Source organism: Eretmochelys imbricata, chromosome 17 (assembly GCF_965152235.1).
Source record: "Eretmochelys imbricata isolate rEreImb1 chromosome 17, rEreImb1.hap1, whole genome shotgun sequence".
In the NCBI taxonomy this organism is placed as follows: domain Eukaryota; kingdom Metazoa; phylum Chordata; order Testudines; family Cheloniidae; genus Eretmochelys; species Eretmochelys imbricata.
The window spans coordinates 1,617,273-1,739,168 of record NC_135588.1 but is presented as its reverse complement, the minus strand read 5'-3'; the positions used below and the strand labels follow the sequence as shown (position 1 = coordinate 1,739,168).

Genomic DNA, 121,896 nt, shown 5'->3' with positions numbered 1-121,896 from the left:
GGTGGTTTGGTGGCCCACACATGGAATGAGTATACAGGGTCTTAGCCCAGCTCCTAGCAGATGGGATGCCATGGCACGAACACCATGGCTATAACCAGCCCTAATTGGAGCTGGGCCCTGCTCTTGGCAGGCTGGGCAGAAAGTGGCCCCTGGGGCATGAGCACCCCTGGCCCTAGTGCTCCTCTCTTCAGGACACGTTAGCAGGGTGGGGGGAAGAGCTGCTCCTGCTGCTCGGTTTCCAGGGCCCCTCCCGCTGGTGCCCACGTCCCCCCGCTCTCGTGATGTGCGTGTGCTAACCCTGAAGCAGGTGCCAGGCACGTGGGGTGGCCGTGGGCCCTGCTGGCCATGGGCCAGGGCACCTGGGCTGGGCTCTTTTGATGGCAGTCCTGGGGAATGTGTGTAATGACACTCGACACTCTGGTGCAGCTGTCACAGGCCATTTACAAAGGGGAAGAACTTGCCCCTACGTCCAGGCCCCACCAGTACTTTTCTGACCCGGGGAGCAAGGCAGGGCGCAGTGCTGCTGGGCCAGGTGGTTTGGGCGGGCCTTGTGCCGGGTGCAGGGGCCTTTCGCCCCAGGGGAGTGGGCAGGGTGCTAGCTCCACACCAGGCAGACAGGACTCAGTTGCTGTCTTCAAAGCTCTGTCACTTCCTGGAGCTCCCTAGCACCGGGGCAGACTCTTCCCTGCGGCAGCTGCACCGAAGCCAGGCAGGAAAGGGTTAAAAGGGGGAGGGCCAGATATGAGCAGATAGTTGATATGCAAATGAGGCCAGAGTAGGTATTATAAGTGACTCAGCGGGAGGCGCTGGCTCTGGAGTGGAAAGAAGGAGCCCACTCCCCTCCCCGCCTGGCCCGCCGGCCCAGCCCAGCCTGAGGGCCTGAGCCAGGTAAGTGCCCAGACCCTGCTCTGCCTTCCTGAGGCTCACCAGGAGGGGCCTCGCTCTCTTTTATTCCTTAGAGTCTTCTCTTTAATGACTTATCCACAGTCCCAAGGGGTGAACAGCTGCTCTGCTCCAGCCCACCAGCGTGAAGTGGCTGCATCCTGTCCCACCCACTGGAGACTCCCGTGGGCTGGTGGGTCACATTCGAAGAGGGCCTGGACTCTGCTACGTGCTACTATCCCCTGGCCTGGGTTGTAACTGCCACGTGCTTGTTCAATCTTCCCGGGGTAGATTCTACCAGGGCTGGTCCCTGGAGTTCCAGAGGGAAGCTGGTTCGCCTGGCGATGGCAGCCAGGCTAAGGGAAAGGGGCTCTGGCATTGCTGCCTTAGACTTCCCCAGAGCTGCATCAGTGGGGCAGCCCCGGCTGAGAGGCCTGGGGCCCCTTGCGCTGCTTTATTACAGGCTGGATTTTCTTTGCTTGCTCCCCTAAGTCCCAGCTCCATCTCAGCAGCCAGCAGGGTGGCAGCCTCTGCACTAGGGAACAGAGACGGGCCCCTTGCCATGAGAGGGTGAATGTCCCCAGGGATGCAAAAGACCAAACCCCAGCTCCGTGTACCCCTGACTTGTGGGGTGCCAGGCAACTAGCTCCGTGTACCCCTGACTTGTGGGGTGCCAGGCAACTGGCTCTGTGCCCATCTCTGCGCTGTGGGCATGGAAACTTTGTTTGGAGGCTGGGGCGCTGCGTGTGGAAAGGCCTGTGTTATCAGGCCCCCTTCTCCATCCCCATGGAGGGCAGGAGCCCTCCCCGCTCTGCGTGTCTGAGGGGCACTGCCATTTCCAGTGCTCTGGGAAGCCCTTTGGCAGGAGGCTGGTGCTAGCTGGGGATGGTAACTGGAGTAACACCCCACACGCCTCCCTTGGATGCCAGGAGGCCAGGACAAGCAAGGACAAGATCCAGGGAGTTCTGGGAGACTATTCCCCACCCCTATGAGACATCATGTGGGGTTCTGGCAGCAAACTGCCTGCCCAGAAGCTGGGAGGCCCAGAGTCCAGGCCTGCCCTGGCTTTATATTGTACTCTGTGGCTTTAGGAAGTCCTAGGGCAGCTGAGAAGCTGGTGGGAGGAGGGAGTAGCGGCTGCTCTCAGGCAGGCCGGCCTGGCTTCGTGCTGTCCTGTCTCAGCAGCTCTTTGGTCTCGCCCATAACGCAGCTCTCTTGGTGTTTTTCTAGGTTCCCTTTTCCAGCCCAGGCAGCAAGAGCGTCCACCCGCCATGGGGGCTCTGGGCAGGATATCATCGTATACTGTAAGTTTGCTATGAGACACTACAGTATAGATGATGTACTATCCTGAGCTTCACCCCTCAGCCAGGAGCTCTACTGCAGGTCCAGCCTGGCCAGCTGGGAGCAGCGGCCCAAATCACTTCTAGCACAGCACAAGTTCCTCCCACTCCTGCAGAGGAATGGAGGGCTAAGCGGGGGGGTGGCCCTAAAGCCACCCATGAAGGCCTGGCCCTGCCTGTGGCACCCTCGCCCCTTCAGCCCCTTCCTGCATTCAGGGCGCTCCTTTTCCCCGGGTTCCAGCGTGGGACGGAAACAAGCGCTATCTTCCTGCCGCTCTGGGGCACCTGCACGAACAGGCAGCAAGTGGGGAAGCAGCCAGTGGGGAAGAAAGGGTTAACAACCACTCCTCCCGCCAGGCTGGAGGCCCTGTCCTGCTGGGGGGGGATTCCACCGCTGCCTGGGCAAGAAGCAGCTGCCAGGAGACTGAGCACACGGAGTGTCAATGAAACCGTTACCATTACTGACTTTAGTAATGATAACGGTTCTACTGCCACCCCAGCATCCGGCCAGCGAGAGCACGAGGAGCAGCACCCCACCGCCAGGTGCGGAGCAGGACCCCTCCAGGGTGCCAGCCGCTACGGGAGGCCAGCCATGAGACCAGCCCCCGGCGTCCTCTCAAAGCGGGGGAGGGGCAGGGGGAGAGCTTGGGGTACCCTGCCTGGGGGTCAGATTCCCTTGGGCCACACCCCCTCTCCCAATCCCTTTGCCAATCAATGAGAAATAAAGGTGTTTCCTTTGATGTCTGGATTTCTTTCCCCTATTTGTGTGATCCCAGAAAACAGCCCTCCAAAGGCAGGGCCCGGCAGTGATGCTGCCTGTGCCCCTTGTGGGGCAAGGGGCAGGGAGTGGGAACAAGCAGACCAGGAGAAACCTGCCCCAGGAGCTCTCTTCTTCCCTCCTAGAACCTGCACCCAGCGTCCCCGTCTGCCGTGGTGCTGGCTACAAGCCTGCTGCGAGAACCAGCAATTCAGGCAATTAATTGAGCTGCTCAAGGGGGAGAAGGAGAGGGTGGTAGAAAAAAGTCCTCAGCAGTCTGCTCCCCTCTAGTGGGGCACCCCGCTCCTGCCATCCAGCCCCCCTGCTCTTCCGTTCCTGGCCTTCTCGCTCCTTACTCCAGCGTCCCATTGCGTGTCCTCAGCTTGACGGCCGCCAGGCAGGGGCTCTTGTGTCCTCACGCTGCTCGGTACCCGCTTCCTCTGGGGTTTTGGGTACCTCACTCACCTCCCCGTGCCTTCATCTGCACCCAGATGGGAGGACTATCTCCCCCTCTCCGTGCAGGGCAGGTTGTGAGGCTGAGCAGGATTGCAGGCGTGAGAGATGGCCAAACCCCTCTGCTGGGCTCTACCTTCACAGAGAGCCGCTCTCTCAATAAAGAAAGGCGATGGGACCCCAGGGGACGCTGTCGCCTGCTGCCCACCCCACGCTGGCTGTCTGGAGTGCCTGGGTGGCAGGGGCCCTGTTCTTTGAGCTGGTGCTGAGCAAGCTGGCAGTAAATCACACCAGTGGGGCAGGAGCAGGCCAGCACATGGCAACCAGTCCTTGGCCAGACACAAACAATGCTATGGCAGGTGGGTAAGGGGGCAGGTGGGTCAGCAGCCCGCTGGGCCTGCCAAGCCCTCGCCTGGGCCGTTCTAGGCTGGGCTTGTATCAACGCTGGTCTTGCAGAGAGAGTTTAGGGCCCTGCAGGGCAGAGGTGGGGATGCTGGGGTGGGGGGGGAGCTGGGGAGCAGTAGGGGGCTGGGGGAAGGTTAGCATCCCAGGGCCAGGGGCTACTGTACTGAAATGCAAACAGCAACACAGCAGTGGGGTGCGTGTGCTGGGGAAGCATCAGTGGGTCCACCTATTGCCAGGGACTTGGGACTGCAGGAGCTGAGGTGGGGGCTGGGGGGAGGTCAGGGGGCACTGGAGGGACTGCAGGGGTGTGGGGGCTGTAGGGGGCCCATGGGGGCAGTAGGAAGCTGGGGGAGCTGTGGGGATTGCGGGGCACTGGGGGGTGGGGGGCTGCAGGGGCTGGGGGAGCTGAGGGGATTGCGAGGCACTGGGGGTGGGGGGCTGTAGGGGCTGGGGAGATTGCGGGGCACTGGGGGGTGGGGGACTGTAGGGGCTGGGGGGCTGAGGGGATTGCCGAATCCTGAGGGGTGGCGGGCTGTGGGGGCCGGGGGGGCTGAGGGGATTGCGGGGCCCTGGGGGTGGGGGGTGTAGGGGGCCCCGGGGGGCTGTAGGGGGCCCAGGGGCTGAGGGGGTTGCCAGGCCCGGGGGCGCTGTGGAAGTCGGGGGGGCTGAGGGGATTGCGGGGTGCTGGGGGTGGGGTGTGTAGGGGGCCCAGGGGCTGAGAGGATTGCCGGACCCTGGGGGTAGGGGGCTGTAGGGCCCGGGGGGGCTGAGGGGATTGCGGGGTGCTGGGGGTGGAGGGTGTAGGGGGCCCCGGGGCTGAGGGGACTGCGGGGCACTGGAGGCCGGGGGGCCTGAGGCGATTGCAGGGGGGGCTGTGGAGGCCGGGGGGGCTGTAGGGGGTTGCCAGGCCCAGGGGGGCTGAGGGGATTGTGGGGGGGCTGTAGGGGATTGCGGGGGGCTGGAGGGCACCTGGGGCGCTGAGGGGGTTACCAGGCCCGGGGGGGGGCTGAGGTGATTGCAGGGGGCTGTAGGGGACCTGGGGGGGCTGAGGGGATTGCAGGGGGCTGTAGGGGTTCCGGGGCGCTGAGGGGGATGCCAGGCCTGGGGGGGGCTGAGGGGATTGCGGGGGGGCTGAGGGGGTTGCGGGAGGGCTGTAGGAGGCCGAGGGGGCTGTGGAGGCTGGGAGGGCTGAGAGGATTGCGGGGGGCTAGAGGGGGCCCGGGACGCTGAGGGGGTTGCCAGGCCCGGGGGGTGCTGAGGGGATTGCGGAGGGGCTGTAGGGGTTTGCCAGGCCCGGGGGGGCGGGGCTGTAGGGGATTGCGGGGGGCTGTAGGGGGCCCGGGGCGCTGAGGGGGTTGCCAGGCCCGGGGGGGGGGGGGGGCTGAGGCGATTGCAGGGGGCCCGGGGGGGCTGTGGAGGCCGGGGGGGGCTGAGGGAATTGCGGGGGGGCTGTAGGGGGTTGCCAGGCCTGGGGGGGGCTGTAGGGGATTGCGGGGGGCTGGAGGGGGCCTGGGGCGCTGAGGGGGTTGCCAGGCCCGGGGCTGGGGGCTGAGGCGATTGCGGGGGGCTGAAGGGGGCCCGGGGGGGCTGTGGAGGCCAGGGGGGCTGAGGGGATTGCGGGGAGGCTGTAGGGGGATGCCAGGCCCAGGGAGGGGGGCTGTAGGGGATTGCGGGGGGCTGTAGGGGGCCCGGGGCGCTGAGGGGGTTGCCAGGCCCGGGGGGGGGGGGGCTGAGGCGATTGCAGGGGGCCCGGGGGGGCTGTGGAGGCCGGGGGGGGCTGAGGGAATTGCGGGGGGGCTGTAGGGGGTTGCCAGGCCCGGGGGGGGGGGCTGTAGGGGATTGCGGGGGGCTGGAGGGGGCCCGGGACGCTGAGGGGGTTGCCAGGCCCGGGGGGGGGGTGGGGCTGAGGCGATTGCAGAGGGCCTGGGGGGGGCTGTGGAGGCCGGGGGGGGCTGAGGGAATTGCGGGGGGGCTGTAGGGGGTTGCCAGGCCTGGGGGGGGCTGTAGGGGATTGCGGGGGGCTGGAGGGGGCCTGGGGCGCTGAGGGGTTGCCAGGCCCGGGGCTGGGGGCTGAGGCGATTGCGGGGGGCTGAAGGGGGCCCGGGGGGGCTGTGGAGGCCAGGGGGGCTGAGGGGATTGCGGGGAGGCTGTAGGGGGATGCCAGGCCCAGGGAGGGGGGCTGTAGGGGATTGCGGGGGGTTGGAGGGGGCCCGGGGCGCTGAGGGGGTTGCCAGGCCCGGGGGGAGGGGAGGGTGAGGCGATTGCAGGGGGCTGTAGGGGGCCCAGGGGCGCTGTGGAGGCCGGGGGCACTGAGGAAATTGCGGGGGGGCTGTAGAGGGTTGCCAGGCCCGGGGGGGGGGCTGTAGGGGATTGCGGGAGGCTGTAGGGGGCCTAGGGCGCTGAGGAGGTTGCCAGGCCCGCGGGGGGGGTGGGGGTGGGGGCTGAGGGGTTGCGGGGGGGCTGTAGGGGTTGCCAGGCCCGGGGGAGGGCTGAGGCGATTGCGGGGGGCTGTAGGGGGCCCGGGGGGGCTGTGGAGGCCGGGGGCGCTGAGGGAATTACGGGGGGGCTGTAGGGGGTTGCCAGGCCCGGGGGGGGGGCTGAGGGGATTGCGGGGGGGCTGTGGAGGCCGGGGGGGCTGTAGGGGGTTGCCAGGCCTGGGGGGGGCTGAGGCGATTGCGGGGGTTGTAGGGGGCCCGGGGGGGCTGTGGAGGCCAGGGGGGCTGTAGGGGGATGCCAGGCCCGGGGGGGGGGCTGAGGGGATTGCGGGGGGGCTGTGGAGGCCGGGGGGGCTGAGGGGATTGCGGGGGGGCTGTAGGGGGTTGCCAGGCCCGGGGGGGGGCAGGAGGGGATTGTGGGGGGCTGGAGGGGACCCGGGGCGCTGAGGAGGTTGCCAGGCCCGGGGGGGGGGGCTGAGGGGATTGTGGGGGGGCTGTGGAGGCCGGGGGGGCTGAGGGGATTGCGGGGGGCTGTAGGGGGTCCGGGGGGGCTGTGGAGGCCAGGGGCGCTGAGGGAATTGCGGGGGGGCTGTAGGGGGTTACCAGGCCCGGGGGAGGGCTGAGGCGATTGCGGGGGGCTGTGGAGGCCGGGGGGGCTGTAGGGGGTTACCAGGCCCGGGGGAGGGCTGAGGCGATTGCGGGGGGCTGTAGGGGGCCCGGGGGGGCTGTGGAGGCCGGGGGGGCTGTAGGGGTTGCCAGGCCCGGGGGGGGGGCTGTAGGGGATTGCAGGGGGGCTGTAGGGGGTTGCCAGGCCCGGGGGGGGCTGTAGAGGATTGCGGGGGGCTGTAGGGGGCCCGGGGGGCCTGTAGGGGATTGCGGGGGGCTGGAGGGGGTTGCCAGGCCCGGGGGGGGCTGTAGGGGATTGCGGGGGGCTGTAGGGGGCCCAGGGGAGCTGTGGAGGCCGGGGGGGCTGTAGGGGGTTGCCAGGCCCGGGGGGGGCTGTAGGGGATTGCGGGGGGCTGTAGGGGGCCCGGGGGAGCTGTGGAGGCCGGGGGGGCTGTAGGGGGTTGCCAGGCCCGGGGGGGGCTGTAGGGGATTGCGGGGGGCTGTAGGGGGTTGCCAGGCCCGGGGGGGGGCTGTAGAGGATTGCGGGGGGCTGTAGGGGGCCCGGGGGGCCTGTAGGGGATTGCGGGGGGCTGGAGGGGGTCCGGGGGGGTGTGGAGGCCGGGGGGGGGCTGAGGGCAGGCACCCCGGGGTTCCGGGGTCCCGGGGGGCTCTGGCGAGCGAGTGGCTGTCCCCCAGCAGAGGGCGCCCCGCCCGGCCCGGCGCAGACTGTGTCTGGGCTGCCCCGCCCCCACGCTAGGGCCCCGCCCCTCGATGTGCTCCCAGCCAATGGGGCGAGCCCGCCGCGCCCGCTCCCACAATGCCCCGCGGCGGGTGAAGATGGCGGCGCCTGGGGCGCGAGGCGGCGGGGCTTGTAGCTGCTGAGGCCTGGGCGTGTCATGGCCGCTGTGGGCCGCGCTCTGCGCTGGGCGCTGCGGGCGGGGAGGTCGGGCCGGGCCCGCACAGGTGAGAGAGCCGCGGGGCGGGGCCCGGGCCGGGTTGTGGGGGAGGGAAGCCGGGCCTGGGGCCGGGCGGGGGAGGGGAGCCGGGGGGGCGGGGCCGGGTTGTGGGGGAGGGAAGCCGGGCCTGGGGCCGGGCGGGGGAGGGGAGCCGGGGGGGCGGGGCCGGGTTGGGGGGGGCCTGGCCTGGCCTGGCCTGGGAGGGGAGCCGGGGGGGCGGGGTCCGGGCCGCGTTGTGGGGGAGGGGACCCGGGCGGGGGAGGGGACCCGGGAGGGGACCCGGGGCCGGGTTGGGGGGGAGGGAAGCTGGGCCTGGGGCCGGGTTGGGGGGGAGGGGACCCGTGCGGGGGAGGGGACCGGGGGGGCGGGGCCTGGGGCCGGGTTGGGCGGGCCGTGAAGCTTTGGAAGGCCCCATTGGGCTGGTTCTGGTTCACTTAGCTCTGGTCTACACTAGGACTTTAGGTCGAATTTAGCAGCGTTAAATTGATGTAAACCTGCACCCATCCACACGATGAAGCCCTTTATTTCGACTTAAAGGGCTCTTAAAATCGATTTCCTTACTCCACCCCTGACAAGTGGATTAGCGCTTAAATCGGCCTTGACGGGTCAAATTTGGGGTACTGTGGACACAATTTGACGGTATTGGCTTCCGGGAGCTATCCCAGAGTGCTCCATTGTGACTGCTCTGGACAGCACTCTCAACTCAGATGCACGATTGTTTGCCGTTGCTCTGTCGCCCCTCTGACGACACGGCTTACAGGGGTGGCTTACAGGGAGCTAAAATCAACAAAGGGGGTGGCTTTACATCAAGGAGTATTTCAGGCAGGGCTTCACGGAGGGTTCCTATAAGAAATGGTGCACCTAAGTTATTGTTCTTATTGGAACAAGGAGGTTAGTCTGGCCTCTGATTGATACATGGCTAGATTTACCTCGCTGTACCTTCTCTGTGAGTGACCGCAGTGTGACCTAGAGGAATGAGCCCCCTAGACGGGGGCGGGGAGGGGTTTGCAAATGAGTACAAAACAAATCTGGTCTATTTCTTGTTTTGTTACACTCCATCTATCTTTTACTGCATGCCATCCACATCTTATGGCTGCTCGGCAGAAGATGGTACAAAAGGACTGCTAGCCATCCTCATCGCTTGCCTGCCTGGCAGAAGATGATGCAGTAGGACTGCTAGCAATCCGTATCACCTGCCTGCTCACCATAAGATGGTTCAATAGGACTGACTGCAGGACTAAAGAGAATGACCTGATCAAGTCACTCCAAATTTAGTCCGTGCGCCCATGTCTGCCCAGGCGCTCCTGATCGACCTCACACAAGTGACCAGGAGCACCTTGGACATGACGATGACAGCTGCCAGTCCTATTGCACTGTCTGCTGCCACAAGGCAATGGGTTGCTGCTGCTGTGTAGCAATGCCGTACCGCATCTGCCAGCACCCAGGAGACATACGGTGACAGTGAGCTGAGCGGGCTCCATGCTTGCCGTGGTATGGCGTCTGCACAGGTAACTCAGGAAAAAAGGCGCGAAACGATTGTCTGCCCTTGCTTTCACGGAGGGAGGGAGGGAACGGGGGCCTGACGATATGTACCCAGAACCACCCGCAACAATGTTTTAGCCCCATCAGGCATTGGGATCTCAACCCAGAATTCCAATGGGCAGCGGAGACTACGGGAACTGTGGGATAGCTACCCACAGTGCAGCGCTGGTTACAGGGCTCTGGTCTGCGTGTTTGGAGCTGTCCCCGGTGCTCTGCTGCCACCACTCAGACGCTGGTCAACACCCCAGACTGCCAGCCTCGGCCACCAGGAGCCAACTTCCCTACTCCCTGCAGTGCTCAGCCCCCATCTTCTGATCAGGGAGCTCTCCCCAGACCTGGAGAGCAACAGACCAGTGGGATGGGTCTGGGTCTGGGGGTGGGGGTGCTGTAACTGGCCAGTGTAGAGGAAAGCTCCGTATACAGTTGCTCAAATAAGAGTTTCTGCCTTGTAATGGTTAGGTCGCATGTTGAGAAACTCTCCACTATGGTTACTCACCGTACCCTGACATCCGTTATAGCACCCGTGTTTCGGTTTCCTGGCAAAAGGAGCACAACCAGCTCTTCGTCCTGCTATCGCCGTGAGAGTTCAATAGTGCTTAGGAGTCATTGTTCAGCACTTTCTTTTTCTTTTGGTATTGAGTGCAGTCACTATTTAGCTTTGTACGACCCACCTCAAGTCAGCCCATAAAGCCAGCCTCCATCTCCCAAACAAGCCCCTTTGCGCTTTCTCCCTTGCCGCCCCCCACATTTGTCAGGAGCTCCCAATAAACATCTGCAAAGCCATCTCATTAGCCTCCTTTGAATTCTTCCTTTGCTGTGATGTTTACAAAAACTTGATAGTGACTGGGCCACTGGTGTGAAACCAGTGTGTCTTGCTGACTAATATCATCTCATTGTTTCTTTGCACTTGTCCATCTCTTGTTTTTTGTCTTCTACTTGGATTGTAAGCTCTTTGGGTCGGTTCCATCTTCTTGTTGTGTGTTTTTACCGCAGCTTGCACAGTGGAGTCCTGGTCCATGACTGAGGTTCCTAGGTGCTAGCATGATACAAATAGTAAATATCAATGTACAGGCATAAAGGACACGTTACCGGCCCCGAAGCTTCTTGTAGAAAGTGAGAATTCTTAGCAGTCTGACAGCTTTGGAGCAATGACAGAAGTACTAGTGTAGACTCAGCTCAGATGCCTTTCTCATCATGTTTATCTGAACTTGCTCATTGCTGACCTTAGTGACTTGGTGGTAAAAATGCATGTGCCCAGTCTGCACTTGTGGTTCCATTGTTAGCACCAAAGGTGGGAGAACTGGTAAAATTTCTCTCTGCACAGGTTGCTGAAGAGGCTGCTAGATATGGACAATACAATTCAGAGACAATTCCCTAAATGAATGCTGGGAAATGGTGCTGACCCCTTTTCATTGTGGAAGCTGTGTGAACTGGCACATGAGAAGGCTTTCTAACTGTAATGGGCAGCAAGGAGGGAGGCTGGGGAGAATTACAGGTAGGGGCTTCAGCCACACTGCATGAGAGTGTTTGCTAATATCTCTTCTAATGTGATTAATCCTTTGTACATAGTTCATACTAATGGTTTAGGAGCCTTGATTATGGAATTCTCTGGTTATGTAGTGTGTGTGCCCTTGTCATTACCATCCCAACTGTAACCTGAAAGAACCATAAGCTGTTAGTGGGATTGAGGAACCCATATTGGTAAAATCTAATTTCTCAGCTGTGTTTTGAGGCCATCGTGCTTAGAATTTCTTTAGCATTTTCGGTCCAGCATGCAGCAGGTTTAAGTTGGTATTGCTGTGTTGGTTTTTCAGTCAGTGGTGCCTGTTTCCTGGAGAACAGAGCCCAGAGGGTCAACATATTCCCTGCTTGCTTTTATGGAAACATTTCTGCCCTGGATACCATCCTAGGAATTTCCAGAGAGAAGACAGAATGTGCACTGGGTCAACATCCACCATCGGTGTCTTACTGCAAAGGTAAACTCAGCTGCCTGCATGATTTTTCTAGGGAGGTGGTGAACAATAGCAATAGAGGCAGCCTCTAAAGAGGGCATAGCGGAAAGTTGGAAAACAGCCTTGGAAGGACTGACTTGCAAAAGATGTTCCAACAGTTGTAAATAGCTGGGTATCCCATGAGGTGGGGATTAAAGGCTGTACATTCTTGTAGTCTCTCAAGATTAATCTCGTCAGCCATTTAATATTTTGTTTTGTGCAGTGATATCTTTTGAGTCTTTGGTGGACTAATCCATTAAATGTGTGCAGTCTGGCGTGATTGCAGTGTTCTTACTTGAACACCTTATTTCTCTCTCTGCAGCTGAGCAAGATAACTTGTTGGTGCACCAACCAGATGAGCCAGAGAACCCCAAGGTTCTGAGAGTTGCCATCATTGGAGCACCAAATGCTGGGAAATCTACCCTCTCGAATAAACTCTTGGGCAGAAAGGTAAAGCTTCGCAGCATCTGAGAACCAGGTGACAGATTGTTTTTGTCTACATTTCTTAGATGTTGTACACATCTGACTTGTTTCCTGCAGGTTTTCCCAGTATCTAAGAAGGTGCACACCACACGATGCAATGCCCGTGGGGTCATCACAGAAGAAGACACTCAGCTGGTAGGTATTCCACATGTGATAAGGTAACTCTCAGCAATAGACATTTGTGATCCATAGCATTTTGCTTACACCTTGCAGTCTACTTCAGTTGCACAAACATGAGTTTTAGCTTCCTTTCAGTAATTACAGGAAGATCCTTATTGGTTTGGCTTTCTCTTTCTAGATCATCCTGGACACACCTGGCCTCATCAGCCACACGAAAGCCAAAAGGTATCTCTCTCAATGTGGGTAGATGAAAAATCCAGCTGGGCAAAGTTTGAGGAGACCAGAACATGAGTTCTGTTGTAGGAGCTTGTAGAGCAGATTGAAAGGGGTGTAATGGGTATTTACTTGGGATAGAGGTGTGTTGTGCATAGAATGTGAAGGTCTTTGAGCCCAGTTCTTGTCTCTGAACTACGTTAAAATTACCAGCAATCCAGTAGCACCTAGAGTCCACAGCCTTTGTTGAGATCACATTGTGCTAGGCACTGCACTCTCAGTGAGAGATGATGTAGGCCAAAAGGTGGCACTGCACTAGCTGGGTACTAAAAGGGAATGTGAAATGGACTGTCTTTTGTTTTAAGAGGAAATTCTTCCACTCTGCCATGGGATGGAAAAGGAGGCAGTTTATGATCAGATGCATGTGTAGTTCCATAATAGGTATTTGTCTTTCAGGCATAATCTGGAGAAATCCCTGATACATGATCCATGGGACAGCATGAAACATGCAGACTTAGGTGGGAACCCAGTTCTCTTACTATATCAAGTCAAATCCTGATCTGTCTGCGGTGGGTACTTGTATGGCTCCCATTGCCCTGGTATCCGAGTGCCCATGTACTGAGTGGAGCAGCAATGGCAGCTCCTGGGTGTGCGGGGATAGAGTGGAGGGGAACTACATACAGGAACTCTCCACATATGTAACTGGGGAAAAGTATAGTATACCTGTACAACGCTTAAGGAGAAAGTCTGGATGATTGGACTGGGCTGGGTTGTTGACGATTAGTTAGTATGGCATGGGAAGATGTAGAAAAGTGCATTATTTTATCATATTAGGAACCTCTACACGCACACTCAGACGTACACATTCTGCTGTGGAAGTAAGAAAGGCGGTGATATGAACAAAGAGTCCACAAGCTGAGGGGCATTAAAGACTGATATCTGCCACGAGGGGATTGAAATGTATCTCTCTGTTTGGCAGTTCTGGTTTTGGTGGATGTGTCAGAACGCTGGACACAGAACCGTCTGAGTCTCCAGGTGCTGCAGTGTCTTTCTCAGTTCCCACAGATTCCCAGCATCCTGGTCATGAACAAGGTAAATGAGAGAGGGATCCAAGTCCTCTGTTTTATACAGTGAGTTAGCGCTTGAGCATTACATACAGGGCCTCTTTCCTTTATACCTCTATTGAAGGTTAAACTAAGTGTTGTTCTCTTGGCAAGTGCCACAGAAGAGATCAATTTATTTGAAGGTTTCCAGTGTCTTGTAACTTACAAGGGGGTGACGTAGGCCTGCAGCAAATAGTGCAGACCTTACATCTGTGATTCATCCCTCTTTCACCTCAAGATTTGGATTATTACATGAGACAGTTACATTTGTCCCAGTTCCATCTGGAACAAATTCCTGATCAGTCTTTCTATTTCAGGTGGATCTGCTGAAGAGAAAGGCCCTTCTGCTGGATCTGGTCACTGAGCTCACAGAAGGAGTTGTAAATGGAAAGAAACTGAAAGTGAAATCTATGTCTAAGATACATTCGGACTCCACCAGAAACAATCCCCTTCAAAGCATCCAAACTTGCCTGTCTGAAAATACCTCCAAACAGTCTGGTTATCTCCAGGATGCCAGCGAAGTCCAGAGAGGCTCTAGCTCAGATACCAGTTGTAACATGAGGGCATCAAACTCTAATCATATGTTGGAAGGCACAGAGAAAGTACAAATTGCAAACCACCAGGTATCTAGAGACTTAAAGAACAAGAAAGGCTGGCCACACTTCCAGGAGATCTTCATGCTAGCAGCTATTAATGGAGAGGCAGTGGAGACGCTGAAGGTAAATTAGCCTGAAATAATTTCATTCTACCTTGTGACTTGCACCCTCTCACTCTTGTGGTTTGAGCCTCATATCATATGAGGAAATAGCCAACCGTTATTTGTCTGACCTGTCCCCTTTCTCCTGGCCTGCGGTCTGGAGTTCCCTGAGGAGTCCCTGGTATGCTGGTGATGGGGTGCCATCTGACCAAGGGAACCATGTCAGACTACTTAAGAGTGCCATCTTTGATTTATTTCCACCTAGGACTTTTACTGGTGACTTTGGGTCCCCTTTAACTGCCCTTTGTGTTGACAGAAGTACCTCCTGATGCAAGCCAAGCCAGGTCGATGGGAGTACCACAGCAGGGTTTTGACGAGCCAGTCCCCCCAGGAGATCTGTGATGATATAATTAGGGGGAAGCTACTGGAGTATCTGCCACAAGAAGTGCCCTACACTGTGCTTCAGGTAGGAAGCAGCTCAGTGAGAGCAGCTTTTCGTAAGTGTCCATATGATGAGAGAGATCCTTCCTGGTAATCTCTAAAGGTTTGGGTTTAATGTTTGAGGGTATGTGGCACTGCATTATTCCCAAGTCCTTCACTGGGGAGTAGGGCCCTCATGATGCCTGTTGTGCATGTGTGCTTGGCCACGAGAGGGACAGGCAGCGGAATAGGAGTCTCTAGGGCCTGGAGGCAGGGGACTTTGCTCTTTGGAGGGGTTTACTGAGTGGTTGGGTTTGTGCCCTAATGTTGCAGAAGACGGAGATGTGGGAGGAAGGGCCGAGTGGGGAGCTCATCATCCTGCAGAACCTGCTCGTCCCAAAGGAGACCCATGTGGTGAGTATTCTTGGAGAATCTCTATGCTCTTTCGCTGCTGATTGGGGGAGTCCATGGGGCAGAAGAAAAGAGGGTCTGCAGACCCAGTGTGGGAGTAGGATCCTTCATGCATCCATGGAGATCAGTCACATTTGTATGGCGCATACTAGACATCTTGTTTCTTAGCCAGTTCTCTGGTATAGGCTAATGCGCCCTGCACTAGGCTTGCAGTACAGACTCTGAGTCCTGTGGGCTGTGAATTGCAGGTCAGGCACAGTGTAAAGTGCATTAAATATCTGTAGCCCTGTGGTACGTCTAGATAGAGAGTGAGGCCAAACCGCCCATTATGTACTAGGTGGAGCATAGCAGTGACAGGGTCTACTCTGTACCTTCCTTACCCTCTGACTAGAGCATGAAGGCACAGCATGCGCCAGCCTCATGTGTGAGTTGGCCAGTCAGTCACTCGAGGTACCTATCTCCCCTTTGGCACAGACCATGCTGTCTGTGTCTTAGGTAGAGAGTACAGGCCCTCCCAGTGTCAAGCAGCTGGTTTTTCAGTTTCTCTGCAAACGGGGCAAGAGTCTGCACTGTTCTGTGGTGACAGATACCCCATAGGCAGGGTTCAGAGATGCTTCAAATCAGTGTTTCTCAACGATCGGTCCGTGGACTGGCACCAGTCCCTGAGATCTCCCTGACGCAATTTAGGAAAGCAGCAAGCCGGTCTCTGGTATCAAAAAGGTTGAGAGACACGGAAATGAAACATCCTCTTTATCTTCTTCCCCAGTCACCATGTTGCTCTCTCGGGCTGTCTCTCCCTGCAGTTAGGTGGCACTGCCAGAAGTCAGGGAGGTGAATGTGATAATCCTCTGTCTCTGTTTGTGGTACAGAAGATGCTGATCGGTGTGGGAGGCCAGCTGATCAGCAAGATTGCTCAGGAGGCCGGGGAGGACCTGATGAACGTATTCCTGTGTGACATCCGCTTGAAGCTCTGTGTGAAGCTGAAGAAATGAGCTGCTTGTTTAGATGTACCAACTCTTGTTGTCTGACCACTAATGAAGAGATGGACACGCTGAAGAACATGGAGCCACCCCTTTATGGTGGGGCTGAAGCCCGCTGGCAATATCAGGGCACTGAGATTCCCCCTGGGTACAGTGAGGGATGCTGAGTAAACCAAAGAACTAAAGTAGAATGTTCTTTGAAGGGTCTGAACTGCAATGAGTTTAATGGTGGAACGTGGTGAAATTCTCAGACATTGACCTACCCCCAACAGATTATCCAGTGAGAACTTGGAATGGATGTTGGGGAACCAACCCCCCCCCCCCAGTTTTAGTGCTGCATTTACAGAGCAATCTGTCTTTGCTTCCTCTACTGCTTCTTGGCTTTCGCGTCCTTTGGAGGACTAGCCTGCTATCTGTACTGCCAAAAGCAAAAACCTGTGGCTGGAAGTTGTGCTGAAAATGATGATTCTGCAGTGGCAGAATACGGGGTGGAGAGAGGAGGCAAGAGCACAAATTGAATCTCTAAGATCAGGGTCATTTCTGAAGGGCTCAAACAGGTGTCACCTGCATGCATGTCCAGATGCATGCATTGTATTGCACCTCAGTGGGCATGAGTGATATGAGCACTGGTCTGTCAAATACTCTCCAGACCATTAATGTCCACTGTGAAGAAGTAACTCTAGTCTCCCTCAGGCAAGAGCTTAAAACGCTTCTACAGTAATTGGTGTTCTAGGAAAACTGCAGACTCAGCTATGAGTAGCTGAGTGAGTACTGTAAAGTGAAATGCTGCCTGTATAGTGCTTGGGGGTCCTTTGGCCTGAAAGTGGCTTTGTAAATATAACTGTCCTTTAAAGTCAAAAGGACTACTGTCTTCTGGCAAAGAAAGGGTTATCGGGTGTATTTCCCCTCATCTCATGTCTTCAGTGCTGCAAGGCCACGTAGCTGTACAACTAGAAATGGTGGTGGTCCGGCTGAAAAGGCTGCACCAGCCCAGCCCAGCTCACATGCTGATCTTCCTTGTGATTGCAGCACCTCGTGCTGTCTGCCTGGTGCTTCTTCTGCAGGCTGTGGAAGTCTAATGAATGAGGGATCATGGAAATTGGGCCTTTAGGAGCCAGATGTTTGCTGATGGGGGCTGGAGCAGAGGATGTTGCTTGCAAATAGAGCCACTCATTCCTTTTTAGTGTAGCTGGGATAGCAGGTGGGTATTGCTGAGGGAATCACGCTATTGGTTGCAGTCAAAGAGAGACATGTTGACTAAGCAGTGGTTCCCAACTAGAGTGCACCTGCAATAGGGTGGTGCATGGATACAGTCTCCCTTCCCCTACGCAGTTGTCACCCTGGCCTCTTTCCATTCTCCTCTTTCCTATTTTGCAAGCATTTTTGTTGTCTTGTTTTCTGTCCCTTATCCTTTTCTTTCACTTGCCAGAAGGCTGTGAGGGAGGGGCCAGGCTGCACATGCTGCTGTGACTGAGCTGAGTATCAGGAGAGCAGAGAAGGAGAGCGTGGGTCAGTGGGCTGCTGTCTGAACATGAAGCTCTGTATACCTGAGGGGCTGCTGCAGGAGGCTGGGGGAAAGGGGAATGCCTCCCAAGGAGCTGCCTGATTTTAGAAGCGGCAATCCGAGAAAATTGCCATGGGGTGGAAAGTGGATCCATTGAAAGGCTTTCTCTACTCCCATTGCTCCTTATCTCCTTTGCACTGCCCCAGGGGATTCTAGGTGTGCCCCTGGTTGGAGAAGCAGGGATGTCGCAGGTCAGGCTTGAGGTTCATTGCAGAGCTGGCAGGGACGTTCGCCTTCACTGGTAGCGGGTGACACGGGTCAGGACTGAACGCCATGGAGATTGAGAAGACTAAAATCTGAGCTGCATGGCAGTCTATAGGCTTGTGTTACCCTTCCAATAGCTATGTTGGTGTTGGCATGGACTGGCACAGCCTCTGGAGACAAAGATGAGATGAGCTGTTTACTGGCACCAAGATGCATTAACTGGCATATTATAGATATGTATCTAAACGAGTGTTTCTCAAATGTGGTCATCATGGCTGCATGTAGCCACCAGGGAATTTTCTTGCAGCCACAGCCTCCTGGGTGGGGATGGGGGAGAAAGCAGTGGCCACCTCCCCCAAGGCCGCCAGCAATGGTTGGGTCCTGCCCACCTCCGGGGAAGACAAGCTAGAGGAGCAGGCAGCCAGTAAGTTCCCCACCTTCCCAGGGCTGGTGGGGGCAGGCTTCAGCCCTTGGGTGGCAGGCTCCAGCCACAGGGCTTCAGGCTCCGTTTCCCGGCTGTACGGTGGCGGGCTCTGCCCCAAGGTCACTCCCCCCCAGCACCTGGCCCCTGCTGCCTCCCCATCCAGGGCTTAATTTGTCCTCAGGCTTGCTGGGGCTGAGTAAGCCTGCTGGGAAATGTGGTATTTGTATGTTTGTTTATATCACTTTTCACAGCAGACTTAGTAACTAACATGTCTTCTTTAAATTAAAAAAAAAGGGCAACCAAAAAAAGCAAAAGACATAAGAAAAAATACAAGAACTTACCAAGCACCTTATTTGTTTCTATTCTGTTTAGGCCTAGTAAAGAATAGAGACAACTGTATGTTATTTTTATTGAGTCTGGGGAAAAAATCCCAAATAAATTACAATGATTTGGACATGTATATGTGCATATTTCTTTTTCCTAAAGTTAATTAAGTATTTAGGAAAAATTGTCAGAGTGGCCACCACCATCACTCTGAGGCTACCAAAAAAATTGTGAGAACCCCTGATCTAGATTCATCATTCCCCTGCCGTGTGGGTTTGCTATATAAATCAGGTGATTGACTCCTTTATTCAGATCACAAGCCGCAGAGTGTTGATCTCTCCATGTTCCCAGAACTAGGCTAGCTAAAGGATCTTGCACATGGTAGGAGATCTCTTGAGACCTCAGGCTACATTTCCCATTCTGTGGTGTTTACAAGCAGCCCTGAGTGAGGAGGCACTTAAGGTGCTGCCCAGGCAATTAAAATACGGATACCTTCAGGTCCCCCAGGCACTCCCAGCTCCTGTTTGGAACCCAAACCTCTCATGAAATCCAGTGCCACTTTCTTCCTTCCCAGAGAAAAGGGGAGGCTTCGGTGGCACTGACAAAACCCACTGAGCCATTAAAGACTCTGCCATGGAGGAGATAAGAGCATCTCTGAGCGACAGTGAGCTGCCTTCAGATAGTAAGGGGATACCCTGACTTCTTTCTCTCAATGCGGGGGATATTTTGGTGCCCTGAATGTTTCTAACTGACTTCTATTCCACTGACAATAAAATGAGGTCCCCGCTCAAGCAGTCGTTTCTCTTCCCCTTTCTGTCAGACGGCAGCGGCTACCTGGGATCTGTTTTACTCTGACTAAAATCAGGACACTTTCATGTATCTTCTTTCTTCCCAGCTGAACTTAGATCACCTTTCCATAGCAGGTTTCAGAGTAACAGCCGTGTTAGTCTGTATTCGCAAAAAGAAAAGGAGTACTTGTGGCACCTTAGAGACTAACCAATTTATTTGAGCATGAGCTTTCGTGAGCTACAGCTCACTTCATCAGATACATACAGATATCTTCATCAGATACATCAGAAAGCTCATGCTCAAATAAATTGGTTAGTCTCTAAGGTGCCACAAGTACTCCTTTTCTTCTTTCCATAGCAGTGGATTGTTCACAGGTGCTTCTGAAGTTGACACCTTGCAGGGAAGAGAGACCGGTAAAGGAGCTTTGAGGATTCAAAAGGTTGTTTCATTTGGTGTCCGATACAATGAGGAAACCATTCCTTTGTGAAATGTTGACAAAGTCAGTCTCAAGCTGCCACAAAGCATATTTCAGTGATTTTTCCAGGCTGAAGATCAGAGCCCAGTGCCTGGAGCAGCTGGTCCCTAGGAGTGAGAGGTGATGGAAAATCAATGCAAAATGTATTTCCTTGAAATGGAAATACTGTGTGTGAAAATGCTTAGTTGCCTAACTACCCGACTGACTCAGTGAGAGGCTGTGCTTAGGGCCTGCTCAGTCTGAAATGTGAGGCAGTAGCTCATTAAGAAGGCTTGGCAAATAGATTAATTAGACATCAGCCAATCAGTTCTCATATGAAAGGTACTGTTAGCATTTGTCTGAAGGCCCAGACTACGGAAGGTGCTATCTTCCTGGAGCACAGATATATTTTAATTCTTCCTGATTTTGGAAAGGCAACATGGGCATGGAGGGGGCTAGTCAGGGCTCTTCATATTGTACTAAACTAACAAATGCCATTGTAGTAGTTAGGATGAAATGATAATGGGGTTAGGCAGCAATGTGATCAGATGTCCATGGGGTTGGGAACATGGAGGTCAGGTGACAATGCAGTTAGATGACAGGAATAGTAACCTGTGGAGTGAGATGCTACTGGGCTAAGGAGTAATGCCTGGCATCTAGATGCTGCACTGATAATCTTCAGAAAAAGCTTAGGAGTCTTGTTTGTCTCTTGGAAAACGCTGACATGTTGCAGACTGAGGTTTGATTTCAGTTATTGGTGAGGTTCTGAAAGGGGGGAAACTTTCTAACTGACCTTGTTTTACAGTAGGTGATTGCACCTAATGTTTGTGGTGGTGGTAGCAGCTGTATTGAGAGCCCTGTGTCACACTGGGCTCTACAAGTGCTAGGCGTTCTCACCTAAATAGTGTGAAAATACCATTGGGCTGAGGGCAGAGATGACAGTGTTGCTAGCTACATACCCCTCCTGCAGCTAGATATGGCTTAACCTATGGTTGCAAAGATGCGATTAAAATTGGGCAGGATCTTACATCATTAACAGTCAGGGGCTGGCATGTCTGTGGTCTCTTCCTGGGTGCCAGCAGCCTGAGAGGAATCTGTATCATGGTACAAAGGGGATCAGTAAATCATCATTCCTGAAATAAAACCAAAAATGATGGGGTGGCAGGTTTGTGCTCTACACTGGCTGGCAAGTGCATGTGCCATTCCTCCCTCTTGTCCAAGAATGTGGACGCTTTCTTGGACTGAAGCCCAAACTTCACCATGTCTGAGCAGAACCTTCTAGGGAGGATGCACCTGTTTAACTGATCGTGCAACTGACTTCAAGGCATGGAGAGTGGACAAATGCCCCACATATCATTGCTGGTAACTAACCTCCATGGGCATCTGCTTTGCAGCCAATTATAGGGACAGAGATGAGAAAGTAAGGCATAATTATTTATGATATGCGAGAAACTGCCATGTCAGCTAAACAGAGCAGAGTCCTGGCTTTCCCTGGTATGGCAACACGAGTGACCCCCTGTAAAGTGCAGTTCCAATTACCTGTACTGCCAGGGCAGCACGTGAAATAAGCCTTTCATAGGAAGTCTAGCCTCATCTCACTGCTAGGTAGGAAGAGCATTCACTTGCCTCAGTGGGAACAAGGCAGGTGAAACGGCCAGGGAGAGCAGCAGACAAGCCACCTTGGAAGGAAGCAAAGAACCACAGCTCCCCCTGGGTGTAAGGAATGAATTCTGAGGGCTGGTTGGGAGGGAAGTGTGCTGTCAAGGAGAGTCCCAACAAAGCGTGGACAAGATTGCTAACTTTTAATGCTGACTAAATTCCCTGGTTCCTAGTAACAGCTGTGGCAGCAGTCTGCATCCTTCTGGCTGCCAGTGCATTCTCAGGCTAGGCTGCCATTACTTTCTCTACAAGATGCCTTCCCTTTCCTCTTCCTTACAAAGGTGTGAACTGTCCGTCTTTCCAGATGGGCTGCACCTGCTCCATTCTTTGATGGCATGTGGTGTAGCAATTGGTTAGCTGTCTAAAGTGATGAATGCTGCTCCCAAGCCCTCAATTTAGCTGAAGCAAGATATTCTGCTTAATTTATCCGTCACCTTTTTTTTTTTGCTACACAGGGCTAAAAACCCTTCAGCGTCATGTAAGAGTGGTTCTGTCACCTTAATATTGTCCGAAAGGTTAATCCCACTGCCTATATAGGCCTAGTAGCGTATTAGGAAACGGGATTTAAATAAGCTTTTAAACTCTCTCAGTGCCACTTGGGTCTGTGACAAAAATGTCAAACCACCGAGGGCCAAAAAAGCTGTGTTTTGTAAACTCTATGCAACAGATACAAACCTGCGGTAACAGAAAAGGGAGGTGGAATTTTCTCCATCTTACATTTGGGGAAACAGACACAAACAGGTTTAATTAGCCTGTTGCTAGTAGGGGGGAGATTATCCCGTTTATGGTAGTCCCTACTGCCCGTGGCACATTCCAGACAGAATAGAGTACAATTCTGTCCTGAGCTGTTAGCTATGAAAGGATGGAGGTGGAAGTTATGATAAAGTGGTATAGCACAACTGGACTGGAGAAGCAAGTCCCTGCTGTCTTTTGAAGGATGTATGGTCCCCTCATGCATGCACAGGAGAATAGCTTTCACTTCTATTCCCCCTCCCCCTCATGCTAATTATTATTCTGCAGCAATGCCCAGCAGGTCTGGGTACCAAGCCTTGGCTATGGATTATTGTACTTCTATTACAGTAGCGCCTTTTGGTGGTCCTCCTGCGTGAGGACGATGGGTACAGAGGGGTGTATGTGCATAGCTGACAGAATGTATATCTAAGGTAAAGGGGGCCTTAGGGCCTGTGTAGGGTCTGACGGCTGGGTAGTGCCTATGCATTTTGAAAGAAGTATTTGAAATACCAAAAAGAAATTTAACCCCCCCCGTTGCTTTATCAGCCCTAGAGCAGAGAAGCGGTTTATTTACAGCACAGACAAGGGCCTCTCGACAAGCAGCACCTTGCTGCTCACCCTGTCTCCCCTTCGCTGGGACGGAATGAGGCACGGGCCAACCTGGGCGGCCCTAGGCCCTCAGCACCAGCTTCCCCCAGCCCACCGCTTCCCTCTGCGCCAGTTCTCAGGCCGAGTCCGCCCTAGACGCTGGTGCAGCCGTAGGCCGAGCAGGGTGTGAAGCGGGGCGATCCCGCCTACTGCAGTCGTGCTTCGAGGCCCTAGTGTAGACGCAGGCACGCTCCCAACGCTGCGGTTTTGCGGGCGGGGGGTCGCTAGCTTTACCCTACCGCCAGACAGCGCAGCGCGGCTGTGAAGGCCGCGTCCCTCCCGGGAGCCCTGGCCCCTACGGGGCGCAAAGCCAGAGGGCGGCGTCGTTCCCTGCCGCCAGGGCTGCCGGGCCCATTGTGGGGCGGGGTGGGGGCTGCCGGGCCCCTCGTTGGCACGGCGAGGACAGGCAGCGCTGTGGCCACCCCGCCGGGGGGGGGGGGGGGTCCTGGCCGCCCCGCACTGCGCCGACCCCAGCACCCGCCTCCTGCCGCCAGCGCCCCTGCGGAGGGCGGCGAGTCGGGCCTAGGGCGGCTGCTGCCCGGCGCCCGCGCGTTTCAGTCAGGCGCGGCTGAGACACCACCGTGACAAAAGCTGAAGGACCCCCTCCCTCTCCCGGCTATCAAGTGCGCCTGCGCGGGCCCTGACCGCGGGGGGGAACGCGCCTGCGCCAGGGCGCAGCCGGCGTCGCGCTTGGCGGTGAGAGCGCATGCGCAGAGGTGCCTGGCGGCGGCGGCCTGGCGCAGCCACCACAGCGGGAGCGGCGAGCGGCGGGGGCGAGCGGCGGCGCCATGAGGCCCGGGCAGGGACACCGAGAGTAAGTGCGGGCGGGGGCCGCGTGGGGCCGGGGGCCGGTCTCCGTTGGCCTTGGCCGGGCCGGGGCGGCGCGGGGCTCTCGGGGCCCGTGTGACGCGCAGCGCGGCCCCCGGCACGGACGGGGGGCCCGGGCCTGTAACGCCCCCGGGGCTGTTCCGCGCTGGCGGGAGGCGGAAACTCGGCCCTGGGCGAGAGAAACGCGCCGGTCGGGCGGGCCTCCCGCACAGCCGCCGCCCGGCCCCCCTCGGCCCGGCCCTGCGCTGCCGGCGGGGCTCGGGAGACCGCGGGCTCCGGCCTGGGGCGGGCCTGCCGGGGCTCCGGCCTGAGCAGGGCCTTTGGGAGGCGCCCGGACCGAACCCCGGGCTGCGGTCCCGTGGCCTGGCTTCCTGTGGCTGCTTTGCCCGTCCCCGCTCAGCCCCGCGCCGCGCTCTTCTCTTCGCCTCTCCGCTCGGACTGCTGGCCTGGCGGGGGGGGTGCGGGAGGAGGCGTCGCGTTTCCCTGGGTAGCCTGGGCAGCCGCTGGCTCCTCCTCACGCTGGCAAGCCCCAATGGTTGGGTCTTCGAAACCAGTTCGGCTGGAATAGCGTTTACACGGGGTTCCCTATCCCGGGTACAATGCCAGGGTGGCGGGAACGGTAATGAAAAACAGAGATCGTTGTTCCACATCATTTAGAGAGAGTTGAGAAAATGTGACTTGCCCAAAGTGGCGTATTGTCGCATCGGTCTCTGGATTAAGACACCGCATCAGTGACCAGAAATATAACGATTCTTTGCTTGACAAAAAGGCTGTCCTTTCCCCTCAGATATGAACGTAGCCATGGTGAGTTTGCCTTTGTCACCTTAGGTAGACCCCTGCCACATGCTCTTTCTGGAACTGACCATAAAGACCACCTAGAAGATTCGGCTTGTTCAGAATCCAGCGTCCCACTTCTAGGCAGGACAAACAGGCGAAGGCTCCATTGTCTATGACAGCTGCTAAGTCAATTCTAGGTTTAATTTAATGTCCTGTCCATTATCTAGAATGTTAATTGAAGTGTGATCTATGTCAGTGACCACCAGTGTTTTCATCTGAGTCACAGCTGTGATTACCAGGGATATTTTGTTTATTAGGCACCAATGCGGAACTTGTCACAGCCAGGGCATTCTCAATCTAGAACCTTAGCTGTGGAATTTGCTACTTATAGAGATTTGGGTGAAAGTTTTGCTTCCTTCAAAGCACAATGCAAAACACCTCTTTATTCTGATTTTCCTCTAATTACATGGGTGAGTTTCCCCAGTATAATTTCATGGATTATACTGTCAGAGGATCGAAGGGAGAATCTTGGTCTTACCCACCCCTTTGTAAGAAACTGTATTTCCCAATTATGTGATTGATGTTTTAGAAGTGTGTAATAATTTTGGAACAAGGGAACAGGCTCAGCTGATCCTTTTGTAAAGAGACAAAGTCAGAAAAATCCAAGACAAGATATTTTCAGAAAGAAAATGGCTTCTTGGACAGGTCCAAGACACATGTACCCTTTTCAGGTACTGAACACAATAGGCTAGCTCTGGTTCTTTCCTACCAGAGACTATCTGCCTTTGGGGAACTAGTCCCAGATTCTTTCAGGAAGAGAGAGGTCCTTTCTTTTTTTGAAAGCCCAAGAAAGGGGAGGACCTTCATGAGCCTTTTTAGGAGCTGCACACACACATTTGAGTCCTTACAGAGAAAGAGAGAGGGTGGTTTTGAACCACTTTTACTAACTCTAAAATGTCCTTATGACAAGGAATGTGATGTTAGATTTGCTCTAACATATCAGCACTGTAATAATAAATTACTCTTGTTGGATTTGGAACAGGAAGGGGAATACATAGTTAATTATCATACAACAGTGCTAATGTACATTTATTCCTGATATAGCGTGTAAAGTGGTTTGTGATCTTTTCTGATGTTGTAATGCAGAAATATGAGTCACAAAGACTCATATTAATCAAGATTTTGTAAATTCTTTCCTTTTGGCAAATTTTGAAGCTTCCTGGCAGAAAAAGTATGTACAATAAATACCAAACCATAATGAAAATCATTCGCATTGCAGAGGTTTACTTGTCTGTTTCCAGCCCACTCAGCAAGTTAACTATTTCACTGCCTTTGGGTAGGCAATACATGATTTTCCAGAGCAGGACCTGAATGGCTTTATAGGTATATGTGGTATGCTTTCGTGTTGGCTCTGCTTTAAATTACTGCATATGCCTGTTAAAATAAATTGTGGATATGGGCCTGTGCATAGCCCTGCTACACCAGGGGTTTAATAACAATAGTTTATTGTTCATATGTATTAAGATGACAAATTATTTTCTTTGATTCGCCACTGAAGCCTCATGGAAAACTGTTAAGTTTCTAAATAAATATTTTTCTGCTGAAGTACTTTCTTCTGATTATAAAAACACAGGTTCTCTTAATAGTTAATTGCTCCTGCAGCTGTTTCCCCAAATGAAGTTGGATTCCTCTCTGATGTCATTTCCACAAGAGCCAATGTGATGTCACTGTAATAGGGTAAATCTTATTAGGTGTATTGGGCTTGATAGTTTCCAGGTATACAATAGGAAAAAAAATCTTCTAGTTCTAGAATTGCTGGGTAAAATTCCATGGCCTGTGTTATGCAGGAGGTCAGAGTAGATCATCATAGTGAGCCCTTCTTTCCTTAAAATCTATGAATCTGTACGTTTCTGATCAGACATTTTATTTTTCTGTAAGAACTTGTACTCTGTCAGTCCAAGGCTCATAACTTCAGGTGAGCAATAAGCAACAGGAACAGAGTTCTTAAAAAGTTAATATTCTGTTCTTATGAAAATTCAGTGTGGTAGTAAATCTGGGGAAGTATAAAAAATATAATATGAAGTGTATTTTAAGTAAAATAGATTTCATTGTAGTATCAGAGGGTCCATTGAGAGAGAAGAACAAATGAATGTTGGAGGGCAGGGAGGAAGACAGACTTCCTTTAGTGGGGCAGTTGGAGAATTAACTGTCCTGAAGTAACATTCATATTTTTGAGGAGAGGAAGATTCAGCCAAAAGTGATTAAGGGTTGGGACAGATTGGGAGATTGAGATAAGAGAGATGAGACTTTCAGCAAGAAATGGACCTACATTTTTTTTTTTTTTTTGCCTTAACAATGACCTCTTTGGGACCCCTATAAATGGATCTACACCACAGTCCTCATAATAGAAATTAAATACGTCTAGCCTGAGATGGAGAGGCTAAAGAGCTGGCTTCTCTCAGGGAAAGACTGACCTGATAGAGTCGGAGAAAGCAAGAGCTGGGGAGCATTAGATGAATGGACTTCCAATTTATGAGCCGACTCGAAAGAATGCTATGAAAAATTGAAAATACGTGAAGAAACTGCACTGAATTATACTGAAGTCCTTACACATTGTTTTCTCTTCTGACTCAGTGTGGATCATTGAAACAAGAAATGAGCAAAAATAGACAAATCTAAAGAATGACATAGGAGAGATTATTGCTGGAAGATGTTGGCATCTCCTCAGTTCTTTTACTCTTCATATAAATTGTTTGCTGTGTACATGGATTTTGAAGTGTAAAAAATTCTATTTTATGCTGAGATAAGACTATGCACACTGCCTGAAGATACTTACAGGAATCTGTACCGCTTTAATGCTGACATTAAATAATGGCCCTGCTTTTGATGCTCTATCCATCATGTTGTGAATTTTCTCAGTGGAGTAAACAACATACCTCTGGCAAAGTAAATAGTATTTTGCATAAGGGCATGGTGTGGGTTCCCCCTTCCCTCCATATTCCAAACAGATCCACAGTGCTTCATCTGTAGAACAGTTTGACAAAAGTGTCTCTGCTAATCACATTTGAGGTTGATAAATGCCCACTTACAATGTTTTTCTCTAGCTGTATATGTTTTCTATAATTGTAAGGCAAGCATCTAATTTAAGTTTTATTTATGTTTAAAGTTCTCCTCTGGTAGATACCTGTTTACCTACATTTGCATTGGGGACTGTTGCTGAGGGAGAGGTTCAAGAGGCAAAATTAGGTTCTTTCAGACCATGAAGTATCTGCATTTTTCAGAAATGTATCCTGCTGTGAAATCTGCACATGCCTTAGCATGTCTGCTCTTCCGTATTCACATTCATGACTGCATGGGGGATTTAAGGTCTGCAATATGTTCCTCTTTACTGAGTACTGTGTTTTTCTGTCACTCTGCTTTTTCTGTTCTCATCAACCTCTTCTCCACTCTTGACTTCTGCTCATTTTTGGCCAGTGCATGAGGGTGCAAGAGCAAATGGCTCCAGCACCCCGACACCCACCAATTAATCCACACAACCAAGATGTTTTGCATTCTCCATAAATTGCTTTGTTTCTGTTAGTGGATGGACCAACTCTAATAGTGAGAGAAATAACTAATTTAGCAGGTTGGCAAATTCATAGATTCCAAGGCCAGACAGACTATTGTGATCATTTAGTCTGACCTGGATAATACAGGCCATAAACTTTCCCAAAGTAAAAATGTAAGGATGCAAAATGGACTCTTGGGGGCCTTCTTGTGTTTCCTGCCTGACTCAGGTTACTCCAAGGACCACCCAGTCCACATGCTGGGCTTTATGGAACTTCCAAAAATGCCACTGAGAACATATCCCAAAGTCTTGTCTGCCAAGTAAAGGATTAGTGATCAAGTGGCCGGGGTTATGAGATAAATGCTTAAAGTGCATATTTTTTCCACACACGATGGTAGTATCTGGTGTAATTGAACACTTATATAGGGCCACGTTGTGATATATTTATCCCACTAAATAGTACCTGAGTTTATAAATAGTCCAGTTGACTTTCCTGCGATTACTCATGATGTAATATGAATAAAGGTTTCACAATCTCCCCTACAGTGCCTTTCATCTTCAGAGCACTTCACGAGTATTTTAAACTTTTTTCACACTGTAAATTGATGGGGGTTAATACTCGCAAATTGTATTGGGGGCGGGGGAGGCGGAGGCATGGTGTGATATTCCTATTTCCCAGTGGTATTTTTAACTTTCCCCATAATAGTTTCTAAGCCTAGCAATCTGTATGTGGGAGTATACAGTGTGTGTATATATATATTTTAATGGCATGTTGTTTGAGTGGAGTTTGGGTAACATTCTTCATAAGAAAGATAACCTCTCCCAAAAGAGTCTTATTGCTATTCTAAATACTGACCTATGCTAGTGAGACTATTTCTAACAGTTATGCTTGCCTGGCACGACATGAATTTGGATATGACAGATTAATGTGTTCTTCAACTCAGTCTATGTGAAGGCTAAATCTTCATACCACTTTCCTTTTCAAAAGCTTTGTTGTATTTGGTGTTAGTAACAATGCTTTTAAAAACTAGTGAGGTGCAGAGGATCCAATACTTACTGCCACCATTTCTCTGCTACCGGTAGGATACTTATACCTGTTCATTATTTCATATCCTCTTCAATTTGTATTTCAGATAACCTTGTTACAAACATGCTTCTGTTCTTGTGCACAGGGATTATGAATTGTTTGTGCTCATAATATTCACAATCTTGTTTATCACATATCTGAAAATTAGCCTCTCTGGAACATGTGAAAAAAATACAGAAATCCTGGTTTGTGGAATAACTCCTGAAGGGCACAGTTTAATTAGTTAAGGTCTGCTTTTGACATAGAATAAGTCTTGCTTGGATAGCTTTATCTATTTTTGAGGGGGAGTGGGCAGGAGAGATTTTCAGTACAGTATTCTAAATTGGAATGGTCTACTGTGGTTGACCCAAATTAAGATAGAATAGCTTCTGTAAAATTTGAAGAACTTTGCTGTGCTTTTTGAATATAGAACAATGAAATTTTAAGTGCATCCACATACATTATATAAATAACTAAACTAATCAAAACACCTAAATAGATTAGTAGATGGATCTACTCTAGGACAGTTTATTAGAAAATTGTATTTACTCTAAATGTAACACTAGAAATTCTAATCTTAGACATAGTTTTAGGTAGGATTTTATTAAGCATTTTCCTATTCTTATTAATAGAATTGTATGTGTTAGATTGTCTTCAGGGAGTGAAACAAATCTTCAGCGTCATTAAGTCTGCAGTGTAAGTAAAAATTGAAACTATGCTGGCTTTCAAACTCTTTATTTTGTCACAATGGCTAAAATAGTAGCATTACAAAGAAAAAGGTTAACTATTAAAGTTTATTTTTTTTAAAACCAGTAAGTCAAAAAATGATCTGCCAAGTGATACGTTGCTGACGTATTTAGTACAGGCAGCCCAATTAAGATTCTGTATATTGTTTCCAGTAGGATTCTGATTGTTTCTAATTTTGGAACTACGTGAGAGCAAGTGGAAGTAGGTGAAGTGATGTGCTTTGCTATTCATAGTGAGTCCAGTATCAATTTTTTTTTCCCCTGGAATCTTACTTCTCATGTAACCTGTAATATGGTGTTCTGAGAACAGGTAAACAAACTACTTTGGTGTTCTCCTTTTTCTTTGTTTCACTGCTAAAATAATAACCAAGTTCAACTTCCCACAAATAAGCTCTTGTGTGGTGGGCCTGGGGTTCCTGGCAGAATAAAATGACTAATCTCTAGAGGTACAGTGAATGAAAAGCTCATTGTTTTCATGTATTTTCATCTGTTTTCATCAGAGATCATATTTGTCTTTTCAATATTCAGTAATGGATTTTTTTCATTCTCTGCTACCATTATATAACAACATGACTTGCTGTCTCATGCCATCCATATTTTTGCTTGCACACTCAAAACTTTGAGCATGCATTTGAGATTACTTATATACTGCAGTCTTATCCTTTATGGATATTGTGTTCTCTGTCCATCCCTGAATGCACAGCATACAGCACTTTCCCAAAGACTATTTATAATCCAGTGTTAACTTGAATCTTGGTCTTAAAATAAAGATAAGCCATAGTCTTATTAAATAGAAATTACTGTGGAATGAAAAGAGCATCATATGAGTTTAAAAGTGAGTTAGTGCTACTGTTCTCTGAGGTAAATTTCCACCACTTGCACTCTATAGCAAATATGCAGTGGAACAACATACATTCTTAACATCTGGAAAGGACAGTCCTTTGTAATTACCCAATCACTTTTCCATTCAGCCAGGTCAATGGTTTTAAAACGTCCATTTGCTCTGTCGTTGTTTCTCTTGGTACCAGTCTCTTAAATTGCACCAATCTTAAGGTGCCTTCTTTTCTCTGTTTTATGTCTATAATAATCAGAAGATACACTGAATGTAATCTCCACTAACTGATGAAAAAATATGTTTAGAACCATCTGAGAGCCTAATGTTGGCTTTATGTTGGTTATAATTGTCTTCCTTCTTTATGGTTGTATTTGCTCACCCTCTGTGTGCCCCCTCTCCCCCCACAATTCTGTGAGATAATAGAATTGCATGGAAACTAAGTCCTCCAGTGCTTTTTGAGAAGAGTGCCATTTTAAATACAAGTAGAAGCATTGGCTTCAATGCTGAGAGGATTTTGGTTGTTTGTTTAAGTCTGCCAAATAGCTCACAATTCAGAGGTTTATTCTTATTTATTTAGTTTTTATCTTCAACTACTGGAAATTCTTCCAGGATGCTGGCTTTCATTTTTTTCATCTGTACATTGTTGATGTGCTCTTACTAGAGCTCTTAATTCATATCTCCTTTAACATTAAATTCCCCACAGCTGTGAGCATTTGTAAACCAATACCTATGAATACCAACCACGTGAAAAGGCCAAAGCAGGCTAACAAAAGTATCTCTAACCAATTTTCCATGTTCTTTCTGTTCATACCACTTCTGTTTTCCCCCTCCCATAAAGGCTTCAAGTGTTTGGATTTAGAAATGACTTAGGAACAGGTCACTTTGAAAGCATTTTTTAAAGGAATTGTAGATACTTACTCCCATTCGGTTCTGAAATCCTTCTGCTCTGGTCTATAGCTTCTCAGTTGCAAGATTTCATTTTGTTCTTATAAGATTTCTCCCAATATTCTCTAGGAATCCAGTTTTCCACCCAAGGCTAGAGAAATATTTGGGAAATCTTTTATACCTGTTCTAATTATCCCTTGTTTCTGCTCATTTGCTCGGTGATGCTTTTGATGGTTAAGATTTGTTATGACTTCTAATTTATTACATTAAAGTGTTTCCAATTACATATGATTTAAATTTGGGATTAAACCTTAGTAGTGCTTGTTTTAATATTTTGGAACTGTAATAAACTTTAAAAATGAGTATGATTAGTAAATAGAATATTTTGGTGTATATTCCCACATATATGGATGGCATCAATCTTCAACATATTACCTTAATAGCATAAACTGTCTTCCCACATACATGCTAACAATGAGTAAAGTTGCACACTAAAAGAATGAAAGCCTGAGGAATTTTAAGTGCCATGTATAATATAAATTAAAACCATTCAACCAAATTAAAAGTAGTGGAGGAAAGTACTGTAACATTCTTAATACTACCATCTAGTGTGAGAGAGAGAAATTGCATCCAGTTATTAAACGCCATTCTTTTAACATGGTCCAATTTTGGCAACGTATCTTTTCATCGGTAGGTTTTTTTCCCTCCCTTGATGTTCCAGAATTGTTTGACATCCCAGGATTAATGAAGATTAAGGCTTCAAGTGCCTGCATCTTGGTAGTTTATTTGTGACATTTGTAAAATGGCTGTGCACCATGTTTAAGAAAAATTGCCTTTCATATGTAGGGTTTATATTCTGCTTGAATGTGTTCTGCTCTATTTACTTGTCATTTTGCGCTAGCATGTGAACCATCTGATTTATGAATAACTTATTATTGTTGAAATAAAATTAAAGTAGCTGTTGCAGTTATTTAAAAGGCAGTTAAATTTGATTTTATTCTGTTGTAGTATCTCCTATGAAAGTGCATAAAACTTGGTGTATGGGTTAGTCGTATTAAAAAATATTTAGTGTCTTAGTTTTTTCCCATAAGCTATGTCTTACACCACTGGGACATGCCAAATAAATGCTCAATTAAAATCTCGTACCATTGAGTTAGATGCTGGAAGTGCAGTGACTATGTAAGAAAATATCGTAGCCATTATGTGATCTTATACACATCCTTAAAACTGACAATCCGTTCTGGGAGATGTAATAGGCTAGGACAAAGGAGTTTCTCCCTCAGTCTTTCAAAAAGTGCTATGAATCTAACTTCTCTGGGAAGGTCACCAGAGATGGGTAAATATACTTAGCTGTAGTGACTGGATACACAAATCCTCCTAGAACCCTGGACAGTTTATGCAGGAAAACCTTGATCTGTTAGAACTATTGCACAATGATAGAGAACTCAGCTTGTCCTTAATGGTCTAATAAGGGCATGAACAGAGTGTAATGTTTATCATATCAGAAAATTGTCTGTATGAAGTGCTCTGATCTCTTAATTTTATTAGTACTGAATAGAATAGAGTGGATAGAAATGTTCTGGTTACCAGTTAAAATATTACTCTTGACTTTGATTTTTCTTATTGGGAGGAAACTAGCATATCCTTCCCAATTTTGTAGACCATTTAATGAATATATAGCTTCCTGATTTGTTACTGGTATGTCTCTGTCATATAGAGAACTTGAGAATTATTTTATTTTTGGGAAACACACAAAAGTTAAGGAAATTAATTTAAAACTTTTGTGTAAAAGTTAAGTATTGATGCAAGATACGTTTTTATTTAACCTACATGAGTGTGCACATGTAAGCTTTCAGAGTTAAGTCTGTCAAGAACACTTGGATCTGGAAAAAATGATTTGTAGCTTTGAAGGCCCAGATAAAACTCTGTTTTCCATACCATGTGCATAAAAATAAGGCAGTAAATATTCCTAAAGGTAATGCATCATATATTTGCTTCAAATTCCAACTGTTGGTTACAGTAGTGTTTTGAAAAACTTAACATATAAAATTAGTTCAACATTTCTCAACAAATATCACATTGACTTCAAAGAAAATTTTAGAATAAATTTTTCCTCCAGCAAATATATCAAGACCAAAATTAAGCAGAAGTAACTTCCCATTATAACAATCACGTACAGTTCAGTGATTAATGCACAGGTATGGAAGTTTGACTATCAGAGTTCAGTTCTCATTCTGTCACTGTCTCACTGTATAGCATTGATCATGTGAGTTTGGACCTGGTGTAGGTCTCTGCACCTTCTCCACAAACTCAGTGGTAGAGAGGGGAACACACCCTAATTTCCAGGTTCTGAACTCTGTATTTTGATGTTATGGGAGCTGAAGTACTCAGCCCCTCATGTGACTGTGCAGTTCATCTATTTGTGCTTCTAGTCCTCCAGCTGTACAATATGATCACATCTCATAGGAGTGTTGACAATTATTTCATTGATGTTGGAAGGTGCTATAGAATTGCAGAGCATTGTTGGAGTCCTCAGGTTTTGAGAGAAGATTAGAGCTGATAAAAGTATTTATGGAAGCCTCTTAATGCATCAGTTGTGTTATTGTGAAATGCTTTAAGGAAAACTCCAATAATTACACTTTCTAAATATTTACTGAATGACAATGTCAAAGAATTTAAAGCATTTATTTAGGAATGCATTACTTTTCCAATATCTGTTTAGTGAAACAGGTAGTTGTCTCAATAGGGGACTGCAATTTTAATAATTCCCAGTAGGAGGCCTAATTTGATAAGTCAAATTAGGACTGAAGGAGTAGGTTGAACGATTAGAAAGCATTAGCAATAAAAAAAAAATCAGAATTGTTGTAAGGTAACCATTACAAAAATATTTAGTCATCTTCAACAGTTACTTAAAATTATATAGTATACTTTTTAATCTGGAAACTTTAATAACAAACCAATTTTGTTTTCCTTTGCATCTGTTGATCAAGATGGAAGCTTCTGCCTTGATCACTATATTTTACTATATATAAGATACATCATTTGGAAATTTTTCTGTGTGCTTCTTTAGAAGTACCAATCATATTACCCTGTAGTCCATCTTTCAGGCCAGGTCTCCTATTAATGTTAATGAAGTTGAACCTTCAGTCCCTTCCTATGTAATTCACAAGATCTGAAACACTTGTTGGATGCTTATTTATACATTCTTACAGTTTTTGAAAATGTGAAACAACACAAACTAAAACAAAAAACACTATAAAAAGAAATAGAGTGAAAAATTCACTCCACAGTGGGGGCTCTTGTCCTGTGGAGCTGAGCCCAGATCCTTACTCCAACAGTTGTGACCTATTGGGTTGCACCGCTGCTCAGGATTGGCCTGGATGCCCCTGTCTCATTAAGGGGGAGTCAGCCAGGCCAAACCTAAGCTGTGCCTCGACCTCATGCTCCAGATCCCAGTGCTCAGAGTGAGCAGCTGGGCCCAGATCTTTGGGGTTGGCTCACTCTACAACCCCTCCCATCTGTATGGATAAAATGAAGTGTAACAATAAGAATTTCACAGGGCTCTACTTGTTAGCTGGAGGCCTAAACCCTATCAGCCATAAGGAGGGATACAGAAGATGAAGGTATGGGGTTCTGAGAGCAAGGACCAGAGCCCATGCTCCAGTGAGGAGCCCAGACCTCTTGGCATCTCTAGTGGCTGGAAGCAGGAAAAGGCCGGGATAGCCACTGAGGTTGTATTCAGGGACCCTGCCTGCAGCTTTCGGCTCTGGTCGGGCTAGTAGTGTGTACTGCCTCACTAAGTTGTTGGAAGGGGAGTCTGCACCCTTCCTCCCAGACCTTCTGAATCCTGCCAAAAAGGAGGTGTCTGCTACTTTACCATGCTTTTGTGTGTAGGGGGATGAGTGGGAAGGAAGGGTTTCCACTACTTTTGCCTGCTTCAGAGGAATGGAACAGGTCTGTAATCTCCCTTAGTTTGTGTTTTTAAGCCCCTTTCCCCTTGAATAATTCCACAGTGAGGAGCTTTGTAACTGTATTCTTGGGAGTGTGGGCGCCGTCTGCCAGGTTCTGCATAGCAGCAATGAAACTGACCCCGGGCACTGGGCGCACTGTGCGGTGAAGCTGTGAGTAGGGGCAGCCGCCAAGGTGCTGTCTGGCCACAGCCTCAGGAAGACCATACCAAATCAGGGCGGCTGTGGCTCACCTCCTGAGGGTTAGTTGTACAAGTACAAAGCTTTTTTTTTTTTTTTTTTTTTTAAACGATGAAACCTTAAATGCTTCCCACATTCCTGTTAAGCTCGTCCTAGGCATGAGGGCACTTAGAGCTCGCGTCAGAAAAGACGGGGGCCACCCCTGAAGGAGTCCCCTTCCGAAGGCCCTTGTCAGAATCCGTGCTGGGCGCCGGAGGAGCGGGGGCCGGCGCGGGACTCGCTGCGGCCTGGCCGGGTCGGGTCGGGTCGGGTCGGGGGCAATTCAGGGCGCTCCATCGCGGCGGGCCCGGCTCGCCCCGCTCCCCTTGGGCGGCGCGGGCGCGGGGGCGCGGGCGCGGGCCGGCCGAGCGGGGCGCCGCTCCGGGGCGCGCTGACAAAGGGCCCCGCCCCGCCCGGCGCGGCCCGGCGGGCGGCTGCCATTGGCAGGAGGCCGCCATCCGTCAGGGGCGGGGCGGGGCGGGTTTCCGGCGCTGCGGGAGCCGAGCTGCGGGGAGCTGAGTTTGCAAAGAGGATGCAAAGCGCCGAGCCCGGGGCAGCAGCCGCGGCCCCGGCTATGGGGGCTGCCTGCACCGCCTCTCCGAGCAGGGCCCCGGTAAGGCTCCGGCGCAGGGCCCAGGCAAGGAGCGCCCCGGCTCTGCTGCGCACGGCTGGGGCGGGGCGGCGGCCTGCCAGGGCCCCTTTCCTGCGGCGGGTTCCTGTCCGGCTCCAGATGGGGGGTGGGGGTGAAACCCAGCCCGCCGGAGAGAGGGGTGCTGCTGGGCGTGTAGATGGGCTCCGCGCAGACCCCAGCTGGGGCACGTTTCCCAGCGGCGGGGTCGCCTCGCAGCGCTTAGCCTAGCCTGCCTTGGGGGAGTCCCTCCCTGGCCCCTGCGTTTATGGACTTCCTCTCCTTTTTCTCTTGCAGAAGCCCGGTGATTGCTGATTTTCCTTGTATCTTCCTCCTCCTCCTCCTCCTTTCAGGCAAATAGACTGTTCCTTAACATCTGTGAAATGCCTCCTTCCTCCGAACTTAATTTGACCCTATTAATTTTTATCGGAATGATTACTATTAAACCCATTCATTTTTAAACTTTCTTTTCCCGTTCTGTAGAAAGGACTCTTGGCTTTGATTTTCTGGTTTGCATTCTGTACTGTCCAGGTAGTTTTGCCTGAACCTGGCTCTAGCAAGTGAAGCCGATTGAGGTACTTCACTTCTTCTTTGGGCCTAAGCAACCTTACCTTATCATAACTTTGGAGCTATCCTGTAAGGCCTGGTCTACACTGGGGGTAGATGGACCTAAGAGAGGCAATTTCAGCCACAAGAATAGCTGTAGAGTACAGGAGTCGACGGCAGAGCGATAAATTGATCCCTGATAGATCGATAGCCTAAGACATAGCCTAAAACAAGGAAAAGCATTTGAATCCAGCAGAAATTAGGGTAGTGCTGATTTTGACGCTTAAAATAATTCCTAAGTGGATTTCAAATGTAAAGCTTTAAAATTAATGCTTTGTAACCAGCTGGTGCATATATGCTAATTAGGTGGCTATGCTGATTGTAAATTTTCTGTAATTAGGCATTTCTAGCTAAATATGTGGAACAAGTATATCTTTTATCAGAGGGGTAGCTGCGTTAGTCTGGTTCTGTAAAAGCGGCAAAGAGTCCTGTGGCACCTTATAGACTAACAGACGTATTGAGCTTTCATGGATGATTACCCACTTCGTCGGATATATCCTTTTATGTTGATTAGCCAAGAGCTGGCATGACTAATGTCTAGTGGAAAATGCTAAGAGAGTTGAATACCAATTTTTTTCTGGCACTTTGGAGGTATTAATTAAAGTGATATAGAGTTCATTCTAGTAAGTGAAGCAAAGATTCCAGAGATCATTGTAAACAGAAGTCAGTCAGTAATATGGTGCTGTATTAGAGACTAGTAGGTTCTTATCTCAGCATTAGCATGGCTTAGGTTCAGTAGACACAAAAACTGTAAACTTTAAGAAAGGTCTGTTCTTAATTAACTGATATCTTCCGCTTAAGAAAGTAAGCTACATTTACTAGCTCCTTCTAATACCTTTGATGAATTTTTTTTCTTACCACCCATGATACCAGTTTAGTAACTGTTGCATCATGATGTTTGTTTCATTCTCTAATAGGAAGTCAGTTTCTTTGTGTATTAAAGTGCAATGTTTGGGAAGCCTGTTAACTCTAAAACACCAATGAGCATTGCAGCAACTAGTGCAACTGTTGGGTTTTTAAAAGCTTTTTTTAAAAAAAAAAAATATAAGATTTAGTTGAGTAGGTGAAGTGACAGCTTTGGCTGGAGACACTTAGAAGGCATTGAATTGTGTAGGAACCATTGAATCATCAAGTACCTTTGACTTCCTAATAAAGGTAAAGTCACAAGTTTTGATGAGGCTCACATTTTTCATCTGAGAGAGTATTCAGCCACCCTGCCTTTATGAAATTGTATTACATAAATTTATTGTCAGTTTAATTTTTTATCTTAAATATGTAATAGTAATATTATGTTGAATGTCAGTGATTTCCCAAAAGAACTGCACACAGAAGATGAAACATTCAGCTATATAATCGTAGGATGTCTATCCTAATCTCTGTCGTTTAACTTAGATGCAAAATAGGAAACCATCAAATGTTTACTTATGAGGAAACAGTTATGTGAAATCATGACTTACCATAATCTCTGTAGCTAAGTGGTTGAAACACATTGCGCTACTGAGACTGAAGTAGCTGGTTTAATTTTCTCCTATGGCGTTTTCGTTCTGTCCTGGTTATTTATGAGCAGCGGTGCTTAATGGGAGGGAAAGTGACTTTTGTTCTCTTCCCTAAGAGAGAACCTATATCAAAGCCCTCAGAAATAGAAATTGATTCCTTTCAGAAGTTGAAGGAAAGAAATAAGATTGTTATTGAGTTTCTTAACGATTGGAGTAGCAGTGCCAAAACCTTGCATGATTGAATGGTGGATTTTTTTAAGGTTGGGGGTAGGCTCTTGGTGCTCAAGGTGAGAGAATAGTGGACAAAACAGAACTGTGAATGGATTCACATTGAGATTTGCATTAGGATAGGCTTTTAGCTGTTTTTAGCTTGTCAGACCCTTGCTGTAACTAAATCCTGTGTGTGTTTGGAGGAGGGGTTATTCCATGAGATTTACTGTAGGAGGCTTAACATTTGAGAAAGCTGTTTACAATGTGTCTGAAATAGTCTCCACTGTGTCCTCTACCCTCTATTATCTGTTTGCTGGTCAGATAAGGAGGTGGAATAGATTGCTGGCCTGTTTCTGAACTCTGCTTAATGAATGGTTGCTATGCGCATTGCATCTCAATCAGTTTAATCCTCAAGATGTCATTTACAGGTCTGCTCTTTTTGAGGGCCAGAACTATGCACTTTCAAACTGTACTGGCCAGAATTTGCTGGCAAAGCAGCCTGGAATTGCTTGTTCAAGAATTGTGTGTGTGTGTGTGTGTATATATATATATGTTGCTGAGTGATCCAATTTTAAAGTGCCTGGTGTCACAGGGCCATCATTTCATGGACATGTGCTAGATTAGGTATTTAGTGATAAATAAGAGATGACAATGTCATCAGTGTCTTTCCTAGATCAGTTTAGTATATAGTTTACTCGTTTGACATTAGATTAAGATGAAGTAAAATAATTCCTTATTTTAAAATTTTGACTGCTTTCTGTCTTGTTAAAGTTTTTATATTTTGGCTGAATTAGCTAGGGCAGTTTTTTGGGGTTAACTTTTAATACTGTTAAACCGAGGAAAAAGTATTCTCTAACATGTCTGAGAAAATAGGACACTGCAAAATACTGGCATAAATAATCAATTCCCAATTTAAGAATCTGCCTGTGAAATTGGGGGAGAAAGTCCATGGAACCAGGATTCAGGAAAGTTATGTTGTTGTGTATTACGTAAATGTCTTATGCTGGCGGTATAGAGCAAAGAAAAGTAGTTTCCCAACATGGTTAAACTTTAACAGGCCTGTTAAAAAATAAAATACGAAAGCACTCTTTTTAAATAGGTTTTCCGTGATAAATATATATCTTATTGCAAATAAGAATGTCACTCTTTGCATGAGCTATCTTCCTTTTGCATGGAAGATTTCCTTTAAATTCTGCATGATAGGAGTGACCTACTGTTAGTGCAAAGTGAAGAGTAAGCAGTAGTGGAAAATGCTTTGGATTTGTTGAATGTTAAATGCACTTTGGTAACATTTATAGAAACTGCACATTGAAATGAGATCTGAGTTTGTTGCATAATTATATTACAAATTGCACATGAAAAGTTAAGGTAGGAACTTAGTAGACCTTACATGAGTTAGACATATTTTAGGCATAAATGAAAGCAATATAAAAGCTGCTGCAGAAGTTAATGTGAGCCTCTTGAAACTGAAATTTTGAAAATGATTTGAAATAGTCTTGACTAAAGTGAGATCAGTATATTTTAAAAAAAAAATCACAAGGTGCGCTTCTCCAAATGGAGTATATGCAGTCTCCTGTATCACCAGCAAAACCAAGGCGGCACTTGGAGTTTCACTGTAGGAAGGAAAAAGTCTTCTAAACAGAATGGTGTGAGATCAGAGTGCTTTTTATGCAAGTGAAGATTTTATTACATGCTGTGGATTGAGGGCCTGTCTGTAAAGTACAGCACAGAAGTGTTAAAATCAGATTGTAAAAAACAGAAGGTTTGCCTAACCTGTCCTTCAGATGGCTGAAATGGGCAAGAAACACCTGGAATATAGAAAAAAGAAAAGGAGTACTTGTGGCACCTTAGAGACTAAGCAATTTGAGCATAAGCTTTCGTGAGCTACAGCTCACTTCATCGGATGCATTTAGAGAATTGCAGTACTGGTGCAATACTTTGGGAACAGGGTGTCTTCTTCATGACATTGCTTCTGCACATCTCCACTGTGAGATTGTCTCCTGCTCCGTGGGGACAGACCCCATTTCAAAGCAGCTAGCTGTTGGAAGAATGTGTGCCTGTCACAGTGCTCCAGCATCCTAGAAACAAAAGTGCAAAAGTCCCCACATCCATCTATACCCCCATTGCTGCCTTGAGAGAATGGACACTGAGCCTCATCTTCTCCCTATGTTGGGATTTATGTCAATATTGTGTAGACAAATATTTCACATCCCCAGTACAAAGTTTGATCAATGTGTATATTCAAAATCTTAACCTGGGAATATGTGGGATTAAAATTTTGGTTCTCAGTTGTATGAGGACACATGCTCCTTCTTGAACCTCTATTGAAAGATCCTTCCCTTCCAACTGTAGCAAATGCCAGGAGAGATTCATAACTGTACGCTTTGGTGACGGGTCTTCCTTGTACAAATTTTCTAGGGATTAAGTTCTAAAATCCTATTCCAAAATCTTGACTCCGGTGGCCTCCAGATTTCCTTTAAAGCAAACACTTTGCTGAGCCTCTTGATCTTCCATGTTAGACTTGGTGGAGCCCCTTGAATATGAAGAAGGCTATTGGGTTATTTCCTTGGCAGTAGAAAGTTTTTTAAATCCTCAATTTTATTATGGTGTATAATTAGAGAAAAGAGCTAGTACTTTTCAGTCCAGATGCACTCTAAACAGATCCATTTTTGATACAGATGGTCTCTGCTTAGTGAAGATCCTATATGAGAAGAACTTAAAGCTCTTTCTACGGGAGGAGTGGATAGCAGCTTCTTTATTGTCTTTTTGTTGTGTGCCATTTGTTGAGATACCTATAGTTGATTCCCACCTTTCCAAAGCATCACTCTGTCAGTATTCATCACAAATCCCATTGAATGCTTCATTCTAGGAGCAAATGTTCAAGTCGCTTTTCAACTAACAGTAGTCAGCCCTTTTCCTAAAGATTGTCACTGCTAACTGGTATCTCACAGAGGGATCTGTGCGGAGCAGTATCACAAAGGAATAATAGGTATACTTATTGAAGTACTCCTTGTGTTTTGAACTTGTTCCCTCTGCAGATCCCCACTGACTCTTCCCCCTCTATTGGAGATTTAAAAGGTGTGCCCTTGCCTCCAGAATGCTGGAGCAACATGTTTCCTTGTCTGTGTGTATCCGTCTTTTGTTTCTTGTCTTTTACTTAGGTTGGAGCATTCCGGAGTAGGCACTGTCCTATTGTTCTGTTTGGATACAGCACCTAGCACAGTGGGGTCCTGATCCATGACTGGGGCTCCCAGGTGTTATGGTAATAGAGATAATGTGTTCCTTCGGTGTTTGCTTTGAAATGGGTTCTATTGGCAGATCATGCACTGTCAGAGGGGATCAATGGAGACAACACATTTAAAAAATAAGTTACTTTACTTCTTTAATTTCCCTTCACGCCTCTGAAAATAGCTTATCCCACATTGTATCTGAGCTACCTTGATTTGTTTAGTGAGTCTGTATCTCTAGGATTCAGTTCCATCAAATTTTCTCTCACTATGTTTATATGAAGTATGAGGAAGTTCTTTCAGAACTGCTCTGATTTCTAGTTTTACAATTTTACAATCTCTTGATGTGCTCTGGGAATCAGCACCTGAACACCTTTTGTCTTACTCCCGGGAAGTATTGCATCTTGTTCCTTCCTCTTTAACAAAAAATGCAATTTATGCTGTCTTTTATCTATGCCTTAAGACATGGAAAAGGAGCAAGACTCTTAAGTAGTGGGAAACAGACTTACATACTTAATGGAAATATTTTAGCCTTTAAATTCAAGTCAACATAAGGAATATAAACTGCTATCTTCTATGTTGATTGTGTAATGAGTCAGTTCTGGTGATACAACTTTTGATTTCAGACTTTAACTTACCTACTTAAGGTTGGCTAAGCACATCAGTAGTTAATACTGTCATAAAATTTGTTTTAATGTCAAGCGTTTTCTCTTAAATGAAAGCTTTTAGCATATATCAACTGTAGAAAGCAACATTACATTTGAGAAAATAGCATTCAGTAGTCTCTAAGCACTTTATTTTTGCCTACTTTGTAAGCAGCTAACAGGTGTCCAAACTGAAACATACAAATATGGTAATTCACTATGCATTTGAATGTGGCTCAGTAGTGCAGGCAGAGGTGAGAGATTGTTGCCATCCAAGTGGTTTATGTAACATTCTGTGTTCCATTTCTAATGCTCCAAAAAAAAACATTCTAAATTTAGTTGTGTAAGGGCACATCTGTTAATTTCCAGCCGAGTTGTATCATAGGTTAAGGAGCTCCAGGTAAACCATAAAGCACATATTTCTGCCAGGCTGGATAAGAATTCTGATTAGTGTCATCCTTTTCAAAATCGGGACTGCGTTTGACAGCATTCTTGAATTTTGTTGTGTGCATTACTTTTCCAGAATATTGCTTTAATCAGTTTCTCTCTCTTTGCATTAAAGAAGCAGATTCAGCTATTCAAAGCAAATTGATAATTGCTTTTCATTAAAGGTACGAGTGCCAAAGAGTTGAGCATGTCTTCCAAGAAAAAACATTAATAAAAGCTCTACAGAAGTTATAATTAATCACATAGTTATAAGCCATATGAATGCAGTTCAATGAAAGTGGAAGATATTACCTTTCCACCACATTGAGAGAGAGTTTTGCAGGCAGGTCAGTTTCTTTGTGGTCAGATTTGCTTGGAGGTTAATATTAGGAGCTAGTGTTTGTAGGGTCCATAAGTGGTGCTCTTTCTCAGTCAGTACTGGACCAGTGCCCTTGCATAGTGCTGAAACTCAGAGGTTGTGCGTTTCTGGAGGCATCTCCCTTTATAAGAGATGTAAAATAGTGGTCTTAACTTCTTTGGTTTGTTACATCCCAGATTATTGGGAGCTTTGCAAATTAATGCACTGAGGTCCTGTAATATCTAGGCTACAGCTGTAATTATTATGTTGGGGCATTTGTCAAATGTGACACTATTTGGCTTTGGTCCCACACACCCTGCCCACCTTTCTTTTCCAGGTTATAGCATAGTTACATAGTTATAGTTTGATTCTGTCTACACATAATTTGTTGTCAGAACTTGAAAAAAACTACTGACCAAAGGTGAGTAGGAAATTTTATCTGGTAAGGGGGAAAGCTTCAGAGGAATTTAAGCTTTCTCTCTGCAACCACAAATTTCTTTCTAATGAGAATCTGCATCAGGTCATACTCTGAAGTTCTGCCTTCCTGAGTCTACAGACAGAAATTTCTGGCTCTGCTAATACTTCGGGCTTCCAAAAGTCTCTTACATGTTCTGGGCAGTTTCACTGTTGCTGTTCTGAACTGTGGGTAACAGTGAAACTGGCAAGAAGAAGCAGGTCTGTTCTGCTCCTGGGGAAATCTTCAAATACAGAGACCCTTGCTCAGGGTAGCTAGGAGGTGGTGGGGTGTGTGTGTGTGTGCCCTTTTTTCCTATTCAGGAGTTTTAGAGGGTGGCCTTCCTGTTTCTCAGAAACTTATTAAATGGATGCTGTTATGAAAAATAGGTCTGGGCTTAACACCGTGGTAGGACCCTCAGCACCTTCACCCTTCCTAATAGCTGAAGGCAGGAGGCTGCTCCTAAAACTTCCTGGTGGTGGTCCACCCCTCTTGTATCACACTTTGACTAGCAGGTGTCTAGCAAAGTTTACTACTACTGAGAATACTTGTGTAGCAACTTCCATTTGAGGGTCTCGGAGCACTTTCCAAATACTAAGCCTCACCACTTGCCCTATGAAGTAAGAAAGTATAGATTCCAAGGCCAGGAGAGACCACTCTGATTATCTAGTCTGACTTCCTGTATAATCCAGGCCAAAAAACTTCCCAAATAATTCCTAGAACATCCCCATTTTATAGATGGAGAAACAGCTGTAGAGAAGGTGTCTCACCCAAAGTCACACAGGATGTCTGCAGCAGAGCAAGGAATAAAACCTAGATCTGCAGTCTTGTACCTTAATCACAAGTCTACTGTTCCTCCCACCCAAGAAATTACTGCATTGTAATTGGGTTACAGTTGTATGGCAGCTGGGACCTTAAATTCAATACTAACATAATTTAATATTGAAGCAACTATCAACTTTATTGAACGTGTCCACATGCTACAGGCATTATAAAGGTGCAGGAGTGCCTGTCTAACTAAGGCTGCACTTGGCTTTTCATTTTGTTTTATATGGAGACTAGTGTCTCCTCCCCAAATGTACAGTACATAATCTGTACTGGATAAAAATTGGATTTTCTGTTTATTTTCAACTAGATCTATTGTTTGGTTTAAGTTAAAATTAATTTAAAAACTAGGAGAGTGTTTTCCTTCTGCAGTGTCTGGCTACCAAATGGCTGGCTTATTTTTCACATTTTACATATAGTTAAAACATGTTGCCTGTTGGTTTGAATGTACATTCTGAATAAATTTGGTTGAAATTAAGCACAGGAAAATAATCATTAATGATCTGTCATTTTATAGTCACAATTTTCATTACTCAGGGTGGCTACCGTTTCCCAACACTTATGGTGAGTAAACTGAAGCTACCCAATACAGGCCAAGCTAGTCACACCGTGAGTAAATTTTATCATTTTGTTAATGAGTTTTTAAAAGAAAAAACTGGAACAAACAGGGATTGTCGTATGCAGCCACCAGGACTGCCCCACTTCCAATATGATTCAAGATCAGGGTTTGAATCCTGAACCTTCAGTTCACCATATTAATCATCTATTCCTTCAACTACAAGAGTAACATGTCTTGTGTGTGGGGCAGCCATTAGAGAGAAATATCACACACCATTTGCTAATGGCTTACACAACTATTTGCTTGACAGCAGTAGATTGCTGGGAATTGGAACTCCTGGTTCTATTCCCAGCTTTAGAGGGGAGAGTGGTTAGTAGTTAGAGCAGGGGAGACTGGGACGTAGGAGTTTTGACTCTGAGAGTGGAGTGAAGAAATATTACACACAACACAGCTATGTTCCTTACAATAAAATACAAATCCTTAATTACAGCCTCATGCTTTTCCCATAAACACAGCACAGTTAACCTCTGCACATATGTTTGCTAATGTTGCTGGGGTTGTAACTGAGTTTTGCATTATACTGTAAGGGAGATTAATGTGTAGTATGTTACTTTATCACTTGCTGGCAGAAATAAGTTCCTTGTGATGATGCAGAATCTTTCACTGTCTGTGAAAATATGCTATGTAGGAATTACGATGCGGTTAAGAGGTTTCCCATAACTTGATATTTTCTTCCTTTTTAAGGTTTGCATTGAGCAGATGTTACACTTTAACCAATCTTAATCCATTTCTTATGGAATTATTTAGCTTCCAATAACTTCCACAACTTGGCAGGTGCTGTGCAAACATCTATGAAACAGTGACATGATCCCTGCCCTGAAGAAGATGGATGCCTTTTGTTGTTTCAAAGATCTGGTCAGGAGTCTGGAGGGCATTTTCCTGGGATATTATGTTAGTCATTGAAGAGCCTTTGTAACATATTTTAAGAGTAGGGAATTTAGCCTGCTGTTCTGGCCAACTTCTGATTTTGATAACTGCACTCTGCCTACGTACATTACACCACTACCTTGGATACAGTTTCCTTCCCTGTTCTGTCCCCAGCTCTGCCACTTACTCCAAAGCCTCAGCTGATCTGTTCGTGTAATAGGGCGCCCATCACTGTAGTATAGAGGACCTTGCAAACTTTAACTTATCCTCTCATACCTGACAAGATAGAGATTATCCCTTGTATAAGTGACAGTCGAAGCACAGAGTGACTAAATGACTTGCCTAAGATCACATGGCAGAACCAGGATGTATACCCAGGTCTCATGAGTCCAGTCCAATGTCTTAATTACAAGACCAGCCTTCCTTCTATTTAATTTTTGTCTTGATTTTATGCATCTGTAAAATGGAATATGCGCAATTCATGGCTGTCTCAGGGTGGTTGGGAGGCCAAAGTAGTGTTTGTAAGGTTCGTTGAGATGCCTGGATGAAGGACAAAGAGTTAATAATTAAAATTGGAAGTAAACTGTAAGGGGGTGGAACCATATTCTGGTCTGTTGGCTAGCAAAAATGCAAAATATAAATGGACCAACCAGCAGAAATTAAGTTAAAACATATTTAGTGAGAAGCATTGTTAATGGCTTTATTTTGGCCCAACTAACCAGGCATTAGTGGAAATGCATGGTGATTTGCAATGGGGAAGCCACACAAGCAATTTCGTGTTTGTCCACATCGTTGCTAACAGCTTCCTTTGCAGAGTACAAACAGGAGTAGGCTTCTTGCCAGCAACAGCGTCATTCAGATTAGGGCTTTAGTTCAGTTATGTCTAATTAACATTTATTGCAGATAGCAGTGATAATTACTTCCAAGTCAGTTTGTTGGTGGTGGTTATCCCAAGGCTAAAGTACAAGTTGGACGGATTTTAATAACTGAAGTGATGCATTGCTCTTCCTTTTTTTTTTTAAGACCTCATTTATACCAAAGGCCAGAAGCTATGTAAAACTCCATTTTACAATTAAAACCTACTGTTCTACTCTTCAGCAGATGTGCAGTGCTGTATTTTAAGATCTAATAAGACCAACCTAAAATGTTTTTTTATATTCAAAAATCATATACTGGAACTTGCTGCTTTATCACAATAAAATGGATTTGATGGTACGGATGTCATTCACAGTAATCAGGTTTCAGAGTAACAGCCGTGTTAGTCTGTATTCGCAAAAAGAAAAGGAGGACTTGTGGCACCTTAGAGACTAACCAATTTATTTGAGCATAAGCTTTCGTGAGCTACAGCTCACTTCATCGGATGCATACTGTGGAAAGTATAGAAGATCCTTTTGTAGTGGTAAACACCCATTTTTTCATGCTTTGTGTGTATAAAAAGATCTTCTATACTTTCCACAGTATGCATCCGATGAAGTGAGCTGTAGCTCACGAAAGCTTATGCTCAAATAAATTGGTTAGTCTCTAAGGTGCCACAAGTCCTCCTTTTCTATTCACAGTAATGCATACCTGTTATGAGATTATAGGTGCAATATTTTAGTCTTTTGGCTGAATTTGAACTTCTGTTCAACATTACAGATATTGATTTGAAGCCAGGTAGCCCTTCCTGACAGCTTTCAAGTCCAAAAGGATTGTAATGTTGCCAGTGTTTGTTTTGTGAACTCTTACTTTAAAGCCCCTTAGTTTTCTGTTTTGAGTTTTTTCAGTGGGTTGGGAAAAAGGGCAAGAAGTGGATCCATATACATTTCAATTTCTTCTTTCTTGCTTTTCAAACTAACTAATTTTGTTGCCTGACTAACATTATAAATGGTGGTCAGCCTAAAGGTGAAATGGTTTATAAGCAAAACCTTAATTAAACTGCAAGGAGCAAAATCGATTTTATTGACGCTCTTAGAGAGATCTAGAAGAGGACCTTCTTGATTCAGACAATCAAAAAACTTTATATTGGTAGAAGCTGATAGGACACTTCAACTCATACAAAAGGCAGCTCTCCACTGTTCACTCCTTCTCTCCTTGTTTACTCCCCATACACTTGCTAGAGTGATTTATTGCCATATCAAGAAAAGCCGCCTCCTCTGTAACATTACTTTGCAATTTTTGACTTATAAAATATTAAAAGGTTGTTGCATGTGTTGTCTGTGAAAACAGTGCTGGTCTGATAGTTTAGTTATGAAAAATAGTTAGGTATGTCAAATATATTCTTCTAGCAGGTTACAGCAGAGATACTACACAAGAATGTTTCCTTGTGGATTCCCAGAAATGGAGGGATGGTGGAAAATGGGAGAAGGGGAGAGCAGGAAGTCTGGGAGATATGCTGATGATATCAGTCTAGACTTTCAGAGTAGCAGCCGTGTTAGTCTGTATTCGCAAAAAGAACAGGAGGACTTGTGGCACCTTAAAGTCTAACCAGTTTATTTGAGCATAAGCTTTCGTGAGCTACAAGTGATGGAACTGACTGAAATTGTAATAAATACCAATGTTGGCTAGTGGGGATGGTGTGTGGTGTGAGTGTATGCTCTTAAAATGTAATACACACCAAGTGACGCTGCATTATGAAAGGAGACAAAAACGTAACACCTAACTAATACCACTTAGATATGCTGATTCCTAAATCACTGGCCTTCTCAAACTGACGTTTGTAATGCCCTGACCTTTTTGAAAATACAGAATTTTTCCTTTCAGTATTGTGTGAATTACGTAAACAATTCCTGCCTGTGTAATTGGTATGAATGTGTTCAGGAGAACATAATATATACTTCAAAAACTAGACTATGGGTTACTTTGGGAGAGCAAAAAAGGAATCAGAGTAGCAGCCGTGTTAGTCTGTATCCGCAAAAAGAAAAGGAGGACTTGTGGCTCCTTAGAGACTAACAAATTTATTTGAGCATAAAGTTCATGAGCTACAGCTCACTTCATCAGATGCATCCGATGAAGTGAGCTGTGAAGCTTATGCTCAGATAAATTTGTTAGTCTCTAAGGTGCCCCAAGTCCTCCTTTCCTTATTGCAAAAAAGGAATGAGCTTCAGTGGTCTGTAGTTTTTTGTCTTTAGTGTCTTAACTGGGAGTAAACAAGACAGTTCCGCTAGAAGCATGAAAATCAGCTTGCATTCAGTTATGTTTGTAACAGGCACTTACATATGGTTGTACCAAAGCAACTTTACAACCCTAGTTTGTCCTGGAGCATTTTTTCAGGCTGAACTTACAGTTATGCAGTGTGTATTTGGGATTTTGTCATAATCATAATGCATTGTTACTATTTATTAAATTTAATGCAGTTTCTATATGAATAAGGGGAAGAAGTGAAGCACGTCCCTGAGCCATAGGTACTTAAAGCCCTCAGAAGGCTTAAGGGACCCCAGGGTGCTGGAAACTTTAAATAGTTTTGAGCTTTTCTTTTGTGTGAGTAGTTTCTGTTGCCTTCTCAAATCTCTGAGCTTTGTGACCTCAGTAGTGAAGGTCTATAGTTAATCCTGGAATTTCAAACATGCATGTTTATTTTCATGAGTCTAAAGTTAGACTTCACCAGCTTACTTTTTTCAAAATCAGACCTGTTTCTCATTTCATTGGCCTATGTCAGTTTTGTGGGGACCATTTCCTTTGCCTGCTTGAGAGTTTCAGGCAGTATGGTATGTTTGAAAGGTCAGCAAAAACTTTTAATTTGAGCATGTGATCTATTTATTTAGTGGCAGAACACGTAAATTAGAGTAATGGGACTTTGTTTCTAGCACTGGGCTGTTAAGAACAAGTAACTTACTCTATGCGGTACAAGATACCAGAGGCATCTGTGTTCCCTGATAGAACTGCTGCCTCTGAAGTTTGCTATTTTCTGGTTGATAAACATAGAATTTTCTTGAAATTTTAAGCTCTACTATGGCAACCTCTGAGAAGTCTCTTGCTAAAACTGATGGAGCCCTTCCATCGATAGCTCAGTTTAGGATGAAGTTAAGTGTAGGTCACCTTGCCCTGTGGCAGCTGAAATAGTTGAGCCCACTCTGGAAATGGGGTACAGAATGCTTTCTACTACCAACACAAAACAATACATACTCTCAGCCTTCATCATCTCAATTTATTGGTAACTTAATGGTAAAAAAAACATAGTAGGGGTGTTTGTGATTAGTCCAAAACAAAGCATTACAACTCGAGAATTCAGAATTAAGCTGAAAAAAATATTCAGTTAAGGCACCCAACCAGCCCTAACTCGGCCCTATAGTGATGTCCTAAAATAACGATGATGGCAGTCTAGTGTTGCGGTCCCAGATTAGATGTGATTGATTTTTAAAGAGTCAGTGTTTTTATCTTCTGACTTTAAAAATCACTAATGGAGATTTTTGTCTGGGGGGAATTTTAGTTTTAAAAGAATATTTTAAAATTTCATGAACAAGAAGCCCAAAGAGACTGCTATGTGCAATATTTCTAGTGATTAGATTATATGTAGTGTCAGCTCTAAATCTCTTTTTATATTTAACTTTTAATGGCAGATTTAGTGATACATCAAGCAGCCAGAGCACCCAGTTAAGCTGGGTTTACAGCTGCTTTGCATTGTTGGAGCAGTGTAAAGCAGCCAGAATATACTGGTGAATCTAGTCTTTCAGTCAATTGCAAATAAGCGGGCTGTGTTAGCGAGTGAAGAGCATTGGGAGGGAGCAAAGAAAGCTCAGACTGAGTCCTAATGTGTCCTCTGCACAGTTCCCTCAGTTCCCACAACAGTGCTGCCTCAAAGGACAGTGATAAGGGGAGCCCTGCAAGCACTGATGCCCAAGAGAGTATGCAGCCTTGGAGTCTTCATAGACAGTAGCAGTTGGGCCTCATCTGCCAGTGAGAACTGTTTATACATATGGTCCAGTCTCTCTCCTACCACTGAGTCATTCCAACCAATAGAATTGATGCTTTTATTTCAGCTGGTGAGGAAGGGTTGAGTTGCTTCTGTCCCAATGGCCCACTTAAGAGTTAGTTGACCTTGTCTCTAGTCTATATAATTATAACACTTAGATAAAGTGACTGCATTACTCCATTATGGAGATCATTAAGGACAAAAAAACCCTGACATACTAAAACTGTTAGAAGACATGTTAATTTTTAACTGATCAGCTAATGAATTTACTTGTAAAATCTTAGAATATTCATTGTGTTCTCAAAGAGTAAATTTGGGGAGGGTATACTGTATTTTTAATTTAAAAAAAATAAGAGATTGAAGCATGTCTTAAAGTACAAAATGAAGCTCAGCTTTAACTATGGAGTCATAACCAGCTCCTCCATGATACGTTTTCTTAGCACTGCCAGAACACCTACATTGCTTCTCTTAATAGCCACTATTTCCCTGGCCATTATGAATTAAATTATTGGCAGTCCGCCTACAGTGGAGACCAGGAAAAGGTGGTAATTCTTTTTAAAATGCTTCCATTTAAAAAAAAAATTCTCATATAAATAAAGCTCTTTCTTTAAGACATGTTTTGCCTTTGTCATCACAAATCTCCTGTGTACAGATCTCCTATATTTAAAGTGAGTAACTTAGCTTGTGGGCTCCTACACAGAATGAACTAGGCAAAGCTTATTTTTGCAGACTTTTAGTAAACATAAGGTCTGTGTGAGTTGGAGATGAAATCAGATTCTTAACTATGTAAATTGGTATGCTTTGGACACCAAGGAAATGCTGCTTTCCCATGATAGCAGTCTGACCACTCTGAACTTAATGCTGTCTTGGGCTGCTCTTAGCCACTTGTTCACATTTTGAATGTGTCGTCATCCTGTTTGTTGCTGTAGGTACGTGTAAGGCATTGACGCTCTCTGTCGCACTTTAGCAAGAGGAAGAGTCACAATACTTTAAGACTATAATGATATTTAAAGACTGAACAGTTAAATAAGCCCTCTGCATATCTCACTCTAGTGTTACTTGTGCAGTCATAAAGTATTGTTAGTGCGGTTTGTACTTTATATGGTGGTGCTCCTTTCTTTAGGGGGTGTACATACAAAAGTTGTTACATAAAACATTAGAGGCTAAGAGATACTTTAGCCATGAAATAAGAGAGAGCACCAGATCCTGGATTAGCCGCTGGTTTTTTTGGAGTACAAATGAGATGCTTACAGGACCTGATGATGATTGATTAAAATCCTCTGCATTGCTGAAGTTTGCATTGGAACTCTGTGAAGAGTAGACAATGAACAAAGATGACAGAGAAACAGGCCTCAGTTATGCCAGACTTGTGAAACTAATAGAGGAGTGAGGAAAGAGAGGGTAGATACTTTCTGCTGAATCTGAGCTTTTGCTTACTCAGGTGAAGCAGTAAAAGTGTATAAGGGAAGAATGCCAAAGTCTGTGGAAATTTACAATGTTTTTTGTCATCTTTGGTTTAAAAGGGATCTGAATGCTTGTTTTGTCTTTCATTCTTGTTGGGTATAATTTGGAGGCGGGAACTGTCCACAGGATGCCAGGAAAGTTCTCATGGAATTCTGCAGCTTTGTTTATATTCATGAATAAGTTTCTTAAATGTAGAGGCTAAGCAATGTCTCTGTTCCTAAAATAATTTAATTTAAGCTCTGGATGTGGCAAGCCATCGCTGAGGGTTTTTTTAAACCCCTTTAAATCCCATTGAGAACTGTCTGTTACAGGCTGAGGAAAAATTACAGTTCAGGTTTTGAGGTCTGAAAGAAAATGGAAGATTTGTGAGGTGAACACAATTATTACCATCTATTAGTGATAGAGTCACAGTGAAGTTGTTCTCTTGGTGTTTTGCATAATTATCTGAATTCTGCACTGCCTGGAGAGTTCCATGTATTTATATTTCTCACAGGATTGCCAGTGAATTCCTTAGGTTTTCAAAGGGCTGTCTGTTTTGGGCTTGTCTGCCTTGATCAGTAGCGTGGAATAGTCATGCTGGCTTTCAGTGCCCTAAATTATGGTGAGCTCCACTTCTCCACTACTCACAACTGGCACTTGTTTGCACATGTAACTTAGTTGACAATATACCTGGGAGACTTGCTTCTAATATTTTGAAAGTATTCATGCTATAAAGATGCAGCTTTTTCATAAACAAATATTTGCGGAGAAAAACCTATCGGATTTATGGTGCTTGGTTTTGATCAACCTTTGATCAGTTGGCTCAATAAACAAGTTAATGTCTTGTACAAATTGACCAACTGTTATGACATGGAAAACTTTGGTTATGTCTACACTGCAGTTAACCTGCAGCTGGCTTGTGACAGCTGACTTAGGCTCAGGATAAGGGGCTGTTTAATGGTGGTATAGACGTTCAGGCTTGGGCTGAAGCCCAAGTTCTGGGGCCCTTCCACCTCATAGAATTTTAAAACTGAGAACTAAATTTAGAGTCAAGATCCATGCTTCTGGTTTCCATCACGTAGCCTTTAATGTATGGTAGTGGTGAAATGATCATTCATGGTTTCATTAGTTAAAACTGTCCCTTCAATGCAAAGCTGTTTGGGTATGTGTGCTTTAAGATGGGTATATCATGGAGTGTATGCCACAACTTGTATACCATTGGTGTCAGTCCCATTGATCTAATGGGAACTGATTTAGTCAAATCCAGTTTCAAATTCAGAAACTTGTAGTACTCTCCAAAAAGGCATCTACATGGAGTTCTGGTACCCAAAGAGCTCCAAAGAGCCTCTACCTTCTTGTTGATAGCCCAAGGTTCTTAAAGATGAGAAAGACATAGAATGCTGCAAATGTTCTTCATTGCCTAACAGTAGTGGGCAATGAAGAACATTTGCAGCATTCTATGTCTTTCTCATCTTTAAGAACCTTGGGCTATGTCTACTCTACAGCTTATGTCGGCATAACTTCTGTCATTCAGGGGTGTGAATAAACCACCCCCCGAGCAACGTAAATTACTCTGACATAAGTGCCGGTGTGGACAGTGCTATGTCAGTGGACGAACTTCTCCCTCTGACATAGCTTCTGCTGCTCGCAGGGGCTGGAGTAGTTAAGACAAAGAGGGAGCTCCCATCAGCTTAGAGCAGCTGCGTTAGAGAACTTATAGTGGCACAGCTGCATTGATGCAGCCGCGCTGCTGTAAACTCTCGAGTGTAGCCATGTCCTTAAAGTTTCTTCTAACTGTGATGGCCATAGCTGATCCCATTAGACCATAGAAGTTGCTAAACTTCCTTGCCAAGATACAGGATGTTTATTCTCAACTAGTTTCCTTGTAGGGGTAGAGGTTTGTTTCAAGTGCTCCCAATTGCTTGAAAGGAATTTGTTAGAAAACTTAGAAAACTTTATCCACTCAAAACTATCAGTTGTGAAGTCCATCACTTTTCTATAAAATCTATCTTGAGCAGTCTGAGCTTTAGATATTATCACTAAGGTCCTGTTAACATGAGAATATAGCATCAATTTAACTAAAAGTGTGACTTCAAACCAGTATAGTTAGGGATTTGCACTGGTTTGCATGGACGCTCATATTTTGGTTCAGTTGAAGTTAACTGGGAATAAAAGTAAGCAAAACTGACATAAGACACTCTAAAATTTAACTGTACAGCTTTAATGTGTGGACGAGGCCTAAAAGTCTTACCATCCTATATTTTTCACCAATACGCATCACTGTGGAAACCCAGATTTTTGCCTGCCTTCTGTTAGCAGGTTTCAAGTTCATCATTCCCTTAAATAATTTACCTATGTGGTGCTGAAATTCCAGTGAAACATCTGCTCTTTGAGAGAACAGCATCTGGAGCAAACGGGATTAACCTGTTAGTGTGGTGGCTGGTAAATGCATACAGTCCACTGCCTTTATTTCCCCAAAGGCATCTTGTTGGAGCGGCAAGCACCTTGCACAGAAGGCTGCTTTTTCTGAAGGTGCTTGTTTTTGTTTAATAAGGGTTCCTGGCTCTACTGAGAGAAGCACTTCTCACAAGGTGGCTTTTTGTGCTTCTCTAAATGGTGCAAGAATATTAGTTTAACTTTTTTTTCCAGTATTTGTTTTCAAATTATTTACCTAGAGCAAACAAAACCCCTTCGTCACTTATCTGCTGACCTGTCATGCTGATAAATGGACCGCTGCATTCCATTAAAGTCAGGGTGTATGGTACTTGGTATGGCTTCTTGGTGACAGCTGATCATTTTTCATTTGTTGACCTATCTCTGTGTTACCTTCACAGTACGTTTTAAAACACAGGTTAGTCTTAGCCAACTTGACATAGTGCTGGACAATCCGATTGCATTTTCTACCGTTGTGTCCTCTCAGAATGACACCCAAGCAGACGTGTCTGGTGCTAGTTCATTTACAACTGGGGCAGCATCAGTCTCACTAGCTGAGTCTTGTTAGTGTTATGAAGGGATTTAAAGACTGAGTTATCTGTGCTGCAAAAGTCATTTCTTAACTCTGCACCTAGGTATAAATGCTTATAAGAGAATTGTCCTCTTTAGGTAGGTAGCTGATGTGCACCTAGAGTTTCTATCTTCCTTCGTTTTAGAAGTAGGTTTGATCTATTTAAATCCAAGGCTGAAAAGGCAAAATAGGTTCCCTATTAGGGGAGTTTTGTAACCCTGAAAGGAAGCATTGTGTATGTCAGTTTTGCTCCTCTGTGCAATGTGCTGCATGCCATATAACTCTAGCTGTGGGTTATTCACCCGTCTTGTAACCTTCAGGGACGCTGTTTTGCTTATAGATAAAATAACTTTATTGCCTGGGTTTATTAGGTTGCAGTTGTGCAGCTTTCTCCGTTACTCAAGGACTACAGCTGTTCTATATCTTATCTTTGAACGGCAGCTTGGTAACTTTTTTTATACAATTCGGTAGAACCACAGTAGGATGGCCTGTCATAGGAAATCCAGAACTTTTTTTTTCCCCTTCAGAATAACCCTGCAAATGCAAGTGCCAAAATTTGTCGTTTGTAGGTTAAATGGTAGAAACGTTCCAATGCTGGTGAATGCTGTTAAGTGTTGGCATTTTTCATTTCCCAGTTAGTGTACAGATGCGCCATATTAAAATGTCAGTTTAACCATCACCACAGTTGGAAAGTACATTGTTGCTATAGATAAGAATAAGATATATTTTTAATCAACAATACTGCTAATTAAATTGCATCGGTGAAGCAGGGTCCCTCTTTCACATAGGGATGGCTGTTTGCTTCTGTTTCATCACAGTATTATCTGTGTATTATAACCTTGAATTGTCTTTGTTGTTGCAGTGTGCGGAGGAGTGAATGCCCCATGTTGTGTTAGTGCCTGTCTGCCATGCTGGCCTGTCTACCAGGACCAGGTGACCTCTCCTTTCAGCTTCTTTCTTACCCGCAGATGAACACTGGACTTCAGAAATGTGAGTGATGTTTTGCCTTCAGGACGAGGTTAATTGTTAAATCTGGCACTAGTATAGCTATGAAATAAACATTTAGGTACAGCGGAAAATCTCTTTAATATTTTGTCTTTTATGTTTTGTCGTGCCTTCAAGGCATCCATCAATAATGGTTGTGAGAAACCACTATCAAAGTTCAAGCATTAGCAGCTAGCCTTCCCTTTCCAGTGTTTGAGAGGTTAATTTTAATCATAGCAGTACAACACACTTGAATTCTTGCCTCTTTACTAAAAGCATTAGGCAGTGAAACCGTACATATTGATTTGGCTCTTAATAGAATTTTTTTTCTGGTTCCTTTTCATTGAATTGAAAAGCAGACCCCAATAGCTGTTAAATCATTCTTAATGCAGAGTTGTTGCAGTTTGTTTTGTTGATATAGGGATATATCGCATTCTGATAAAACACAAATATTTGTAATCTGGCCAGTATTTCCAGTATTCAGAGTGCTGTCTCTCCATCCTGCTGTCTTTCCTGTGGCTTTGAAAGTTCTTGCATAGAATTACGGCGGTAACCAACACATTTACTTTCACTAACCTCTTTCATCCCTGTGACATTTTCACTGATATTTCAGGAAAACCTTCTATTCAGATCCAAGCATTAGTTTATTAGGGAATAGTTTAAATCATCCTCTCTTTGTTGTCCCCCCCACTTCCCCTCATCCTCCTGAGATCCCTTGAGTCACAAATTGATTCCACAGTCGGGGTGGCAAATAAGAAACTATTCCAAGAATGTTTATTAAAGAACTGGGTATAATGATCTCCTTACAGAAATGTAGTTTAGCCTGTCCCTAGTATCTGCAACTTGTACAAGGGGAAAATTCATATCTCTTCATTTAGCTTTTGGTTTTGGACTTGCTATCACCTTTTTAAATCAAATAATTTACACTCCAATTATAGTCAAACTAAACAACATGTTATGGTCCATGACTTGCTAATGAAATTTGGCATGGGAATATTGAGGAGTAAAGGTAATAGTCTACTAGTTATGTAACTGGGGCATACCAGAAGAGAACAAATTCTTGAGATGTGTGTGTCTTACATCACAGTATTTGTAATTTCCCCAAATGTGCTTTGTAATTGTAGTAACAGTTGTGACATTAACACAATTAATATTAACAAGCAGTGGGAAGGACTTGAAGCCAGCCTAGGGAAAGAACAAGTTAAAGAATATTGAGATGTATTCAAGTCATTAGGGCCTGATAAAATTTAGGGTACTAAAGGAACTAGCTGAAGCAATCTCAGCACCATTAGCAGTTATTTCTGAGAACTTATGGAGAATGGACTAGGTCCCAGAGGACTGGAGAAGGGCATACATAGTACCTACCTTTCAGAAGGGGAACAAAGAGGTGCTGTGAAACTATAGACCAGTCAGCCTAACATCGGTACCTGGAAAGATACTGGAACAAATTATCAAACAATCAGTTTTTAAGCATCTAGAAGATAATAGGGTTATAAGTATAGTCAGTGTGGATTTGTCAAGAACAAATCATGCCAAATCAATCTAATTTCCTCCCTTGACAGGGTTGCTGTCCTAGTGGATAGGGAAGTTGTAGATGTGATATATCTTGATTTAAGTAATGGTTTTGACAGTCCCACGTGACATTCTCATAGGCAAACTAGGGAAATGTGATCTAGTTTAAATTACTGTAAAGGTGGGTGCAAAACTGAAAGATAGTATCAATGATTTGCTGTCAAGCTGGGGGCATTTTTCTAGTGAGATTCCATGGGGTCTGTTCTGGTCTATTCAATATTTTCACTAATACTCTCCACTCCATTGTGCAACTATCTTTGTATAAATTTTGCAGATGACGCCAACCTGGCACTTTTTGAGGACAGGATTTGAATTCAAAACAACCTGGAAAGTTGGAGAATTGGTTTGAAATCAACAAGATGAAATTCAATATAGACAAGTGCAAAGTACTACACTTAGGAAGGAAAAAATCTAATGCACAACTACAAAATCTGGAGTAAATGGTTAGGTGGCAGCACTGCTGGAAAGGATATGAGGGTATAGTGGGTCACAAGTTGACTGTGGCTATGTCTACACTATGGCTTATGTTGGCATAACTTATGTTGCTCGGGAGGTGAATAAACCACCCCCCTGAGTGACATACGTTACACAGACATAACCGCCCATGTGGACAGCGCTATGTCGGCGGGAGAACTTCTCCTGCCAACAGAGCTCCCGCCACTCGTGGAGGTGGTTTTATTATGCTGACAGGAGAGCTGTGTGTGTGCAGGCAAGCCCTGTGAGTCAACATTGTGGTGCAGTTGCAAAAAAGGCTAATAGTATTCTGGGGTGTATTAACAAAAGTGTCCTATGTCAGACTCGGGAGGAGATTGTCTTGCTCTACTCAACACTGGTGAGTCCTCAGTAGAATACTATGTCCCCTTCTGGGCACCACGCTTCAGGAAGGATATGGACAAACTGGAGAGAGTCCAGAGGAGAGCAACAAAAACAAAAAGGTTTAGAAAAGCTGACCTATATGGGGAGACTTAAAAAAAAAAACTGGGCATGTTTAATCTTGTGAAAGGAAGACTGAGGGGGCCCGTCCTCAAATACGTTAAGGGCTGCTCTAAAGAGTACTGTGATTGGTTTTCCATGTCCACTGAAGATAAGACAAGAAGTAATGCACTTAATCTGCATCAAGGGAGATTTAGGTTGATATTAGAAAAAACATTTTCGGATAGTTAAGCACTGGGATAGGCTGCCAAGGGAAGTCGTGGAATCCCCATCATTGTCGGTTTTAAGAATGGTTAGATAAACTTCTGTGAGAGATGGTCTAAGTATAATTTGTCCTGTCTCAGTGGAAGGGGCTGGGCTGAGCAACTTCTCAAAGCCCGTGCTAGCCGTACATTTCTGTGGTTGCAGCAAGAGGATGTGCCCAGAAAGGGGCTTTCACAATGTGATATTCAGGTAGACTGCCATCTTATAGCATTCTCCCCCCCCCTTTTTTTTTCCCCTCCTTTCCATCTTATTAATATATGTAGCATTATGTCTTTTCAGCTGAATATTGCTGACTAAAACTACATGGGAGGGGAGAGAACTTAGTGCACTTTCTTACAAAGAAAACCTACAATTTGTTAAAAAGCTTCCTTGGTTGGTGATCACTTCAGAGTATTGGAAAGCTTCATACTGAAAGGGCAAATTAGTGAAATCTTTTAACATGTTTGTTTGGTGAGATGAGGGTGTGAATTGTGGGCCAATTTCATACTGCATTAGTTCTATATTTTCTAAAGGTAACAGGAATATCTGTTAGCTAGCTATATCTCTTAGCCTGATATTGCCGGCTCTTTCCAGGCACTGCTTGACACTGGACTGAAAGCAGTACCATAACCTCATTTAGGACTTGTCTACACAGGGAAAAAGCCTGCAGTAGCTACTCCCACACTTACTCTTGTTGTTCACTTCATGTCTTAGTGCACAATAATTTACTGCACTTTGGAAGCTCATTAAGCTAAACTGTTCAAGAAGTGCTCAGTAAGCGTGTCCACAGAGGGAGTTAGCGCTGAGTAGCTCGTGCACTATAAATTTTCACCCTAGCTTGCTGCTCGCTAATTTTCCTAGTGTAGACATGCCCTTAGTGAAGAGTTTAGGTACTGTGTTTAAAAGAATTTAGCACATAAAGTGGCTGGCAGATGTTTAAACGCCACTAATGCTTAGCAGTTAGCTCTGATTTATATTGAAAATCAAAATGCCCCCTCTGTGGCAGATGCGTATGAGATTATTTGGTGCATTTCTCCACATCCGGTATATGCATAAATAGTCTTGCTCCCGGCCAAAGGAAAGCTGAGTTAATAAGCATTTTTAATGAACAATGTGTGGGGGTTTTTTTTGTTTAGGGATAGCTGGAGAAGAGGATTTGAAATAGTCCCATGCTTTTTATAGAAGCCTTAAGAAACTCTATAACTGTACCAGATAACTTTTATTAATAGAAGTCCAGAAAGCCTGAGGATTTGTTCTAGATATAGCTCTCTGGATCACATTGGTCTTGCATTCTATTTAAAGCTCTACATAGTTACTTTCTTTTCTGTCCACCTCCAGATGAAGGGCTTTTTTCTAAGGATACTGCATGAAGGCAGAGGTGCTAGATGACTTGTAAATATTTTGTCTTTTTGAAACTGATAATGTATCAGTATTTTTATTTATTTATTTATTTATTTATTTATTTATTTATTTTAAAGACTTTGCAAAAAAACCTCAATTTTGTAAGATTTCAAGGGAAAGCAGAGTAACCCTGAAATTTGTCCTTCACCCACATGTGTGGGATTTCTCATTGGTCTCTTATCTGAATTCTTTCCTTCCTTCCTTCCTTCCTTCTGTTTCTTAAATATAACACTGAAGACAATATCAAATACTTGAGGCAAAGAATGCATTGTCAAAAGAGCAAAAATGCCTTTTTATTGGGCAATGATCATAGTTTCCAGTGATGTAAAGACAGGTGCCTCAGGGCCTTCAAAGAAAAAGATTGATTGAGATGATGGTGGAGTAGCCACAGTTGAGACGAAGTGTGGGTTTTATATTCCTGGACTAAAAGACTAATCAACAGGCTAAAATTAACTCCTTCCCAAAGACTGAGGACTCTCATTAAACCTACAGGAAAATTGCAGCAGTTGAGAGCTTTACCCAGGAATTGGGTATAGCTCTTCTTTTTTTGTTTTGAATTTGATTATTGTAAGGATCCTTAAGGCTTGTTATACTTTAATGAATTTTAATGAAAATATAACCATAAGTAGGTTACAAAGCTGTGGTTTAAAGCCTGAATGTTAAATGCACATAAAGAAAAATGTTTTATTCGTATTGAAATTAATCAGAGAAATACGCCATTGCTAACAAGAAAATATTTCTGATATTTAGAGGTGCACATCTAATTGTTATATGGACTGGCACAGAAATCTGGAACTGATCACAAGTGATGGGGATGTTGGACAGCAAAGACACATTTTGTTTAAATTATGCTTGATATTTTCCCATTCATTTTGTCAGCTGAGGTAATCTATTTTTTTCTATCCTACGTAATCCGCATGACTACTTCACTGTAGCCTTGGAATCCCTGTACTGGTCCTTCAGGTCCCCTGAGTACGCCTTAATTCCTGTTTCTGACTTATTCACAGTTTTCTCTGTTTTGTTGCCCAAATTGATCCTGCAAAGATTAGAGTCTACTGTGAAGAAAAACTACTGGTGTAACATAATTACATTTTATGTAGTATATGGGGAGCCTCAGGAATATGTTCTCTTGATCAGTCCTAAGTAAATTATGGATGTTTTAGCTAGTTCAGGGCAAGAGAGGCATTGACTCTGTAAACTAGAATTACATAGGAAAGGAGGGGGAAGGTGAGGGAATGGGTTGTTAACTTGAGAGGCCAATTCAAAGGGGATTTGAAAAATGGTTTGTCAGTTACTTAAGATAGGACATCAGGTTTCATCTTGGTGCATGTTTAACTTGAACTGAAGGCTTGTTTTCACTCTTAAAGTAAACTATTGTGCTTTTAAAATAAGGAACTCTAGTTCAGAGCTATAGATGTGCTATAGTTGATAGATGCAAAGTGTTCAGTTTTGCATATTAAAATGTGATAAATATTTTAACTGCTACCTGACAATAATTGTAATGCATTGTCAAAGTACACCCAAGACCTTACCTACTGGAAAGGTGGCAAACTATCCAACATACTAGGTCACTAACATTTATTACCCAGTTTGATATTGGATTTCTGAAATTCTTGTCTAGTTTTTCCATAGAATGTAAAAGAAAGATGCCTTGAAGTGTTAAGCAGAAACTCTATCTGAAATTGGCCAAGTTCACACAACCCAAGTTGCAGAAAGGCCTGGATTCCCTTCAGCCTGATCAGTTAACTCTTTCATCAGAATTACCTAGCATGTTTCCAGGGTAGGCATCTTTTGGAAAAGGCAGAGAAGATGAGAAGGAATAGAAGAACCTGCTAAAAATACAGCCAACAAAGTTTTGAGAGCTGCTGACAGAAACCTGGCAACAGAGTACTAGCATTGCCTAACTTGAGGAGACGTTCCTGACTTCATTAGAAATGCAAGAGCTCAGTCAAAAAGGAAGTTAGAACCTGCATGACAGGGTGAGGTGAGACATGAGAACAAAGAGGATGTTCAGGTTAATAAATATCAAATTAGTATTCCCTCTAATTAGTAGGGGGGGTGGTAGATGCCTGTGCTTAAACACCATGGTGAGAGGCATCTCAGAAACAATGAAGATGGATAGGTAAACTGCCAGCTGGCACAGCTGAGTGCATGCTGTGCTAAAGAAACAACTAGCTTATAAATATTCCCATTTTACAAAGGATATGTTTAATTTTGTTATTGCTTCTCCTTTTGGTATCCATCCCATCATCTCTTGCATTGCCCTTGGTTTCTAAGGACAGCTTTTCTTATAGAAGCAGTGCCCTGCCTTCAGTTTTAGAGACTAAAATCATATGCTCTGTAGACAGTGATTGAAAGGGAGCTAGTAATGCTGCTTAGACCTTAACCATACTTGGTAGATAACTTCTTCTAAGCAAATTGTTTTCCAAAAGGCTATAATCAAGTGCATATGTTCAAGCAAAGGTCTGCCTCCCTAGTAGCAGCATGATCTCTGGTGGGCTGTAGTTCCTAGGTCTCTTCTGCTTGGGACAGTGAGATACCAAGCGCACTGGCAATGGCCCTGCTGGGCTCTGGAGAAGTCAGCTGCAGAACCCCCTACCAGCAAATCACTGCAGTAGCGTGTGTAGGAGCTATGGAGGAAGCTAAAGATCTTGTTCTATGAGAGGGGAGCTGCTTTTCTGGTGGACAAAATCTGCAAGGTGAAAAATCAAGCAGAAGGGGAATGAGATTATGGAAGAGCAAGCCTATATTGGAAGATTATAAAATTGCTTTTAAAGCAAAGGCTTATGGGAGGCAGCCAGTAGAGCTTTAAAGGAAAATGTGCTGTCTAATCCACAGATGCATTCCACCCTCCTAGATTTTCATATGGCCTTTGCCGAAATGTACAAATGGCAGCCTGCTGCTCAACCTTCAGCCAGGTGGATATCTGCTAAGTGAGGATAAATGGAACAGGATGGCTGTCTGGAATAATTTTGCCCACATGTGGTAGATAAATGTGCCTTTAGGATCTGTTGTGGTACCCTGATTGTAACCGTTTATTGTTAGGATACTCTCCCAAACTGACTGTCATAGTGAATATGGAGATTAGCTGAGTAGGGATGGACAGAGGTGAAAGGCACAAAATAATGCGTCTTTAGCAGAATGGGAATTATACAATATAACCGGGCTAAACTAGAATTACTAAAGACTTCTCAAAGAACCTTTGAGTATTTGCCAAAGAAGACAGTTTTAAAAAATGTTAAGTGCCTCAATTTCTGAATAATGCTGACATTGAAATCCAAGTAGTTTTTATTTGAAGTGGCTTTATATGGGGCTCACACCAACATTCTGTGCATTTTTCCATTCTGTTCGCTAACTTCCTTCTCTGTTTCCTAAACTAGAAGCTCAGGATTCCAAGAACAGCTTAAGAAGGGGGCTAGGGAGGGAGGGCAGAGGCAGATTTTAAGTCTGAGAATATTCATTAGGCTGCAGCATTTGCCCGACCTCTTATCCAGCATAGAAAATAATCTGAGGTGCAGGCTATCCGATGCGTTGATTGCGGCACACCTGGTTTGTCCAGAGCTCCTCAAGGGTTAATGTAACTACCATCATTTTCTGAATAAACTTAGTTTAAGAAATGGTCTGGTTCAGTTTTTACTCCCTTCAGGCTGGTCTTGCCTGAAGTTGAGTGGTGCGTCATGTTGGTTTCCACTGATGAAGGGAATCAGATAACTGGTGCTTGCCCACTGGTTTTGGGAAGATTCGGCTCTTTTATCTTTTGAATGCTTTAACTTGCTTGTTCTGAGAGAACACTGCTTCTTTCCAGGGTCAGTACTGATGGATTCCCTCTTTCTCCACAGGGGACACTACACAGAAGATGAGATCTGCACAGTATCCTACCCCAGCAGAATTGGATGCTTATGCTAAGAAGGTTGCCAACAATCCACTGACTATAAAAATTTTTCCAAACAGCGTCAAGGTTCCCCAGAGGAAACACATACGCCGTACTGTGAATGGACTTGATACTTCAGGCCAGAGGTATAGTCCTTACCCATCCCAGCCCACCACAAAAACAGGCCTGCTCGCGATAGTCAAATCTCCAGCTAAAGGAATTATCAAAGACTTGGACGGAACACGCGCACGTCTGCTGCCGGAAGCAATGATGAATCCCCCTTCCACACCGTACATTGCACCTAGCACTTTAAACCACCCCCAGGCGCTTGCTCGCCAGCAGGCCCTTCAGCATGCACAGACTCTGCCACACCCCCAGAGCATACCGCAGCCGCAGACTTTGCAGCTCCCTCAGGGTATACTGCAGCCACAAAGCTTAACACACCCTCAGGGTATACCGCAGCCGCAGACTTTGCCGCACCCTCAGAATATGCAGCAGCCGCAGAGCTTGCAGCATCCTCAGACCATGGCACATCAAGCTCTGCAGCACCATGCAAACACTTTGCTGCAGCCGGGTTTACATGGAAGCAGAAAGATGCCGGATGCAGATGCGCCGCCGAATGTGACCGTGTCTACCTCAACCATTCCCCTCTCTATGGCTGCCACTCTGCAGCAGAACCAGCCGCCAGACCTGAGCAGCATTGTGCACCAGATTAACCAGTTCTGCCAGGCCAGAGCTGGCATTAGCACTACCTCAGTATGTGAGGGACAGATTGCAAACCCTAGCCCCATAAGTCGCAATCTGCTGATCAATGCAAGTACCAGGGTGTCTACTCACAACGTTCCCACTCCCATGCCTTCCTGTGTAGTAAACCCTGTAGATCATGCTGCTGCTGCTATTCCGTCTTCTGCCTCTGTTAACGTACCCATGGTAAACATCAGCAGGGTGCCGTCTGCATACCAGACTGAAATGAAATCAGTTGCATGGAACCAGCATCAGCTTGCACATCTCCAGCAGATGTGTGGCGATGCTGCTGGACCTACTGGACTTGCCGGGAAGCACCCTCACAGAGAGATTGCAGGGCAAGGTTTTCCTGGTAAAACTTCAAACTACCCTCAAGAACTGTGCATGAGCCAGTCTTTCAACTTAAAGCCCCCTATTGAGAAGCCTACACCTTCCCCACCTGTGAATGGATTGCAGGGACCCTTGCCATATACTAATGGGCACTATTTCCAGCCCATATGGAATAACATTCTGCCCACACCGAACAGTGACAGCTCTGGGTCACAGGACCTTGCCATGCCTTTTCATGGAGGACAGCCAGCAGGGGCACCACTAGATTGTGCAGCAGGAGCTCATTATAGAGCCGGAGCTGGTTCATCCAGCCAGAATAGTGTGATGCAGACCATGGATTACCTAAGTGGGGACTTCCAACAGGCGTGCTTCAGAGATCAGAGTATGGCTGTCCTGGGAAAAGTCCATCGGCCTCCCATGAACCGAGCACCTGAACCAACTGATAGTCGAAATCTTCATATTCAGCACCCGGGGTATAGATAGGCTGCAGTCACTTTCACAGACAAAATTAGAGGTTTAGTCTTAATTTTAATTAATAAGCAAAGTATTTTTAATTTGCAAACTTGTGTGATCATTATAATCATTGAAACAAGACTTAAGGTATATTTAAAAGCTTTACATCCACATTTTTCCTCTTAGCATCAAATATATAACATGCCTTTTGTTTCAAATAACTTGATTACACTACTGCATCCCACAGCTATTTCTTCACCACAGAATCCTCTTTGCTCAGCATTTGCCTTCTACTTGGTGACTACTTGCTGGACTGTTAAGTTGCTGCAGGGTTCACAGTTGCATCTAGTAGCCAGGTCTTTAAAGAGCTAGGTAGCATAGATGCTTACATTTCCATCTAAATTTCCTCTGCAGATTAAGAGCAACAAAATTTGTCAGGAAGTAGGGCTTATGTTCAACTCTAAAGCCTGTTTCATTAAATGCATTAAACGTTGACCATTTGCACTGTCTAGCGACTTATTTAATTGAAAAGAGAGCCTACTTTTGAAAGGATTTAGCTAGGGTTATATATTTAGGCATTAACATAGGAAGAAGCTTTTTGCTAGCTCTTGCAGAGAGTTCTGCATTTGTCATTTTGACTTTGGTCTATCTCCAGAGTCAAAAGCTCCTCACAGACCTTCTGGATGCTTTGTTGAGGACAGGGTATGGGAGTGGCAGTTTTAGGATGTAGGGTACATAGCTGCAATAGTAGCTGCCTCCTTCCCTCTTCGCTTCCACTTGACCATTTTAAAGCTAACTATGTCTGAACCCCTCGCTGCTAGGAGTCTGGATTTCCTGATACAAAGTGCTGTATTGAGGTTTTATTCCAGGAATCTAGACCCACTGACGACCCCACAAGGGTTCAGTTGCTCCTCCAGTAGATAGAATTAATTTCAGGGTAGATTAGCATATTTAGAAGTCTGTCTCCACTGTAAAGGTAAGGGCACATAGTGACTGGAATGGCGTTCTCACATTCCGACAGCATCAATGAAATGAAAGGTATTTGCTATGAAACAAAGCTCTAGAGACATGGTGGGTCTTACAGCCCTGTACTCTTATATGTTAAAGCACCAACATAGATGCGATAGAACAGTTCTCATATCTGGGAATTACCATTTAAGCTATTTTTAAAGTACTCTTTTCCCAGATTCTCTGTGCCTAACTACTTCTCTTCCCTCCCCATGTCACTTAAAGCAGCTAAATGAGTTGGTGACCGATAGAACACTAACTATTGGATAACCTCAATGTCTCATTCTCTTCAGCATATTGAAACATCCCTTCTTTTAAAGCTAAATTTATTGTAAGTAGGAAGTTTCTCATCTCTGTAAATGAGACTAATACTTGAACATAATGATCACAGTCAAGTTTGGAATTAAAAAAGAAAAAGTAAATGCATTGATTCTTTATATGTACACTGGCTAAAAATATTGCTCTACACTGTAACTTTTAAGTGTAATATTTCTGTATGAATGTCGCCTGGTAGCGTGGGTTTGAGTAGCATTGTGTATGAGTGAACCCCCTGGCCTCTGCCATTCACTGGCCTCCCTCACAGCCCTTTGAAAAACAAAGCCTTAAGTATTTGCTCCTTGAACTTTCCTTAATGAGCATGATTTAAAATCTTAAGACATCATACAAAATTTAAAAAAAAAAACACAACAAACTTACAAGTTTTGAAGTGATGTCATAGTTGGCTAGAGATTCTTAAAGATTTTCGTAAATGGAAAAAATTAGAAAACATTTATTTGTATTTTTTAATTTAGACTTGTAGTTCTGGGCTGTAACAAATATTTAGGTTTCAAAGCTTAGCAGAGTACGTTTTCTGATTCCTTGCGTAAGATAGTACACTTACACCATGTCATTATTTAAATTCTTTTAAGTGTACTATAAACCGTTCTTTAGTGATTACTCTTTAGCTAAGTTAAGCAGTCTGACTAAAGACGGATTAAATTATGTGTTGGCTTGTGTTGCCTTATATTTAAAAGGAAAAATTGCCTGATTGTGTTATGCCAAATGATAGCAACATGAAGTCCTAATTTATTGTTTATAATCGTATTCCTGCAGTCTTTGTGAAAACTGGTAAATATACATCTATGAAAGAACTAAAACCCTGAGGCTTTTCATGCAATATTTTTCTGAATACATTATCTTGGAAGCCAAGGATTGAGTCTGAAGCTGCTTCCCTTCCATTTTCCCTGTCGCCTCTTCCCCTCCTCCAAATTGATCTAGGGCTGTGCTGTGACTTTAACATTTCCCACTAAAGTAGTTACTGTAAGGTGTTCTGCTACCTGAAATATGCTTACGTTTTATTGGGTTCATTAGCCTACTGCAAGTACAAGCCCCAGACGGTGATTCATCTTCTGCCCTCCCCCCAAAACGGAGAGCTAGTGAAACCCCATGTTTCGGCTCTTGACAAAAAGTGGTATAAATGTCTGAAGTTATGCTAATGTTACAGTAAGCCATTGGAGATAGTCTGAGAGTCTTGTCATGAGTTGTTCTGAACTAATAACTGCCAATAGAATCGTCACCTCTGAGACTTTGGCCTGATGCAGCAGGACTGTGAAGCAAAAATATTCAAGACACATCCAGGTAGGACATTCCATTAGCTGTTCAAAAAATTAGATCAAGTTTGCTATTAAAACCTACTCAGATATTTCGCCTTGTTCTGAGTCCAGTTTTTATTGAAAATAACTACATTCTGCATCAGTGTATGACTAACAGCTTTTTCTTATACTTAAGAGATTTTTACCCTTTTTTAATCAGTGTTTTTGTTCACTTACATGCTTAGTTTATAGAGTCAACCTGTAAAAGAAACATTTACTCCAACATGAATCCAGCAATAAGGGTCCAATAAAGGGCCCCACTGGACATGCACTATTGCTCAAATGATGACAAAGGATAGGGTGTTTGGTACTTAGTATCATTTGGTAGAATCTTTTTCTTTTGGGACTCTTTTATGCAGAGTGATACTCTGGTGTGTTTAGTAGGAGCCATGCTTTTGACTTCTAGAAACATTTCGCAGTATTCATTCAGATTGATATTTTTCCTTCCTCCAGTTCCTGCTATAATTTTACTAATGCAAAGATGAGGAACTGGTTCTAAGGAAAATATAGCATTCTGGTCCTATTCCATGCAATATTGAATGCTGTGAAAGTTTCCCTACCTAGTAGAACTCTGTTTTGCATGTGTTTAATTTGTACAGCACTTTTGTAAACTCTCTAGGCTTTCACTTGGGTCTTTGACATAGATGGGTGTCTTCCATTGGAATTTACACCACTGTTCCGATTAGAGCACTTCCAGCTTTCCACTTCTTCTCCACTGAAAGGTCAAGCACTTACGACCTCTGATGCAAATCTCTTGCATCCCCATTTCCATGTCTGGATATTGATGAAATCAATCTTTGACATTTATGGAATAATTCTTTCCTTTGGGGGGGAAAGTAAGGAGCTAAATATTTCATATGTTTTTCTCAGTGAGCTCTGGATTATTTTATACTGTGCTGTCAGCACCATAATCTATCCCCTCCTAATGCACTACACTGGTTCAGCAGAATATTGCTATGCAGACACTTCTGCTGGTTTCTAATGATTTACTTCTGTCCAGTGGAGGTTGTTAGTAAACAGAGCAGAGAAGGGATAAGTGTGAAAGTGGTGAAAAGGCTTCCAATGGGAAACTTCCATCTCTGCTGTATCTTTTCTGTTGAGCAGTGGCTTTGAAGCTGTTATCAGCCCAATTTGTTACAGCCCAAAGTTAAAATTTTATAATGACACTTGTGAATTTTCTTTCTTAGAGAACCTTTTCTGAAGCTTATGATGTGAAAGATGTCTCCACAGAACTCGGCCATTCCCGTAGAAACCAAACAGAAATGTTTGCTGGGGTTTGCTGTGGAGAGAATCGGGAATTGCTGCTGTATTTCATTAAAACACATACTGATTATATACGCTGCTTCTCATGTGCTACGGGTATAATGAGAATCTTTTCTTTTCTTTTCTTTTTTTTTTTCTTTTGGTCTTCAGGAAAAATAAAAACTAAAGCCAAAAAGTCCTTTTCCCTCTGCCCCTTCTGCTGTTTTTATGCAGTGTGAATGAATGAGGCTTGCTTGGCCTGTGGTATTCAACTGTAGCCAATGGCTGCAGGATGGACGTTTGCTGTGATAGTCTGCACTAAGAAATTCTGTGAGACTGTTACGTTGTGCAGAAAACTGCAGGCCAAAAAATGGTAAAATTCCTGAAGAAGTCTGTGTTTGGGCTGGATTTTCTCCATTCCTGATCTTTCTGTCTTGAGAGCTGTGGGGATGTTATTTCCCTTTTAGTTTGATGTCATGAAAAATTGTTCTTAACTTGAAAGTTACTGTCACGGTCCTCCTGTCTCCTCTCCACTGCATTTTTCAGGTAGAGTGGAGATGAACTCTCCCCAGATGCCAGTATGAGTGCTTCGCTAGCTGGAACGCTTTGAATGAAGCAGAAACAAGGTGCATAGGCAAGTTGAGCACCTCTTCAAAGTAACCATCTCTTGTGAGTGTTCAATGAGAAACTTCCCATTAACCCATTGGTTTGTGGTCTGCTCCAGTTCTCCCACGCATACCTTGCTCTGGCTGATCTTAGAAGTTGAATCCCCTTGTCAATCTAGCATAAAAGAATATTGAAAAGAAACCACCGTACCCCATTAGAGATGCCCACAGGGGTTCGGTAGATCAGGTCTCAGCAAACCCCAAAGTAAACAAATTGTTCTACAACACTCAAATAGGAAAATGAGTGAGGTGGCTATGGCAAGGCAGATTAATCTACCAAGTCGTCCATCCCAAATAAACTGTGACTTGCCAGTTAGTGAAATGTACTGGCGTTTACCTCTTACTTCTCAAGTAGAGAATAGGAGGAAGATTCAGGGTGGGATTTGTAAAGTACTCTAAAAGGGTACTTTAACACATCTTATTTTAACGAGGCAGAGAGAATAAAAATCTTTGAGGAGAAGGACAAAACTTGCGCTAGTTAGGTCTGTTCCATTGCTCACCTGTTGTGTGACTTTCAGAAGTTATTAGAATGTATGCGTTTTCCATGTAAGGGCAAACTAAATCTAAGGTGGCATGTTTCTGTTTGGAAGGGTGTAACTATGGAGACTCCCTTTATTCCTGTTAAGGATTTGGAGCAAGTAACTTGAGTGTGTCATAGCCACACAAGGTTCTTCATTTACAAGTATAATTCTTAAACCTGGATTTTAAAAGGGAGTTTAGATCAAGTTTGCAGGATTCTCTCATTTAACTGAAGGTTATAGCCAGGCGCGCTTTTTCCAGTTTATAATGAATAGACATCTAATTTACATGATGAAGCTAGAACATAGGAAAAGTCCATCTCTCCTTGAGCAGCGAAAGGGACTGTATTGGCTTCAAAATCATCCATCCTGGACTTACTGGAAATGCATTCAATGAACGTTTAAATCGCACTGATACTAACTCAGAGTAACAGCTGTGTTAGTCTGTATTCGCAAAAAGAAACGGAGTACTTGTGGCACCTTAGAGACTAACCAATTTATTTGAGCATAAGCATTCATGAGCTACAGCTCACTTCATCGGATACATACTGTGGAAAGTCTCTATGTAAAAGAATAAATGGACACAAATCAGATATCAAGAATTATAACATTCATAAACCAGTCGGAGAACACTTCAGTCTCTCTGGTCACGCAATTACAGACATGAAAGTTGCGATATTACAACAGAAAAACTTCAAATCCAGACTCCAGCGAGAGACTGTTGAATTGGAATTCATTTGCAAATTGGATACAATTAATTTAGGCTTGAATAGAGACTGGGAGTGGCTAAGTCATTATGCAAGGTAACCTATTTCCCCTTGTTTTTTCCTACCCCCCCCTCCCCCGACGCTCTTGTTAAACCCTGGATTTGTGCTGGAAATGGCCCACCTTGATTATCATACACATTGTAAGGAGAGTGATCACTTTAGATAAACTATTACCAGCGGGGGAGAGGGGTGGGGGGAGAGAAAACCTTTTGTAGTGGTAAACACCCATTTTTTCATGGTTTGTGTGTATAAAAAGATCTTCTGTACTTTCCACAGTATGCATCCGATGAAGTGAGCTGTAGCTCACGAAAGCTTATGCTCAAATAAATTGGTTAGTCTCTAAGGTGCCACAAATATCTTCCAGGCTGTATATCGTCATTCCCCCGATCTCAGAACTCTTGGTATTTGGGCTGGCATGGATGTCTGGTTCCTCTAGTGGAAATAATATTCCATTTATACCACGGGGGTCTCATCTTCTCCCCAGACACAGGAATGTTAACTGTAAACTGTTATCTACTGGGGGAGGATGTTCCTTGAAATACGTATCTCCTTTACACTAGGAGTGTCTGAACTGCTTTTGCAGATGGTTCTTAAGTCACTAAAAAAGAACTCTGTTGGAATTTATTTGACCTGTTCCAAGTGTTGCTGTATCTTCCTTTGAAGGGCACGGGATAGGAGTAGGAAGTCAAGGAAGGGTTGAAATCTACCTGCCTGTCCACAAATCTCTTTCTAAGAGCTTCTACTTCACTGCTGTCTGTCTCATATAGGTGTAGTAATGAGACTCTGTTTACAAATATTAAGAGCTTGTATGAACAACCTCACAGTGAGAGGAGTTAAAACACCACCAGAAATAAGTTGCCAACCTGTTGGGGAATGTAGTAAACGCAAACTATTAAGTTAAACCAAAGGCACCTAGCATCATGCCCAAATGGCTGCAGACCAAGGAGAATGAGTTCCAATGTCTCTAGGGCCTTCCATGAGGCTCTCCCTTGGTTCAATTGGAATTAAGCTGAAATGCTGCTTCTCTGCTGGATGCTTGCTTTCATCAGCAAGGGTGCATGTGTGTGGGTTGTGTTTGTGTTGTGTTTTCTTCTCCACTCTAAATTCCCTTGGTGCTGCTGTTTGTTGGGAAACTGTTTTGAGTTCTTGACACAAGCGCTGCCTTGCATCAGCTTAGCTCGTGTCCTGAACTGAAAAGCATGGGCAGATTTTCTGCTTCTTGGTCTGCGGGGGAGGTGAGTGACTACTGGTGAAGCAGCCCTGCCAAAGTCTGACCAGATTACAGACAACAGCATTGGTTGTGCAGTCTAATATACATAACACTAGACTTCACTACTGATGACCTGTGGATATCCCACTCTCTAAAGATAATGTATTGCTGCAGAATTTCCATATCTGTGTTTTAGCTCCTTGGCAGGAGACTGATGAAACTCCTTCACTTTTAATGTTTGTTTGTTTGTTTTGGTTTTTTTGAGCCTCGAGAGCAGCAGTAGCAAGGTAGAATGTGAGCCATGTCCTCTATTGGCTGTTGCAAGCTATGTGTTACTCAGTATAAATACTCCTACTTTCTGTGATCCATTGGGTTTCTTCTTGGCCACAATGGCCCTTTAAAGGAGATCTTCTTTTAGAAACTAGCCATCTGCATTGCTCCAAGTCTATCAAAACTCCTGTATCCTTCTCAGATTTATTCTTATTTTCTAGTCAGTTCTAGACAGCTGCCTATATTTTCCATGAGGTGCTTCCCTTTAGTGCCTTGGCACCTTATTTTGGCATGGGAAGATATTTCACTGCCATTTCTAGATAGGTGATCAAACTCCTAATGTTGGTGAGATCTAGCCATGCTGAATGTCATCAGTTTTAAATATGAACGGATCTTTGGCCCTGTGCCCATAGTGATCTGCTGTCCTCCCTGAAAAAATGGACACATAGAGTTTTATAACCAGTAAAAATCCGCTCTGAATGACCTGGAGAGGACAGACCAGATTGTGAGCTCTTTGAGGCAGGGTCTGTCTCTTACTCTGTTTGTTTGCATTGCGTCAGTGTTGTGGGACCCTGGTCCAAATACTGAATACACTTTTCTCGGTAGAAAATTGCTGTGTTACTTGAGGAACCCAGAGTAGAGCTACCCTAGCAATAACTCTTTGAAATGTGACTATTACTGGCACATTGGCAAATTGTAATAAGGTTATTGTAGTATTTTATCTAACTAATATGAGCTCATTTCAAGGCAATTGGGTACAAGACATTAGTTCATTTGGGGCTTCTGATATCCCAAGAAGAAACTAAAACAGTCACGGCACACTAAGATATAATTAGTCCCACAATAAAACTTTCTTCTCCTGTGGCCCCTGTCCAACCCTCATATTTCTGAAACAAAAGGTCAGAAACTTTTCCAGTTTTTAAAAGGAAAATGAAAAGCAAGTCTCAAATCCTTTATCAGTGTGAAACAGTAACATCTCAGACATTTTGGCTGAGTGACATTAACTTAATCCATGGGAGTATTGGCACCAGGGAATCTAGTTGTTATATACCACCCTGGGTGGCAATTCTAACTGAACCTCCACATGATGCCTGCCTTAAGAAACCCAGCCTTCATCCTTAAACAAGCTGGCAGGCATCATATGTTTTTTTGAAAACTGCTCTGTACTCAGATACCAAAGGCTTAGTAGAATTCAAAAAAGGGTTAGCTATTTATTTAGAAAATGAGAACATCCACAGTTACATTAGGATTATAAAAAAGTGATGCAATGCCTCAGGGCATAAGACAATCACTGACTGTTGTGGGTAAAGAAGACATACCCCCAATCAATTAGTTTTCCATAATTGTCCACTATGTGGCTTCTTGCAGCTTCCTCTGAAGCATTTGGTACTGGCCTCTGACAGAGAAAAGATGCTGGACTAGTGGGGCTATGTCTTAGACACAAGGTAAATCTATGCTATGCTTTTGTTTTAAATTTCCTGGAAGCTTTTATTTAAAACTTGGCACTTTGAGAGCCTTCATTTAGTACTGGGTAAAACTGAGAATATTTTCCCAAATGAATCCTAAGAGATGGTCTCTGTCTCTTGATTCCTCATAGAAGTTGGCTGTGCTATCCTTGCAGTGGTTTTGCAACCTGGTTTAAAAAACTAATTTTGCAAACATGTTAAGGTTAAGAGGTGTTTAAAGATTCATTTGACATTTAAATTTATGCATTGCATGAGAAGTGCAAGATTTCCCTAATTGCAGAGTAACTAGGTAAACTGACATGTCTTGGAGTGCTAAGTTAATCACAAGTTACCAACTTCAGTGGTTATCTTTTTGTGTGTGTGTGTGAGAGAGAGAGATCCATGGGAGCTATTAAAGTAGGTGTTCTCAAACTGGGGGTCGGGACCACTCAGGGGGTCATGAGGTTATTACATGGGGGGGTCATGAGCTGTCAGCCTCCACCCCATACCCCACTTTTCCTCTAGCATTTATAATGGTGTTAAATATATTTAAAAGGTTTTTTAATTTGTTAGGGGGATCGCACTCAGAGGCTTGCTATGTGAAAGGGGTCCCCAGGATCAAAGTTTGAGAACTACTATATCAAAGCAACACTGTATGTCAATCTTCACTTTTAAGATGCCAAAGAAATAAAGTGCAAAGTAGCTGTGAAAGCAGAGGTTGTGTAGCATAAAACCTTTGGTAGTGGAAGGAGCATTTCATACTCTCAGAATCATTTCTGCCGGGATCTGCGCATGGGTCTAGCAATGTTGTTTTTCTCTTGCCTACTGCCCAGAAGCCCTGCATTCTGGCTTTGATTTCTGAATTAATATTGCGGCCAAGCTGATGGTGCCCTGGCTAGGGGGTGTAGGACACCCTTTATCACATGTCCCATGCTCTTGCATCCTTTGATAAATAGTTTTGATGTAACATGCCCACGTGGGGGGAGGGGAGGGTGGAAGCCATCGGCGATATGTACAGTAGCACTGCAGATGGTCACTCTAGCTGGGCACAGAAGTTATGGGTTGAACACACTTGCTACACTTGTTGCAATGCACTTTAAAAAATGGGGTGAAGATAGCATTTCAGCAGAGTGGGCCAGAACTGGCCCTGCACGGGGGACCCTTCAGCCAACGAGGGCTATACAAAGAGTAGCTAAGTGCAAAGGGCTTTCTTTTCTCCAGTATCTGCCACACAGGATTACAGTACTTTCCTCATCCTGCACTGCAAATGAGCTGGTAAATAGACTGGCCTACAGCCTGCCTTAGTGCTAAACCAGGACATGGAGTAAGCACCGACCCCATGCCAGGCCTTCCCCAACTGGCTCAGATGGTTGGGATTCTTCGGCAGTGGGAGAATTGCCATGCTAGCTTGGTGAGGATGCCTTGGCGGCTAGAATTGGGAACTGATCAGTACTCCTGTGGCTCTCTGCCTGGCTCTGCTACTGCCTTGTGGATCCTCCCCTTAGGCTGGGGAAAGTCCTTTAGTAGTGGGCAAGCTCCACCCGCCCACCTCCAGGATCCCAACAGACTACTGCCTTTGGGGTTTAGGACAGGTTTCTCCAGGTGTAAAATACACAAAGTGCTTTGAGAATCCTGCATGAAAGAGCCTAGGCCCATACAAAGCATTGTGCTTGTTTTCTTTGTTTTGCAGTGGTGCACAGAGCCCCACTGTGGTAGGCACTTCTTACAGCTGGTACCTGTGGAAAATGTAATGGACTTTGTAGGAGTGGAGCTTGCCAGCTCCCTGCCCCTCTGCTTCCTCCCTCCTGTTCTATGGAGACCTTCTGGGAGTGATAGGCCTCTGATGTGAGAGGTAGCTGTTCTCTCCCCACCATCTCTCACTTGGGGCTGAGATTGTCATACCCTCTCCCTGTCTCTGTCCTCAATTGGTTTATAAGCTAGTCCTGTTTGGAGTGGAGGGGGTGCGTGGCAAACAGACCCTTACACAGAAGGCAGATTTCCACTAGTAATGGTGAATGGAGGTAATTCCTACCCATCCGGCCTCCAAACGCCCCTTGGGAATGTCATGGTAAACTCTCCCTCCTCAGTGTAGAGGTAGCTGTAACAAGCACACTTAGGCACCTGTGAGGATGTGACAAGCTATGGAAGTGTGTGTGGAAGGGTAACTCGTATCTTTAGGAGTCACTGGAGTTCTCTCCCTCTCGTTTGCTTTTGTGCTGAACCTGCGGGCGGCAGTTGGCTGAGACTGTCCTAGCAGTTCTCAGAGGGAAAGCAGCGGAGGTAATGCTCTAGAACAGTGGTTCCCAAACTGGGGTTCACAAAATGTTACAGGGGGTTCTCGGGGGGAAAAAATTCCCTAATGGCGGACAGAGTTGTCCCTAGGGACCCCAGACAGCACGGGGCCAGCAGCCCACAACCCCTGCACTTCCGAGAGCTAAGCAGATCAAAGCAAGCCTATGTATCACACTGAGGAGATTTAAACTTCAAGACTCATAAGAAATGGAAAGGGAGGTGGATATTTTTTGCTGTTTTAAAAATTAAATAGGCAGCTACTGTTTTTAAAATTATTATGAAGAACAAGTTTAAGCTTTGTTGTAACGTGTGTTGTTTGCCTGGACTGCTCAAGACCTGAACGCTTGTGTAGGAGGAATTTTGAGATGGCTTCTTAAATCCCTTCATGCTATTGCACATCTGATACTCCTTGATGAAACATGTCTTATAACAGCCTTATTCAAAGTGATACAAGCTACAAAAGTGAGATCTTGGAAGAGTGTTGCAGTTTTCATAATATAATAAAAATACTGTAATAATTAGTAAAGTGTAATAAAGTATGTCATAAAAACAAATTTTATATTTCCAAGATCACTGCTTTTATAATTTATACTCCTGTAAAGGAGAAAATCTCAGGAAATATTCATTTTTAGGAGGGGGTTCGTGAGACTTGGCATTTTAGTGAAAGGGGTTCACAGGTTGTTAAAGTTTGGGAACCACTGCTCTAGAATAAGCTGTACAGGGAGGAGAGATTGACTGATCCAGTGTAGGGTTGGTGAGCTCTGGCCCTGTGAACTGACCGCAGGGATGGTGATGTATGAACCTATATAATAAACAGGGTTAAATAATAGGAACGGTGTGTTCCTGGCAGGCTAAGGAGGGGCTATTCTCCAGCAATGGCCATATCCCTGTAGTGATGCCCCCGCTGCCTGAATAATTGGGTCTTGGCAGCTGGGCTCTTCACACTTTACTGGGGTTCATACCATCTGCTTCAGTCTAAAGTCACATCCAAAATACTCAGGTGTCTAGCTCTATATGTGGTGATGAACCCAGGCCCTAGCAGAGGTAGGTACTTCGAATTGCTTGTCCAGAGCAAGGATGTGCAGTGATTTTCCAAGGGCAGGCTACTGCAGAAAAAGCAACTAATTTCATTGGCTCTCTTGAACTAAAGAGGAAGCTGGTCAGTGGTCCTGGGGATGAACTACAGGAGTAAAGGATGCAAAACTACTGTAGGCAAGGCTAAGACACCCTGCCTGGCTTAGGGACTTAGAACAGCATTTCCCAACCTGGGTAGTGCCAGAGTAGCCTCGAAGATTTGACACAGACAGCAGATCATAGCAGCATCCCCTGCTTCCACAGATCCTCAAACCATGCTGCTGTGTCTGAAATGATCAGTAGTTTCTTGATACTTCCTTTCCCCTCCGCTTTGAGACTGACCCCTGATACGGCTGGCCTGGCCCTAGGAGCAGCTTCAGCATGCAGATAACAGGGTCAGGAAGGAGCTTACCGGCCCAAGCTCTGTATGTGTGCCTTTGTAACTCCTAGCTGGAGTATTTTAGGTCTAGGCAGAAACACGAGACACTCATTCACTAATCCATCCATTGTCATTCTGAATCGCAGTAGAACTGCGGCTGTTCAGATGACGCTCTAACCCTCTCTTGCACTGACTTGCTGTATGGGCTTGGACCAGCCGCCCTGTATGGGTGCACTAGCCATTAGAGGCACTGTTTACTCACCTCCCAGCCTGTGGTGAGGATTAGTTGTTGAAGTCTCTGCACAGAGCTTTGTATAATTGGAGCCTCACTGCTCCTGTACCACGGAGGCCTTCAGCCGCCTCTCACTACAGCTGGATTCTAACAACAGATGCCACCGCTGCTGTCTGGGTTTTGTTCTGGCCGTTTGCCTAAGTGGGTTTTCTGCTACTGCTGTGTGGTTTAGAAAAGCTATTTTCCTCTTAAGTTAGGCAGTTTGTTTGTAAGACCTCTGTGCAAACACTCCCCTTTCAAACTAGCCTCTCTGAGCTCCGGGTGAATTTGAAGAGGTGGGGGTTAATGTGCTGATGGTTCCCAAGGCAAATTGACAGCACGTTTTGTGCAGTGCCACTTTACCTCTTTGTGCAGTGTAATCCCTCCTACAGCGACACCCGTCTAAAGAGAGCTGCTGCGGTGGGCTGCGGGAGTACAGTGGGTAAGTAGAGATCACAGCAATGGAGGCTGCTGTTGCTGCAGATATCACAACAATATACGAATGCAGAGGATTCCCTGCCTGTGCTAGAAGGGCAGAGAGGAGGGTGTGTTCATGCTTACAGAACAGGACTGACCATTTGGGAAATGTGGGGTCTACTCCTGGCTCGGCTGTAGAGTTTTGTGAGCCATTGAGTCATTTCTGTGCCTTGCATTCCCCCTCTCTAAAAAGGGATACGAATTCTAAATTAGTTGGTGTTTGTAAAGCGCTTGGAGATCCTCTGATGAAAGGCAGAAGTACGAAGTAATACAATATTTCCACGCTGAGCTTGTCCCCATTGTAGGCTGCCCTGCTTTCACCTGTACTAGCTAGTTCACCTGCCTGGCGTCTGGACTCTTTCTCCCTAGCATCTGGGGTCTCGGTCAGTAGAGTGGTGGTGGTGCTGTAATAGGTTGAGGACGTGGATTTGGACCAGTCATGGGCTAGAGCTGGTTTCTTTCCTATTTAATTTGCAGGCCTGCTCTAGCATGTGTCCCTATCACCCTCCAGCTCCTTCACTTCTCTGGCCTGGGAATTAGCCTAAACCTTCTAAGCACCACCAGGCAAGTCTCCTTGCAGCTCCTGCACTTTCCTGCTGCGGCTACACACAGCTACGAACACCAAGCCCACTGCTTGCCAAACCTGTGCAGGGCTGGGCACTCCCGCATCCGTCAGAGAGTGATTTCACACAGCCACCTCAGCCTAGGTTAGGAGGAGTGACCCAGCCATGTGCCATCAAGTGGCTTACTGGAGGTAGTGTAGTGGCCCAATTTCCCATCCTCCCTAGATCTTCTGGCCCAAGTCGGCCGGCTTTTCCAAACCCCTTTCTCAGGAGCAGGTGCCAAGACCTCTGAGGCCTGGTGCTCTGTCTCTCTAAGAAATGTTCCCTTTTCCCCCACTGTGAGGAACATTTCAGCCCTTTTGCCCTAGCTCCAAGGCTTCTCTACCCGGCCTCCTCATTCCCTCTCTGCCAACGCTGGAGTTTGCAGAATCCATAACTACTCTGACAAGACCACCAGCAGTAAGTGGGACCCAATTCTGTTGTCATCTGTTTTCTTCTTATGCCACGGGGTGGTCTAAGTCTTTCATAAGACTGGTTTTCTATGCGAATGCTGCTGTCCACGGTGTCATGTGAACAGCTTTGCAGTCAGATTTCCTTCTGCTAACTGGGGGGAGTGGGCCTTGGCCCATGAAGCCATCCTCCTTGCACATCTAGCTTTCCCTCTTCTGTCCATGTAGCTTATCAGGTGCCTATCACCATCGTTCTGTTTGGGGTTGTTTTCAGACACTATCACCAGCCAGGGCCTATCATGGAGTATGCTTCTGCCAAGGAGGTTGCTAGAAACCTCTGAGTGCTTCTCCCTTTCGCCCTCTTGTCTTAGTTTTGGCTGTCGCTGTCCTAAGAAGGCCGAAAAGAGCCCGTCTTGTATTTCCTGCTGAAAGGGGTGATGTCTGGTCTTTGGCGTGAGGGGAGTGCTTGCGGCGTGGGCTGCTTGCTGCCAAAGCTGCCTGCCTGCTCCAGCCTTGGGAGTTTGACCCTTGGGGCTGTCCAAGCATTGGACTCCCTGACCGAGAGCCCCCCTTCGTCCAAGGCCACTTGACTAGCCGCAAGGTCAGCTCACTCCTTCAGCTCCGTGAAGAGCTCACCTTTGCTGGAGTGGGGAAGATGCTTCGAGAGTCGAAGCTGTACTAGTTAAACGTAGGGCTGTTTCTAAGCTGATTTACTTAAATGGCTGTAACTCCCTGTGCTCACATTCCCAGTTTGGTTTAAAAGGAGCTTGTTTGGGTTTAATTTAGATACTGACCTGCCTTAACTAAAACGGCCCTCGGTGCCCACCCAAGGGCGTAGAACAGTTTGTCACCCCTTGCGCTGAAGGCGTTCGGTTTTGGTGGGCCGGGCTCTGGTGTCCCTGCCAGTTAACTGTGCTGCAGGCTCTGTGCCCCCTTCCTGGGGATGCAGGGTGCTGCCCTGGGGCGAATTTTGTTAAAGCTTTACTGAGGGATGGGTCTGGCTCTTGTTCATGATGGGCTGTGAGGACCCTCTGGAACTATAAACTCCAGTCTCCGAACAGCTGCTCCCCAGGGCTGTGCCTTGGCTCTTCCCCTCCTTGCTGTAAGCACCTTTAAGTCCCTGTACCCCCCCCCCCAGCATGCTCAGGGATGGGTTCCCCACCCAGGCTGCCCCAGGGTAAGTTTAACATCCAGTGCTGGCGGAGATTTGTACCCTCACTGCACCCTGGCAGTCCCCTCTGCAGCGCCCCGGGCCGGCCCCTGCTGCTGCCAGGATCCCTGTTACCAGCCCTTTGACTCCTGCTGCCCTGGCCCGCGGCCGGACCCCTGGCTCTGCTGCTCCCCTCTCGCTGAGGGCAGAGCCCGCGGCCCGGCCTGGCCTGGCCGCTTGGGCGGGGCAGCGCCGCGCGGGGGAAGGAGGCAGCCTGGCCCCGGCGTGGCAGGGCGTTTATTGAGCAGCGGCCGGGCCGGGCGCTCAGCGGAAGTTGGCCCGCAGCTCCCGGCCGTGCAGCGCCTGGCACGGCCGCCAGTTGTCCTGCAGCGGGCGGGGCGGCTCGCCGGCCGCGCTGCTCAGGAGCCCGCGCAGGGCGCCCAGCTGCTCGGCGCCGACCTCCACGGGCTCCCGCAGCACCAGCCAGGTGACGCTCTCCAGCAGCGGCGGGGTGGTCAGCGAGCCCGGGTACGTCCAGAAGTCGCCGCCGGCGGGCAGCAGCTCCCGCGGCTGCAAGGCGGGGGCGGGCGCCTCGGTGCCCCGGGTGCGCACGGAGCCCAGCGCGCCCAGCAGCGGCTCCAGGCCCGGGCAGGGCTGCCCCAGGCGCAGCAGCACGGCCACCACGGCCAGCCCGTCGGGGCGGCTCATCGCCCGGCTCAGCCGCCCGTCGCGGGCCCGCCAGTGCACCAGGTGCAGCTCGGCCGGGAAGCGGCGCCCCTCCAGCGTGTGCTCCGAGCCCTGCTCCGGCCCCGAGCCCCAGTGCAGGTGGAGCTGGGCCAGGCGGTAGGGGCCGCCCAGGGGCCCCCCGGCCAGCGCCGCGCCCTCGCCGAACTGCACCTGCAGCGTGTGCCCGTTGTTGGCGACGCTCCGCGCCGCGGCCGCCTCGTAGCTGAAGTGGAGCGGCCGCAGGGCGGCGTCGTAGCGGGTGTCCTGGGCCCGGATGTCCACGGGGGACTGCCGCCGCCCCCGGGCCAGGGGGAAGCGCTCATGCCAGCGCTCCGGGCCGTCCTCGGGGCCGTAGCCCCAGGCGTGGGAGGCGGCTCCGCCGGCGCCGGGCCTCCCGCAGCAGCCCCAGCAGCTCATGGTGGCCCGGCCGCCTGCCCTCTGCGCCGGGCGCGACTGTCCCGTCACAGCCGCGGGGGACGGGGCGCGGCGCCGCGGGGCCGGCTGCTGCTGCCGGTCCCCGCGCGGCGGCGCTGTGGGTCCGCGTGGCCGGGACCCGCCGGTGGGGTGGGCGCTAGGCTGCCCCCAAGGCAGCGGCTCTGTACCCCTGGGGCGCGCCTCCGGCCTCGCAACGCCCTGTGGCCGCCGCCGGCTGACTCTGGCCTTGGGAACATGACGATCCTACTGACACCTCCCTGTACAGCGCTGGCTCTGGGGAGTGTCCCTTCGGCCGGACTCGGCACTAGCTAGATGAGTTGATGTACCCCCTGGAAGAGCTCTGCCTACCCCCGGGGTATGTGTACCCCCGGTGGAGAACCACTGCCCTAAAGGATCCCTGCATCTGCCGTGCTCCACCCCATCCCCCAAGTTCAGGGGCTGCTGGTCTGGGCACAGGTGTGAGACAGGGCAGGGCTGGAGCGCAGGCAGAGAGACTGATCACTTCCTCCTGACTCATGTTCCTTTCCCTGTGGATTTCTGTCTCTCCCTATGTGCCCTTAGCCCCCGGCCTCCCTGGAGAATCTCCCAGGCAGGTGCACTGGGATCCCCAGACGTGCTGGAGGATCCCCCAGGGCAGGAGCTGGGACAGGGGTTCTCTTTGTTGGAAGGATGTTTCTTTTCTCCTTCTTGTGGCCAGGAGCAGCCCAGGACCCACCCGCCTGGGCCTCTCACACTCGGAAGCCCCATGCCCACTTGACCTGCTCTGGCACGACACATAAATAGGTAAATAGAAAGGAGCATAAACGACCAAATTAAATGTAAAAATGTCATAAGAAAAGCCAAAAGGAGTTTGAAGAACAGCTAGCCAAAAACTCAAAAGGTAATAACAAAATGTTTTTTAAGTGCATCAGAAGCGGGAAGCCTGCTAAACAACCAGTGGGGGCCCTGTACTATCGAGATACAAAAGGAGCACTTAAAGATGATAAAGTCCTCGGGGAGAAACTAAATTAATTCTTTGCTTCAGTCTTCACGGCTGAGGATGTGAGGGAGATTCCCAAACCTTGAGCTGTCTTTTGTAGGTGACAAATCTGAGGAATTGTCACAGATTGAAGTGTCACTAGAGGAGGTTGTGGAATTAACTGAGAAACTGAACAGGAACAAGTCACCGGGCCCAGATGGCATCACCCAAGAGTTCTGAAAGAACTCCAGTGTGAAATTGTGGAACTATTAACTATGGTTTGTAACCTGTCCTTTAAATCAGCTACTGTACCCAGTGACTGGAAGATAGCTAATGTAATGCCAATATTTAAGAAGGGATCTAGAGGTGATCCTGGCAATTACAGACCAGTGAGTCCAATGTCAGTACTGGACAAATTAGTTGAAACAGTAGTAAAGAATAAAATTGTCAGACACATAGAAGAGCATGAATTGTTGGGCAAAAGTCAACATGGTTTCTGTAAAGGGAGATCGTGTCTTACTGATCTATTAGAGTTCTTTGAGGGGGTCAACAAACATGTGGACCAGGGGGATCCAGTGGATATAGTGTACTTAGATTTCCAGAAAGCCTTTGACAAGGTCCCTCACCAAAGGCTCTTATGTAAATTAAGTTGTCATGGGATAAGAGGGAAGATCCTTTCATGGATTGAGAACTGGTTAAAAGACAGGGAACAAAGGGTAGGAATAAATGGTAAACTTTCAGAATGGAGAGGGGTAACTAGTGGTGTTCCCCAAGGGTCAGTCCGAGGAACAATCCTATTCAACCTATTCATAAATGATCTGGAGAAAGAGGTAAACAGTGAGGTGGCAAAGTTTGCAGATGATACTAAACTGCTCAAGATAGTTAAGACCAAAGCAGGCTGAAGAGCTTCAAAAAGATCTCCCAAAACTAAGTGATTGGACAACAAAATGGCAAATTAAATTTAATGTAGGTAAATGTAAAGTAACGCACATTGGAAAAAATAACCCCAACTATACATACAATATGATGGGGGCTAATTTAGCTACACCTGATCAGGAGAAAGATCTTGGAGTCATCGTGGATAGTTCTCTGAAGACATCCATGCAGTGTGCAGCGGCCGTCAAAAAAGCAAACAGAATGTTGGGAACCATCAAGAAAGGGATAGAGAATAAGACAGAAAATATCCTATTGCCCTTATATAAATCCATGGTATGCCCACACCTTGAATACTGCATGCAGATGTGGTCCCTTCATCTCAAAAAAGATATACTGGCATTAGAAAAGGTTCAGAAAAGGGCAACTAAAATGATGAGGGGTTTGGAACGGGTCTCATATGAGGAGAGATTAAAGAGGCCAGGACTTTTCAGCTTGGAAAAGAGGAGACTAAGGGGGGATGTGATAGAGGTCTATCAAATCATGAGTGGTGTGGACAAAGGGAATAAGGAAAAGTTATTTACTTGTTCCAATAAGATAAGAACTAAGGGCCACCAAATGAAATGAATGGCCAGCAAGTTTAAAACAAATAAAAGGAAGTTCTTCTTCACTCAGCACACAGTCAACCTGTGGAACTCCTTGCCTGAGGAGGTTGTGAAGGCTAGGACTATAACAGGGTTTAAAAGACAACTGGATAAATTCATGGAGGCTAAGTCCATTAACGGCTATCAGCCAGGATGGGTAAGGAATGGTGTCCCTAGCCTCTGTTTGTCAGAGGGTGGAGCTGGATGGCAGGAGAGAGATCACTAGATCATTACCTGTTAGGTTCCCTCCCTCTGGGGCACCTGGCATTAGCCACTGTCAGTAGACAGGATACTGGGCTGGATGGACCTTTGATCTGACCCAGTATGGCCATTCTTATGTTCTAGAGGTTTTCCCTCCTTCCCTGTTGAACAAGGCAGGGAAGCAAAGGCTCCGAGAGCCCCCCCACCCCAAGGGGCCAGGGCTTTCCAGCCCCACCAGGTATCTGTCCCAGCTCCGCCTGCAGCCTGTGTCCGCTGCGTTCGTCCACCTGCACATGCTCCAGCCCCAGGAGCCTGCAGGATTGTCATGCAGCGCCAGCGTGAACGGACAGACGTGTTCGGGCTGCTCTCAGCACTGCGCCAGCCCTGGGAGGACTAGCCTGACAAGGCCAAACACAGGACTGGAAGGGCCGTTTGCTCGCTGAGTGGGAGGGGCTGGCTGATTCCACCGGAGCCCTGCGGTCACCCTGATGGAGACAGATGCAGTATTGGGATGGGGGCTTGCCCCAGATTAGGGCAGCTCCCTGCAGTTCCTGTTCCCGTGGGTGGGCATTGCAGCGAGGTGCCCGTTCCCATTGCTGGAGCTGCCTGCTGAGGCCCTGGCTCTGTCACAAGTGGCCAGCGGACCTTGGTTTCCTCCCACTGCCCCGCCGGCATCAGGAAGAGGGAGGGCCCGTCTGAGCACAGGACAGCTTAGCGAGGGTCCGGGGTCACTTCAGAGAACGGTCAAGTGGGAGGATGGGATAGTCTGGGGTTCAGGGGGGTGGTTGGGGAATGTTTGGGGCAGGGGACAGTTTGGGGTTCGGCTGTGGAGCGTGGGAGAAGGCCTGGGGTTCACCTCACAGGGTGGCTGCTATTCCTCCATCCCAAGTTTGGGCTTGAAGCGCCCAAGCGAATCTGGCCCCCTGGTTTCTGCCTCTGGATTCTGATGCCATGTGTTGCGTTTTCCTCTAGCTTTCCTGGAGGGGTGGGGAAGAGCTGTGGGACTTTCCCTGGGAACAAGAGCAGGGCGCAGCCCGTTTGTGGTAAAGAGGGAAGCAGCGGTCCCAAGCGAGATCACCGCGCTCAGCACAGCCCAGCTGACTAGCCCATGGTGCCACAGTCTCATGCCCGGGAGCACTCCACTTGGCTGCTGGTGCTGCCAGTCCTCAAACAGCCAAATTCTCTGACATAGGCCAGGACGACTTCTTTGGCCAAGCCGAGCCGAGCCGAGCCGAGCCGGTGTGCGCCTGAAAGCGAAGGGCTGATGGTGCTGGGGAGGGCGAGGCACACGGGTGGGGCTTCTGCTCCTGTGCCTCACCTGTGACGTGGAGCTGACCTCTGCAGCCGCTGCTGGGTTCTGGGCCACTGATGTCACGTGTCACGCTCCTTCCATGCCACGCTGAAGCCTTTATGTCTCATGGGAACCCCCAGGGCACATCCGGGTACTTTCAGCTCAAAACCCACGGGCAGGTTTCCCTCCTTGCTCAGGGCCCTGGCACGTTTTGTGACACAATCTCTGACTGTCTGTCTCCTCCTTGTAGCTGGGTTGGCAGGGGAGGTGGGCAAGTGCTCCCCCCCAGCCCCCCCCAGTGACCAGCTGTGAGTCCGGATCATGGCGGCTTTCTGTCCCCTCTTGCCCCCTGCGCATTCAGGACCTGCTGCCTTTCTCATTCCCTTCCCTCCACGCAGTGAATCGTCTCCCCAGTGCTGCCCAGCCATGAGCGAGCAGGAAGCAAGGTCAAGATGGAAGCCACGCAGCCCTGTGCTCACCAGCCATTTCATAACCGCCTTCCCAGGGGCTTTGCGTGCACAGCACATCCTGAGAGCTGCCCCCAGGCAGCCCCAGGACTTTCCAGGGCAGCAACAGAACCATTTCCTGCCTCTCTTTTGGTCTCTCTCCTCCCCCACCTCAGTCATTTCCTCCCTCTGTTTATTTTCACTGCTGCGCTCCTTGTCTCCCCCCTTGTGTGCACTCCCAGTCCCTGCCTTGGGGCCCTTTTATCCAGCTGTCTCCCCTCCTTCCTCAGCAGGCCCCATCTTCTCAAAACAGGACCCCTGGGCCTCCTGAGTCAGTCCCCTCCCAGCCCCGGAGCACGAGCACTCTCAGCTCTGAGCTGAGATCAGCTTTGCAGGGACCACAGCCTCCTCCTACCAGGCCGCTAGAAGGGCCCAGGTCCTGCTTGCAGGTGGAGTCCTGGCTCCTTACCATGATCACGCCTGAGACTCCCAGGCTGCACCAGATGCAGAGGTGAAAGTAAGCTGGTACGGTCCGGTACGGCATACCAGCAAGAGCCAGTACGCCGTGCCGGACCGGCTTCCCCAGGCTGGCAATTTAAAGGGCCTGGTGCTCCCTGCAGCAGCCGGAGCCCTGGACCCTTTAAATCACCTCCCAAGCCCCACTGCCGGAGCCCCAGGGTAGCGGTGACAGAGCTACGACGGTGATTTAAAAGGCCCGGAGCTCCACGGTGGCCGGAGCTCCAGGCCCTTTAAATCGCCCCTGAGCCCCGGGGCTCCCAGCCACCTCTGCAGCTGGGAGCTCCGGGGGTGATTTCCGAGCCAGAGCCAGAGCCCCAGGGCCTTTAAATCTTGATTTAAAGGGCCTGGGTATTTAAAGACCACGCCTCTTCCAGTTGAGGCCACCCCCCCTGCTCTGGACTCCGGAGTACGTCCTTTAGGTTACTGTCACCCCTGACCAGAGGTCAGCTAGCTCTGCCTTGCTACCAAAGGGACACAACTGCTGGGAGAGCCCGGGGCCGTGGAGCTGCTGCTGCTGGGGCGTGGCTGAGGGTGAGGCCAGCACAGCAACCTTTACTGGTGCCCCATAGGAAGCACGGCGGGTCTCGTAACTCTGTGCCACCAAGGCACCTGCTGCCCCGCCTTCCCCCATGCCGCAGCCCCCTTTCTGGAGCCATGCAGGCCATCCTAATGCAATTAGTGCTCATTAAATCCGAGATTTACATTTGACCCTAATTACCCCACCTGCCTCCATATGGCTGTGCCCCGTCTCCTGTCACTGGCGATTGTGTTGCCTCCGTCAGAGCTGTACCCTCAGTCTATCCGGGGGGTGAGGGGACAGATGCTGCTGGGAGCGCCCTGCCCCGGGGCTCACTGCTCAATGCCTGGCCAGGGAGAGCTGTGAGGGCCTCTTGCCTGCTCACGCCTGTTAGCACGGAAATCCTGCCAGCCCGCTCTGGCGTGCCAGACCCCCAGCAAGTCGCGTGGGCATAGCTCGTGTCCCAGGCTGCCAGCGGATGGCTCGGGAACTAGGAGCAGGACTCAGGAAGCTGGAGCAGTTTGTCTAGGGTAGGGCTCCGAGTGTGTCTGCTGGGGCCTGGCCATCAGAACAAACCTATCGCTTCAGCGGTGTCACAACCAGACTCTGGGCCAGGGCACCTGGCAAGGCCTGGGCCCCTGGCAAGGCCTGGGCCCAGCCACTCCTGGTGCACAAGCAGCAAACCTCCCCTCGGCTGGCTCAGAAGGAGCCCCCCAGAGATGCTCTGGGCCAGGGTTGCCTCCCGCTGGCCAGGCTGGGAGGAACCCCATGTGCAGACAGGGCACAGTCCTGCCCAGTCCTGCCTTTGCTGGTGGCTGCATTCTGCCACCCCCTGTGCCCCTCCATTGGGAGCCTGGGGCCTGGACAGGGCAGCCTGAAATGAGCCTGACAGCAGAGATGTTTGTCCCCTTAGAGCTGTACGGCAACTCTAGGCTGGAGCTGGCATCCCAGACAGGCCTGGCCCCCTGCTGCCCCTCCCATGGCAGGGATCTGGGGCGGGGCTATTGGTGCCATTAAAGTCTGAGCCCCATGCCCGTCTGCCAGCTCCCAACTCAGCTGTCTGCAGGAGCCATTTATTATTCAGTGCACAGAGGCTCTTTAGTGACGGCTCAAATTCCCCTTCCGGGAAGGCGAGCGATGAGCCCCTCTCAGTCCATTGCTCAGAGTGATGAACGTCTCTCCCAGGTGCTGTAAGTGGGGCGTGAGGCGGAGCTGGGTGCCCCCAAGGGGACAGGCTGTGGAAATCCAACAGGCTTATTGGTCGGAACCCAGCTGGTCCGCACTCTGGCTCGGTGTAGAGCGGAAGAGAGGGCAGAGGCGCGGCTCTCACCGCCTGGGGTGGGGCCCCGGTCCCCATTACCCTGGCCAGCACACCAGGCTTTCAGACTGCCTTCCCACCCGGGCTGCCACGCTGGCAGGAGCCTGCACGGGGGTAGCAGTGCCAACCCCTGCCAGCTCGTCACACTTTCATCCAAGGGCACAGCCGGGACCTCCCCTCCTTGGGCACTTCCAGCCCTGGGCCCTGATCACTGCTGCTTGCAGCCTGCCTGGGGTGCACGTACCCCTGCGTCCTGCACATTTCTTTGCTGACGCTCCAGGCTGGACTGTGACTCTCACAGATCCGGGCACTGCCACCACGGACCCACACATGCCCAGAGACACGCTGGCCCCCACAGACCCATGCCTGCTGTGCACCGAGCGACACACGGCAATGTGCTGGGGGATGAGCTCGCTCTGCTGCCAGTGGCCGTGGCCCAAGCAGTCCAGGCCCCACGCCGAGTGTATCACAGCAGAGACCCAGAGATCCAGGCCATGGCACACCCAGCAGAGGGGAAGTGGAGCCAGCAAGGGGGAGGAGGGGCACAAACACCTGGCTGCCATCAGGAACCATCTGGCCTTGCTGGGCCTGTAAGACACACTTCCAGCCCAGCCCTCTCCCCCTCTGCTGCTGCTAGCCTCCCCTCCCAGGGCCTCAGCCCTCCTGTGCCCCCACCAAGGGAGCACAAGGGTGATCACACATGGGCCGCGAGAAGCAGCCCTCTCGCCAGCTGCTGTCCCAGATGGGAGTGCTATGCGCCAGGGATAATGGGATAATCACCTTAAACTGGGGCAGCACGAATGCAATTGTGGGATTAGCAGGCTGGAAAGGTGACACCCCCTACCTGAGCCCTGCCCACCCTGCCGGGTGCTGCCTCCATTTGCCACACCACCCCCCCATTGGAGGCCATTGCTGTGACTGCGGGGGGGGGGGGGGTGAGGAGAGAAGTCCTTCCAGCCAGCAGCAGTGGGCATGGCTGGGGGTGGTATTTGGGGTGACCAGCAGTGTTCCCATGGCTGCTCCTTAATCAGTGCTCTGAGTGCAGGGAGGTGGTGCTCTGGCCTCGCCTCGCTGCCAGCTAAAGCCATGCTCAGGGCGTTTTTACTGAAGACGGGTCACAGAGCAGATGCCTTTCTCCCCAGGAACCCTGCCCTGCAGCTGGGACAGGGGCTGGGGAGGGTCAGAGCTGAAAGAGCCACATGGAGACATAGGGTATTTCCTCTGCCAGCCACATGAGCCTTTGCCCCTCCTCCCAGTCTGTCCTGTCCCCTCATCCTGTGAAACCGCTGTGCGTGGCGGGGGGGGGGGGGGGTTTGACACCCTTGTGTGGGTGTCAGAGTGGCTGACTGTGCTTTCAATTAAACCTGCTTCTCCTTTAAGGAAAACTGATACAAGCCTGATGTGAGTGTATCCACACAGCTGGTTGCAGCAGCTAAAGCCCCCCCCCTTAAACCAAACCGTTGCAAGTCGGGGTTTCTGGATTCAGGCTCTGCTTGGGGTACAGAGAGGGCACAGCTGTTAACACCTTTGGGTGCAGGCAGGTGATGGGGAGCTGGGCCCTGCAGCCTCTCCCTCCCTACATGCAGCTGTGGGGTGGGGGACTGAGCGGGAACCAGGAAGCCTGGCTTTTATTCCCAGTTGTGCTGGGTGATCTTGGGTGAGTCCCTGCCCCACGTGTGCGGCCGAGCTAGGGTCACTGACTGTGGCTGGTGCATGCTTGGGCCCTTAGGGCTACGGTGCTGATAGCTGGGGGTGACTCTCTGACTGCCAGGGACTATGACCCCCAATGGCCTCTTTTGCTGGGTCCTGCTCCCAGCCAGGGCTCTGGCTCCAGCCGCTCATTCCACGCAGCAGCAACCCGCACGGCACGAACCCGCACGCGTGGCTGGCCCAGGTCCGGCCCCTTTCCAGCATCTCTAATTACTGTCATTGTGCCCTAGTGGCTCTGGAGCTGCTCTGTGTCTTCCTTCCCCGCCTCACCCCTGTCTGCTTTGAATTATTGCCCTGTCATATGCAAATGGCCCTTTAATTACATCCAGGCTAATTAGGAGCTGGCAGCCCAGCCCTGCGCAGTCACCCTGCTAGGGCTTTAGCTGCACGCAGCACCTCCCCGGGCTCTCCTGGGAGCCAGCAGCTCAGGGTAAACAGCGACCAGGTGCACCTCAGCAGCTCCCCACAGCAGCTGGTAGTCCCCTTTGCTGGCAGCTCTTTGCTTCCTTCCGGGGGCTTTCCGTCACTGCCGGTGGCTCTTTCAGCGGGGGCCAATGCTCAGTTCCCCTCCAGAGGGTAGCTGGGCTGCTACCCTGCCAGGCCCTGCTGCCTGGCACCATGGGCTGGTGGAAAATCCGCAGCTTCTTCCCAGGCCTAGTGTGGGGGTTCAAGGGGTGCAGTGAGCAGTGACCCCCGGCTCTGCTCCTGGGGATCCCATTACCGCCGCTGCCCAGCCAGTCGCCTGAGCCTGGGGAGATTCGCACCCCAGACAGGGCCAGCCCCAGAGGGCGTTTATATAGCAACCCTCCTCCACCCCCATGAGCAGCAGAAAACTCCTGGGCTGTTAAACGGCACCCCCAGGCCAAGCAGCCTGGTTCTGTACCGAGCCACGCAGAGCAGTGGGAATTGGGGCGCTGTGGGGCCCAGCAGGACGAGCAGCCCCTTCGTGGGCTGCTGCCCTCCCCCATCCCCGTGGCTGGTCCGAGCCCTCCTCCCCTCAGTGCCCTGAGCTTGAAAGGCTCAGCAGGGTCACAGGAGAGACCTGGCTGCTGTAGCCAGGAGCGCTGGGGGCTCCAGCTCCTGGGCTGGTGGGGCAGGGAAGAGCAGAGACAGCTAGGTGGTCGCTCCCCCTCCCTGGCAGCTCGGCTGGAAAGCTTGGCTAGAGCCAGAGAGGGCATGTGCCCAGGGCATGGACCACAAGGTCCTGCAGTGGATTCTCCACCTTGCAGTGCCCCCATGCCATGGCCTCCTCATCCTTCTGCACCCCGCACTGCCCCTGGGTTCCTCTCTCCATTGCAGGTGGCAGCACTGGGGAACTCCCATCCTGGTCCCCGTGCACCCACAGACACCAGGGGGGCTCCCCTGAGCGGCAGAGCAGATGCCCTCACCGCTACTGAAGGGTCACATCCCGCCCCAGGCTGCACAGGGGGCTGGCACTGGGTTACACAGATACTGCCACCCCTGGCCTTGGAGCCCAGCCAGGATCATGCCCCAAGCCAAGGCCAGGCAGGAGGCAGGGAATTGCCACTGGCTGCCAATGCCCCTGTCTCTGCCACGCAGTAGCAATGGGGACAGAATTCTGCTGGGCTCTCAGCCCAGGCTGGGCAGCGCTGGTGTCTCCAGCGCCCTGGCTGCTCTGCTCCAGCCTCATCTGCCCATGGAGCCGCTGGGGGCCCTGCTGGTGGAGGAGACCCCCTGGGGCTGGTGTTGAGCTGCTGGGGGCAGCCTACGGCTGGATGGGGGCAGGCCCTCCCCATCTCTGAACAGACTGCTTCGGCCCAGTGGGGGGTCTGGGGGGTTGTATGGCGCAAGCTGCCTCCTGGCACTCAGTGATTATTGCATTACCCACCGCCAGTTGAGCCCCATCTGCTCGGAGTATGTGGGTCAGGGTTAGTGCTCCGGCATTGCCCGTCTGCCCCAGGGGCTCCCCGCCCCTTTGCCACAGCCCCTGCCGCACCCCCCTTTATGCACTCAGCCTGGCTCCTGACTGGGCTGGGCTGTGTGTGGCGATGGGGCAGCTGGCTCGGCCCTGTGGGAGACATCTCCCTGCCACCCCTCTCCCCCGCCCCGAACGTCTCTTTCCCCTGAGGTGGGAGCTGCTCTGGCAAGGCAGTGGGTTCTCCCTCATGGGGTGACAGAGAGCAGGGGGTCTTTCGAACTGGGTCGCTCCGGCGCAGACAGGGTGTTGGGGACAGTGCAGGGCTTGCAGGGGCAGCTCACTGCCTGAGTTGTGTTGGAGGCTGGACTGGATCCGACCGGCCTCTCCTGGCCACAGTCTCTGGGCTGCATGTATGAGGGGAGGGGGCTTTACACCCCACTGTCTCAGTAGGGTGGGAGCAGAAAGGCCTTTGCTTCTGATTTTAGCTGTGCCCATCACGGCAATGCAGCCACCTCTGCGTTAGAACACGGCAGCTGTTTAACAGGCTGCTGCAGCAGTCGTGCCCAGCTGCCTAGGGCGGGTAGGCAAGGGCCCCGGCCCCCAGGGTAGTGCCTGTTTCTGCAGCATGGACATGGCAGTTCGGTGGGCCCCTGTGCCGGGAGCCCCTCCCAGGGCCTGACCATTTCAAAGCTGCGGGGGTGGGAGCAGAGCCCTCTCTGGCCGAGGGGTTGTGCTGCCCCCCCCCCCCCCCGGCGTCTGCCTGGCTGCTTAGCCCGTGGCCTGCACAGCTGATAAGAGCCACACTGCCAGCCTTGGCTCCTGGCACACAGCTCAGGTCTCCAGGCAAGTAAAGAGGCAGGAGCTGGGCCGGGCAGGCGCAGGGGGGCGCGGTGCCTGGGCCCCTGGTCAGCTGCATGGTGACCGTGGGATGGGGCCTGTCAGTCACCGCCTCGGGCAGGCCAGGGAGTGCCGTCAGGTCCGCAACGGCCACGGGCGCCCAGCAGCTGCTGCAGTCGTGCTCGGCCCAGAACCATCCCAGCTGCCGAGACACGGGACAGAGGGGGCTTATCTCTAGGGCCAGGATGCCGGGGGGGAAGGGGGGGAACAGACCCAAAGGGCTTGCTGGGGGAGGGGCTCCAGCTGGGTGAGCACCCGGCCTCCCAGGATCATTGAGCGCAAGCTTAGTGCCCTTGTGCGCGCTGGCCAGCGGCCCTGGCTGTTATTGGGGGGGGGGGGGTTAAGACCCCTAAGGTCTTGAGCGAGCAAACCAGCTTCCCCTTCACAGCTCCGCCCATGCCCCTTGAGCCCACCCCACAGCCCCCATCCTACCCTAGCCTCCCCCAGATCTTCTGAGGCCCCGCAGGCCCACCCCACTGCTTTCTCCTGGCCTCAGCTGTTTGCCCCCTAAGCAGCCCGCTTTGGCACCCAGTGCTGGGGAGGGGAGCAGGGGCCCCGCAGGGCATGCCTCCACTGCAGCTGGGAGCGCACCGCCTGCCTGCCTGGTGAACAAACGCTCACCATGGGCTCGACCCAGCCTGCTAAAATCGCAGGGTGGAGTTTGTGGCTCTGGCCGGTAAGCACCTCCCGAGCTGCACCGTGCACACTGCTGGGCCTAGTGCGGGCCCAGCTGCAGTGCAGACAGCCCCTCTGTGCCCAGCCCAGCCTCCAGTCCCCTCTAACGACGCCACTGACGAGCTATCGGGTGCAGCTGTGGCGAGAGGCCTTGGTTCCAGGGTGCAGCACAAGCTGGAGGAGCTGTTCCCAGGGCCCCGCTCAGGAGAGACTGGAAACCTGCAGCCCAAGGTCAGGCATGCACCCCCCCCCCACCTTAAAACAAGGGGTGTTGAGGGAGCCTTTGTGTGCAGATGGGGGGAGCAGGGTGTAGAAGCCTGGGGGGCATGCAGGGGTGGGCGGGGGATAGGTCAATCAGGCTTACGGCATGAGCGTAGTGGCTGCTTGATGCATGGCTGAGCAGAGCCTGCTCACCTCCCCTTCAGAGGTGGCTCTCACCGCTGCAGACCCCCCAGGTGGGGGTGATGGGGCAGCACTGGGCCCCCTAGGCCAGCAGGGCTCTGCTCAGCAGCTGGCCTGGAGAAGCCCCGAGCCAGGGCTCTGTGTGGTGGCTCCCACTAGCAGGACTGGAGGAGCGTGAGAACCCCGGGCCCGGGCCCAGGGAGAGGCCGTGGAGAATTCCCACTGCCTAAAGCCTGAGACGGGCAGTGCCCACCCAGCCCTGGCACCATCGGGAGCCCTGCTGGACACGCTGTGCCAAGGGGCCTTGCCATGCTGCGGGGCCCTGCCTGGCCTCCCTTGCCCTTCAGCCCTTTGACTGCTTTGGGGGAGGTGCCTGCATGCCGGGACTGCACCTTTCTCCACTGTAGTCGGGGGGGGGGGAGCAGCTGGACCCCTACGTTGTAGGGAGAGACGCTGCTCCTGGCTGTTCTCTGCTGTAGGTGGGGTGAATCCGGGCACCAGTTCCGGCTCTGCCTATTGTTCCCCCTTGGCCAGGCTGGTGCTGGGTCTGGCTGGGACTTGGTGCAGTGGCCTCACTGGGTACAGCCCCATTGTGGGGGGGTGGGGGCTAGGTGAGGTGAGTGGAGGCCTTGCTCTGTTCAGGGCTTCCAGCTGCAGCAGCCCCCACTGGCTGGGCCCCCGGAGCGTTTGGGATCTAGTGACAATCCAGCCTGTGGCACCAGCCAGCGGGAAAGACACAAATTACAGCTTGCCCCTTCCCCGGCCTAGTTATCCATCTGGGTGCCAAGAAAAAACAGCCCAGCGGGGGGGGGAGCACGGCCCAGACACAGCCTGGCCTGAACGTGGCCCAGCACAGCTGCATGTTGTCGACCACTTCCCTTTCTTTTGCTCCATGCCCAGCCCCCTGGCTGCCATGGTGCCCAAGGACAGGCCCCTCCAGGGCCTGGTAGGTCTATGGCCCCTCGAGCAGATGGGCCAGTGCATTAGGCCGTCGGCAGGGACAGGCAGGCAGCAGAGCGGAGAAGTTGTTCCTGGCATTGCAGGGCAGCCACCACAGGCCCAAGGGGCTGGACCAAGCAGCAGCGGGCTGCAGGGCAGATGGGGCAGAGCACAGCAGTGTGGGGCCAGGCCAGGTTTCCTGGCAGCGCTCCGAAGACGCCAGGTCAGTCGAGCTCCTGTGCATTTGGGAACAGGCTGAACTTCCTACTGCAGCTGCAGACGAATTCCGAGCCAGAGGGAGGGGCTGGAATCCATAATCACTAACTGCGAAGCCCAGCGACCCTCAGGGCGGGACCAGGCCAGATCTTGGCTGGGCAGCACCTTCCCTGCTGCTCCCTGGTCTCTGCTGAGGTCAGTGCACTCCAGCAGGCACATGGGGACAGTGCGAGCATATGGAGGTCAGGGGGACTAGTACTTCCCTCTGCCTTGTGGGGCTAAGGTCTTGACAGGGAGCCCTCTGTCCCCCTTGCCAGGGGATGATCAGCAATGCCATAGTTAGTGTTACCTGCTTCAGGATGTCCTCAATAGGGACCAGAGTCAACACCCGCTGCGCTGACTGGGGGGTGGGCGAGTGCTCGGCAGGGTGGTTGCAGGCGGGTGGTGGATGTGCCGCTTGGGGTGCTGTGCTGGCCGGTTTTCTTTGCACCCCACACAGGAAGAAATGTATATTTGTGCCAACAAAAGCTCAAAACGCTGCAGCCCCAGCCACCCTGCTAACCCGAAGCCCTGGCAGACCTGGGCCCTGAGCTTCTCTGTGCTCAACCCTGCACTTTTAGTCTGCCCCCCCCCCAATCCATTGCGGGCACCCATCAGCTAGAAAAATGTTACTGCCCCCCCCCGGTTAGGCACATACCCAGTGGGCATCCTCAGGGGGGTGGGGCGGCAGTTTTTCTGTATCATGTAATGTTTAAATATTCTTGGGCATCCAATCTGAGAAAACATCCTCCCAGCACCCAAAGGGCCATACCACGTAGAAACAGAGTCTAATTGTGCCCACAGTTGGCAGAAAGCTTCTAAATACCACTGGTAATGCCAGGGTGTACGGGGAATAGTCCTGCTCTGGAGAGGGCAGGAAACGTTTCACCTCAGGTGACGGTTTGTGCATGTCCCTGTATTTTCTTGCCTTCGGTTAAAGCAAAAATTCTATAGTCACAGAACAGCAGGAGCGTGTTTGTACCTTGTCACACATCAGATATTTGTCACTAGTTGAGGAATCAACTGATCTGAGAAGTTCTTCTAGCTGCTATTTGTATGAAGTTATGCAGATGAGAGCCCTGCCCCGTTATAAAGCCTATTTTGATGTTCTCTGCTCAGCCCGGGAGACGAGTCTAAAGCCCACAGGTGACAACTGGAATGGTCTGTCTGTCTCCGAAGACAATGGTAAGACATGTCACCCTCTAACGTACCAGTAAGGGAGCGTGTAGAACGTCTTGTCTGAACATAGCGTGTGAAGGACAAAGTACTCACCTGGCCGTGCACTGCAACTGACAAATGGCTGAACTCCTCATTTTCACCATATCATCATCACATAAATCAATTGGAATAGAACTATTGTACAGCAGAGGTGGGCAAACTATGGCCCCCGGGCCACATCCAGCCCCCGGGACCCTCCTGCCCGGCCCCTGAGCTCCCCGCACCCTCAGCTCACTGCGCTGCCTGCCCAATGCTCTGGGCAGGGTCGGGGGGCGGCAAGCTCTCAGGGCAGCACAGCTGCAGACCCTGGCCTGGCCTGGCCTGGCCTGGCCTGTGTGCTGCGCGGTGTGTGGCTGGCTCCAGCCGGGCGGTGGGGCTGTCACGCTGCTAGGCACTGGTGCTCCAGGCAGCGCAGTAAGAGGGGCAGAAAGTAGGCGGGGTTGGCTAGAGGGCAGGGGAGTTTGGGGTGGTGGTCAGCAGGCAGGTGTGTGGATAGGGGTCAGGGTGGTCAGAGGGCGGGAAACAGAGGGGTTCAAAGGGGGGCAGGGAGGGACGGATGGGGCAGGGGTTCTGGGGGGGCTGTCAGGGGATGGGGGGATTGGATGGGGCAGGAGGCCCGGGGGTGCCCATCAGGGGGTGAGAAGTGGGGGGGGGTCAGATGGGGCAGGGGCCACGCCTGGCTGTTTAGGGAGGCACAGCACCAGCCCTCCATACAATTTTGGAAACCTGATGTGGCCCTCAGGCCAAAAAGTTTGCCTGCCCCTGGTGTACAGTCTATAGAGCAGTATAAACAAGTCATGGTCCGTATGAAATTTTAGTTTGTCCTGACTTTGCTAGTGCTTTTTATGTAGCCTGTTGTACAAGTAGGCAAATATCTCGCTGAGTAGATGTACCCCTACGTACCCCTGGCTGGGAACCACTGCACTAGACGTCAGATCATCTTGCTGTGACCACCTCCGTGTTCTGGCACTTTGCCCTCAAACTGCTCACACGGGAGGTGGTGGGAGTAGGTTTATAGCCAGCAGGCAGCTAGGTTACTACCTCCCACAGCTGAGAGCTCAGCTTGGTGTTGGGAGGGGCAGAAATCACTTTTCTTTTGCACAAAGCTGGGGGGGGAACGAACAGTGTTCACCTAGAACGTATCTCCCTGACCAACTGCCAGCTCCCAAGCCCAGCGTTGTTAGACTGTCTTTGGGTCACCCAAAGGGCCATGAGCCACACCCAGGCTGCAGTCGCCTTGCTGCTGCTTAGAGGCAAACTCTCACCCCGCTCTGCAGTTCAGAGACAGGCACATGGGCGGTGGCAACGTGTACGCTAGGAGAAGGAGGAACGCGAAGCAGCAATGCCAGCCCCACACGGGAGGGAGGGCTCAAGAGAGCAGCTTGGACCTGGTCAGCCCCAGGTGGGTGCGCAGCAGGGAGGGGAGAGGGGGCCAGTCCCATGCAGTGGCCCCTGTGCCTGCTGAGGAGGGTTGTAAACACCAGTGCTGGGCTGGGCGGAAGCCTGCTCCCCTCTTGAAGCTGCTCCACTTTAATTACTGCCCTGAGTCTCATTTCTTGCAGCCATTCCAGTTTAATGACTATTCACTGGGCCAAGCAAAAGTGCCCTGGGAGTAGCTCTCTCTGGTGCAGGAGTCAGGCTCTCCCCTGTATGCTTGAGACCCTGGTTCAATTCCTGGGTCTTTCCTCTTGAAGCCCTGCCACTTTAATTCAATATTAACTAGGCCACAGCACAAGGGCTGAGCAGGAAGCCCCCTGTGGTGCAGCGGGGAGGGTATTTGGCTGGGATGCTGGAGACTCTGGTTCACCTCTCACTTCTGCTGAGGACAGAGGCATTTGAGCGATCTCTGCCACCTCAACTTCACCTTTTACTTACAATTTAACCAAGCCACATGAAGCTCCTGCACCACTCCAGGGGTTCTAGGCACAAGAGCGGCTTACCCCGGGTTAGCACTGAAGGACATCCAGGCTTCTGTAAAGAGCAAGCTCAGTCTTAAGTTCCAAAAGGTAACACAAACTCCTTCCTGTATCTGTGATCACTTGCTTTAACCATATAAATGACGCTCTGATTGCCTTTTCCTATTTAAGAAATCCTCAAGTCATTTAGGAGAGGGCTGGCTGTGTACCTGGACAGTTCTCTCCTTGGGTACCATACACGTCCAGGAGTCTGTCTTCACCACATCTTCAGATGCTTCAGTGCACGTTCAAGCTTTCTCCAGGATGCGTCTCTTCACATCTTCTTGAACCATTGTTCATGGAATCGCCAAGTACCACCCCTTGCCAAAAAGCCACTGCCTTGTTCACAAGTCAACTTTCCCTCTTATAACATGGCTGACTGAAGCACCACAGGTGATGGCTTCCACGAGCCGTCTTCCAACCTACTTCCCTGCATTACATACTCATTGCACAATGCATGGCTCTCATCTCCAGGGGGACACTGGCAAATTTGGTTTGACTCCTCCATTTAATCAGCGGTGTATGACCAAACAATGTATTACTGCAAACACAACACCGGTCCAGTCCTGGCCCAAAGCGTGGACTCTATCTTGTGTTAACATCCATTGCCAATGCAGGAATCAATGGACAGTAGCCAGTCTAAAATAGCAGCTAAGTAACTTACTAAATCAATTAATTCTACAAATGGCGACTACATGATACAAACTTGCTCATACTCCCGTGTAACGACAGGCCTTGGCATTAACCGAGGGGAAAGCAGTACAGGGAACATGCGTGAAGCTAAATATTTTCCAAACGTCCCGGAAAAGGCTATTTGGAGCTCACCATTATATCATCTGCATGGGTCAAAAAGACCATTCTGCAAGGTGGACGTTTGGAGGATGGAATGGCTTTTTGGATCGGATGCCCAATTGCATTTCAACATTACGTGATATAGAGAAACTGCCCCACTGCCTGCCTCTCCCCGCCCGCCATAGCAATGATGTGTCTACCTGGTGGGTTCCCCGAACTCATTGCTAAGACTCTGCTTTAAGTCACACTGCCTCCCCCTCTACATTGCCCCAGCAGAGAGAGGGGTGATCTCATTTGCATATGGCAATTAACTGCAGTTCCTTTGCATGTCAAGCCCCACCTGTGGCCCAACCCCTGCGGAGCGAGGAAGGAAAGGCAGCAGGATCAAACCTGATAAATACAAGAAGAGTTTATTGAAAAAGTGTGAAGGCAGCAGGGCCGGGCAGCTCCGCAGCCAGGACAATAAATAACAGACGCCCTCCCCTCGGAGTGACGCGATATGGAAGACTCCCCGGTGATAAGACACATGCACCCTAGCTCCCCAGCCAGACGCTGGGGCGGGTGCTCACAAAACATGGCTCTGGGTGGAGGGGCCCTGTGCCCTCCGGGGGTCCCTGAGGCAGCAGGAAGGAGACGGAGCCTGGGGACCCTGGCATCCGCATGCACAGCGCCAGGGGACCTGCCGGTTCCTTGCTGCTGGGGCATCAGGCTCTGGCTGGTCTGTACCTCCCTGTGGGGCTTCCAGAGCACCAGGGGGCTGGTAGCTACAAGGGGACCCCTCACTGGGGCTCCCTTCTTAGGGCTTCATTGCAAAGGCCTCATGGGAGGGGAGGGGATCCCTGCCCCGCTACATGGCTCCTGTGTTGTCCAGGCTTCTCTGGGGCTCTCGGGGGGAGGGGGAATGCCCTAGCTGAGCTGCAGGGCACAGGGGCAAGTCCTGCCCCGAGGCGGGCAGCCTGCAGGGAGCCCCAGGCCTTGCCCCCTCCAGGCACTCAGGAGGGGAGGAGAGCTTGGGTTATATGACCAATGGCCCCAGTGGAGATCAGCTGGATCCACTTTCTCCCCATGGGGTGGCAGCCTAGAAGCCCCAGCTCCCAGGGGGCAATGCCACTGACGCTATCAGGACAGCATGGCTCTACCCCTCCTGCCCGCCGTGGGCACGGCTCCAGGGCTTGCAGGTGCTGGAGGGGGGGCTGGGGTTCCCCCAGGCCCAGCTGCAACACTGCCCCACAGAGGCGGTGTTTCACTCTGGTGGGGCGCAGGCTGGGGGCAGCGGTGACCAGCCTGCCTGGGCCCCACGGCTGTCCTGAGGCTGGAGAGCCAGCCCATGGGAACATGTATGAAGGGCAGGGCCCGCTCTCCTTCCCACCCAGTCTGCGGGGCCTCTCCCTGCACCCCACGGCCAGCTCCAGCCACGGCACTGGGTCTCAGCGGGCGGGGCCCAGGGTGGTTCCAGGCCATGGCTGCTGCAGGAAACCTGCTTGCGACAGTCCCTGCTCAGGAGGGAGCTGCTGGGCCTCTGGGGCGGAAACACCAAGAGGGCCCCAGTCAGACAAGCCCACGGTGCCCTCAGGCTGCTGCAGACCGAGAAAGGCCACGGAGTCGCCGCAAGGCAGCTGCGGCCAGGCTGAGCCGCGAGGCCCCTGGCTAACGTCTCCACGCCAGGCTCAGGCCAGGATTCGCGGCGGGATCTCCACCGAGGCCTTGATGAAGACGGTGTTTTCCCGCACGTAGTTGCGCTTCTTGATGTCCTCGTGCGAGATGAACTTGGGGTACCCGAAGCCCAGCGTGCTCTCGTCCAGGGAGCTGCGGGAGGCCCCCGGCTTCTGGAAATTCTTCCAGTTGGGGTCAGGGTTGAAGGTCTCAGTGATGTGCTGGGGCTTGGCCAGCGAGGGGTCGCTCTGGTCCAGCAGGGAGAAGGTGACGCGGTAGGAGAAGGGCCACTCCAGGAGGTTGTCGTACTGCCCCGGCAGCACCCGGATGTAGACGGACAGGTGGCTGCCCTCCCCGCTGCCGTTCCCGTTGGGGAACACGGACACCTGCAGCTTGTAGCCGTACCGGTGGGTGTAGAAGGGTGGGCTGAAGAACTCGTAGTTGCTGCGCACTTTGGACTCCTGCAGCTTGCGGGCGTAGTCTGTGATCTTCCAGATCAGGACCCCGTCGCTGCTGACCAACAGCTCCTCCACGTCCTGCCGCAGCTCCTGGATCTCCTGCCGCTGCCGGCTGACTAGGGAGCACACCATGCCCAGGTGCACCTTGGTGCTCTCGTCCAGGTGCCGGCTCATGGCCAGCTTGGGGCACTGCACGGAGGAAGAAGCAGCCATCGATGGAGTGCAGCACAGAAGAGAGGGAAGGGGCCGGTGCTGGGGGGCCGGTGCGAGCCAGGGCTGGGGAGGGAGCTCCAGCAGGAGCCTGGGCGCTCGGGGCGGTGGCCCAGGCCGGCGGGGGCAGAGGGCAGCACTTACCCGATGTTTGCAGCCAGCGTCTTTGAAGGGGCACAGCACCATGGCTGTGCTGCAGGTCTCCTTCAGGTGCCCGGACAGGTCCTCCCTGGCGACGCTGGGTGTCCCGCACTGGTTGGGGCAGGGCACGGGGTAGCGGGGACACTGGAACTGGTGGCTCTGGGGCAGAGGGGGAGGCGCTGTTAGCTGGAGCAGCGCTCCCCCAGAGACCGGCTGGGCCCCGACCTGGGCGCACCCAACGGGCTCGCGTGACGCGCGGCCCAGGGAGCAGCACCCCCCGCCCCCGCAGGGCCCCGCCTCACCTGGATGGTGTCGAAGACAAACGGCTTGGTGCAGTAGGGGCAGGGCTGGGTGCGCTTGGGGCAGTCGGCCAGCGTGTGCTGGGGCAGCAGCCGACGCATCAGTCGTGCCCCGCACTTGTTCTCGCAGTACACGCTCTCCTGGGGGCAGGCGCCCTGGTGATCCTGGGGGGCAAGAGCGCGCTGAGCTGGGGCCAGGGGGCGTCGCCCGCGGGGCCGTCCCGGCACCACCCCGCCCCTCACGCCAGCCCCCTGCGAGGGGGGGACCCCGTGGGGCCGGCCCCGCCCCCCAGAGGGACCCTGGCTCCCCACACCACCCCTGCCCCGCCCCGCACCTCGTAGGCCTCGCCGGTGAAGTCGCTGGAGCAGAACTCGCACTCGACGCGGCGCTTGGGGCAGCCGTGCTGCAGGTGGCCGGGCAGGTCGCGCCGGCTCAGCTTGGCGCTGCAGCGATTGGGACACGGGATCACGTTGAAGCCGCACGTGCCGAGATGGGGCTGGCGAGACAGGAACGTGAGGGGGGGGCGTGCGCGTCTCCCTCTCTCTCTGGTATCACCGCCCACCCGCACTGCCCCTCCCAGCCCTGCAGCCACGCCCCAGCCCCAGCCCCCTCCCCGCTCACCTGCAGGTGCTTGATATGTCCACTCCAGCGGCAGCCGCCCAGTGCCAAACCCGCCCGCACTGCCCCTCCCAGCCCTGCAGCCACGCCCCAGCCCCCTCCCCGCTCACCTGCAGGTGCTTGATATGCCCACTCCAGCGGCAGCCGCCCAGTGCCAAACCCGCCCGCACTGCCCCTCCCAGCCCTGCAGCCCCAGCCCCCTCCCCGCTCACCTGCAGGTGCTTGATATGCCCACTCCAGCGGCAGCCGCCCAGTGCCAAACCCGCCCGCACTGCCCCTCCCAGCCCTGCAGCCCCAGCCCCCTCCCCGCTCACCTGCAGGTGCTTGATATGCCCACTCCAGCGGCAGCCGCCCAGTGCCAAACCCGCCCGCACTGCCCCTCCCAGCCCTGCAGCCCCAGCCCCCTCCCCGCTCACCTGCAGGTGCTTGATATGCCCACTCCAGCGGCAGCCGCCCAGTGCCAAACCCGCCCGCACTGCCCCTCCCAGCCCTGCAGCCCCAGCCCCCTCCCCGCTCACCTGCAGGTGCTTGATATGCCCACTCCAGCGGCAGCCGCCCAGTGCCAAACCCGCCCGCACTGCCCCTCCCAGCCCTGCAGCCCCAGCCCCCTCCCCGCTCACCTGCAGGTGCTTGATATGCCCACTCCAGCGGCAGCCGCCCAGTGCCAAACCCGCCCGCACTGCCCCTCCCAGCCCTGCAGCCCCAGCCCCCTCCCCGCTCACCTGCAGGTGCTTGATATGCCCACTCCAGCGGCAGCCGCCCAGTGCCAAACCCGCCCGCACTGCCCCTCCCAGCCCTGCAGCCCCAGCCCCCTCCCCGCTCACCTGCAGGTGCTTGATATGCCCACTCCAGCGGCAGCCGCCCAGTGCCAAACCCGCCCGCACTGCCCCTCCCAGCCCTGCAGCCCCAGCCCCCTCCCCGCTCACCTGCAGGTGCTTGATATGCCCACTCCAGCGGCAGCCGCCCAGTGCCAAACCCGCCCGCACTGCCCCTCCCAGCCCTGCAGCCCCAGCCCCCTCCCCGCTCACCTGCAGGTGCTTGATATGCCCACTCCAGCGGCAGCCGCCCAGTGCCAAACCCGCCCGCACTGCCCCTCCCAGCCCTGCAGCCCCAGCCCCCTCCCCGCTCACCTGCAGGTGCTTGATATGCCCACTCCAGCGGCAGCCGCCCAGTGCCAAACCCGCCCGCACTGCCCCTCCCAGCCCTGCAGCCCCAGCCCCCTCCCCGCTCACCTGCAGGTGCTTGATATGCCCACTCCAGCGGCAGCCGCCCAGTGCCAAACCCGCCCGCACTGCCCCTCCCAGCCCTGCAGCCCCAGCCCCCTCCCCGCTCACCTGCAGGTGCTTGATATGCCCACTCCAGCGGCAGCCGCCCAGTGCCAAACCCGCCCGCACTGCCCCTCCCAGCCCTGCAGCCCCAGCCCCCTCCCCGCTCACCTGCAGGTGCTTGATATGCCCACTCCAGCGGCAGCCGCCCAGTGCCAAACCCGCCCGCACTGCCCCTCCCAGCCCTGCAGCCCCAGCCCCCTCCCCGCTCACCTGCAGGTGCTTGATATGCCCACTCCAGCGGCAGCCGCCCAGTGCCAAACCCGCCCGCACTGCCCCTCCCAGCCCTGCAGCCCCAGCCCCCTCCCCGCTCACCTGCAGGTGCTTGATATGCCCACTCCAGCGGCAGCCGCCCAGTGCCAAACCCGCCCGCACTGCCCCTCCCAGCCCTGCAGCCCCAGCCCCCTCCCCGCTCACCTGCAGGTGCTTGATATGCCCACTCCAGCGGCAGCCGCCCAGTGCCAAACCCGCCCGCACTGCCCCTCCCAGCCCTGCAGCCCCAGCCCCCTCCCCGCTCACCTGCAGGTGCTTGATATGCCCACTCCAGCGGCAGCCGCCCAGTGCCAAACCCGCCCGCACTGCCCCTCCCAGCCCTGCAGCCCCAGCCCCCTCCCCGCTCACCTGCAGGTGCTTGATATGCCCACTCCAGCGGCAGCCGCCCAGTGCCAAACCCGCCCGCACTGCCCCTCCCAGCCCTGCAGCCCCAGCCCCCTCCCCGCTCACCTGCAGGTGCTTGATATGCCCACTCCAGCGGCAGCCGCCCAGTGCCAAACCCGCCCGCACTGCCCCTCCCAGCCCTGCAGCCCCAGCCCCCTCCCCGCTCACCTGCAGGTGCTTGATATGCCCACTCCAGCGGCAGCCGCCCAGTGCCAAACCCGCCCGCACTGCCCCTCCCAGCCCTGCAGCCCCAGCCCCCTCCCCGCTCACCTGCAGGTGCTTGATATGCCCACTCCAGCGGCAGCCGCCCAGTGCCAAACCCGCCCGCACTGCCCCTCCCAGCCCTGCAGCCCCAGCCCCCTCCCCGCTCACCTGCAGGTGCTTGATATGCCCACTCCAGCGGCAGCCCTCCTCGCTGTGGATGCAGCGGATGGTGAGGCCCAGCACCTGCGCCTCCAGCTCGGGGTCCGGGTAGATCTGGGGAAAGGGACATTTGGAGATCGGGGGACTTGCACCCTGGGTCAGAACAGGACCAGGCCCGTCCCAGGGGCACCAGCCACGCCCCGGAGCAGGCACCAAGCAGGGGCAGGGCGTTCCTGGCGAGGCCGGGGGAGTCCTGGGGCCCAAGGCAGACAGTGAGTATGGACACGTCCCCTGCCCCTCACCAGGGTGTTCGTCTCCCCTGCCGCCCGGTGTCTCCAGGACCAGGCTCCGCCTCAGCCAGGGGCAAGGTCCTGGCTTTGCATCATAGAACCATAGAATATCAGGGTTGGAAGGGACCTCAGGAGGTCATCTAGTCCAACCCCTGCTCAAAGCAGGACCAACCCCAACTAAATCATCCCAGCCAGGGCTTTGTCAAGCCTGACCTTAAAAACTTCTAAGGAAGGAGATTCCACCACCTCCCTAGGTAACACATTCCAGTGTTTCACCACCCTCCTAGTGAATAAGTTTTTCCTAATATCCAACCTAAACCTCCCCCACTGCAACTTGAGACCATTACTCCTTGTCCTGTCCTCTTCTACCACTGAGAACAGTCTAGAGCCATCCTCTTTGGAACCCCCTCTCAGGTAGCTGAAAGCAGCTATCAAATCCCCCCTCATTCTTCTCTTCCGCTGACTAAACAATCCCAGTTCCCTCAGCCTCTCCTCATAAGTCATGTGCCCCAGCCCCCTAATCATTTTTGTTGCCCTTCGCTGGACTCTCTCCAATTTATCCACATCCTTCTTGTAGTGTGGGGCCCAAAACTGGACACAGTACTCCAGATGAGGCCTCACCAATGTCGAATAGAGGGGAACGATCACGTCCCTCGATCTGCTCGCTATGCCCCTACGTATACAGCCCAAAATGCCGTTAGCCTTCTTGGCAGCAAGGGCACACTGCTGACTCATATCCAGCTTCTCGTCCACTGTCACCCCTAGGTCCTTTTCTGCAGAACTGCTGCCGAGCCATTCGGTCCCTAGTCTGTAGCGGTGCATTGGGTTCTTCCGTCCTTCTCCCCCTTCCCAGCGGCTCCACACACAAGCATCATGCCTCTAAATCCACCTGCCCTGAGAGGTGCCCGCCTGAGCCACTGGGCTGCCCGCAGCCTGCAATGCCCTCTCCACAAGGGAGAGGCTGGACGAACCTGCCTGGGAACCACTTAGCTCGGGGTTAAATTAACCCCCTCTCCTCGAGTCCAGGGCTGGGACAGCAGGGGCTGCAGGTCAGGATTGAGGGGCACAGGAGGGGAGGGGAGGGCAGGGCCTGGGTCTTGGCTCCAGCAGCATTCTTCAGAGGGTTGGAGGAAACAAGCCAGATGCCCAGGGGGGCTGGCCCAGCTGGGCGCAGGAGCTGTGGCTGGACGTCCTCCCCCCCGTGGGGTCGAGCTGTTTCCTGTTAGGTGGCAGGGGCTCTGCCATGCCAGGGCGGCGAACAAGCAGCCTTTCTTGGGAGAGGAGCCAGTTTCCCAGCACAGCTGCACGAAGGGCTCTCTCGCCTCAGAGCGACGTTGGCATCGCAGCCTGTGCCAGGTGTGCCAATGCACAATCCCAGGGCAGGCTGTGAGGGGAGGGGGTCCCTGTCCGTGACGTGGAGACTGTTTGCCAGGTCTATTTGCCACACAGACTCGCGCAGCCCGACACCCCAGGGAGGCCACTGGCTGAGGCCGTGCGCGGTCCACGCTGCCAGCTCCGTGGGACCTGATGCAGCATCCCCCCGTTGGGGAAGCCCAGGCTGCGGGGAAGGGGGAGATTCAGCTCCTCATGCATTGGCTGACCTCCCTGCCGGACGGCTCGCCCCAGCTCTGGGGCCTCCATCCCTGGGCTGCAAATGGATGGGAGGCAGGAGACAAGTGGGAAAATGCTGCACCCGAGCCGAGCTCCCTGGCAACGCCCTGCTGGGCACCAAACCCCCTCCCCATGGCTGAGCTGTCACGGGCAGGGCGGGGCTCTCACCTTGGCATAGTCGAGGGGCAGCTGATCCTCTGGACACTTGAAGACGCCTTCACTGCAATAGAAACAAGCCAAGGTCAAAGCTGGTGGGACAGCAGGGCTCCCTGGGGGGCAAAGTTGGAATTTTCTGTCGTTTTTTTTAGTAAGTCCCCTGTATGCCTCAGTTTCCCCCACACACGGCACTTCCCTCTGAATAAGGAAAGGGACTAGGTTTGCTCTGAGGGCAGGTGAAGACACAGAGGCGTGCGCGTCACCTCCGTCTGAGTCATTTGAAACGCCCCAGCCATGCCCAACGCCCAAGCTCTGCCTGCCCTGCGAGAAGAGCTCAAACCCAGCAAGGGACACAAGTGAACCAAACGCCCCCTTCTCTGCTCAGCCTCCCCCAGCAGCCTCTGGGGTGCATGGCCCCTCAAGCTGGCCCGGCTACTCTTCCACATAGGAGGGAAACTAGCCAAGAGCGGCCTTGTTCTGCCTCACAGCCTGCCGTTCTGCTGGTTGCTCGATGCCACGGGGCGAGAGTGTCAGTGACTCGAATGCCAGGCTCTGCTTCTCCCGCCAGCCCGACACCTCCCAGGGTGTGACCCACCTCCCCCCCCAGGCTTTGCAGGGTGGGATGGGCTCATTCCCAGAGCAGCATGGAGCAGTGACCCCATCAGGGCCGGCAGGTTTGTATAATGTTTGGTGATGCCCAGAACAGATCCAAGTCCTGCCGCCCCCCACTCCCCACACATCTGCCTAAGGCTCTGGGAGGGAGTTTGGGTGCAGGAGGGGGTGAGGGGTGCAGGCTCTGGGCTGGGCTGGGCGCAGTGCTTACTTCGGGAGGCTCCCGAAAGCGACCCACACCCCCCTCTGGCAGCGGCTCCGAGGCAGGGGGCCAGGGGGTCTCCACCCCCGCAGCTCCCAGCCAATGGGAGCTGCGGAGTTGGTGCTGGGAGCGGGGGCGGCGTGTGGAGACACACCGCCCCCGCCCCCCAGGACCATAGGGCCGTTCCGCTTTTGGGAGTGGCGTGGAGCGAAGCCGGGCAGGAAGCTGCCTTAGCCCCACTGTGCTGCTGGTGGCGGCAGCCGGGGGCCCCTGGGCCCTTTTACATCGCCCAGGAAGAGACCCGGCCCCAAACATTGGTGGAGCCGAGCCCCCGGGCCCTGAACATTTCTGGAGCATGGGCCCCGGGAGGAAAGCAGGGCAGCTGCTCCCAGCCCTGGGCAGTCAGGGCTCTGCAGGCCAGGCCAACAGGCCCAGCTCCGCCCCATGGTCTGGTGCAGCTCCCCGCAGCCAGGTGCTAAACGCCTCCCAGGCTCCATTAGAGGTGAGAAATCTGCCACCCCACAGCGGGAGCTGGTACCTCTCCCCCTCCCCCGCCACAGCTGCTCGCCAGATGTTGCGGGGTGGACGTGCTGCCAGGCAGCCCAGGGGCTCCTGGTTTCCAGGAAACCGCCAGCTCTCAGCTCAGTCCCATCCACCCCTGCAGCTCCCCCAGCCTCTGACCCTGGGAGGGGCTGACAGCTCTGCTGGGACGGCGTGGGGGGGAGTGCTGTGCGTGGCTCAGAGACAGGTCACCCGGGGGGGCAGGGGAGCCCTGGACTGCGAAGGGTCTAGGTACCGCGTGGGGGGGGGAAGGGGGGGGATATGGATGACACATACTCTCCAAAAAGAACAGGAGGCCCTGTGGCACCTTAGAGACTAACCAATGTATTTGAGCATGAGCTTTCGTGGGCTACAGATCACTTCATGGGATGCATTCAGTGGAAAGTACAGGGGGGAGATTTATATACACAGAGAACATGAAACGATGGGTGTGACCATACACACTGTAACGAGAGAGAGCTATTACCAGCGGGGGGGGGGGGGAGGGGACACAGGACTTTTTGTAGTGATAACCAAGGTGGGCCACAAGTCCTCCTTTTCTTTCTGCGGATACAGACGAACACGGCTGCTACTCTGAAACACTCTCCAGCCTCCCACAGATCCCAGGAGCCTGGACTCGGGGACTCAGCTGGGAAGGCCCCTTGTGCAGTGCCCGGTGCCCGTGCCCCATGCCCCGTGCCCCTCGCACAGCTGGCCAGTGATAGCAGCCCAGGTTTCCCCGCGTGGGGCAGGTGGCAGCGTTTGCCAGCGGCGCATCTAGCAAACAGGAGGCGCGGAGGCAGGCCAGGCAAAGCCGGCTAGTGCCTTCCCCAAACCCAGCGCCCCACCTGGAAACACAGCAGGCTCGCCCTGGAGCTGCCCCCCACCTGCCAGGGCCCAGACACACAGACACCTGCACCCCGCGGGAGGGAAGGGGAGTCACCCTTGTCCATTGGTCAGCTTCCACAGGCGCCAAAGCCTGCGCAAGGCACCCTGCCTGGGGGACACTGCACTGGGCCCCACCCCCCAAGACAGCCTGAGTGGGGCTGGGCTGGGCCCTCTCCTGGCAGGCCTGGAGGTGCCCTGGGCGACTGGGCCCCCAGCACAGTGGAGCCTCTCCCAGAGTGCGCCTGAGCCTGCAGCCAGCACCACTGCTCTTTCCCCAAGCCATTGCACGGATCCAGGCAGTTGGGCTTTCCCAGCCCACCCTTCAGGCTTCCCTGGTGAGGAAATGTGCCCTGTATCTGAACCTGGTAATAAGCCTGCCCCCACGTGCTCAGCTCCAGATGTTACCCCTGACCTCTGAGCTCATGGAGCCGGCAGCAGCAAGCCCTCAGCCCCCCAACAGAGCTCCAGGAAAGGAGGGAGCCCCTTGGGTCCCATGGGAAAGGCCTTGCACAGTGCTGGCCCCATCTCCCTGCGCTGACAGCCCACGCTGCCTGGGGTCCTCATGCAGCATGCGTGCAAGGTGCAGGCAGACCAGGACTGCCACGGCCAGGAGGGGAGAGGGGCCTGGCTGCAGCGACGTGGGGGGCAGGTGCCACAGATCACTCAGCCCCCCGAGCTAGTCTCCGCCGGCCAAGCCCTTGCCCCAGGCAGGGCCATGGGGAGCAGGGGCTGCACTCCAGGCCCCAGTAACACCCCCGATTCAGCATACCCAGAGGACACCTTCCCCGCAGGAGGCCAGGACATGTCCAAAAGGTGGGGCTGGCCCTGGCTGCCTCCCCCGCAAGCTCCGTGGGCACAGCTCCAAGCACACGGCTGCCTGTTAGGCCAGGGCAGAGCAAGGCACAGCCAGTGCCAGGCAGGGAGTGTAAACACCTTCCCTACGTGACAAAGGTCAGTTACGCAGCGGGTGTCACGCCCGCAGGAGCGCCTCCCTGTGAGTCACTGGGGCAGGGTGGGAGTTGACTACGTAAACGTTCCCCTCCCCTGGCACAGGCTGGATTGGCACATGGAGCCCCTGGCCCCCCCGTGGGTCTCCGCTCCAGAGCCCTGCACAGAGCCAGGCCAGTGATCACTACAGCAGGGCATTTACCTGGCTCACACCCCTTCTCTCCCCCCCTCCCACAGCCCAGGCCCGGCTCAGCCAGCTGCTCCTCCCCTCCCCCAGTTCCCATGGCCTCCTCTCCCCCTCACCAGCTGCTGGGTAAGTTACATGAACCCCGATGGAAATAAACAGAGACTCCGGCGCGCGGCACCGTATTCCACGCAGTTCGAGCATCCGCCCACTGCTTCCAAGCCCCAGGAGAGACTGAGGGAGGCCAGAGCAGGGGGGCTCCCACCTGGCCCTTGCACAGATTATGGGTTTTATCAAGGCCCACGAGCCGTGATTTCTGACCCTGGAAATGCCCCTACCCGACCCCCACCCCTAGCAGATGCTGCTTCCTCCCCTGACACCAGATCCCTGCTTAGGCAAGTGCTGCGCAGCTCAGTCCAACTGCCTTCCCCCCATCAAATCCCCCGACGGACATACAGGGATGGGAAAGGCCCAGGCTGCAGCCTGGGAACAGGTGTCCCTTCAGCCAGGCTTCCAGCTGCTGCCAGCCTGGGATTCCCAGTGTGCCGAGACAGCAGCAGTCGCCCCACTGAGATCAACAGCTGCGGCCATCCTGGGCCAAGCACACCCAGAGTCCCACTGTGCCTCGGCCAGCCCCAGGCGCCCGCTCCAGAGGAGGGGTTGCTTCGCCTGCCCTGGGCTCCCCCATGCACATCTGGAGGTGGCGAGGGTGTAGGCCAGCACTGGGCAATGCTCTGCTCTGCCAGCCTAAGCACACTGCCAGCCCCCCAGCTCAGATCCCTGCCCTCTCTCAGGCACTGAGCAGGGAGCCGTGGCTGGAAGACACCAGGGCCCTGAATTGGGGGCCCGATGCAGAGCCCTACAGCCAGTGGTGGAGGGGCAAGGAGGCACCCGTGGCCTGGGCCCAGCACTGCAGAGATTCGACTGCAGCACAGGCCAAGGGCCCGTCGCAGAATCTGCAGCTACGCCTGGGCCAAGACTGTGCAGAAAAATGCCCAACCTTTGCCCTACAGTGAAATCTGCTCCCAAGCCGAGGCCAGAGGAGCTGCAGCCAATACAGGCCGAGGAGCCACTGGGGCTAGCCAGCCCTTCCCTGCCACCAGCGCTTCTCTGCCACCCCGAATCACCAACATGCGGCAGCTCCCTGGCCCACGGATCTCACCTGGGACCACTAGGAGCTTGGCTGCACTTGCCAGATTCCTGGAGAACCCGGAGCACGAGGAGATTGAGGCTGGGGGGCCCGGCCCTTGCCTCCCCCTGCACAGGAACCCTCCTCCACCCAGCTGCACAGCGCCCTGCCTCGCTGGTCTGCCTCAGGCTTGCAACACAGCCAGTCCCACCAGCCTCCCTGTGGCGAGTGTCCAGGACAAGGTCTAGCAGCGAGGCCTGGGGCGCTCGGACACAGCACGACCCGCCTGCCATCAGAACACAGGGAGGCTGGCAGCCGCTCTCCAGACATGACAGGGTTACATCCCCGGCAGTGCTACTAAATCGCTCAGCCAGAATTAAGAAGCTGCCAGACGAGAAGAGCAGCACGTGACCGTGCATTCCCAGGGGCCTGGCCCGCCAGCAACACGCACAGGAGCGATCGGGCAGGGCAGGGCACGGCAGGCAGCCACAGTGCATTTGCTCTACAGACCTGAACAGCAGCTCTGCTGAACCGTGCTCACGGCAACCAGAACTGCCACCCCTGGGACCACTCAGACTCTGCATCGGAGAGACATCGGGGCCCCGGGCACCGCCACAGCCCAGCCCAGGGGAGGGGACACCCCCCATGCGACAGCCCCCTGCCACAGCCCACAGACTCAGGGACTCAAGGCTAGAAGGGCCCATCGTGATCTGCTAGTCTGACCTCACAGAACCTCACCCGCCCACTCCTGTAATAGACCCCTGAGCTCTGATAATACTCAGTCCTGCCATGAGGGCAGGGGGCTGGACTAGACGACCTCTCGAGATCCCTCCCACTCCTACGCTTCTAGCTGAGTCACAGACGTCCTCAAATCATGGTTTAAAGTCTTCAAGTTACAGAGACTCCCCAATTTACACTAGTTTAAACCTGCAAGTGAACCATGCCCTACGCCGCAGAGGGAGGCAAAAACCTGACCCAGGGTAAAATTCCTTCCTGATCCCAGATATAGTGATCAATTAGACCCTGAGCATGTGGGTGAGACCCACCAGCCAGACACCTGGGAAAGAATTCTCTGTAGTAGCTCAGAGCCCTCCACATCCAGTGCCCCATCTCCGGCCACTGGAGGTATTTGCTGCTAGCAGTCACAGTCCCATTGTACTATCCCCTCCACAAACTGATCAGCCTCAGTCCCGAAGCCAGTTGGGTGTTTTCCCCCCTAAACTTGTTGCTGGCCAGTTTATATCCTTGTGCTCACCCTGGCGCTTACCTCCACTAACCCCTCTCCCACCCGGGCCCAGAGAGCTCCCTCGGGCGCCCGGGGAGCAGAGACGCCACCCCAGCAGGAGGATTCAGAGGGTGCCAGCAGCATTTCACACGGACTAACCAGGGCTGGATGGAACAAGCGGGGCCAAGCAACAATTGCAGCTGGGGAGACAGGAGAGGAGCAAGGCAGGGCGCAGGGTTGAGCAGCCGGGCAGGAGACACAGAGTCTGAACGCCAGGCTTTGCAGCCCAGAGGTCTGACTGGGCCAGGCTCCCACTGCAAAGCTGGGATCTCCTACCCATGGCAGGGGCCTCTTTCTGGGGCAACAGCTCCTGTGCTTCCCAGGATGCCCAGTGGAGCTGGACAGGAAACTGCACCTGCCCTTCCCTCATAGTCGCTAGTCACACCTCTGTCCACAGGTGCTACAGGAATACATGGGGGCCCTGGGCAGCTGGGAGAGCACTGACCAGCCAGGGCTCCCCTTCCCGACTCCCAGGAGTGGTTCACACGTGTCACAGCCTGGCATCCAACTCGCCCCCTGGTTCAGCTTCCAGGCTGGGTTATTTCTACAGGAGGAAAGGCCTTTGCCAATGCCATGGCGGGGATGCCAGGCAGAGCCCTGGCCCCACGGCCTGCTGGAGAACAAGGGCTGGTCAGACCCCTAGCGCTCAGCCCCTATGGTCCTCCGCAGACGCACCAAGAGGGAAACCACCAGGTTTCGGCCAATACGGCTGGGTGGTTTCCTTGCCACCTGAGCCCAGCGCCGTAGGCCGAGCCCGCTTCCCTGCACGGGTCCCAGGCTGCCCAGCTCCCAGTTTGTTTGGGCGCCCGCCGTTCCTGTGGGGACAGTTGCTGGGCAGCGAGGAGAAATAAAGCCCCAGCCTAAGCAGCGGGATACATGGAAGCAGAGCGCTCGCCAGGGAGCCACACACCTGACAGTGCAGCACGGAGCCAGCCGGGCAATGGAACCTGGCCTCCCCGCAGGCAGAGGCACCTCCCCCCGGGGACAGACCGTGGGCAGAGCCGAGCACTGCAGTACCCGAGAACGGTTCAGACAGCAGCTCCCACAGCTGGGCATAGCTCAGACATAGCCTCAGCACGTTCCCAGCCAGCCGCCAGCGCTCTGCCTGGATTCCACGCCCAGAGGAGGCGACTAAGCCGAGGGCGAGGATTATGGTACACAAGGGCGAACGAGGCTCCTTGCAAAGGCTGGAGCAGGCTGGGGCGGAGCCCGGCCCGGCTGCGCCATGCTAAGCAGTGTGGGAGCCTGGCTCGCGCCAGCAGCCCCACCCCAGACTGGGCACAGGCACATGGCCTAGGCTAGCTCCAGGCGACCCGGCGGGAACCCTGCGGCTCCGGCAGCCTAATGCGCTCCCACGCTGGCTGCCATGCACCTCCCCAGCACCAGCGCCGTGCACAGAGCAAGGGTTAACCAGCACAGAGAGGAACAGGCTGCAGGCCCCCACGGCAGGGCGGGGGAGAACAGACATAATCCCCAACAAAGCCTGCTCACTCCACCACGGCTGGCTGGGCAGAGAATGTGCTGAGGCAGCAGTTAGGGAGTGAAGTCCTTGCCTTTGACCGTCCCTGAACACTGCGTGGTCTGGGGCTGGGCTGCCCAAGGGGGAGGAGGGTCACAGCACTCTCCCTGGGACCCTGCTCTGTTCCAGGCCCCAGCAGCGAGCTCAGCCATGCACCCTGCCCAACGCATCAGTTACCAGAGACTGACCCGAGCCCACGCCCCTTGCCACACCACGGGGGCTGGGCAGAACAGCAGCCCTGCAGCAGGGTCAGCACCTTCCGAGGGTCCACAGAGATCCCCTAAGGCAGCATGACGTGCGAGAGCCAGGGACAGAACCCAGGAGTCCTGACTCCCAGCCCCCTGCTCTAATCCAGTAGACATCTCCCCTCTCTGACATTAGAAATCCTAACTCGAGCCAAGAGCTGGACGCAGGCCCCAGGCAGCATCAGTGCAGGTGACCCAGGGAGATAAGTCAGCTTCCAGCTGCCCCCAGTCACGTCCTAGTCACCCCCTCCACGGCACCATAGGATGGAAGGAGCCTCCCTTGAGAAACCCCCAGTTTTGCACAAATTAGGTTCCTCTTGTCTTCATGTGGCACTTGCCTGGCTCCTCCCAAGAGCCCACGGCCTTGGGGACTCTCCAGCTCTGCTCAGCAGAAGGTCGCCCTGTTGGAGGGGTCACCCCACAGAGGGTGGGGCCCCTCTCTGACTTGGCAGACTGGGGCTGGGGTCAGGGGCTGTTGACTGGGACCATCTGACAGCAGAAACAGACAGTTTACCGTGTTTATACAGGGCTCAGCTCCTTGGTGCAGCCCCTGAGGCCCGGCCTCACTCCGCTCCCAGCCCTGTGCCAGCTCAGTCCTGGACCAAGCAATCACAAAACACTTTCCCAATTCCTGGCTACGCAGCCAGCCCAGCAAGACTGGGCATGCCCGGCCCCCACACCACCAGGAGGGCTGAGCGCCACGGGGGACGGGGAGACACTGCTCTGAGCTGCAGCCAGCCCTCGCTCCTTTAGCCCAAAAGACGGGAGCACATCCCTCCACGCCTCCAAACAGTCAAGAGACCAAGGCGCAGAGCCCAGTGAGCTCACACCCTGCCAGGACACTCCGCACCAGCCCCTTTGGGGAGTGGGGCCGCTGGCGGAGGGGAGCGCATTTCCCATGGCCAATAGCCCCACCAGCAGGAGGGGATGCCGCACCCCGGGACAGGCTCCTGCAGGAGTGGGCGCTGAAGGGGGAGCCCAGAGGACAGTTCCTCCCCTACAGGAGCTGTGGTTCTCCCAGCCGTGGTCCGTGCAGCTCCCGCGAGAGGAGCCCATACACCTTGCGTGCACGAGACCAGGTTTTTTTGGCTAGCAGCATCCCTCAGGGCCACACACGTGCTCTGTGCCTCCTCAAGCTCCCAGACAGCGGCCAGGCGGCAAATCCCCCCTCCCCCCACAACTCAAACCCAGGCAGCCGAGGGCTCCTGAGAGCAGGGCCAAGGGCTGGTGATGCCTGGCGGCATCACAGATGAACACGGGTAGCTCACCAGCGCCAGTCCTGACAGGCCAGGGGGGCTTGGGCTGCAGGAGAAGCCTGTAAATCTCAGGAGGGGAGGTGCCTTGCTGGGAGCAGGGAACATGCCCCAGTGACTGTGAAGAGAAGACCTCCCCTGGGGCAGTGCCGAGGTAGAAGGCGCTTTCAGCCCCAATCTGTTCATGGGGCCAGCGGACATCTCGATACAGACGATGGGTCTGGCTCAGACAGCGCCTCATCCACTGGGCTGGGGCCAACGCTCATGGCAGCATAGTGCTGGGCCAGGAAGCATCAACGTCCTTCCCTGTCCCCCGTTCCAGGAAGGGCTGGGAGGACTTGCTGTGCCTATGGGAAGGCCCCGAGTTCCCTCAGCACAGAGCTGCAACCCCTGAGGGGCTGTGGTGTCAGAGCTGAGGTTGGCTGTGCGGGGTCCTTCCTTGGGGCCCCGTCTGACGCTCTGTGGGGTTCAAGGGGATGCTGGCCTGGCCATTTGGAGGGTTCTGACGCTCACCGTCTGGGGGCTGATGAGACCTTCGTGGACTGTCCCAGAGAGTGGAGTTTCAGCCTCATGAGTCCAGAGAAGGACGAGGATGCTGAGCATCTGCTGGGAATGTGGGATTCTCACAGACAGAACAGGTCCCAGCTGTGCCCATTGTCAGGGGAACCAGTCCATGGAAGGAGGGCTAAGCCCTGGGGCTTGATTCCTTCGCTACAGAGACCCTGTATGGTGAGGGTCTGTGCTGGGGGAGGGGGTGTAAACAGAGAATTTCAGGCCACAGTCACCCTCAGCCCATAGTGGTCAGGAGCGCCGAGGTTCTCAAGGCGCTTAGTCTGAGCTAGGAACGTGCAGGTTCGACGTGCGCCAGGTTCGGTCTCACTGCCACGGGCATTAAACAGAAACGGAGACAAGTCAGAGCCACCCCTCCTGTTATGCCCCCGTGCGGGAGCACAAGGTGCACACGCAGCCCTGCCAGTCACAAAAAACCAGGCCTCGTGTGCGAGGCACGTGCACCCCGTAGTGGGATCCGTGCCGACACGCTCAAGGCAGTAGCCTGGGTTCTATTCCTGCTCACAGGCACCAGGGCCAACTTTGGGCTCCTCATTACCAAGCCAGGGGTTTAGTTAAACTCTGGACAACGCCACAGAGACTCAGTCTGGTGTGCTGGTCAGTGGGCCTGGGCATCGCAGTCACAGGGAGCATGGCCATGGCCCGGGGCCAGCCGTGGGTCCTGGCACCAACCTGTGCTCTAGTCCTCCCCGCCTCCGACACTCTGCACACCAGGCACCCAGCTCAGCCCCAGAGGGTTCTGCAGTCCCAGAGACCCCACAGCTGCCTGCTTTGCACTTGGTGACAGTGGAGTTGGGCACCAAGGGGTTAAACACAAATCGTTCTACACAAAACAGCCCTCAGAGGTGGAGGGGCTTCCTTGGCCCCCAGCCCTGCCCTGAGGGAGGGGGGACCGCAGCCCCCCAGATGGGAGCTACAGGCTGCTGAGGTGTGTCAGGCTGGAGAACATGACTGAACCAGGCCCCCGCCTGAGCACCGACAGCCAGAGCCGCCTCTCGCGCCGCTGGGCCTCATTCAGGAAGCAGGAGGCAGAGGACTGGCTGGTGGTGCTGGAAGCAGCTGGCTCTGGGAGTGCTCAGAGGCGCACGCCAAACTTCCCTGGCGAGGCTGTGGACAGCTGGCTAGCCCGAGAGAGACCCTGCCTGCCCGGCGGGGGCGGGGGGCCAGGGACGGCACATGCCAAGCCCTGGCAGCACTTTGGCAATCCATAACCACTCAGCAAGCCTGTGGGAAGCTGCTGCCACAGGCGACCCCTCCAGAACCCCATGGCTCAAGCATGCTTCAACAGCAGGGTTAAGATGCTGTGGTGTGGACAGGGCTCACACCAGTGGCTGCAGAGCTCCATCTCTGGTGAAGGGCACAATCCTGCCAGGAGGATGGAGTCTCACAGCAAGGAGAAGGGCAGGGCTGTGGAAGAAAGGCAAGGTGCCCGAAGGAAAACCGCTCACCCTGAAGCTCCCACCTACGTCCCCACACGCACACGTTTAATCCCAATTTGAAGACTCTGCTCTTTAGGTCAGTGTTGCAATTGCTGAGAGCTAAGCTGGGCTGGGGCTCTTAAGGGATGTCCGGCAAGGGCTGAAATAAATCCCATTTGGCACACTTATTTCCCAGCAGTGTCCCCAGCACAAAGGCGCAGGGATCCCGAAGGCCCTGAGTGCACCGGGAACAGGACCGACCGTGCTAGCTACACACTGTGCAACACACAAAAGGCTCCTCTCTACCCACTGCCACTGCATGGGCTGCTGAGCCCGCACTGCCTCTCAGAGCCTCTATCCCCGTCCCCTGACCACAGACCAGGCCTCTCCTAACCCAGTGCACAGCTCCCAGCCCTGCCCACATCTGCAGATGCTGTATTGTGATCTGTAGCACTGGGACCCCGCTGTGCCAGGCGCTGTACACACACAGCCCAGGTTCTCAGCAGGGTCTTCCCATTTCCAGGGGCTTGCTCACAGCACCAGACCCTGAGAGAACACTGTAGCCAAACCACCACATGGAGCTGAAGGGTCTGGGGGCAAACAACCCTATGGGCCTGCAGCAGGGTGGGATGTAGCCTGGCTGAGCTCTGGCTCCTCAGAGAGGGTCTTGTCGTGGCCAAGGGTTTCCCCTCCCCACTTTTGGAACCCACTTCTGCAATAAAGTGGCTGTCGTCCCCCCCGCCCCATAGCAGGGAACCAGCTGGTCTTCAGTCAAACGGAGGAGGGCCCAGGGTGGCATGGAGCTGCAGCTGCTGAGCTGGGCACATAGCCAGCATGTTTGCAGGGTCCTTCCCACTACCAGGCCACACGGGGCAGGCAGAGAGGGCAGCAGTGTGACTGGTATCAGGGAGGGATGTTCACACAAAGGGCGCAGGGGGCAGAGTGCAGAACGGACTGGCTGGTGCCACCACCGAAGGCAGAGCCTGGAATGCACCAGAGTGTGAACCTGCCAGGACTGAGGGGTTAACCCCCCACCCTCGCCCCCGCAGACCGAGACTGAGCCCACGGGTGGGAAGCGAGTGAGAACTCAGAGCCAGGAGCAGGACAGCCCCCAGCTGGAGAAACAGGAGTCTGTATACCCTGGGCAGGGCCCCCCGGCCCACCACCATGTAGAGAGCACCCGGATTCTGGCTCCGCAAACGTGGGCCACAACGCCTACCACCACCCTGGACGTGGGACAGGGCGGGGGGACAACGGGGACATCTCCGCTGTGGTGCCCCCTCGCAGGGACCCAGCCTGGAAACGGGGGGGAGGGGGGGCAAGGCTGCCCTTACCCACAGGGACTCCCATCCTCCCTTCACAAGGCTGGGGCACAAGGGGAGGGCAGGCTGGGGCGTGCTGGATTGGGCAGAACATGCAGTTAAATGCGTGTCCCTCCTGCAAGCCAGGCCGGCCGGGACAGGAGAAGCCGGGGCGGGGCAGGGCGCAGCTCCCAGCCCTGCTACACCCAGGTCGCTGCCTGCCGGAGCCGGGCGGCCCGGGCGGAACAGCCACGTGGCCGGGGCGCTCCGCGCAGGTGTGAAGACTCAGGAGGGACGTGACCCGACCCCGTGTCGAGCCTCGCACCCCCCCCCCGCACCCCGGGGGGCTGGGCAACGCCTGACACTTGCCCCCCCCCGCTGCACACACGGCCCCCCCAGTTCGTGCTGCCCCAGGCCCCCGAGCCGCGCACAAGAGGGGCCGAGGGGGGGACGTCCCGCCCGGGGACAATCTCCGCACCTGCCCAGGGACGTCACGAAAGCGGCGAGTTTCGGCCCCTCCTCCCGCCGCGCGCGGAGCCGAGCCGAGCCGGGCCGGGCCGGGCCAGGCAGCGGCGACCGCCCCGGGGCGCTGCGGAGAGGCCGGGCCGCTCCGCCCGGGGGTCCCGGGTCCCGGGGGGGGGCGAAAGCGCCGGGCCAGGCGGGCACCAGAACAAACCGCCCGGGGCAGGAGCCGGACTCGCCCCCCCCGCTGCCCCGGGCGCGGGAATCCCGGGGGGCTTTGCCCGGGGGGGCCCCGCCAGCCCGGCTCCGGCCCGGCCACGAGACCCCCCCGCCCCCCCGGGCCCGGCGAGCAGCCTGGGGAGCCCCGCACTGTCCCAGCGCCGGCCCGCGAGCGCCGCGAGCGCGGGGGGTTCCGGGGCCCCCCCCGGGCCTGACGTAACAAAGGGATCTCTGACGTCACCCCCGGCCCCCGGCACCTGAGGAACTCCTGCAGGCAGGTGTCGCAGAAGCGGTGGCCGCAGGTGGAGACCTGCACGGGCTCCCGCATGGCCTTGCCGCACAGCGGGCACAGCAGCCGCCGCTTCGGCTTCTCCAGGAACTTGTAGTCGAAGCCGGGCATGGTGGGGCCGCGCCGGGGCCGGGGCCGCCGCTCGCCCAGCGCCTGCCGGGCACCGACTGGGGCCGCGCCGCGCGGCGGCTCCGGGGGCAGGCGGCGGCCCCGCCCAGGGCGGCCCCGGGCTCCGCGCGGTCCTAGCGCCCGGCCGCCCCGCCCCGCCCCCCTCGGGGAGCGAGCAGCGGCTGGGGGGGTTCCCGGCTCGGCCCCCGGGGGCAACGCCACAGCGGCTGGCAGAGCAGACACCGCGCTGCCCCCCCCCCCGCCTAGGGCTGCTCCCCCCCCCACCACGGTTGCCAGGTCAACGCAAGACTTCGCTCAGGGGGGTCACAGCCCCAGGTCCGGAGTCCCCAGAGCCAGGCCAGGGCCACCCCCTGCCCCCGGCTCCCTTCCCGTGCCGCAGCCCAGTGGGCATGGCCCGGGCCGGGCAGCCGGGGTCCGGTCTAGTCTTGGTTCTGCCACGTGCTCCCTGGGTGTCCTTGGTTGAGTCACTGACACCCTGTGCCTCAGTGTCCCGCACTGGGCTCTTTACTTACCTGCGCCTGGAGGAGTCATTAGCTCTGGTCGGCCACGTGCTTTGAGACTGGCGCGTCTCCGGGGGTGGCCACGCTCCCAGGCCAGGCCCAGCACCCGGGTGGCGGGGGAGGGGCGGTGGTTTCTCCCTGTCTGGCGCCCAGCAGCGGGCTAACCACACTCCCGCTCTCCCCCCCCCTCGGCCCCGCTGCACCGACCCCTGAGCTGCCGCACCCCGCGACGGGCGGGGAGGAGGACGCCACCTAGTGATCACACCTGTTACCGGCACAAGTTACTAAACCAAACACATCTGGAGCAAGGTGTGACTACTGGCACTGGTTCTCAAACTGGGGGTCAGGACCCCATTTTAATGGGGTCACCAGGGTTGCCTTAGAGTTGCTGGGGCCCAGAGCCCAAGGGCTTCCACCCTAGGTGGCAGGGCTGGGTTACAGGGCCCCTACCTGGGGCTGAAGCCCTTGGACTTTGGCTCCCCCCCCGCCCCCGGGGCTCAGGCTTCAGCCCCCCTTCTGGGATGGTGTAGTAGTTTTTGTTGTTGGAAGGGGGTCGCAGTGCAATGAAGTCTGAGAACCCCTGCGCTAGACAACCCTTTTCAGGTGACTACGGTGCTGCGTGGCTAGAGGCACTGGGGTGGACACTCAGGACCTAGAGAGCAAAAGATCTG

General features: G+C 51.3%; 3 protein-coding genes and 1 pseudogene across 11 annotated transcripts; 2 read left to right on the top strand and 2 right to left on the bottom strand.

Annotated features, from left to right (window-relative positions):
• The first annotated feature begins 762 nt into the window (after positions 1 to 762).
• On the top strand, positions 763 to 18,446 carry ERAL1 (Era like 12S mitochondrial rRNA chaperone 1). 5 transcript variants are annotated; one of them, XM_077836883.1, is made up of 13 exons: positions 763 to 888; positions 2,113 to 2,186; positions 2,580 to 3,791; positions 11,191 to 11,352; positions 11,690 to 11,817; positions 11,908 to 11,985; positions 12,149 to 12,195; positions 12,640 to 12,701; positions 13,163 to 13,275; positions 13,604 to 14,005; positions 14,300 to 14,449; positions 14,737 to 14,817; positions 15,684 to 18,446. In XM_077836883.1, exons 3-13 carry the CDS (start codon positions 3,605 to 3,607, stop codon positions 15,804 to 15,806), a joined length of 1,533 nt encoding a protein of 510 aa, XP_077693009.1. In that variant the 5' UTR covers positions 763 to 888; positions 2,113 to 2,186; positions 2,580 to 3,604; the 3' UTR covers positions 15,807 to 18,446. The 5 variants fall into 5 exon arrangements, with proteins under 5 accessions (XP_077693009.1, XP_077693010.1, XP_077693014.1 ...); XM_077836884.1 differs by lacking the exon at positions 2,113 to 2,186 and having other exon boundaries at positions 804 to 888; XM_077836887.1 differs by lacking the exons at positions 763 to 888; positions 2,113 to 2,186; positions 2,580 to 3,791 and adding exons at positions 7,690 to 7,841; positions 10,701 to 10,871.
• A 4,828-nt stretch (positions 18,447 to 23,274) lies between these two features.
• Positions 23,275 to 69,769, top strand: FAM222B (family with sequence similarity 222 member B). 4 transcript variants are annotated; one of them, XR_013348241.1, is made up of 4 exons: positions 23,275 to 23,406; positions 56,021 to 56,148; positions 64,131 to 68,314; positions 69,516 to 69,769. XR_013348241.1 is itself a non-coding variant. In XM_077836431.1 (4 exons), exons 2-4 carry the CDS (start codon positions 56,067 to 56,069, stop codon positions 69,541 to 69,543), a joined length of 1,689 nt encoding a protein of 562 aa, XP_077692557.1. In that variant the 5' UTR covers positions 23,275 to 23,406; positions 56,021 to 56,066; the 3' UTR covers positions 69,544 to 69,769. The 4 variants fall into 4 exon arrangements, 3 of the variants coding, with proteins under 3 accessions (XP_077692557.1, XP_077692559.1, XP_077692558.1); XM_077836431.1 differs by having other exon boundaries at positions 64,131 to 65,709; XM_077836432.1 differs by lacking the exon at positions 23,275 to 23,406 and adding an exon at positions 35,962 to 36,076 and having other exon boundaries at positions 64,131 to 65,709.
• Positions 69,770 to 81,424: 11,655 nt separating this feature from the next.
• Positions 81,425 to 82,243, bottom strand: LOC144276607 (carbonic anhydrase 2 pseudogene; annotated as a pseudogene).
• A 17,900-nt stretch (positions 82,244 to 100,143) lies between these two features.
• On the bottom strand, positions 100,144 to 120,751 carry TRAF4 (TNF receptor associated factor 4). Of its 2 annotated transcripts, XM_077836782.1 has the most exons (7): positions 120,565 to 120,751; positions 107,545 to 107,596; positions 105,485 to 105,589; positions 102,847 to 103,008; positions 102,515 to 102,676; positions 102,216 to 102,371; positions 100,144 to 102,050 (listed from the first exon to the last, which is right to left on the bottom strand). In XM_077836782.1, exons 1-7 carry the CDS (start codon positions 120,705 to 120,707, stop codon positions 101,418 to 101,420), a joined length of 1,413 nt encoding a protein of 470 aa, XP_077692908.1. In that variant the 5' UTR covers positions 120,708 to 120,751; the 3' UTR covers positions 100,144 to 101,417. The 2 variants fall into 2 exon arrangements, with proteins under 2 accessions (XP_077692908.1, XP_077692910.1); XM_077836784.1 differs by lacking the exon at positions 102,216 to 102,371.
• Positions 120,752 to 121,896: the final 1,145 nt, after the last annotated feature.

What these genes read in the sequence shown, in the direction of transcription:
- TRAF4 (XM_077836782.1), bottom strand. Translation starts at nt 120,707, where the DNA reads ATGCCCGGCTTCGACTACAAGTTCCTGGAGAAGCCGAAGCGGCGGCTG. An exon ending in TGCCTGCAGGAGTTCCTCAG is followed by an intron (nt 107,597 to 120,564) that starts GTGCCGGGGGCC and finishes TTTCTATTGCAG; the next exon opens with TGAAGGCGTCTTCAAGTGTC. An exon ending in GGCATATCAAGCACCTGCAG is followed by an intron (nt 103,009 to 105,484) that starts GTGAGCGGGGAG and finishes CTGTCTCGCCAG; the next exon opens with CCCCATCTCGGCACGTGCGG.
- FAM222B (XM_077836431.1), top strand. Translation starts at nt 56,067, where the DNA reads ATGCTGGCCTGTCTACCAGGACCAGGTGACCTCTCCTTTCAGCTTCTT. An exon ending in GAACACTGGACTTCAGAAAT is followed by an intron (nt 56,149 to 64,130) that starts GTGAGTGATGTT and finishes CTTTCTCCACAG; the next exon opens with GGGACACTACACAGAAGATG. An exon ending in CTTCATATTCAGCACCCGGG is followed by an intron (nt 65,710 to 69,515) that starts GTATAGATAGGC and finishes TTTCTTTCTTAG; the next exon opens with AGAACCTTTTCTGAAGCTTA.
- ERAL1 (XM_077836883.1), top strand. Translation starts at nt 3,605, where the DNA reads ATGGGACCCCAGGGGACGCTGTCGCCTGCTGCCCACCCCACGCTGGCT. An exon ending in ATCGGTGTCTTACTGCAAAG is followed by an intron (nt 11,353 to 11,689) that starts GTAAACTCAGCT and finishes CTCTCTCTGCAG; the next exon opens with CTGAGCAAGATAACTTGTTG. An exon ending in TGCCCTACACTGTGCTTCAG is followed by an intron (nt 14,450 to 14,736) that starts GTAGGAAGCAGC and finishes CTAATGTTGCAG; the next exon opens with AAGACGGAGATGTGGGAGGA.